Below are 144,179 nucleotides of genomic sequence, written 5' to 3'. Positions count from 1 at the left end.
GCCTGATGCAAAAACATATCATGTGTTTCTCTAGATGAATCTACACCACTGATTGTGTCATTCCTCTCAACAGACTATGCAGGTTCCTTGATTTCAACTGGCACTTCTCAAATGATTTTCTTCATACCTATGTGACAGATACTTCAGGATTCATATTTACAATGATCTGTGCTCCTCCTTTCTGGGGTTACACTCAATCCTTGGTGTAATTCCTTTATATATGCTACCCCTGGCCGTCTACTAAACAGCTTCAAAGACATCTCCTGCCATTGCACTGCGGTACTTTTCTGTTCGGCCAAACAGCCTCAGCAGGCTCTCCTATCCTGGTGAATCTTTCACTGGCATTAGATGTCTTCAAATTTCCTCCATCTCGAGCAAGGCTGAGCTCCGTGACAGCTTATCAATAAAGTTATTACACTGGTCTTGTCATGCTTTGGGGCAGCAGCCCACATGCTGATATTGCAGTAAAAGCTTACCAGGATAGAGAAACACACAACAGAACACTATCAGTCATGGATTGGCCTTTGAACTTTGATTAGCTTTCAAGAAGCCTGGAGAACTATTCCTGCAGACTACTTAAAGACATTACAGCAGGGGTGTCCAACTCCAGGCCTCGAGTGCCCATGTCCTGCAGGTTTTAGACGTGTCATTGATCCAACACAGCTGATTCAAATGGCTATATGACCTCCTCAAAATTGCCTTGAAGTTGAACTCCAGAGGCCTGGTAATGAACTAATCATTTGATTCAGGTGTGTTGACCCAGGGTGATATCTAAAACCTGCAGGACACCGGCCCTTGAGGCCTGGAGTTCCTCCATCCCTGTATTACAGGAAGAATAAAGGGGGTCATACCAAATACTGACGTTCAACCTCATTTGATTTGTGTAAATTCTGTTTTTAACATCTATACTGAACTGTATTTCCCTGTATGTTTGCACAATTCAATAAATCGCTGCACCTGTTTCCCATTTTGATCACTTGACTTCACATAGTATACAGTGAACAGGGAAAAATCCCACTTTGAGTTGAAAGCACCGGCAGTTTTTGTGTGGGGGGTCTTCTTCTTTTTTTTTTTTTTTTGCCTGTCCCATTTGGTTCTTTAGCCGTCAGAATTGTTGTCTGAAGACCAACAAGGATACCCAATGGATTTACTTTGCCAAATGGATCATCGTGGCATTACCGTATTGGTCCATTTGATCGACCTTTATTGTTATTATTTATTTTATTTTATTTTCAGTTGTTACAGATGGGACAGACATGACTGAGGGATAGGAAAGGGAGAAAGAAAGATGAAGGAAAAGAAAAACAGAAGGGAAGAGGGACAGTGAGAAAGGGCACTTAAAAAGAGAAAGAAGAAAAAAAATCTCCTGGATCACCTGTTGAGAGAAAAAGAAGAGAAAACAAGCAAAAAAAAAACAGAGCAACATACTAAACAGAACACCATCACGTTAATCTAGCTAAGTGTAAACAGCAGTAAATACTAAATATTGAATGTTGTTGTGTAGCACGCAGGACCGACAGCGCACAGTGTGCTTGGAAATAGCAGCCAATAGAGGTGTAGTTTATGTCTATGAACAGTGAACACCCGTGTGCACACCTGTGTGCACACCTGTGTGGACACCTGTGGGGATGAGCGCGCTTGTATTCAAAAGGTTTCCCCATGTAACGGTCTGCTAGAGGATGTAGAGAGCCATAGCCCCGTCCCCCAGGGCATGAAGCAGGCATGGAGGAGATCCAGGCTCCAGACATCCAGAGGCCCCAGAGTGCGAGAGCCCAAGGAGGACCACCGGAGGGGCATCCATGCCACCCTCCTGGGAAGAGCTGAGGAGAGCCCCAGATGAGGGGTCACCCAGTAGCCACGGAGCAGAAGCCAGAGGGGGCTGCAGTGGCGTGCCCGCCGGCTCTGCTGGCAGCCAGCTGTGCCAGAGTGAACCGAGCCGCAGGCCCAGAGGCCGGAGGCCCAGAGGGCCCCCTTTGCCCCGGAAGAGGCCTGACCGAGCAACAGGCACCAGGCCCCGCCAAGTAGTCTCCGGGAGTGAGCTGGTACATATCTGAGCACCCAGCCCCGGACACCAAGAACCACCAATGCACCGACCCCTGAAGGCATCAGTTGTGTGTGTGAGTGTGGTGAGGGGAGATAGGCCTTTGGAGGGCCTGAGAGTTCCCAGAGAGGTGGAGTGTAAGACCCGACCTGACATATAAACACAGACAAACAGGCACACGCAGACACAAACATGCATTCCCACCCTCATGCACACATATACAAATACTCAGCACTCACCCAACGTAGGGATAGACATACATGGACACTTTACACACAATCACACTCCCCAAACAAATTCTATACCCCAGGTCCAGATACCCTCGCCCCTGGAGGGGGAAACGGCACCTAGACCAAGGAGATGTTACCCTGTCCCCCGGGGTGGAGGCAAGCAGACCGCCCCAGGCTCTGCAGCAGCAGGTAGGCCCCACATCCCAGATCCCAATCGGACGGCCAACACCTCCTTCCAGCCCCCCTGCCCCGATGGCCAGCAGAGAACAGGGGTGTGTGAAGACTCCAAACCTCCCTCCTCTCGCTCATGTGTAGTGTTGCTGCGTGTTGTTCTAAGGTGCATTTAAAACATGGCAGAGCATGGTGCTGCTGCCAGAGAGCAGCAGGTGTTAGCACGTGTGTGGGGGGTGTTCTTCCTCACGCTCACCGTGGCTGCATGTTTCGATTTCATGATAAAGCTGCAGACTGGATCTGTCATCCACTGCATGTTGGTCTGAGGAAGAGTTTCAGCCAAGTGTTCAGCCAAGTGTTGCAAATGTGAAACAAAGTTTTGAAGGCTGGCTTTTTTCCCCCCTTTTCTTTCTTTCTTTTTCTTTTTTTTTTGGAGAGGGGGAATGAAAAAATTATTTAACTAAATATAAGAAAGAGGAAGGAGGGAGAGAAAGAGATGTGTCGGGTGAAAACAAGAGGGTGGGGTGTTTAAAATGAGAAGGATCGCGGGGTTACAGAAAGAGGCTGCGGTAACGCTGCTGACGCACATGTGAAACACGGAGGGGAGGGAGGGTTGGAAAGGAATCTCTGGCTGGGATCACCAAAACCTCGAGACGAGGTCAGAAAGCCACTGGCGACATGATGAACACACACACACACACACACTAGAGTCCGAGCAGCACTAATAATAACAGATCTAATAGTAGTTTAATGGGTGATAATCAGTGATCGTTTAAAACCACGTGGAGCACAGGAAAACGGGGGTGAAACCTCTTCTGCGCACACTTTATAATGTGTGGGATATTTAACAGTGTGTGTGGGTGGGTTGGAGATATCATTTTTAAAACATTTTGTTGTATCGCTGTTGTTATTTCCCACTTCTGGGACAGTCCTCTGTCCCTGTCCTCTGTGTGTTTACCGACTCTGACATTAACCAGTGTGTTGCACGCTTAGTTTGTGTGTTGGCTTTTTGTATAGCTGTGTTTAACACTCACACATGCAGTTTAATGTCAACTGCAGGTTGTGATAATCATGTGCGCGCTGTAGTTTGTCTGTCTGCAGATGCGTGCGTGCACGTATATGAATATGAATTCATTTTATATTGCACGGGTATGTTAATAAGTACATCCAGAGGCAGAAAAGTCACCGTTGGTATGTATGCGGGGTACATGTGTGCGCGTGTGGTTGCACGCTTATGTGCGTGTATGTTCTGGCCAGTCGGAGCGTGGGAATGTGGTGAAGGATTTCTGTGGTATTTTTAATGTTTGTTATTAAATATTACCACAAGGGACTAGGACCAAACCCCAGACACTCCTCTTCTTCTCTTCCTCGTCCTTCTCTCCCTCTACTCCTCCTCCTCCTCCTCCGAATAACAATGAAACCAAAGCGACTCACCACTTGGTTTAAATAAATCTGACACTTATGGAAACAAAATCCTGACCAGACTCTGGAAGGGGTAAAAAGTCAAAATAACCATGGTAACACAAGAAGGCAAAACTACTTAGAAGTAAAGCAAAACTATAAAAAAAAAAGAAAAACAAAGTGACACCCAGCAGCAGGTGGAGACGTTATTATGGGATATGGGGAACAACAGGTCAGCTCAGTCATAAACCATCTCTTTTTTCTGAATTCCCAGATTTTAAGCAGTGATGTTGGCTGAGTGTGTTTCCATTCTCCTCACATCACAAATAACAGTAAGTTCCAAGTTAATGGACCCAGTTAACCTAACATACCCTTACCTAATTAAAAAAGAAAGAAAGAAAATTACAATATCTTTGTATACTTTGATAACTTGATCAATTTTTCAAATGTATTGCTGTCCAGGGCTGGGGGCAGCTGACCTGGAAGTGTCGGTCCTGCAGGTCTTGAAATGGCTCCTTGAATGTCTCTCCAAAAAGAGGCACTGAGGTTAAAATTACCAACCTAAATTAAACTCCAAAAATCCCACCTGGCAGTGATCAAATCGCAGACGTTAATGTGGAGTCCAGAAACCTGGACAGCTGAACTCATTCATTTAATATTGCTCACTCAGAAAAATCAAGTTACTCCTAGTGCTCTCCACTCACAATGAACACGACCCCTACAAACTAAGAAAACAAAAGTTAGTGAACTGTACTTAGTTTTTCTAAGGAAGAGAGTTTGCATCATTTTTTTAAAGCAATGACAACAACATGAAATTTTACAAAATCAAACCTAAATCTTAAATCTAAACTCTCAAATTGACCTTTTATAGAACCTTATCACTCTGATGGTGTAAAACTCCACTGAGTTCTCACAAGGGTACTTTGTGAACCAATGCCCTGCATGTAGCATGTTTAGGGTGCGTCTATGAAGTTCACAATTTTGTAGTTTAGTACCTACTTTTGATGATTTATTTATTTATTTAGGTCAATTCATTTGTCATTATGATTGTTTTCTATCTCTTTATGGCTGTTTTGCTTCACATTTTGATTGAATTATGGGTCTCGGGGTCTCAGCTGATAAGACCAGACAAATGTTCTTCTTCCTCTTCTTCTTCTTGCTTCTTTAAATTTTGTGGTGAATGTTTTCCTATGTTCCGTGACGTGAACTTGGACTTGCTTCAGTTGTTTGAATTTGGAGTTGTCGGAGTCAAAGTTGACTGAAAAGTCATACGGTGTTGACGTGTTGGTCTGGAAACAGGAGAGCAGAGCAGCTTTTATACCGATAAGAAGAGTAAACAGTGTGAGCGATTATCAGATCCTCCCATCTTTGCAAATTTGATCTTTCCAACCTCGGTGTCAAACTGGACTGGATGCATTTTTTTGTACTGGAAATGTCAAGACTAATTTTTCCTGTTTAAAAAAAAAATCCTCTGCACAAAAAAAATGTTCCCCATCAACGCTACAGACAGACCCCATTCAAAGCTGACATAAAGATCTGTTTAAACGTATTTAACTCTCCTTTTCGCTGTTTGAAACATGTGCTACGAGAGGCTCTGTTTGTTCAGAAAGAAAAGTTCAAGCCTTGGGTGGAGCAGACAGATGGATGGATTCAGTGCATACAGTAAACATCTTTTTTTACTTACCAAATGCAGACCTCATTATTTTCCTCCAGCTGAGCATTTTTTCATCTTTAAACTCTCACACCATCGAAACTCGCCCCTCCAGAGACTCTTTCCTGTCGACCATCCCGACAGGGCGGTATTCGTGTCTCTTTGGTAGAGCACGAGGCTTATTTCCTATCAAAGGCAGATATAGTGCAGATCAGAGGTCATATAAACAGGAATTCCAAAGTACACAACAGGAACGCCTATTTTTAGTTGAATCTGATGACTTACATTTCTTTCTTCTTGTTTTCCAGAAATGGGGGATGAAAATCTTCCAGTGACATGAGACAACCTTTCTTTTTCTGTTCTTTCTTGTTAATTTTAGTGAAAGATTGATTTTATTTTTATGTGTTCTGCTTGGTCATATATTTCAATGATAATAAACCTCAGGGTCATCCTGTTCAGGACACATCTCATCCGTGGGATTAGTTTGAAAGGTGTATACTTTTCCAGTGCTCAGTCCACAGTAAAGTCTTTCGAGACAAACTTTTGTCCCCCACATTCCCCCATCAGCCCCCGCCCTTTATATGTCACCCATTTCCATGTGTTTCCAGCTTTTCTCCATTTTTCTGTTTGTTCCTCTCATCTCCGCCTCTGCCTCTCAGCTATCTGTCTTCTTGTTCTTTCCTTAAAGAAGCATGTGAGAGCGCAATCACGGAGACTCCAAGCTTTTCCGCACAAGCAGCCAAATTTATCCTCGTGGTTTTCCGCATGTTTATTTTGGGTTTTCTTGAGGGACGACATATCTGCGGGAAAACCAAACAGCCCAGAGCGGGTGCTTTCCCTCTGGGGATCATCGAGGCGCGGGTAAAAATAGGAACGTCTTTTTTGGGGAAATGGAATTAAAGATTAGTGAGGGCCTCCCGAGGGTCCCCCACCTCCCCTCACAAGAAGATGGCAAAGATCATAACTCTTTTTTTCTTTCTTTCTTTCTTTGTTTTTTTCTTTTTTAAATATCTTTTTTCCCATTCTGCAGCGAATGTTGAAAATGACAAACTGGGTCTCGTTTTAGACACAATAGAAAAGCACCACTGCTATCCGCTGCTCTCCATTTTTAATCTGACTGTAATTTCCTGGAGCAATTAGCACCAAAACATCACAATTATATAAACGCCGGTGGAGCAAATCATTCTGACTCCTTTGCGGTCCCGCCACCTCTCCTATGTAAAGCTACCCCAAAGAGGGCATTAATCTCTGTCATCACTTTCAAAAACTCTTTCCTTCATGCTTTTTATTTTCTCGCAGCTGAACTCGATGGCTGTCATTGTAGGATGTGCGTGTGGGTTGTAAGGAATTCTGGGATAGGAAAAAAAACCCTCCTCCGCTCTGACTTCTTGGTTTGACCTGTGTTCAACATGCTGTCTGCTATGGTGATCTACTACTACTTCTGCTACTACTGCTGCTACATTCATGGAAATCGTTTTTCTGCAGGGTGGGCGACCCGCTCGGATTGCACCAAGGGGGATAGTGGGCGAGCAAATTGTTTTGTTCACCCATGGTTTTTTTGTTTGTTTTTGGCTATAGCTACTCTGCAGGAAACCTTTACAATCTCTGGGTTGCTCTTATTCAACAACTGCTATCCATATAATGTCTGTGTCTTCCAACCTAAAACCGAACAGGGTTTCACTACTAAGGATGGGGCTCAAACATGTGCATGATGACAAAGCAATGCTCCAGCAATGATGATATCTGACTCATATTCTTACTCAGATGATAAAGTTGGGAGTTTTTTTCCCCCACATTTCTATTACTGTTGGTTCTTTTCTTTTTTTTTTTTGCAGTTGTTGAGTCTAAATATCATCAAGGGTGTTGGTTTAACTGCTGGATACAGTCAAAGGCTTTATAAGGATTCTGTGCAGTCAAACTAAGTACACCACATGATTAAGTAGCTTAGAATCACCTTTAGCAGTAATAACTTGAAGTAACTTTATCAGTGACTTTTTGGCCCACTATTATTTACAAGGTTGCTTAAGGTCATTGAGCTGTGTGGGATTCATTTATGTGCAGCCCTCTTCAGGTCCCACCTGAGTATTTCAATCAGATTGAGGTCTGGACTGTGACTGGGCCCGTGCAGCACCTGGATTATTTCCTTTTTCAGTCATGCTGTTGTAGTTTTGCTGCTGTAATCCTGATTTTTGTCTTGTTGCATGATCATGGTCCAGTTTGGCCCCAACTGTTGGCTGTTGGCAGATGGCCTCACATATGACTCTAGAACTACATGGTCGACTAAAGTGACTGCAAGGTACCAAGAGCTTGTGGCTAGAAAACAAGCCAAAATCATCACCCCTCCACCACCGTGCTGGACTCAGTATGAGGTGTTTGTGCAGTGCATTATAGCCAAACATCTCCAATTTTCTCCCATTTGTAAAATGACATTGTTTCTGAACTCTCATGTCCTTTCAAACCCTTTTGAGACTAGTCATACTTGTCTTTTTCTGATCTAACATGCTATCTGAGAACGAACAAATTTGCTGGGGCATCCACTTCTAGGGAGATTTTAGCACTGAGTTAACACACAAACCAAAGGGCTCCAGATCAGAAAAGTGCAATAATACTTTTGCTTTTGCTGATCATCAATTAATCAGCATCCTCAGAATTTGTGTGGAAGCAGTACGGATGTGTTTAATTTTCCTAGGACTGCATAAAGTGCTGTGAAAGCTCTTCTTTCACATGACTGTATATTATTTTGGAGTACATTAGTTAGTGTTAGAGATATGGTTAGTGATAATAATTAAGTGTAGTCGGTAAAAATTGTGACCAGAAATTCCAAAAAGTGGAAACAGAAAGGGGATGTGGTTATCAGTTTTTGTTGCCTCAGCAAATGGCAGTATGACGCAAAGTGGAGATATGGTCAACTAACGAAGACGTTCAAACTGTAGTTCATATGTGAAAACACCAGAGAAGGATACAAAAGTAACTAATCTGACTATGCCCATAGGTTAAAAAAAATAAGAAAAAGAAAGTTTAAGCCACAGAAGCACGCGGCTTTATGTCTACGTCAGCACTGACCACAGCTCAGTCATCACCATCACTCAGCTGGTCACTTGGGAGTGGCTGGGTCTCAGTAGTCTGCTGTCACTGTGACTAATAAGAAGCATCTGCACATCCATAAATATAAACAGACACACAGACTATTTTATACTGCACACAGAGTGACTGGTGCACATAAAACCTCCTAATAGTAGGGGTTACACAGTACATCCACATATGTGTGCAGGAAAAAATCATATCCAGAATGCAGCTGAGATTTGTGTGAAGACTCCAGTAGTTATTGGACCCAGAAACCAGGAGAATAGTGAATCACATAAGCTGGATTGAATTGAGAGTTAGAGCAATCCATGAGAAGCTTGAATAGTCAGAGGGCCCGGTGGCGCCAGTGTCCGGCAGCCTCGCCTCTGTCAGTGCCCCACAGGGTGGCTGTGGCTACAATGTAGCTTGCCATCACCAGTGTGTGAATGTGTGTGTGAATGGGTGGATGACTGAATGTGTAAAGCGCTTTGGGGTCCTTGGGGACTAGTAAAGCGCTATATAAATACAGGCCATTTACCATTTATTTGTAACTTTATTATATTTATAGCACGATCATTTCTTTTTAGGCCAGAGAAGAGAAGAAGAAAAATCAGCTTGTGCATCGGATATTTGGGGAACATAAACTGAAATGTAGAACATAAACATTGTATGTATTACAGTTATGTAATTAATGTGTATTCCTTTATTTTCACAGTGAAGGAAGAGTCACGTTGTTAAACATGTAGCTGCATGAAGGAGAAGGCAAGCTAATTATAATATTAACACTGCAAACAGTGGCTAACAGCTAGCTTGGCTTTCTCCAAAGGTTAAAATAAAAAACTCACTCTGTAGTGACAGAGTGAATATAATACTGTTTTAAATAAATAAATAAAACTGTAAGAATGAAGTAAAGAACATATAGCGTGCTAAAATTTGAGTGTAGCCAGGTTAGCTTTTTCTACTTTTTACAGTGTTTATGCTAGGCTAACTAAGCTAGCCCTTTTAACTGGACAGTGTGTGTGTTTGTGTGTGTGTGTGTGTTGCACAAAGTGCTTTTTCAGCAGGTTAATACCATTTCGGTGAGCATTGTTGCTGGGAGCTATAAAAAGGTAAGTTCTGTCACCTTGTCATGACTTGCTGGGTTTTTCCTGGCAATCAAGCTAGAACCCAAAGTTAACTTACCTAAATTTAACAGTAATACTTTAACTATTATTAGTATTCTTAACCTCCTAGGACCTGGTGTCCAAATATGTGGATATCACATTTTGGGTTGTCTAGACCAAAATACACAATTTTGCCCTACAAGGGCCTGATATCCACTTTCGAGGACATTATACTGCCACTGTTCTATCGAAATTTGAAACAAATGTCCTCATATGTCTCTCATTTGTCTCAGAAAAATAAATCAGGGAAAAAAAATCTGTTAATTCTTTGTTTTTACATTCATCAGGTCCCAATCAGCCCAACTAGCAAAGAGAAATTAAAAATGCATGCCATGAAAAAGTTCAGGTCTTAGGAGGTTTTAAAGCAGAGTAGAGTCAGTTCTTTAACTAACCTTTTTAAGAACTTGCGTTATTTTTAATAAGTGTGCTACTGCTGCTAGACTACTGGAACTACTGGACAGATGTGGCGGTTTTCGTTTAGGACAGTTATTATAGTTGTTTCTACTCTACATTCATTTTATTGTTGATCTAACTGCATCGTATGGATCATTTTAGAAGACTGAAGTCCTAGACTCCACCTTTGTCTAGGGCACTGTTATTCTATGTGTGTGCAGGCAACGAGTCAAGGTCCCCCATCAAAGAGGAAATGACTTCAGAAGACCCGAGGGCCTCTGCAGGGCCAGGAGGGAGGCTGGTATGCACACACAAACACACATGAACTCACATGCACACCTGCAAGCCCATGCAAGAATGTGCACAACAGCTTCACACATACTAAAAGGTACTTGCTGGACAGCACACACATACACACACACTGTAAGCCACACATATATGTACTTTAAATACACTAACCCCAGCCTGTCATCTCCTGGGTCTGTTGGGTCTGACTGTGTTATTTGTTTTAGCTAGCCTGTGTGAGAGTTAAAAATGGAATGTTTCAGCTACATAAAGCACTTCCTGTTTTGATGACTCCCTCACTGAGCTGTTCCTCCAAGCTAAACAGTCCCAGAGCAACACGTAATGATGGTCGCAGGAAAAATTGTGCTTATTTTCATCTAAATAAACTAGACTTTCACTCATGGTTTTCCGCTTCCATCAGTGTGTCAAAGCACCTTCTCCCCATTGGTCTGCTTGCTTGCGGTGATGGAGGTCTTGTTCTTGTTTGTGTTGCACGGGGTCTTGTCTGTCTGCACTTTGAGAGTGTTATCACAAGAACAGGAAGTAAGCTCTGTGTTTTATTTGAAATCTACCTCAGGACAGATACTTTTATGGTACTGCACAGGGATGACACAGGGGGTATGTTATCATCACAGTTTGTCTGTTTGCAAAAGAAACCCTACCAGGCCTAAACACAGTACTTTATACGCTGTGTTTAAATATTTGAAATAATGCATAATGTCCTTGGACGAGGACATTTTCTCTGATATATCTTTTCCACTAACTCCCATTATGATACTGCTGTGAAAGTTCTGGCGTGGTGTCTTTTGGGACTGGGCCCACATTTTAGGAATGGGCAGGTTTGAAAACTGACCTAATACAGTGGTACAAGGCAAAAGTTGGGGTAACTGGTAAGATGTGGTAAAGGGGTATAACTTCCCTTCTAGCTGTCACCATATTTAAGTTAGAAAAGCTAAATTAATGATTGTAGTTTCATTAGTATTTTCAGTACAGGTGGGATACAGTTAGACTCTTGCTAAAATCCCAAGTGTTTCTCTTTAGTCAGCAATGCTGCAGTCAAACTAGAGAAAAAAATAGACTGCAGTACAACCAAAAATATTGCAACCTTGTGCAATGAACTTACCATTTTGTTGCCTTTGAAATGGTTGCTTTAAATATGGAGACGGGGCTGCAACCATTAGTCAGTTGCCATCTTCAAAACTACTTTGGTGCATCAAGACAGGAATAAAACAACAATAAAATGGACTCAGTCTAATCAGTTTGTGATTAAATTAGGTCCCAGATGACAAATACATGCAATTTGTTTGTGATAATTCAGCTATTAACTCTGATAAACTTGCCGTCTGCAACGTGTTGCTACAATATGACCATTTAACTGTGAAATGGCATAGGTGCAATGGAACTCTGCTTTTATATAGCAGTATAACCAGAATACAACCAGCTGGCAACCAGGTGAGTCGAGTTCCTTACAGCAACGAGATTGCAGAGTTACACTCATTGATGCAGACTGACTCAGATTGATTGATTGTTGTCTGCATGCATAAATTGCACAGCATTTATTTGCAAACCTTAACCACTTTGTCTAAGAGTGACTGCAGTGAATCCAAGTGGGACCATGATTGCTTGGAGACAGGCAACCTGTGCAATAGACTGGATCAACAATGGTCAAGTGTTGCATGCTCAACCTCTGGGCGACCAGCTGTGTGTCATCTGTCCCCAAATATGAAAAAACATTCAGTGCAATCACCAAGCAACCACAATTTTTTCCTAATCACAAGGAGGCTGCTGTCCTATTTTTACTCTAGTGTGAGTGAGGTAAGAGGCACTTATCATATTTCTATGTGATCTATCAGATTTTTCACATTTGTAAGGAAAATGCATTTGTGGGTTGAGCAGCAGAGTTGAGTATGTGAGTTGTGCCCATGAAAAACTTCCCAGATCTTCTCTGCTAATGCTTAACAGCTTATTCTGCTGTTGATTCTTGTTCAACATTTGTTGGATTGGATGATTGAAGTTTGAAGATTTAACAGTTTATTTATTTGACAATCAGGGGCCTCTGTTGTAATATGTGGATCAGAATTCATCACAATGAGTGTGATTGTCGCTCTGGCACAAAGAGCACACCCAAGCTGATCCTACAGTATTCAATGGGGTTGAGGTCAGAACTGCAGGCAGGCCATCCCAAAGTCTGGAGGTAGTCTCTGATAATCCCAACTCTGTGGGGGTGAGCATTTTCATGTTTGAAGACCGAGTTTGTTCCCAGGCTGTGGAGATATGAAATTGCCAATGGTTGCAGAATCTCTTCCAGTAATGCTTCCAGTGATGACAAGCCTTTTCCACTGCTGCCCCGTACCATTAAAACGGTCTCCACCGAGAGCTGCTACCCTATTGGTGCAGCAATCAGCATAGCATGCTCAGTGTTTTCTCCACACTTTGACCCTACGATCCAACTACCATAGACTGAATCTGGACGCATCACTGAACACAATGATTCTCTACATGTTCAGGTTCCAGCGCAAACGGGCCTGACAATGAGAGGCAGCTATTGCAGGCCTCCTGGCAACCCTTTGGGACCGACCGGTCATTGGCTGCGTCTAGTCTGTTGTGGATTGTCTGGGCAGAGAGCCGTTGGCATTATCATTCTGCAAACATTGACTGCACTCTATGGTTCCTAGGTGCTGACAGAGTGATGAAACTGTCGTCTTGTGGATCTCATCTTCTTGGGACTCCCACTTCATGGCTTGTCTCTGACATCCCCTGTTATGTTAAAAGTTGGTCTTCAATTTGGAAATGGTATGAAGGCTCAGACCAGGATATGCTGCAGCTGGGTTTTGCAGAACACCAGCTTGAAGTCACCCTATGGCACTGGCCCTATCCAGATCAGTGAACATGCCATACTTGTAGCAAACACCAGCTGACCGCTGTAGCAGGCTCCATGCTCCGAGGTGCTGCTAATCAGGCACCTGATTGTCAGCACTAGAAGCTCAAAACAAGAGTCAATATTTTGTGCTAACATTATCTTTGGTGGCGACACGACGTCATGTTTTCCATGCACTGAGAGAAGCCACTTAACTTCTACACAGATAGGACCTTATCATAGCTTGTGCAAATAGCCTTTGTGGTTGTTTTCTCACATTTACCTATGCTCATTTTAGAATCATCTATTAGTCTGACATGCATATTTCTGGACTGTGGGAGGAAACCTGAGAGCCTGAAGGGAAACCCACACAGGAACAGAGAGAATATGCTCACTCCACACAGAAAGACCCCACCACACTGAGCTGAAGAAGAAGTAATCCAACAGAAAGCCTAAAATAATGAAAAGCAAGACATAAGCAGATTGCAAACATAAAAAAAATTTCACCTAGAGCTAATAATTAGCTCACTCATTAGGGGAGTTTCAAAGTGATGCTTGTCTTTGTGGTATTAAACAAAATAGCTTTAGAGTTGAATAAAACAAGGCCAAATAAAACAAACATCTTAGGTTGTGGAAAATTAGACACTTTTAACAGATTTTGAGCGATTTCATTTATTCGTCCGACTTGTGTTTGTCCAGTTGTCATGGAATCGCATTTTTCTCCGATAACTTCAAGACTACAAGTACCAGTTTCACCTCTGAGTAAGGAATCCTATCAGTGGACCTTTTGGTGACTTTAGGTGAACATAACCAAACAAAAGCTCCAGTTTCCAGTTTCACTAAATTCAAGAAATCATCGCACTCTGTATCAGACTCATTAAACATGCAAACGTCCGCTGAGTAACATTTGTAGCCGTTATCCCCACTCCCCTCGCAGTTATGATTAAAAACAGAAAATCGTCTAATGGCAGAAATCCACGCTCCAGATGTTTATTCGTGATTTTTGGCAAAATACCAGCTGTTCTGTATTCTCATCACACCCAGGTTTTTCTTTCTTTTTTTTCTGACGTTCTCCTGACAAACACAAACTTCTGCAGAGAGAAGTGAGCTGCCGCAGACGAGAGCTGATTACATCTCTGCGCTGCGACATTGTTGATGTTTGGCTGAGTGAAATTACAGGTGTTTCCAGCAACAAAGTACATGCTTTCACACATACACACACATCTCCCACTCACTGCTCACTAAACCACAAACCCTCCCCCAGCTGAAACAAACCATTATATAGGTGCTTGCTATAGATCTGTGAGATGTACAGGGTCTGTGGTGGAGCTGCTAACACACACACACACACACACACACACACACACACACACACACACACACACACACACACACACACACACATTTGAATTAACACACAAGTTTGTTCGTTCTCTTTTCTGTTGTCTTTCTCACCCACAACCACTTTTTTGTATTTTCCCTTGCACACACACACTTATAAATTCACACACACCCCACTTTGAAACATTTTCTCTTGTCCAGACTCTACACACACACACACACACACACTCACACTCACACTCCCACTCCCTCTTCCTTTTCCCTCCCTTGTCTCTAATCCCTGCAGCTGTTGCTCTTACTCACATTGCTGCCTCCTCCAGACAAAACCTCATCTGTGTGTGTGTGTGCAGATGTGTATGTGTATGTATGTATGTGTGTGTGTTAGTGTGTGTCTTAGAGATAAGGAAAGTTACGTGTTAAATCAAGGAGGAGGGACAGAAAGAGCAAGGCTGCAATGAGAATGAGAGGATGGGAGATGGAGAGGTGAAGGAAAATCCCCCTCCCCACAACACACACACACACACACACACACAAATCCCCCCTCCCTCACAGTCTCGGGAGAGCCTCCGTCTTCCCCTTCTCCCAAACCCATTGTGTTCCCCCTTCACCTCCTTCCTCCGTCCATCCATCTCCACATCCTCGGGGTTCTGCTTTCGGATATCACAAATCTATCAGCCGCATCTGGCTCCATCATGAATGTCAAGTGGAGAGTTGGCAGTGTGCAAATAGTAGCTAAATATATAACAGGGATATTACATCTCAGAAAGACGGCTGTGGTTTGGACAGGGTTCATTTCAGTTGTGTCAGAAGTGAACAGTCTGATGAAGGAGATTTGTTTCCGCACTGAAGTTACAGTGACACGAGAAAAATATTTTTATTCTGCTCTATTTGTCTTCAGGCTGAGAAATATACTAGAAAGTAACCCTATTTCTATCATTCTGGCCACATTATACTTTTAGAAGCACGTCCGTCTGACCATAGCCACTGTGGTTGCAAGGGATATAGTAGATAGTCACCACTAAAGGGACAGTCAACCAATTTTCACATGTCACGCTAACAGTCGAGTCATGAGAAGTGCCGCTCAGTCTGTGAAAACAGTTAAGCATCTACATCTTAACGGTTCTGCAGGAGCTTTGCCACATTTGAGAAAATAACCCCTGACGATGACATCAAAGTTCTCCTGGTTTGAGTACTTGATACGACAAATGTGTAACAGAAAGCTTGGGTTACAAACTTGCAGCATGAGGGTTGGAAACATGTAGGATTATCAGTGTAATGACCCAGAAGTGTCTGAGTGGCATCCACGATGCACTCAAAAAAAATGAAATTGGGTGGTTGTTGCATGTACAAGATTCAAACTTGTAATTTGAACTAAATAATTTCATGTTTCTATGGTGAACGTAATTAAATCATGTAGCATCTGCATGAAATTCAGAAACTTAATTTGTTCTTGTTGAGATGACATGATACAATCTAGTAAGAGTGGTTAGTTGCCTGGACTCACGAAATTTGCAAGATCACATTAGATGTCAAATTGGAGAAAAATCACTGGAGATTTAAGAGGCAGACAACTACACCCACACCACGTGTATGCTATCGCTATTTATTGTGGTTTAACCTGTCAAGGACAAAAACGTACAGAAAAGTCTGCATCAAACCTTGTAATCATAGCTTTTCTACTTTTGGTAAGCCTGGATTGACAGCTTGGTGGTGTGATGGTGAGTGCTGTTGTCTCACAGCAAGAAGGGCCTGGGTTCAAATCCACAATCTGTCTGGTTTGCAGTACGTAATTAGAGTTAGGTTAATTGGCTATTCTAAATTACCCATGAATCTAAGTGCAAATGGTTGTTTTTCTCTATGAAATCATCAACCCCCATATTGGTTCATTAAGCAAGACTAGCAGTAAATGCCTTGATTAACAAAGTAGTTGTTCAAACAACAAGATTTCATTGCATTTTCCTAAAGTTTTTAACTTGTGTAGAATGAATTAAAACAAATTTCACTCTACATACTTAAATAAATCACTTCAAGTCAATGCAAGTATTCTACGTTGATTCAGCATAATCTGATTACATTAAACCACCAAATGCCAAATGTGTTGGTTTGACATGGTCAAAAATGGGTTATTGTACTTGGTTAAATCACGTGGAAAAAGGTGCCATGATTAAATTGTGTTTATCCAACAACAGATTTTTTTGAGTGTGGAAGTCCGTCAAATTCTCTGAATGCTTTAAATACTCGTTGGGGCTTCCTCCTTCCTCCTTTAGTCTGGACAGATCAGAGTGTGTGCATTCAACATAACACAGCATTGTAGTGTTTGAATAGCGTACAGTGTCTAGGTTTTACTGAAACTTGGATGACTTGTAAGCATATGGTGGAAGATTTCTAAACCAAACACTTGCCTATTTATTTTTCATACATGTAACAATTGCTTTCAGAAAATTATATTAAATGGCAGGATGCGCAATGAGCATGAGAGTTGGTTTGTGACCGGTAATTCCGATGTTGGTAATGAAGTCACATTTCTCACCAGGTTACCGTCTTTATGACCTGCATAAAACACCGCAGTGTGCACAGGGTGAAGTATCTGAGCGGTGCTTTTAGGTTCACCGCTCTCGAGCCACATCAAGAACACCTGCCGGAGCATAATTATGTAGCCTAGTGCATGAGCAGTCAAATTTTCTGAGCAGATTTTTGTTTTCTTTTTGTCTTCTTTGACTTCACAGTCACATTTCGTTTGTCTTGACTTTTCCATCAAGCTCGAGAGAAGTGTTTAGAAAAGAGACAGGATTGTGGGAGTGGGACTGACTGTAACTCTAATGTATTAGAATTATTTCTAATATTATTCAAACTCACTACACAGTGTTCTGAAATGTGAAAGTACATATATGGTGTTATTACTATATATTATTATAAGTCTATCAACTGCAATTGTCCCCTCAATGGTCACTCAGATCTCATTTACACATTTTATCACAAACTTTTTGTGTTTGAATAACTTATCTAGACAAAGGAAACCCCATGCCAAGTATAAATGTAAATGCATCTGAGCATAGGAACCTCTACAGTGTGTCTCACAGGTGTTATATGGCTGAACGAGCGACTCTGTTCTCTCTGATGCCTCCCTTGCAATTACATTGATAAGCAAGGAAACAACAAAATACAACATCAGCCGTTGCATAATGCCAATACGTTTGTGGCAGTGTGATGAGTAAGGATTTCACTGTAGTAACCAAGAAGATCTTCGATGTTGCAGTTATTTTTGTTAGAGGGTGGATTCTTACCAAAAACCAAAGATCGTTCAAACTTTGAAAGTTGTGTTTTTTTTTGCTACTGAGTAAAAATAAAAATGTATGCAAATAAGAAAAGAGCAAATGTGACCCATTCCTCTATGACTAATCTTCAGTGTGATCTTCAGGTGTTCATTACTCAAAAAAAGTAATGCATTACACATAGGCTACCGTTTTACACACCAACACAAATACATATCCTAATGAGCACACACATGTGATCTTTCTGTAAGCTTTTAAGTTACAACACAAAATCGACAACACGAAGATGAAGATGAAAACCAGCGTAAAGAGGCTTCAAAACGATCTCGGTCTGCATTCACTTAACTTCATTATCATTTTGAGTTCTTGGCTAGCTTTGTGTTAGCATGCTGTCTGCGCAGATGCTAGCAAAGCGCTTAAGTTATGTTAGCTGTACAATGCAGCTGTTTCTGAGGTGAATGCAGTTTGCACTTTAGTTTGAAATGCATTACCCCCAACACTGCTCATCTTTGAAAGGTGGGCTTTCTTACTCCTTATCCTACCTCTACCTACTTTCTTTTTGGCAGAAACATAGCCATCCAATAGAGGGTCTTGGACAGCAAATCTGCAAAGAGTCACATATGTTGCCACTCTTTTGACATTTAGGTACAGCAGCAAGTTGGAAAAAATAGCAATGAATGCGGGTCTGCAACTCCTTTTGTGCGCTCTCTTGGCAATTCATCGAGCAAATTTAAATCCAGTCACAGTGTGAACAGGTGCTGAGCATGTGAACAAATATCTGACAGATAATATTCAAATAATAGATGTACAGATTACATGATATAATCTGTAAATGCACTTTTATAAGGTTATGACAGGTTATGTCATGCAGTTTTTCCATCTGTCACTTTAAGTATTTGAACCTTACGGAGGTTATAATGCTAATGAACAGATGTTCATGGGCCACTCATCTGGAAATAAATAAATCCTTCCTCAGCTTTTGAGTGTTACACACTCTGAAACGACAATCAACATCAAAATCTATTTAAAATCCATCTGGGAAAAAATATTAACTACCATCCTAAACTGTTCCGTAGTGGCAAAAACTATTTTTAAAAAAAAGGCTGTGAGCCTCAAAATGTCACTTCATAATTTTGGGTCTCAGTTAAAATCACCCACACCCACACAGGTGTTACCAGTGTAAACACAAATTATAGCCATGTGTCACTTTAATGGGCTTAATCAAATGTTCACGTCATACCCAGATGTCCATTGCACACATGATCTTGTGCTGCGTCTAAAAATACACAAACACACATCAGCCTGTCCGTGTGCAGCTGCTTGCAACTGTGGTTTATGAATACTCAGGGTAACACAGCTGTTAGTTGTCCTAAATTGGTAATTGTTGACATTATGGTGACCATGTGCCATTTTATTTATACTTGTGATTTTGCAAAAAAAAAAAGCTTCCTGTTATTTTAGAAAGGTTTCCACAGCCATTGTTAATGAGGATTTTGAAGGTATCAATTTTAATGTTGATTCAGTAATTTTGAGTATGCTTCATCTCTCAGTGTCTGTTATAAACAGTTTTAATGAGGTGGACAGAATGAACTATCCACACAGCCTCTGTCAAGCTTGTATACATCTCTGGCAGCATCATGTACACACTGATGTTTGGATAAAACTAGGGTTTATTTATATTCACTTTAGGCCATAACAACAAGCTGTTAAATACACTGAAATATGGCTGTTGACGCAGACTGTGGACTCTTAACGATGAGGTTCATTCTGTTCTCCAATCAGCTGATCACAATTTCTTCCTTCTAGCTGGCACACATTTGGAAGACTGCAAAGAATAGCAAAGAGATGGACTGCACTGTTTTAAAAAGTTAGCCTATCACATGCAACTGAGAGCTTAACTGCAAACAAAATTCTATGAACTTCCTAAAAACATTAGATCTGATGTTGCCAAAGAACTATACAAGCACCCCGTATCTAGTTAGCTTTTACAAAGCTAACGGTAGCTATACTTCACTTTCAGTTTACTCTACTTAGCTAGGCACGTCCCAAAAACTACTCATAAGTCGGAATTATCCTAATTCTGTCATAAAACACTGTATAAAAAGTGCTTTAGCATAAATTAACACCTTAATAAAATTAACAACAGGTGCACTGGAGGGGCAACAAAGACCCTGTCATCAAAACAGAAATGATGTTACAGTTGGAGGACACTGACATTTTATCTCTCCTTATGTTTTCTCACTGTTTTTTCACCAGCTTTGCATTTTGCTGTGTTCAGTGTGACTACTGGTTGCAGGAGCTGATGCCTCAGCTGTACAGAGGTCACACAGGTAGTTCATCTACTCCACGATGGCACATCAGTACCCGGCCTCATATGCTCGCAGTTCCTGAAAGATAAAGGATCGATACCATTGCATGACCTCCACACTCACCTGACCAGCAGAACACCTCTGGGACATCATGTTTCAGTCCATCTGACATCGTCAGGTTGCACCTCAAACTGTCCAGGAGCTCATCTGGGAGAAGATCGCCCCGAACATTATGATTAGGAGCATACCCTGATGTTGTCAGGCATGCACACAAACACGTGGGGGCTATGCAAGCTAATGAGTACCATTTTTAGTTGCTGCAGTGAAATGGACTAGCCTGCTGCATCATTTTTTCACTTCAGCCCTTTCATTTTCATTAAACCATGTAGCATCCTTTTGTTCATAACACATTGCCTAGTCCATATCAGTATAGATATCCAGCATGATTTCTTTACTCACTGACATATGATGTGCTTTCAAAGTGGGTTTTTTTTTTTTGAGAAGTAGTAGCCTAATACCTCTCGTTTTATTCTTTTCACTTGTTGCCACTACTGACTTTTCATGGTCTAAAAAGCTTATTTTTTTGGTAAAGCACTCCATCCATCCATGTTCTTCCACTTATCCGGGGCCGGATCGCTGGGGCAGCAGCCCAAGCAGAGAAGCCCAGATCTTCCTATCCCCAGCCACCTCCTCCAGCTTGTCCGAGGGAACACCCAGGCGTTCCCAGGGCAGCCGAGAGATATAATCTCTCCAGCGTGTCCTTGCTCTGCCCCGGGGCCTCCTCCCGGTGGAACATGCCTAGATCACCTCACCCAGGAGGCATCTTCGTCAGATGCCTGAACCACCTCAACTCTCTCCTTTTGATGTGGAGGATGAGTAGCTCTACTCTGAGCCCCTCCCAGATGGCCGAACTTCTCACCCTATCTCTAAGGGAGAGGCCAGCCACCCTTCCACTTGTATCCGCTTGTATCTCGTTCGTTCTGTCACTACCCACAGTTCATGACCATAGGTGAGGGTAGGGACGTAGATTGACCGGTAAATTGAGAGCTTCGCTTTTACACTCAGCTCTCTCTTCACCACAACAGACCGCACAGCGTCCGCATCACTGCAGCACCAATCCGTCTGTCGATTTCCTGCTCCCTTCTCCCATCACTCGTGAACAAGATCCCGAGATACTTAAATTCTTCAACTTGGGGCAGGAACTCATCCCTGACCCTGAGTGGGCACTCCACTATAGCACTCCACTAAAGCACTTCAGCAATAGCTTATTCTGGGTTCCTTAGATTTTTAGTACCCCAACATATAAAAGCATATAGGCATTTATTAGTCTCTTCTTAGCAGATGTTCATGGAGAGCTCTGAATCTCCTCCAGTTTGGGCTGAATACACTCTGTCCTTGTGCTGGCCGTTTTATGTGGCACATTTCAATCTGGATTTGTGAATACCAACAAAGTTTCCTGAGAGACAAATCTTTCATCATGATGTCATCAGGAAATTAAATGCTGGATACGGCTAATTTGAAGTGTATGAACAAGTGCATGGCAGCTTTGTTGCCACAGTGACAGCACACATGCATAATTTGGACACAAATTTGGACGGGGCGATTGTGGCTCAAGAGTTGGCAGTTCGTCTTGTAATCGGAAGGTTGCCGGCTCGAGCCCCGGCTCCGATAGTCTCGGTCGTTGTGTCCTTGGGCAAGACACTAACCCCGTTGCCTACTGGTGGTGGTCAGAGGGCCCGGTGGCGCCAGTGTCCGGCAGCCTCGCCTCTGTCAGTGCGCCCCAGGGTGGCTGTGGCTACAATGTAGCTTGCCATCACCAGTGTGTGAATGGGTGGATGACTGAATGTGTAAAGCGCTTTGGGGTCCTTAGGGACTAGAAAAGCGCTATACAAATACAGGCCATTACCATTACATCCTTTGATTCATAACTCATACTGTCAGTCCAACATTTACTCTCAGGCCAGCTCTACATTCTTCATGATCTCATATGTGCTATATGTTCAGAACTGAAGATCTGTGTGTGTGTATGCCCAATGTGGTTTAAGGTGAAGAAAAAGACATGACCCATGTTGGAAAGCTGCTGCGTGAGAGGCCAGAACCATACCACTTAACCTCTGCATGACACACACACACACACACACACCCAGAGTCCTCACCACATCCATTCACTGTAAAATCCCCCAACATATGGATGCTATAAATTCAACCAGACCTATAAATTCTTGCAAAATGCATTTGAGTTCAAACTATTCAGACTCTTTTGGGTTTGTCACTGTTTTTTATAAGATGTTAAAACCGTAATTCTTTGCAAAAAGACAGCTGGCATGTTAAATTGACCGTGATCGCGACGAGCTCTGACACCCGGGGCTCCAACAGCCCTGCCACTCTTTGAATAAGAGGTGAAAAGCGTGGGTTGCATTTTTCTTCTAGCGCTTTGTCGAAAATAAACAGTAAACTTCTGAAATGTTACTTTTATGAATGAATGCATGAGGTTCTAGAAACTGTATTTCATTCTTTGCTAATAACAACCTCAATGAACTGTGCAGATACTTTACCGAAGCCCCAGCTGGCAAAAATTATTAGTAAAATAATCACGAACATAAAACTAATCAGAAAGGGTTTGAAAATTCAAAACAATCCCTCTAGCCAAAGTTTTCCTTCCAGAACTTCAGTTAGTCAAAACCATTTTAAGGTCCTGCTTCCTAAATTATGTGGTCTTTCAGCAAATGCTAATAAAACAAGATGACAAAACAGCGTGTGTCGCTTTGCATTGGATAGGAAGTGAGTGAGTGAGTGCTGGGAAGCCGGGGGAGTATTGTATGTCATCTAACACTAACATTCTTTAAGTAGGTCAAGTAGAGAAGTGATGCTCAGCCTTTTCCATAAACCTACTGATGTAATGCTGACCTACAAAACAACAGCAGCTGCTGGGATCAGCGGTCTGGACCCCATCCTTTCCTTTCCTTTCCTTTCGTTTCCTTTCCTTTCCCTTTTTTAAACTTATATGCAGCTTAGTCATCCATATCATTACATCACTCTGTCATCACAGCATTAAGCATCCCAACCTTAACAGTATTGTTTTAGCTGCCTAATCTTTACCATAACCACAGCAGCTCATTTGTCTTTTTCTTCAGTTTGAACTTCATAGCTGTCCTGTCCAAACAAACACGGATTACTTTTCCATCACGGTTCTGCTTATGCATATATTTTGATTGAACTGATGTAAATACCTGTAAAGATGTTGTACAAATCTTCATTTCTAGGTATATGGGACTGAGCCACGTTGTTTACATCTGGGTTTCATTGCTGTTGCTCTGAGAGGAAGCTCTTATCCTTTCACTTAATAACAGCCAGAGTCACAGATGCTCCCAATAACAGCAGTAGCGAGAACACTGAGCAGCAACGGGATGCTTTATTGTCCTTGCAGGTGATTAAACAGACTTTTTAAAAAATCCATTTTAGGGCCATACGGCAAGGTTTTAAGATGATAGTGGCATGCTAACACACCGTGTTCACCTACTTTTAGTTTTGAAACTGGTCTCCACCAATTTCTAAACTAATAAATTGGTCTCTGCCTTTCAGCAAGCTTTGTCTTTTTCATGTGCATCCATCTAATAGTCATAACATTAGTCTCTAAGTTATCATTTTTATCTGTCTTTTAAAGGCAAAACACAAAAAAAAGGCCAACACAGCACTGAAACAAACACAAAGAGCTTATGCAATTAACATGATGATATATTCAGCACTATATAAGAGACTATTTTTGCATCAATAAGGTGATACCTTGTTCTTTGCGATTCCTTGGTGAGAACTAATAGCTAAAAACTTTAAGAAATTAAAAAGCATAAGTGGAAGGCCGAAAAATACCTACTGCAGATTAACAGTATCTGAAATGTATGTTGTTAAATAGGAGAAAAAAATCCAGCAAAGGCCTGAGAGATTCATCTGGGACTAGTTGCTCCATCTACTCTTTGTTTAAGGCTCATCAGAAATGGCCTCAGTGGAGGGATAACTGTTAAGAAACCATTCTTAAGAAGATAAACAGGGAGAAAAGAGTGAGGTATACCAAGTTACACAAGAACTGGGTGATTAATCCAATGATGAATCCAAAATGTGAAATGCAAATCACCCTGAGTGTCCAAGGAGAAGGTCAGGAGAGTGGTACAACAGTGAATGTCAATAAATACTTCATTGTGTAGTATAAAGACAGCATTGACGGTATACTGTCAGTGCAGAGGACGGAAATCAGAAAAGGTAGCTTGTGAAGCATCTGCTTACATTTTATTTAATTCAGTTGTGTAAATCCACAAGGAGCAGCAAACCTTAGAGCAGCATCAGCAGCACGGGTCAGCTGATTATAACCTGTACACAAACAAAAACTACTGCAGTTCTTAATACAAATTACTGTGAGATGTGATTCCAAACACAGTGCCAGAGAAGAAAATGTAAAAGTGGTCACATCAAATTCTGACCGACTCAAGCCTGCCCATATTTTAATAAACTCCTGCCCTTATTTCTTATTTTCCTTGCAAAGTATAAAGGAATGGGGGGTTTCTCATGACTTTTGCACACTGTACATGCAACAATAGTGGTAATTGTTTGAGTTAATTACTGTCGTTCACACTGCACACTTACTGTGCCCTGCTCACAAAAAAAGATCGGTGCTTTATTGTCATTTTTTTTTGTTCATTTTATATGCAAACCTGTATTTCCTGAACAGAACAAATTCCAAGGTACGAATGAATAGCAGACAACATGTTGAACTTGAGGCTTCCATATGCTCTCATTTAATACATTTATGTTGAAATTAGGCCCTGACCTCAGCTCATTTTGTCTCTCTCGTCCCAGTTTTCACCAGATCTGATTTCTCTTTCCCAGAATATTTTTAGCAGCGTTTGAGAGAGTACAGTTTTCTCCAGGAGTTACAGCACCATACTATCAACTGCCAGTCAATATGGGCTGCTCATGAATATCTTGCTTAATACCTACTAAGCATGAGCTCAAAGAGCTTACTGCATATGATTTTTGTTTCTGTAATGTCTTTGTTCTTTTGTATGCTGAACAGCAGCTTATTTAGACTGGAAATTTACTGTATGAAGACTGACAATATGGAGTGAGGACAATGCTCCGAGTCACAAGCAAGTTCACTGTATATGATATGTTCAGGTCTTGTGTTTCTTCTCTGGACCCCAGAACTGCTTAGTGAGGCTTAGCAGACCAGGCTGGTAACCAAAACAGAGGAGGGGAGCTGAAAACATACAACACAGTGTGCTTGGTCACTAATCACTGTGTACTAGCATCACACCCACATCTGAAGACATCTTTCCACGCGCGTGTGAGCGAAAGGCAGAGTGTGAACAGGAGTTTAGTCAGACAATGACAGAAAAGGTGTGTAACGGTCTGAGCGTGTGCGCTTTTGTAATTGTTAAGTCTGTGGTTAGAACAAAGAGTTGTTTGTCTGAGGTTTCAGAGAGAAGTTAGAGAGGACGCTGGTTTGATTCCCAGGAGAGATGTAGTCAAAGGTAGATGAGGCAACATCGGCGTGAGGCGCTGGAAAGTAACATCAGCTAAAACCCCAGGTTTGTGCATATGTGTGTGTCTATGCTCCAGATAGACACACACACCCCTCCAAAGGGACCTCGCCCTCATATTCAGTCATTTTAATGACAACCATATTCTCTGCTTTTGGACACACACACACACACACACACAGTCCTAGTCACGCACTTGCACATGCACACACACTCACACCCTTATGTTTGCCATGCATTTGACAGTGAAGCACAGCATTGTTTTATTTGGCCAAAATGGGACTCAGATGTTTTGAGCGAGTCTCATAAACAACCTGCAGCAAGCCAGCCGCCTCATCAGGCTGCATTACACAGAATCATTGGAGGAGCCCAACAGATCTGACCACTCGCTTCAAATTAAAGCAAGGATTTTTTATTAAAATCTCATATCCTCCGTCTTACTGTGGGACCCAGGATTACATGTTGCTAGCTTGTGTTCTGCTGGGAAGCCTGCAACCTATTTGGGCCCCTATCCCAGGTTTAAAATATAAATTAATAAAAAATAAAAACCTGGGAGGGGAACACAAAAGGCCAAAGAGCATTTGAGGCTTTCATGAAAAAGTCAGACCAACGGCTGATATAGCTCTGCATTCTGCATCTCCACCCTCATTTTAGTGATTTTGACTCATTGTAGCATTTTCTGTGGAGGCTGTAATAGAGACCTCCGCAGAGCTTTAATTAGTGTTTAGTGCTCTTACAGCTGGACTGTAAAGGTATAAATTAGAAGTGTGGATGTAAATACATAAATATGGTTGCCCGCTCCTTAGTTTGTGGCTATTTTATACTTTTCGTTTAGTTTGTCACAGAGCTTGCAATAAACAAGCAGCAAATCTAGATGTCAGAATCTTGCACACAGCTCTGCAATCCAACCTGTAATGTACTGTGGCGTGGTTTAAATACAGTTTTATCTTAAACAATCTGCTAAATACAGAATCTGCAGCTGACAATGCTTCCCCTCGCTGAGCATCATCTGAAAGAATTACTAACTTGCAGTGTTACTGTATTGCACAGCTTGCATTACTTTGATAATGAAGATCCAGTTCTTAACCAAAATTGGTGACACTGACTGTATAAAAAAGACAGACATAGCCACTGTGATGTCACCTACTGTTTTAAACCTCTGTTTTAATGTGAGAAAGAGGACGAGGAGAGGAGGTTGAGGTACAGATTTTAGTTTTGGATAAAGGTAGGAGAGGAAGAAGAGCAGTGGAGTAAAACATGGAGAGCCAAAGTCAGAAAGTAAAGGTTTATTTAGGTCTAGAATATTAAGTGTAATACAGCAGCCAGGGTGAGCATGAGCTAAAACATTACAAAGATTACTGGATACGTTTCTATGAAGTTCATCTCCAAAGTGCTGAATCCTATTACCACTGGTGATCCCACATAGCTTTACCTCAAATCTCACCATAGGTGATGAATGACCCAGTTTAGGCCAAGTTTTAGCTGTCAGACCTCACGTTTCACTCCAGAATACTTGACCTGGACAAGTTCATGGTCAGGTGCCCTTGCCCTAGTCCTGCGGCTGCAAAACAAGCCTGGATCATCACCACTTCATCACCGTACGTGACAGTTGGTATGAAGTGTTTTTGCTGATGTTCTGTGTTTGCTTTTCACTAAATTTGGGACTGTGCATTAAAGCCAAACATCTCCACTCTGGCCTCATTTGACATGCTACCTCAGGGGTGGCTGTAGCTCAGCTCAGTTCAGAGCAGGTCAGCCACTAATCAGAAGGTCGGTGGTTCGATCCCAGGCTGCCTCCTGGCTGCATGCCAAATATCCTTGGGCAAGATACTAACCCCGTGTTTGCCTACTGGTGGTGGTCAGAGGGCGCCAGTGTCCGGCAGCCTCGCCTCTGTCAGTGCACCCCAGGGCAGCTGTGGCTACAATGTAGCTTGCCATCACCAGTGGGTGAATGACTGAATGTAGTGTGAAGCGCTTTGGGGTCCTTAGGGACTAGAAAAGCGCTATACAAATGCAGGCCATTTACCTCTGCTTTTACAGAGGGGCGGCTTACATTTTGTGTGTACTTACTGTGTAAATTAGGATGTGCTTAATTTTTCTAAGGACTGTGAAAACTTTCTTTTTCACTTGGATGTATCTTTAATTTTGGAGGTATGAAGTGAATGATTTCTATAGCTTTTTCTTGTGACGTGCTATTCTACATCTGATTTCTTTTTCTGTGTTATTGCACTACTGGAAAAAAAGTAAAAATGTCCACATTATAGCAGCAATGGATCCAACTGGTTCCAAAAAAAAAGCATGTACTTTAGTTAAGTACTTCTATATAACACAGTATCACTTGTTGCTTTTAGAACAAGACTTACCTGACTCCATTAAATATTTGCTGTGGCGACTGGGCCATCGTATTACAGCACATGGAAACAGTGAGCAGCAATCTGTGAGTGCTTTAGGATCCCAGTGAACTGGGATATTTTTTTTCCAGCACAGAACAGCTTTAAGTGTATTGTTTGAAATGCAAAATTGCAATAAGTGGATGAAGAACACGCACACACAGTTTGGATCTTGGTCTCTTCATCAGGTTCTTAATCAGTTCCTCCTTATGGACTCACATACACACATAAACTCACACAAAGGTTGACCCCGAGGGGAGGAAATTGAATTAGCAGTGTGTAATGCAGCTCCTTGTGTGTGTAATCAGCGCAGGCTTAGAATACAGGACCATTGTAAGACACTGTGGTCGGTGCCTGGAGAACCAGTAACCGCTGGGGGAAGCTGCTCTTATCACCAGATATGATTATAGCTGAGGGAATGTGTGTGTGTGTGTGTGTGTGTGTGTGTGTGTGTGTGTGTGTGTGTGTGTGTGTGTGTGTGTGTGTGTGTGTGTGTGTGTGTGTGTGGGAGTGGTGGTGAGATTTGTGTGGGAGTCATGACTGCGTGGGGAATGTGTGTCTACATGCCTGTGATGGTGCACAAGTACACAACTTTTAAAATGATGCAAATAAAAAAGAAGAAGAAGCTGAGAACTGTCCCCCCCCCCCATGAGACCCAGCAATGCACTTTTTTATAATTTTTGCATCCAATGTTGCGCCAACAAAAATAATAGCGGCATTTTTTTACATTCGTTACAGCTAATGCTTTTGATCTGTGTACATTTTTTCTTTTGTTTTTTTTCTTATAGTGTTTTTATATCCTGTGGTTAGAATAACAAAAATACATTCGTTTTTTTTTTGTTTCCACTATCATTGTTCGAAGCAGGCTGCAGGCTGTGTTTTCCACTGTGGATGTCATTGTTTTTCAATGTCTGTTAATTATTTTTGTGCTGGTATTTTGCCTCCTGATATAGTGTTTCCTGCTATTGTCTTTTTCTACCAGGCTAGCTGCCTCTGGACTTGAGCCAGCCAGTCCCTCCTACCTTAAAATACACAAGCACACATACACACACATCATGACCATGAGTGTGCGCACACACACACACACACACACACACACACACACACACACACACACACACACACACACATTCTCTGTCTCTGCCCTCCCTCTGCTCTCCCTTCCTCCTCTTGGCACTTGAGAGAAAACACAAGAAGTCAGTGATACGGCAAAACCAACTCTGTGTGTGTGTGTGTGTGTGTGTGTGTGTGTGTGTGTGTGTGTGTGTGTGTGTGTGTGTGTGTGAGGGAGGGAGGGAGGGAGAGAGTCCACCAGTCAGCTCAGAGGGGTTAATCTCTCTCTCTCTTTCTCGCTCTCTCTCCCTCAGTCTCTCCCTCCCTCTGTTGCCTTTTGTTGCGGCCCCTCACTTTCTCAACTCTTGGACAGAGGGAACTGATACTGTGCCTTTGCATGTGTGTGTTTGTGTGTGTGTGTGATGTTGGAGAATCCTCACCACTTTCTGGAACTGTACATGAACATGACTGATGGGACTTTGTGAAGCACTCCTCGCGCTGAATGTTTACAAGGCAGACTGGTAAGGCAGTCCTGTTCTTGGGAAAGCTGTCTGATTTCATGCAAATGCAAAAGTGTCCGTGTGTGTCTATATGTGTGTGTATGCGTGTGTGTTTTTGGGTCTGCGTGTGGGGAAATGCTGTCAGCAATCCAGCAGATTATTTGCAAATGTGTGGTGTGTTTCTGCGTTTTTTGAGCTTTGCGAACTTTTTTTTTTAATGTTTTCAAGATATAAAAACGCTTGCAGAAGGTTCCTCTGTCTTTTTGCTTTCCTTTCATTCCACCTCCTCTCCGTATCCCCCTCTTTCTGCCCGGCCCAACTTACTCAAGTTACCGGCTTCCTCCTGTTGTTATGAGCCCCGTGGTTTCTCTGCAGTACTCTGAGGGCGCTCCCACGCTCTCTTAAAGAGAAAGAAAGGAAGGGAAACGGCGATAACTATTTCAGAGCCACAAAAGAAGTGGGAGAAGCATGGTACGGTTTCGCTCCACGTCTCTCTCTCTGCACCTCCGTGCAAGTTTTTGTCCCTTTTAGCACTGAGCAATTTGGAAAAATGGATCTTCCTTTTGCACTGGTTGCTTACTTTTTTTTCTGGACAAAAGTTTTCTCTTTTCTTCCAAGGTGGTGGGGTAGTGAGAAAATTGGAAACAGAGCCACCCACAGTGGAAGTGAGTCAGCCCGGCATTTAGTGGTGTGTTGACTTTGGAAATGGCAGGGATTGGGGGCGGTGGTGGTGCTAGTGCAGGGGGACAGAAGAAGTTGTCAGAAAAAGATAAAGAGAAAAAAAACAAAAAGTGTCAATTTGTTCATATTTTCTGGTGAGGGTCCCAGAATCTGTGCAAAGTGGGAGCTGAGTTGTGGATAACAGGCATTATAGGAGAGGAGAGGAGAGGAGAGGAGAGGAGAGGAGAGGAGGCTGTTTATAAAGGGAGGGAGCGGCTTGTGTCCATCTGGGACAATCCCAAGTGCTGAAAGCTTCCCCACCCTGATCCCAAACATCTCTCTCCCCCTTCACTCCCTCTGTCTTTCTCATTGTCTCTCTCCTGCTCCTTCACCATAAAATGCAAGTGGATACATTTTGATTTCAGTCTGTGGAAGGCATCCAACTTGTTGCATTTACAGACACATGCCGCTATCATTTTCCTTCTGCCTTTTCTTTCTTTAAATATCCTTTGTCACGTCCTGCCTCTGTTTTCCCCTCTGCTTCCCTGTGGATAAACTGCCAGCATGTTAGATGTAACATGACAACATAAAACTAAGAGAATGGGGAAGCCCTGCTGCATTTTTGAATTGCATGTTGCATAATATAAAACAGTATCAATGCATTGTGGAAGAAGCACAGGCAAAGCACAGACTGTGCAACATTGTGATTCAGTCACAGCAAGTCACAGCCAAAGGCTATTGTTTTGTCCCATGGGAGAGATTATGGCTGATGGTTAACAAAACAGGCAAAAAGCTGATATCACAAAAAAAAAAAAAGAAAGAAATTTGATTTGTCCATCAGCAGCGCCTTACAAGCCAGTAACAGACATTTTACACATGTTCTCCTCTTTCTCATCACTCACCACCTTTAAATATTTACTGCTTTCTAAGTAATTTAATGCCAGAATGTAACCCTGTAGAACATAAGCCACAACCCAGTCAGTCTCTTCAGTCCTCTCCCTTTGTTTAGCCTGCATGACCTTCCTCCAGCTCCTCTACTTCCTCCTCTTCCTCTTCCCTCCCTGCTCTGCCTTCCTCCCTCTGCTCTGCCTGGATACCCAGCGATAAGGGGACAGCGACGGTAGCACTTCCTCTCGCCACAGGAAGCAGGAAGTGTTGATTTCCACCACAGCCTCCCTGGGCAAACTCTGCACTGAGTCCACTGGGATCCTCATTCGCACTCTCAGCCGTATCGCAGCGAGCCTGGGATACAGGCAAAGAAGCGCATGTGTTGTGATTGGAAGCTGTCTGCTCACAATGACCCCAGTATGCATTTGCTTCGCAGCTGTGCCTCCTGACTGATTTTCATGGGAAAGCACCTGGGAAGCAGCCTGGTTTGCGTCTTTTTGACCTCAGGCTTGGCTTGCAGGTCACAGGATGATTGGCTAATTATTTCCCTAATCACGCTGCATGTTTTGTTATCACCCTCTGTGGCCACTGATGTGGATGGAGGCGCTGTTGAGCTTAAAAAAACACAAACAACCATTCATCAGCTAATGGATTCCAGTTACGCTGGTGGGTGGGAGGGCTGGGTGTGAGCCAGAGAGAGAGAGAGGGAGAAAGAGGTGACATAAAGAGAAGATGGGGAAGACAAAAAGTTGTGCATTAGGGCAGAAACGATACCTGAAGGGTTATTTTTCCGTTTTCTTACTTGTTTTTGTTCTGATTATGTTAAGATTATTATGATGTTATGATATCTTTGTGTGTGCGTGTTTTAAATTTGCACTGCCAAGTGAGGTCATGACTTCTTTTTTTAAAGGTTGCTTGAACAACATCTTCACTAACTGAAAACAAGGTAAAGAGGGAAAGACAGATGGACACAGCAGCAATACTGAGAAAATTATATTTGATTTGGGAAAGTATTGGCATCAAATAATCCTAGACCCACTCAGTTGGGTTTTTTAAAAACTTGTTCCAAGATAGTATTAGGAGGATATTATTTTTCAGCGAGTGACGCACATGGCCAGAAAAACAAGTGGAATTATTTTGAATTCTGAATCAAGGATTTGTAAGAGAAAGCAGGAACACAGCGGGCGGAGGGAGGTTTGGAGTCTTCACACACCCCCGTTCTCTGCTGCCTGTTGGAGCGGGGGGGCTAGGAGGAGGAATTGGCCGTCCGATTGGGGTCTGGAAAGTGGGGCCTCCCTGCTGCTGCCGAGTCGGGGCGGTCTGCTTCTCTCCACCCCAGGGAAAAGGGTAACACTACCTGGGTCTGGGTGCAGTTTCCCCCCTCCAGGGGCAAGGGTACCTAGACCCAGTTCGTAGAGTACGCTTGGGGAGTGTGATTGTGTGTACAGTGTCTATTTATGTCTGTCTCCACGTTGGGTGAGTGTTGAGTAATTGCATATGAGAGCATGAGGGTGAGAATGGATGTCTGTATCTGTGTGTGCCTGTATGTCTGTGTCTATATGTCAGGTTGGGTATCAGACGCCACCTCTGTAGGGACATCTCAGGCCCTCCAAGGTATGGAGGCCTATCTCCCCCCACCACTTCCCCTGCCAGTGGCAGACACCCTCAGACATCGGTGCGTTGGTGGTTCTTTGTGTCCGGGGGTGGGCGTCCAGGTACACACCGGCTCACTCCTGGTGGCTGCTTGTCGGGGCCTGGAGCCTGGGGCTCGCTCGGGCCACTTCGGGGGTGGGGTGCCCCCGGCCTCTCGGCCTGGGGCTCGGTCACTCTGGCACAGCTGGCTGCCGGCGGAGCTCACGGGCACGTCACTGCAACCCCCCTGGCTTCTGCTCCGCGGCTGCTGAGTGACCCCTTATCTGGGGCTCTCCTCAGCTCTTTCTGGGACAGTGGCACGGCTGCCCCTCTTTTGGTCTTCCTTGGTCTCTTGTGTTCTGAGGGTCTCTGGATGTCTGGAGTTCTGATCTCCTCCATACCTGCTTCATGCCCTGGAGGACGGGGCTGTGGCCCCCCCACACCCTCTAGCAGATCATTACATGAAGGAACCTTTTAAATACAAGCGTGCTCATGCTCACAGGTGTACACACGGGTGCTCACACCCACAAACTACACCCTTTTTGGCTCCTACCTCAAAGCACACTGTGCGCTGTCGATCTTACGTGCTGCACAATAATGTTTAATATTTAGTATTTACTGTTATATTCCCATAGATCATCGCAATGATGTTGTTTATTATATTGCTCTTTTTTTTCTTCTGCTTGTTTTCTCTTTTTTCTTTCTCAACAGGTGATCCAGGTGATTGATATATGTATTTTTTGTCTGCTTATTTTGTTGGTTTTTGCCCTTTATCCCCGTCCCTCTTCCCCACTGTTTTTCTTTCCCTCTTTCTTTCTCCACTTTCTTTTCCCCAGTCAAGTCTGTCCCGTATTTAGCAAGTGAAAATAAAATAAAATAAAATAAACAATAAAAGGTGAATCAAATAGACCATTATGGCAAGGCTGGGATGGTCCATTTGGTAAAGTAAATCCGTTGGGCATCTTTCTTTGCCTTTAGACAACAATTCTGAAGAGCCAAACGGGACAGGCAAAAAAAAGAAAAGAAAAGAAAAAAGAGAGAAAGCAGGAACTGTGAAAGTCAGAGCGACTAAGTATGAAACACCACACACACAGAGTTTTTATAGTGCTGCTCTTATTATTATTATTTTCCAGTGTTTTCTGTGTGTGTGTGTGTGTGTCTGTGTGTGTGTCTATATATCTATGAAAATCATTCATCATCTCTCACGCATAACCCTTGCATGGTGGAAAATGAGTTGCCTAAGTGACAGAAGTGGATGAGGTCTCATGTTACTAAACTTTACGAGCTAGAAATTTGCATAATGAGAAAAGGACACATCTACTTTTTAAATTAATTCAATTAAATTCAATTTTATTTATATAGCACCAAATCACATCAACAGTCAAGCAGCTTTATATTGTAAGGCAAAGACCCTACAATGATACAGAGAAAACCCTGTCAATCGGATAACCTTGTAGCAGTCCGAGCAAGCACATGGAGAAAGTGGGATGCAAAAACTCCCTTTTAAGAGGAAGAAAGCTCAGATGGATTCAGGCTCAGGGAGGAGCAGCCATCTGCCATATACTATGACTGTCTGCACTTTCCAGATGGTGAAAAAAAAGATAATTTGCACCTGGGATGTGGATTGATGCTAAAGGTTGTGGCCCTTGTCATTAAATGTTATGGATATTGGATTTAAAGCCTAGCATTATAACTTGGTTTTTCTCGTAATTAACCACACAAGTCAGAAGGGGGAAAAAACATTAATGAAATAAACAGAAGAGTGGCAAAGGCAGCTACTTGTGAGTTTGACTAAGCAGCTGAGTAGAAGAGAAAGCAACAATGCCATAGCAAAGGATGCTGAGACATTTGGGCGATTAGGAAACAGCGGAGATATGAACCTAAATTGCGGTCGGGTTAAGGGTCAAGAGGGGTGAGGAGGTCAGATAGAGCCCGGCTAGCTCAACTTATAACAGGATATCCTGCAAGGAAAAGCCATCTGGTTCTCCTTCTCCCTCTCCTTCTCTGTCTTAAATTCCCACAAAAGGCACAGCAGTAAGCAGAGGTATAACCTTTCCATGAAAACCCCTGAGAAAACACAAGTTCATCAGTCATCGGTGGCAGACAGCTGATGTATGTGCCTACTTCATGTTCTTCTTCTTCAGCAGAACTCGGAGCACACTGAGTGTTTTATATAAGTGTGCGATGACAGCTGTATGATGTTTTTATCCACTTGTTTCAGGGGCTTCAGCAGCTAGAGGGAATTTTCCTACAGGGGTAGCAAAGTTGATCTTATCTTAACCAGACAGTGTCTAAAAAACACAATGAATCATCCCTCTTCTGTTTCAGTCAGTCATGCCTTAAACTGATATCAACAACTTACTACTCAGAAAGAACTGTTATTCAGTCGCAGTTAAGCCCCATTTATGGAAGAGGAAAATGAATTAATGGAAATTTGTCATATATTAAAGGTATTTGTATCAGACGGCACTTGGCACTTTTATACATGTTTTCCTTCATTTGAACCGGTGTGAACAATGACTTACAAGCGCAATCAATGCCAGAAATTGTGAGGCAATTCTAAGAAAACCAGTACTGTGGTTTGTCAAGACATCTAATAGCAGGAAACTACCGAGAGCACAAGATTTTTGGTTTTGTTGCTTCAAAGGTGTCACCATCTCATTTGCTTCTTTGCCACGTGTTGTTGTGAAACCAATGAAGGGAGAACGTCTGAAGCGCATTTGTGATAGTAAAGTATGGTATACCCTCACGGCCACTTTATTAGGCACACCTGTTCAACTCAGACATGCTCACACGGCAGCACCACAATGCATTGAGGCATGTAGACGTTGGCCAAGCCGAATTTCAAACTGAGCATCAGAATGGGGAAGAAAGGTGATTTAAGTGTGTGAATGTGAGTGTGAATGGGTGAATGACTGAATGTAGTGTGAAGCACTTTGGGGTCCTTAGGGACTAGAAAAGCGCTATACAAATGCAGGCCATTTAAGTGACTTTGAATGTGGTGGTTGTTACCAGTCAGGCTGGTGTAAGTGTTCCAAAGACTGGGCTTTTCCCACATGACCATCTCTAGGTTATACAGAGAATCGCCTGAACAAGTGAAAATATCAACTGAGCAGGAGTTCTGTGGGAGAAAATGCATCGCTGATATCAGAGGGTTAAACTTGTTCAAGCTGATAGGAAAGCAACAGTAACTCAAACTGCATCCAAGGTTTGCAGAAGAGCATCTCTGAACACACAACATGTCAAACTTTGAAGCAGATGGGCTACAGCAGCAGAAGACCACACCGGGTGCCACTTCTGTCAGCTAAGAACAGGAAACTGAGGATACAAGCAGGTTCACCAAAACCGGACCAGAAAAGATGGTCCGATGAGTCTCTGTGTAATTCAAATGATACAGTCAGAATCTGGTATAAACAACACCAAAGCACGTGTCCAATGTGCCTTCAAAGATTCAGGCTGCTGCCATAATGGTGTGGATATTTTAGTACCAATTTTGAATGCTACAGACTCTCTGGTTATTGTTGTTGACCATGTCCATCAATTTATGACCACAATGTACTCGTCTTTTAATGGCGGCACATCTGTCTAGCCATTTTCTTATCCAGATATCCAACTTTGTCCCATCTGGCACGGGGCAGCACAGCGGTGCAGTGGTTAGTACGCTCACCTCAAAGCAAGGATACTGGCTCAAACCTGCTCTGTGTGGAGTTTGCATCTTCTCTCTGTGCAGCTAAAAGGAATGCATGATTCTGTGTCTGGAGATCACACTATCAATATCAGTATATGGTAAAGGCATATAGTCAATCTTAACATTAGCTTCTCACAGATGATTTTTATGTAGATGAGAGGTCTAAATGGTACATACCCCAGCCGTCTAAAAATGGATGTGACCAGACAACCACATATGTTCTCGGGGACATTGATCTGTATCTGCATGTAAATGATGTTACTGTCTCGTTCTGTGCTGCACGATGAGCTTATAGTTATGGGCCTTAGGATCTTCGAAGCTTCTTGTTCCAGATTAGACAAGTTGTAAACATTCAAAGACTTTTTTCTTTCTTTTTCTTTTTTTTTTTTTTTTTTACCTTGAACTGAAGTGGTTCAAATAACCAGGTTAAACTCTGGCTTGTTTACAACCCATTCTGTTGTTGGAGCTCCCTTTTGTTTTCACATATTTACTGTAAGTGAGGAGGATTCTACTATAACAGAAAGCAAGACCCTAATAATTCAAAATGATGCTTTAAGCATACACACAGCTGGCTTAACAAAGCCCAGGCTGACACTGTCCGAGAAACAAAACCATGCCAGCCTGTTTTGCTTATTTAACAAGGACTGCAATTATATTTGTTTAAAAAAAAAAATCAGTAACAACGCAGGATGACAGGTTACTAAAACTGTCCGGTAAACACCTCGTGAGTCCATGTGACTTCTGTTTACAGGGGCTGCTTCACTTGTAATTGGGTATACTAAATCTAAACAAACTGACAAAGTTGCCACAATGCTTTGGACCCCGGTTAAATATCCGTGAGCGTGACAGCACTGTGAAAAAGATGCAGGAAAACACAGGCCAATCATAATTTACTGTATGTGCATGGCCAGAGTGTGCCAGCAGCTATTTTAGTCTATCCTGGATTGTTTTATTTTGACAGGAATTTAGAGGGGAAAAAAAGATAAATACTACTTTATGATCTTCTACAGTTTCTTCAGAGAACTGCCTCATTTGCTCAACGTGTCAGACAGACTTCAACCAACTAATTCTTCCCATTTTGTGAAAACCTTCATGTTTCCCCTTATGCAACAGTTATGCCAAAGTATAGTCATTGTTCTCTCCGTTCGCTGAATCACATACTCAGCCTGATATTCTCACATTCGAGTGCGCTCTTTAAGAGGGTGACATTTTCCATATGGAAAAATTAACTTATTTTTTTCCTACCCGTGGTTAATCATGACACAAACAAGACACACAGAGAAACACAGAGGGACAGACGGAGAGCGAAACGAATGAGCGAAGGATTGAAAGCGAGAGAGGGGGAACAAGAGTAGAGCTATTTTTGGCCTGTCTGGGTGTTTCCTACACACACACGCTCACGCTTCTCAGGCTTGTTGTTGTTCAGAACGGTGGGTGTTATAAGGCTGAGTTTTGATTTGATTTGACTTTACGTTTTGAGGCTTTGTATATGTGTGTGTGTGTGTGTGTGTGCGTATGTGCTTGTGTGTGTGTGTGTGTGTGTGTGTGTGTGTGTGTGTGTGTGTGTGTGTGTGTGTGTGTGTGTGTGTGTGTGTGAGCTGGCTGCTGACATCCCTGGGATTTTCTTGTGGTAGCTATGGTTTCTTGTGGTGTTTTGAATAACTTACCATAACTCCAAACGTCCTCGGGGTGTTAAGGGATCCTCGGTCCTTCATCATATACTCCTCTTGTGCCGTCACCGGAGCTGACCTCAGTTCACTTTCAATCAAACCAGATCAAACGTCCAAAAGAGAGGCTGTAATTCATTTAGTCAAAACCGTCTTTGTGTTCAAGTACTTACCGCCATCTTTTGTTGCTCTGCATTAAACCTCTCACAGATCTCTTAGTTTTTTTAATGGCTTTGGTAGCGCTCGGATTTTTAAAATGCTGATAAAAGTTTCTCTGCAGTTTAAAGATGCTATATGTATAGTTTGTATAGATAAATAATGCTATACGACTGGTGTGTGTGGTAATGCCTCTTAGACCGAAGTGGATGATGAGATATTGCACATAAAGCTGGAAAAAAAGTAACACTGTTTCTTTGTTTTACCTTTCAGTGGTGGTTAGTGATGACTGCACAAATGACACTGTTGCTATTTTGCGGAAAATGCCTGTCAGCGATCCATTGTGTTTCTGTGGACTGCATATGTCACCGAAGCTTTCCATGCACTGAGTCCTTTCAGACACTGGTTCAGCCTCAGTCTTTTCACACATATCTGTAATTTGAAAGTAGAAAGATGTATATTAATTTCCTGGAACTTCCCTCACTTTGATCTTAATCAAAGGGTTTTTTTTTTAACTAACAAAAAATGCAAGTCCCCAGAACAAAGACATCCTATAATGTGACTGGATAAATACAGTCCACACAACATGAATAAAACCTGAAAGACTTTCAAAGGTCTGTACTGTATATAATGTATGTGCTTAGCTTATTTATGTATTAGGATTCTGCTTGAAGATGCTAACAGTCTCATGTAAAACAACGGGACTAACAAACTGATGCTGGAAAAAACGTAAATATTTAAGACTCACAGCAAAATTAAGTAAATTAAGAGTAAACCTAAAATAGACTTTATAAAATAAAAACATAAATCTTTAGTAAATGATAATATATAAAGGTAACAATCTTCACAAGGGAATGTGTTCAGGATTCTTGTTTTGCCCAACTCTTAATACCCAAAGACAACCTAATTAACTAACAATAAAGAGGAAGCAAACTTCTCATGTTTATATTTATTTCTAAATATCTCTATATTTATCTCTTATCTCTATATCTATATTTATGTTTTTTTACGCATTTTATTCTCATATCATTAAGAGTTCTTTCAATTAAGAATGATTTTGCAATCAACGCTGTGCTATCGACCTACAGCTTGGATTTCCTAATACATGGTTTCCCATGCAGCTCATTGTTACTCACTCCTCATATGAATTGGTCCACAGCACAACAGCTAGACCGCTAACAAAAATCTGCAAAACCTGCCACTCCATATCAGCCTTGATCCCTGCTTCCCATCTCTGCTTCCAGTGAAATTCAGAATTCATATCAAAATTTTATTAGTGCACATGCCTTTTCATGGCCTTATCCCCGCTTATACAGGAGAACTGCCAAAAGCTTATTACAGCAGTCGCGCTTTCCGTTTATCAGATCAAGGTCTTTCAGCTGTTCCCCATTCTGCAACCACACTTTTTAGGTTGTAGCTCCTAAAATGTGGAACAGTCTTCCTCGGTGCATTAAGTCGGCTGAGTCTGTGGTTTCTTTCACATCTGCTGACATTTTTTATAGGTTTTGCTTTTTAACATTGTGTCCTTTTTTGTTTTAGTCTAGTCATACTGCCTTTGTGTGCAGGTATGTACAGTATGTTGGGCTAGGCAGACCCATTATGACGACTGCAACATTTGTGTCTGCTCCTCCTTAACTCCTCCTAGACAGGTAATCAATCTGGATTAAACTTATATTATATACATTGCCCAGGTTACCAGCACTGTCGACATCTAAATAGCTTTTTAAAATTAATTTTATAATTTATATAATTTGAGCTTTTCAAATTATATAAATTTGACATTCACATATATATATTATGTGAATGGTGGCTTAAAACATTAGATCTACATTATACGTATATTGTGTACATTATGTGTACTCTGTTTCTAAACTCATGTTGATAAAGTACTTTTAGTACAGTGAAACTTTGGGGTCTGAGAATTGTGTTGTCATCTGTAAATAAGTGTGGAAAAAGTGGCGCTAATAATGCCTGTACCCTGATTACCAATGAATATGTAGCTTGGAAGAAGAAGAACAATAAATATATAAATCAATTATTTAGTTATTTAGTATTTATGCACAGCCATTTTTGCCACCTCATATACCTATATATAGTGATACAATGAACATAAAAAGAATAACATCGTAAATCAACGTACATGTCCGTGTTTTAATACATGAGCGAAATGAAGAAACAGTGAAAGCTCATTGTTCTAATTTCCACATCCATATTTTTACTCTTGTCCTTTACTAAAATAGCTTTATATGGTTTAGAGTTCAAAATAATCCTTACGTGTCATGAATGGGTCTCAGTTTATCATCTGTCTTGAAAACAACTACTTTAAGCATCTTTTCTCTGATTGGTTGCCCCTCACAAGCTTAAATAGTAGGTGGGCGGGGCTTCTGTTTGCCTGAGAAGACCATATTAAGCAGCGGTCCCCAACCCCTGTGGTCCCGTGGCCCATGGACCCGGGCCATATATCTGGCCCAGATATCGGGCTGCGAGAGTTGAGGCTCGGGTGTGAAATGTATGGTTTTCAGGGTTTTTATTGGTTTTTAGCATTTTTTTTTTTTCCCCGGGTCTTTTTCTGTGTGTTATGAATAAATCTTCTTTTTTTGGTACCGGTATTGGTTTTATTTTGTTTATTTATCCACAATACCTTAAAGGCCGGTCCGTGAAAATATAATCGGACATAAACCGGTCCGTGGCACAAAAAAGGTTGGTGACCGCTGATTTTAAGGACATCTCATCCCTCTAAAATTAGGACATCTGGACAACTGGAGCAGTTTGATGTCTGAGTTTTCAAATCATAGGGATTACTTACATATACATTGACCTTTTATAAAAGCTTCTTGTTTTATGCTTTGAATGTGTGGCTAATGCATTTTTTTGTGTGGGTGTGGGTGGGGTATTGGCAGTTTCTGGTATAACTCAGAATGCAGGCTCTGAGCTTAAATTTGTGAAGAAATGCATTTCTTCTGTGTGCTCAGTTTGGTGGAACTTTAAAAAGCATGTCTGAAGGTTTCTGTCTTTATATCATGATTAGAAACTGATGATCACCAGACTAAGGCAGACTCAAACATGGTGGGGGGGAAGCATTTTCAGTATGTTACACATATATAATTTTAGCTGCTTAAATTACTAGCAAAGAGAATTCTGAAATGAAAATATGTAAACGCACACAAACACATGGCTGTGTGCATACATCTATGTCCGCAATATTCACAAAAATAAAATCCCAGTGCTTTTCCTACCAAATATTTTCCAGCCTTATTATTTTTATCCTCTTTGTTCTTGTGTTTACACAGCCCCACTAAAGATAATACATCTTTTCCTCCCCGTCTGCCCCTCCTCCTCCTCCTCTTATTACCCTCCCTCTTCTGCATCTTCCCATCTCCCTCTTTCCGTCTTCATCTGGATACCTTTCTTTGCTTCCTCCTCCTTGGCTTTTCTTCATTCCCATCATCCTCTTCTGTTTTCTCTCCCTCAGCTCCTTCCCTCTTCTCATGCAGCATTCCTCACATTCTTGTTGGCTTCATAAGGGGAAGGACCCCGCTGGCAGACCAAGGCCAAACATTATTACAGTGCTCCCAGCCTCTCTCTCTGTCGCTCTCTCCGTTTCTCTCATCCTATCTGTCTTATTTTTTTCCCCTCGCTTATCTCCTAAACCACACTGCTCAGGTCCTCTTATCCTCTTCCTGACTTTCCTTTAACTTTTTAATCCCTTCCCTTCAACATTCACTCCTTTATTCGTTTTCTCTTAAGCCTCCACTAATTCCATTTTACTGATAGTATCTGTAAGCTCGGACTTTAACTATGTTAAACCAGTTTACTGAGACTGCTGTCTCTCATAATTAGTGGAAATAAGGGTCATACCATTCCCTCTTACGCACAACAGACTCATTTGTGTTTATACCAGAGCATGTGCTGTTTTTTAACGACACACTGTCTGCACATGGTAGATCAAGTATCAGACACAGATGCTCACAGCAAAGGCTCCCCCAAGTTACCCAACGCACACATACACACAGACAGACATCCACTTTACCTGTAAAGTAGATGACATTTAAAGCATCCTAAATGAATTTAATCAGTTGCCTTTTATTTTGTGAGGACTCCAGTTTAGTTTTGCACATTCTTTATTTTTTTATTGTTGTTTTTGTGAAGAATCACTTCTTGTGTCAAATGTTGTTGCTTTAGCAGTAGCACATCCCTGCAGGTGGGAGGCAACTTTGTAGCACACATTTGACCACATCCTGCCCCATATACTAAACTGACAAAAAAAAGAGCCGTACGTCAAACTTTTCTATGTCATTTCAAATTAATTTACATCTTAAAGGATGACTGATCATGTTTCTAAAAAAAAAAAAACCTGATGTGCATTGCATCATTTTTCTGCACTGTCTTCATAGCTGTGTTATCCCCTGTTGTATCTTAAGAAGATAACATGGATTATTTGATTTCTTACAAAAGCGTTAATACATGCGATGAGTTTTACAGAAATGTGAAATCATTTTGATTTGAAAATCTCAGGAATCAAAGCATAGCACACTGAAATAGACGCCAGTTCCTATTATTGTTTGTGAAAAATACCAAGTGACCAATGCTGGACAGAGTGTGTATGCATATGTATCTATTCCTCTCTCCCTGTGGGCGGTTGCCTGCTGCGCTGCTTTTCTGTCACCCTGTGGTTTGGTTATTTTCAGCTCGAAACCGGATGTGATTCAGACTGCATGCTAGATTGTGTAATTGAATGGACTAACCACATACACACACACACACTTTTTGAACGCGCACAATCGCATAAACGATGCAAACACAAACACACAGGACACAACCCTCTCTCACACACACCGTTATATCGTTAGATACACCCACACACTGAGGGTTTCTGGGAACAGTGCTGGGTTCCCCCCGTTCAAAGAGCCACCCGAGGGTGAGCGAGCGGACGATGAAGCACCACCAGCAGCAGCAGACAGAGCGCTCGTTTCTTGGTTTCAATATTGGTCTTAAACATCAGTTGTTGACCTGGCTTACGCTGAGATCGGAAAAAGGATAAAACGCTTGCACACGCTCGTGCTCTGTGGAAACAAAAAGGACGGTTAAAAGTGGGGAAAAACATTGTGAAGTGCTTGTGAAACTTATTATAAATGTCAGTTTCTGACTCAAAAAAAAAAAAATTTAAACGGTACTCTACAGATGGTGCTGAATTAAGAAGAGTGAGAAAAACAGGGAGTAGATAGCGTCTCCAAGCACCTCCGCCATGCATGAAGACATTCCCTGCGGCCTTATTTAAAAATAATAATAATAATAATTCAAACTAATTTCTAGCAGTTTGGTGTATTAGTTTATGTTTTAAAATGTCTTCTAAATGTGAACGTTTGACAGGAAGTTCTGGGAGGAAGTTTGTTTTGCAGGTACAAACAGAGGTTTGATTTTTATGGTGCTACCCTGGAGAAATTACAGATTTGCAAATTATTGTAGAAAAGGGCCAGAGAGGTTTACTGAATCATGCAGACCACAGTGGAGTGGTTGTGACGCGAGGATGTGTGCGATTCACTGTCAGTGGCCTCTACCAGAAAACTGCCTCTTGATTCTAGGAAGACTTTGGGCTATAAGATTTGACAAGGCAATGTTCCTGCGTCACGCAGGCTTCCACAGCAGCGTGTTGTACTGCAAGTGTGTGCGCTTGAAAACTGACAGGATGCTCTACTTCCTTGGTGGTCTGAAAATGTCAAGAAAAAAATGTGTATCTGCACATCTGAACATTGCACAGAACTTAGTGTCTTTAATCTCTGAAAAAAAAAAAAGTAGTCTGCATTACCGCAGGAGAGAATTACAAACATTCAGTCCTTCGTTATTATGAGGGAAAATAAAGATAGCTAGACATCGAGAGCATCTATTTGGATAGTTTTACCCTGATTTTAACTGTTTCAACTGTAAAAGTCTATTATGACTCAACTTTGTTAAGGATTATGTCAGCCTGCTTTATTTACTGCCACATCCCTTGTTTAACCGTAACTGCTCTTAATTACCCCCGTTTTCTTTTGATATTAGCAGTATCTGCTGTATCAAGGCAAGGTGTGCACCGATTACAGTGGAGTTATTTTTACTGTTATGCCTGTAATACTTAAAAGTTCATCAAAAACAGCTGACAAATGATGACTGAAAGCAAAGTTCTTCGTGAAAATTAAGCATTTTAAAAAGAGGATTATGGATAAAGTCTTTTCCCATAAATAGCAGGACTGATCACGTCAAGCCACCAGCAACCATGATCTCTCTTTCTGCACAACATACTTGAAAGCACAATAGGAAGCTTGTTCACACTTAATACTCAATTAGCGTGAACAAGCTATTGAAAAACTACACAAAATGTCCATGTTTCTACATGACTGCATTTTCTTTCATAACAGACTTCCTGCTTGCTCTACCACACGAGTGAATCGGGTGCAGTTTTAAACACACAGATTTACATTCTTCACGTACAGGAGCAAGTAAAGTCATTTGTATTTGTAGAATCGAGACTACAGTATATGGCATTGGTAATTTGGCACATAGAAACTATCTGAGACATTTTTTATGAGGGCCCCTTTAAACAGCCTTACTTTGTTTTTCCTGCTGTTCTTTGGGACAGCAATGAATGTTATTCAGCTTCAGCTCCAACTGCAGATTAATTTCCAAAGATTAATGTAAAGTTATTTCCTGCGCTCCCACAGTTCAGTTTTGTTAGGAAATATCTCTAATACTTACCTTTGTGATTCTATATAATACTGTGATAGTGGTCTATATAAGTTATTTAGGAAACAAATCTGAAATAGCTTCATAACTGAGCACTGCAGGCAGGAAATCAGAATTACAAAGGAAACCAAACCAGGTTCAAAAATTGTTTTTGTTTCCTGAGAAAATACTTGCAGCTTTTATGGTTTTGTGCAGAAACTCACACAGACTCGAGTTTTAATGTGCACCCAAACAAGCTAATTTGTTCGGTGCTATAATGGTTTTCATTGCACATTAGCTCAATGGTGTATGACTGTAATCAGAGATTTTCTTGTCCACACCTACACCACAGACAGACAAAGTTAATGGAGTGGGGGGTATGAGGCGTTTGAAAACGCTATTCAACAGTATGTAATTTACTGTAAGTACAAGCTCAGGAATCAATATGCAGGACAACTATTTATATTCACTGTACTATAAATAAAGTGAGCGCTAAGAAAGGTATTGCACAGCAGATCTGTGCAAGTCAGTGCTGTAGTGATGGAAGTTCCATTTTGACCAACATCTGTCTCATCTTGGAGGGTCACATGTTGCCGTATCCTGACATGAATAACACTGTGTGGGTTGTTTGTTGTTTTGGAAACATTTAAGCATTTATGACAAATAGTAAATGTTCGCAAAAAGAGCCTAATTTTGTTTTGGTTTTTTTTCTGGGGGCCTCCAAAAGAACCCTGGAGATCCCAGAGCCGAGTCACTCTGCTTGCTGCTGGAAGTTCTTGACAGCAGATGGAGCCACAGAGAGGGAGCTATTATTTTATGTGGCACAAAATCCCCATCTTATTTGTAAGAAAAAGTAAGAAAAAAAAGAAAAAAAAAGAAAAAGAAATAAAGTTAAGAACGCCATACAAGTTACGAGCAGTCAAACGCGGAGCGTGCACTTAAAGGGAGTGAGTCGGTGCGGGAAAACAATAGTCAAGAAGGTCCTGTGTGAAGTCAAGGCTATTTTTGGTGGGGCCCGCCTCGCCTGCTATTTCTGTCAGCAGGAGAGCGAAGGGGAGGGAGCAGGGCTTCGAGGGGGCCGGACTTACTTCTCTGTAACTTGCCTCCGATAAGTTCCTGTTTCGGCTCCTCAGTCAGTACAGGCTTCACTGACAATACCAGCGGACCTCTCCATCTCGCTTCCATCACGTTCCGTCAGCTTTTTGGCTCTTTTTACTTGTTCAACGTTTCAAAAACAGACTCCGATACAAGTTGGATTATCTTCAAGTGTGACTGGACTCTTTGAAGGGGCGGTTAGGTGTAAACGGGCTCCAGTTTACAAGGTAGGCAAGCGCTGGTGTTGACACGGTCCGAGCAGCTGAAAGTTTGATAAATGTTCTTAAATTTCGGGCTGTTTTGAGTCGGGCTTTCGACTCGTCGGGCAGGTGCAGTATGGCGTTAAGCTAAGTGCGCAGGTGCACTCTTTTAATTGCTCGCGAGCGCTTGGAAAAGTGTCACGCGCGCGCATCTTTGACGAAAACTTAAAAAAAAAAAATTTGGTACTTTTCTCGAGCTTTAATTTATTTCATTAGTCTTTTGTACATATATGTTACATAAAGTCACCATCAACTCCAACAGTCGTTTTAAAACATGATTTGCATTACAGCTCAAGTCATTATGAAGCAAGAAAGTGACTTTAAAGCAAAGTGCCGTTGACAAGCTGTAAATCACGTAAATAATGTCTGCCTTCCTAAACAGAGTAAGGAGTGCTTTGTTGAAACTGCCGGAGGTGTGTTAACCACAAACCTACGTTTCTTATCAGTCATTTCTTAAGATAAGATTCAAATATTATTTACTTTTGGCCCCAGTGAGGTTGAGCAGATGTCGGCCAGCATCACAGTTTAGCAGCAGCACCTCCGCAACCCAGTTTAAAGTGCAGGTGCACTGTTCGCGTACTTTTCTACGACTGGGATTATCGCGCGCGCGCGCGCGCGCGTGTGTGTGTGTGTGAGAGTGTGTGTGCGCGCGCGCGCGTGCTTGCGTGGTACAGCCCAGACCACCACACACTTTTCTCATCTTTTCTATCCACATGTGGGTCAAAGTAGTGCACTAGACCTGTGGTTGATACATCACATGAGCAGCTCACATTGTGCCAAGTGCCAGCACATGGCAGTGGTGAAATCTATTAACACACACCTGCAAGAAACGTTGTCACCTCTCTCTTTAAGGCTGGTATTAAAACTGCTTTGTTTATTGTGACATTTTTAGGAAAGGTTCAGAGGTGAAAGCTGCCAGTTATCAACTGTGTTTGTTTTTTTTTTTTTTGTTGTTGTTGTTTTGTTCATTGTTGTTAGATATTGTGAATATGAGCTCCAGTTCAGTGATATACTTTTGTCTTTGTCCCCACAGATGGAATCGGCACCTCTGGGAACATCGTAAAGACTGACAGACAGGACAGCGTACTTCCCACAGTGGCAGGTTAGACCTTAAACCTCTGCTGAAAATGTTCAGAATGCAGTTCTGATTTAATAAGTAGTTGGGTTTTTTGGTAATATTTTACTTGAACCTCTTAAAGTTAGGCAAAAGCCATTAGCGCTGAAACGCTCTTGTGGAAAAAGATGCTGCTGCTCTCCAGGCAGTCCCTGCTCACGACTACATCTTGTTTTCTTTACATCATTTTCTTTTTAACATGTGCGCGTACACACACACACACACACACACACACAGTGTATGCAATTTGGGTGACAGCAGTTTTTCCACAATGATCTAAGCTGCAGTAAAAGTAGAGAACAGGTGCTGGCCTAGTTGGAAAGACGCAGCCTCCTCGGCTGTGTTTTTCATGTGGGTTTAGAAGTTAGTTTTGCTGCAGGTCATGCAGAAGTTTAATTGAACATGCGTCACGCAGTCCTACAAAAATGTGTGAATGTAAATTTACCACATGAGCTATTTATTGTTTAGTAAACGTCCAATAGCATCCGGTTTTAGTTAGTTTCCTACTAAAACAAAAGACTTAGTTCTGTGTTCGAATTAATATTAGGAAATCACTGGTACCAGTGTATAGTACAGTAGAGGGATTCACTTCACTTTTTTATATTTTCACTTCCAGGATTGTGTAAGAGTCATCAGTAAGGATTCTGACGGTCATTCTTCTTGGCACAAAAGCTTCTCACATAAACATCTGGAGATATCAAAACATATTTCCTCCTAATTATGGCTGATTGCAACTGTTTCTTTCACAATGTGGTCATGGTTAGATAATGAAAATGTTCGCTCTGACTACTAGTGTGATGCAGGACGTGAACTTAGGTTAACCCTTTAGCACTCATTTCAAGATGCCACCATCTTTCCAGTAAAATAAGAGCTGGCTTGTTACTTTTCTTTGTAATCGTGTCAAATTTTCAACAATTTTCAGCAACCCTTCCTGTCATGTATTCATCTGTTGTGCCTCTCTTTAACAAAAAGCCTAGTTGATGCTTTTGTTCTTAAACCTGAGCTCAAAAAGTATTTGATCTGCTGCTCCAAGCATCAGAAACAAGTGACCCAGGCTGGCACTTTTAGTCCTGCATTTTTAGTTTAGATTAGCATTCTCTGCTGTGAAGCATGCCTGTGTGATCACGCTGTGTAGGATTACAATGCATGACTCTCTGAATGAAAGCCGGCTCTCGCTGTGCCAGGCTCTGCTGACTGCATGCTAACCAAGGACCCACTATGGGCTTTGTGTGTCTGCGTGCATGTCTCTGGAAAAAAAACTAAACAAAAAAAACCCCATTGAGGTCATGGCCGTAACTGCAGAGTCTGGTTACATGCGTGTTGTCCACACAGGGCAACTGGCACTGGCTCTCTATCCTTTGTCTTCCTCTCTCTAATTTCTCCATCTCAAACATGCACACCTCGCTTTAAATCATTTGGCCTGTGGAGTGCATTGCCCTTACGCCAGACGTCTGAAGTCGGAGATTGGTTAGCGATCTAAGGTGGCGGCGGTCTGCGCCAGATGTGCATAACATGTGAAACCACCATTTTAAAAGCCTCTGGAGCTCAAACAGCCCTTTAAACTACACAGAGTGCTATAATAGACCTGCAGGGTTACGTCCCACTTGTCCTGCTGTGTCTGTAATAGCCTTGAACCCTAATTTTCCACATACGTGAAACAGAAAACACGCAGAAGTGCTGTTCACTTAAAGAATAGCTTGTAATACTTGGCTCCTGTAGCAGTTACCAGAAGTGAGAGCATACAGGTATAATGATGATTTCGGACAAGTTTCGCAATGGCTTTCAAAAGCTATGTCTATTAATAAAAAGACCTTCACCTCATATTCAACTTCTTCCTCCAGCAGCCTTTTCCTCTACACGCCCTAGAAATGAAAAAAGACACAACTCTTAATCCTGCAAACAGAGATATTTCAAAATAGTTCAGTTTTTTTTGTTTTTTTTTGTTTTTTTGATTGACCATAGTAATGTTATTTTTCAATAATTGTTTTCCTAATAAGGAGTGAAAAAACTGCCTTTTTCAGGGCTGTCAGTGAAATCAACAAAAATTCCTTACAAATTTCTTCATAGAAAATACGACTTATTGCAGTTTGCATGTGTACTCTGCTCATTTTCTCAGGCCTTTACTCTATGGATCGCTAAATGGAGTAACTCCAACAGTCATGCAGTGGAGATCACATATCCTAGTTGTGGTTTCCAGCCACATTGGTCAGCTGATCTGGGCACTGTGTTTCTTTTAGTTACCGGTTCCTGTTGAATTAAAGACTCAACTGGAGGAAAGTTGATAAGCAACAATCAATCAATCATTACCTCTAATGCTGGTAATCGTTCTCACTTATTTGTATATCTAAGTAACATGATTCCTATTGAAACATTTAATCAGCAGGTTTAGCCTTTTATTGAGTTGATATATCACTAGAAGACTGTAATGTTGCAGCTGCTAGACTGTTTATTTAGAGCTTAATTGTGCTCCTTCTTGAATTTCCAGTTTGCGCTTTGGCACCCAAATAGCATTAGGTCATTCATCCTCTGCAGCTGCAAATTCAAAAACGTACTGACATTTTGTACTAATGAACAACATATACATTAAGGTGATTTTGAACTCTAATACCCGTTAAAGCCAAATGGGAGTGCAGACACAAGCTGTTCAGTAGTCGAGGTAGTAATGGTTGTAACAGTAGACGGCGTTGGAGGTTTGGCGGCTATTTTTGACCTGCTGAACAAATGGCTCAATTGTCCTGCCTCGAGGTGCATGAAATCACTTGATATGTCAGGGGTAATGTTATATAATACTCTCCAAGGGGGGCTCACAGGACTGTGTTTGTGTGTGGTGCAGTTGTCTACTTTTTATTTCATTTTAGAGCGTGTGTGTGTGAGTTTTTCTGTGTCTGTGTGACAGGCTGCACATATTTAAAGTATTTTCTTGCAAGGGGACTGAGAGACTGTAAGAGTGTGCGCTGTGGCTTGAGGTAAGAGTGTCCTCAACATTTTATTACTGTGTCAAATCAATTCACGTTGCATTAACCTTTGAGCTAAAATCTTTTTGCTGTGGTCTGCTGGGTAACTGGTCTCTTATTGGCCTCCAGCCTCACTCTGATACCTCCCCCTCCCATTTCTCTCTCACTTCCGTGCACACAGCCGTGTACATGCCGAGGCACGTAATTCGGATTAAATTTACTGAAGTCAATGGAATTCTTTCTTCTAAGGATTTATTCCTGTGGCATTCAGGGTATAAAAAATCCCGAAACACTCAATTTTCACCTCAGTTACAGCAACTGTGCCAGACGAGAAGCCCTGGATCTAAATCTGTTTCTGAGTTCCAAACTTTAAGGAAGCTGGGGTTGTTCCCGTTTCCCACTATTGGTGAGAAACAAATACACGGAAAGTAAGATGTCCTAGCTTTAATTAGTATCCTCTTCTTTTTTTGTTTTATCTTTCCCTCACCACCAGTGGCTGGGTTTTGCTGGAGATTTCTTCCTGGTAAAAGGGAGTTTTTTCTTCCCACTGTTGCCTAGTGATTGTTTCTAGGGGATCATCTGATTGTTGGTGTTTTCTCCAGCTACTGTAGGCTCTTCACCTTGCAGTATAAAGCACCTTGAGGTGACTGTTGTTATGATTTGGTTCTATATACATGAACTTTCATTGAAATAAACTTGAATCAAAGGACACATTTTACTATTTGTGTACCATTTATTTTAAAGCTAATTTGCTTTTGTTTATACAATTAATACTTAAGTCACCGATCCTAAAATATTCAGGATCAGTGACCTTGTCTTTGTTCTTTTTTCTTTGAAATGGTTAGTTGCTGACTAAACATTACATATGTAGAAATAAAAATCAAGAACATTCATGTAACAGCCCTGAACAAAAAATAAATTTAGATGTTAACTTAAGCATTAAAGTTCTTTGGAGATACAGGTCCATCATTAATGCTAATCATCTTGCTCATAGATAATAAGTTAGCCTGATTCCTGATACTGTAGAAGCCACATATCAGTCACAAGTTCTCCGAACCAGATGATACCGTCTGACCTAAACAGCTCAACCAAGTCATGATTCAGCTCACACCGACTGATGCTGACCTCGGATCAGATGGCTTGTTGTAGGTGCGGATGTAATAGGATCTGACCGGACTCCTGACTTTACATGTGACTCCGTGTGTGTGTGTGTGTGTCTTGATTATCTTCAGTGACGTTTACAGCTTCAGGCTGATTTCTTTGTAATTGAATAGGAGAACCACACGATACAGGTTTATACAATGCCCATCTGTGGTCAGTGTGTCTGTCTGGGTGTGTGTTTCAGTATATGTAAGACAAGTTTCTGTGAGACACCCCTTTTCACCGAGGATGATGAAAACAAATAGTACTGCAACAGAGGTGAGAAGAGCTGCTGTGTAGTTTGAAATCTACAGTAAACTAAAACCCGACACGTACAGGAGTTTTGGGCCCGAGGCAGATGCCTATTTTTAGAGGGTAAAACATTCCGATATTGAAGGGTAAAGTGAGGTTGTGCTGGAATTGCATTGAAAGGGGAAAACAATGGTGTTGCTGTTTGTTGACTTTCCAGAAATGTATTTCCCGAACTAGTTAGCAACTTAGGGCAAAGATGCCACTTGACTCCATACCACCATTTGCTCAGCTGTGATGCTTGCAGCTACATGTCCTGCAGGAAGTGCTGAGAGCCAGAGCTGCTCTGTGGCAAAAAGTATGGGATGGCTTTCTGCATTATGTAGTGACGTTTTTATATTGCACACCATAGACGTTACTGCTGTTATGTCTGTCATACCATCCAACAGCCAAAGAGGCAGGCGTCACATGTTACCAATCTCACAAAAATGAGTACAAAATCATCTACAAGTATTAGCTTTTTTTTCTTTTTTCTTTTTTTTTTGTCCAATGGGCAGAACAAACATCTGTTTATTTAAAGAAATCAAATGAAACCAGAAAATTTCCACATTTGATCTACTAAAATTAGAAAAAACAAAACAAAGAGACTTTCTTTTAAAAATATGATCAACCCTTGATTACCAAACAATTTCTCTTTTTGAACATCATCAACTTAATGTTTGGCCTCCATCTTTGTGTACGATTGAGAATGGAATTGGGTTTTTCCAGAATCAATGTTTTTTTTTTTCCTTTGTTAGATACGCGCATGTGTGTTTGTGTGTTCATCCCTGACCAGAGTGCAGAGCATGTGCAGGAATGTTAATGCCTTCTTCCTTTGTTATCTGTGCAGACGGCAGAGTGTGATGGTGCATATTCATGAAGCTGCTTTCCTGGAACATGTTAACTACTCCCATGAAATGAAGAGATTTAAATTTAAGAGAAGCAGATAGAGTAGAGCGATACTGTAGATTCTCTCTCTTCTCATTTTGTTTCTTTTCAGTTTTTTCCCAAATCCTATTTCACACATGTACTTTATTGTAGTTCATTAATGTTTTTCAGTTGCAACAGGCACCAAAGCTGGGTGCTCTGGCAGTCAGCCACTCCAGCATGTTATCACCGTTCCAAAAAATCTCCATGTGAACAGGTCACGCAGTCAAGCTTTGCATCTTGAAACCTGTTATAAAACAAGTAGAGGGGGAAACCAAAGTTGCGCCGATGTACACAGCATTTCAGCAGCGTTCATCAAGTAATTAAATTGGGAGTCTTTCTTTATCCTTCAGGAACGCTCATCAAACTTGTGTTTACGCTGAACTGGATGTTGATGTAAGTTTTGTCCGATTTTGCTGAGTTAAGTCAAACTACGTCTTCCATGCAAGACGGGCTGAGGCTTCAGCCAGATAAGCAGATATATTGTGTTGTTCTTATCAGCCAAAGGCCTTTGCTGCAGATTGTAGCCACCAATCTCACTACCACAGGCTTTTTTCCCCCCAGATATGGCAATAGCCACAGGCTATCAGCATATCAGTCACCACTGTCATTTTGATGACTCACTGTTTTCACTTACAACCAGCAATATTAGTTTATTTTAAATAATCGTGCTTACAGTATCACACAATATTTGAGAGAAGAGATATGAGCAAGACACTTAAGGCATTATTATTTATTTCCCTTACCTGGCTCTGTGTTTAAGAAATGTGTGAATTCTGTGTTTTGTTTTTTTTTCCCCCTTTTCTTCTGGCTTTTTATGGTGTGTGTGTGTGTGTGTGTGTGTGTGTGTGTGTGTGTGTGTGTGTGTGTGTGTGTGTGTGTGTGTGTGTGTGTGTGAGAAACGTGTATTATAAAAGATAAAGAGGGAGATCCCGTCGAGTGTGGGTTTTTTGTTTTTTTTTGTTTTTTTTGTTTTTTGTTGGGAAATGTGAAGAATGTGTTTGATGTGAAGGAGAAAAGGAAAATGTATACAGATGTGCAACAGAACTGAAGTTGGATTGATCTCTAAAGTAGAGTTTGTGAAGATTAGTGCAATGAATTCTTAAAATTCTGTGAGAAATTACAGAAAAAAATGATTAAAAAAAAAAAAAAGCAATTTGCTGTTCTCGTACTGTAAATGCAGATGGCATTGAGGGGAAAAATACTGGCCACAGTTGAGTAATCATTCAGGCTGCAAGGGAGTGTCATCCATTTATAGTTCACAACAGTTTGTGTTGGTGTGATGTAGGAACACTAAAACAGCAGTATAATGGCAATCAAACAGTTATTGTAGTGTAAAGTTTATATTTTATACCACATATTGCTGTGTTTTTTTTTTTTTGGGTTTTTGTTTTGGGTTTTTTTTTATAGTAGAGAAACTGTAAAATAGCAGCTTAAAGACTAGAAATGCAGCTGCCGGTACTTTACTGTAATTTTACAGGAAATGTTATTCCTGTGTGGCTCAGCACACAACTTTTAAATGTAATCGTATTTTTTCGATGGTGAATAGTTTCCTCATGTTACACTGGGAACAGGAACATGCCCAACACAACCAGTGCTGCTTTTGGAAGGTGAGCAGCTGTATTTCATCAGCTGGAGAAGTGCCATTCAGCAAATAAACGGTCCTATTCCTGTCAAAGAAGGAACTCAGTTTCTTAAGTCTCCACATTACCCCAGTCTCGGAGTATAAGGATTTATTTATTTTTCGTTTGTTTCATAGTTTAACCTCTGGTCTCCTGAAAAGTATGACACAAGGAAAAACCAAAGTGCCTGTATTGAGCAATGAAGGTGTCCGATGTCATACAAACAAAAACTCAAAGAATCTGAGTTCGTGCAACACAAAGAGAACCTTTCCTCACCTGTGTTATGATTAACATGTTGCAATACCAACTTGGGCCTTAAGAACATTTGTCAGTCAGTCATAGTACTCATTTCCCAAGTTACAGTTCTTCTGTTTGTTGCAAAACAAAGCAAACACAAAAAGTATCACTTTCCCCGTGCTAGAAGAGTGTTTGGAGTAATATCTTAACCGACAGTATGTAAAACAGCAATGGGGAAAAATGGCAGACGATCTGGTGTCTTTTAATGTGTCACTGAGCTAGTGTGTGGCATTCAGCGGAATACAGGAAACGGAGATAATGTGGCTCTCTGAACCACGTCTGTGTCGACTGTTATTTGTCAAACAGGAGAGCACACCTGGTGTCACCTCTGTGACAGACGGAGGCATTCAGATGAGTGAGTTGTTTCCACCTTCAAGCAAATTATAATACTGGGTTAAGATAATTTTAAAAAAAAAACAAAAAAAAAACAACCCCAAAGTGACAGAGATGCACTCTGTCAGAGTTTTTCTATCTGTGTGACCTGTATGTGAGTTATGTAAATGGGTGTATTGCTGGTATGCTGAGCTGGTGGAATCCCAAAGCACCTGTTTAGATGAATTGGAACAGGATGTAATGACTTAGATTCCTCACACGATGTTCATAAATCTCCTGATGGAAAAAGTGAAATGAGACAAATTTTAAAAACGTGTAATTAAAAATAAAGTGGCTTTTGTTTCAAATACCTTGCCCTTGACTCAGATTTGGAAATACTCGGTAATGACTCTGTTATGTCCTTAACTTTAAAACTGTTTCCATCTTCACTGTGATTCAGGAGGTGGAGCTCTTTCTGTCTGTTTGTCGAAGTCCCTTTTTCTAAAGACTGTCCCAGATGTATCATCATGTGAATGTAAAAGAAAGAATTACCATGTGTGTGGTATAAGAAAAATGCCATGTGGCAGATTAGGCTACTGAAATATATAAATTCAGTCAGGTTTAGGGCTAATTGGCGAACATTAAAACACAATATTGCTATGGTGAAAGTGGTAAACGCTGTAGCTGTATAACGTCATTGTAACTGTTGTTAGCTTGTGGTTGGTCCTGTCGAAGCTGCTAGTATAGTTTATTTGTAGACTTATTATTTCAGTGGCAGCTGGCTCTTATCTTATTTTTGGAAAAAAAATATAAAAATTGTGATGTTGCATAAACACGCTGATTACAGAGGCAATGAAAACTTCATTTTTGAACGATCAATAAATTATTCATCAGGCTGGTTTTTGTTTATATAAATAGAAGTCAAACCTCACACACTGAACCATTATCATCTCATTTTAATCCCACGCCAACTGTACGGGGGCTGGCAAACAGGATTCTTAGGTAACCTGCAATCTAAGTATTAAAGCGGGAAGAAAATCATGAATTATTTATTGATTTATTACAAAGTAGTTATGTATTGAGCTTGGCAAATGTTTTGGAGGAGGGTGAAACGAATCCAAGTGTGGATTTTTCCTGTCGTTCTCACATGAAGGCCTGCAGCCAGATATCTTTCAGAGGCTTGTGGATGATTTAGGTGCCTCTGGTGTCCTCACTTAACACTCGGTGATGTTTTCACTTCAGAGGGTCGTCCTCATTTTTGCTGTAACACATGCATACGGACACACACACTTGCATACACATAGCAGAGGGTAGTTCCTAAACTTGTTGACAGCCACACACACTAGCATTTACACTTGGATACTCCAACTATGCACCAGCAGAGCGAGATCATAAATATAGAAATATTTTGGCGACAGTTGTAGGCAGGGAGGCCCACACCCATACACGCGCACTTGTGCACACACGCGCACACACAAACCACAGTCTGGCCAGCTGCTCTGGGAAGACGAGGTTTTGAATGGGAGTGACAGCTGTGGATTCCTCTGGATGAAGGAGGGAGAAAGGGAGATAGTAGATAGGAAATGTGAGCAAGGAAGGGGGATCAGTTGCTGAAGGAATGAGCGAGTGAGAAGAAGTGGTGGAAAAAGGAGAGCGGGAATGACAAAGAAAAACACAGATTGGGATGAATGAAAACTCGTGGGGTGCATCAGAATTCCTTTTTCCTCAACGAACTCCCTGCAAATTGAACCGCACTCTATGGAGCAGAGTAATATCAAAGCTGATCAATATAACCTACCCATGGCCCTAAAAAGTATCCTAGTATCAATATGTGTCTCATTTTAAAATAAATGTATTATTTCAGGTTTGAAAAAGATTAAATAATGAGATGTAAACATGTCCTGGCAGCAGTTAACTTTTTGATGTAGCACACAGTTGAGTTGGTACTCTTAGAGAGAACAAAGAAACACAGAGCGTTCCCAGAGTAAAGAGCATGTGATTCTAACTGTCAGTACCAGACTATTTATAAAGATCCTGTGTTGCACAAGGCTGATTTAGCAACTTCGTGGATTTTTCTTTTTTTGTGAATACACCCCCATGTCTTGTGCTTTTTACTCTGTTTGATTAGCTGTTACTATTGTTGCTCTGTACTAAATGCTAAATGACAAAATCTGTATTTGCAATAGGTTTTCTGAGTCCCTCCCCCAGTGACTTGGATCTTTCCTTGTAAGACGCTTCGTAAGAACCTAAAAGTCAAGATGAACAAATCATTCTTCTTTTCTTCCTTTCCAAAAATGGAAAAGAAGAAAAAATTAACAGTGTAATCAGGTGTCGCCATGGCCGACAGACAAAACAAACAGCTCCACCTGTGGAAACCAGGAAGGAATTGAACAATCCATTGAAAAAGATGTCGAATTGCTGTGACCAGTTTGCCCCATAGTGGCACTTCTCCCCCGCAAAAAAAAAAGTTATAGTAAGCTTTACAGCTGAGATTTTTTTTTTTTTTAATATGCTGTTTAAAAAATTTGTTTTAGTCATTCCTGTAACATGTGTTTTGTTAACATGTACTGACAACAGTGGAAAAAATTTCTTGCACCACTCCTGCTTCCTAAAAATTAGCTGAGATAATGTCCTAAAAAGCCAAAGTATTCCTTGAGTAGTGGAAAAACTAAATGTCCTGGTCAAGTAGCACTGCAAAGTTCTTGAACTCTTTAAGCTGTGTCTGAGCCTATTTAGTACTACAAACAATTGAAATGGATGAAACACAACTTATCTGGGCTGTCAATAGCTGACTTAGTAGTTTTCCATGTGCCTATAACGTGTGTGTTCATTACATTAGTCTGTTGCCTTCAGGGCCAGTGTTAGTCATTAATCTGAGTCGTTAATGGATGTCAGACTCTCGGCTCATCGTGAACAGAAATGGCGATTTGAACCGATCGGGCGATAGTGTCCGACAAAGAGGCCTTCAGAGAAAGCAGTGTTATTCTAATGAGAAACTTTCCAGCTGTAGGGCTCAAGGGCACTGTGGCAGCGTCAGCGTCACAACAACAGCAGGGGGAGGAGGAGAGGGGAGGAAATGGGAGTCTAAACTGAGCTCTTAAACAGGAAGCCACCCTGGTTCTCTCATTGTTGTGTTTTTATAGACTCGACTTCCTGCTGACATGACCGCCCCCGTTACCATGGTTGCAATCCATGTTGTTTATGGGATGGACTTCAAAGATCCCCTGGTGGCAAGACACTAACGGTCACTGCTGTGTCAAGAGTGTGATGCGGAAAATGTGTAGTGTGTTTGTGGGGCTGAAATATGCTTTTAGTTGTACAGAGGTGTGCGCTCGTGAGGATTTAGAACGCTTCCTTTAGTGTTACTACAGATGTGAGTTATCACTTAATTTATGTAGTTCAGATTTTATTTGTTATACTTACTATACTAATTATGATATTCTTAGGACTGTTTTGCTCCAGGTGAGTGAGGGAGTGTGAGCAAAATGATGAAATGAACAGTCTGGTGTCAGAGAGATTCGCCAAATAGAGGCAGAGAGAGGGAGGGAGGAAAGAAAGAGAAGGAGTTAAAGAAAAAAAAAAAAAGAGGATGTGGCCGACAGTAAAAGATGACTGGAGGGGAGTGGAGCTCTCTGTCTAATTATAGATCCTGCTGTGAGTTGGCTGAGGCAGAAGTGCTACTGGGGCTTTCACATTGCCGGATATTTACAAGACAAACACGGGTATGTGCCACTGACTTTTTTATTGTTACTTCCATGTGTGTACTTGTGCATGCGACAGTTTGGGTTTTTTTTAAGAGAGAGTACGGTGAGGGAAAACTTGTACGAAATTCACTGGATACCGCGCACTAGAACCCTGCTGTGATGTGTGCGTCTGAGAGTGTGATGACTGACCTCAATCAGCCCAGCTTGTGTATTAAAGAGAGCGGTGCAGAAAGTTAAAGAGCTTCTTTCTTGCGTTGTTTAATTCTCAGCCCTGTGTCTCACTTTTCTTTGATACTGCACTACTGTGCTTCGACAGTTACTACTAAACTTTTTTTAACAGCGGCAGCACAGTTTACGTGTGTGTGTGTGTGTGTGTGTGTGTGTGTGTGTGCGCGCGCGCTCTTGCTGATCTCACACACAGCAGCACTGGATGTTTATGGAAACTCGTTGAGGACTTGGGAAACTGGACCCTCAGTGCATTATACATCAACCTTCTTCTATTACACACACACACACGTATACTGACATAACCACACACTTGCAGTCCCATCTGTTTGTTACACACACACACATGCACACACACCTTTTATACACTTAAATGGTTTTGGGATGACTGCTCTGGTTGTTTGCACGTGCCAGCGGTTCCTGTGAGGGAATGGTGGCAATATTAATCGAATGAAATCAATCAACATGTGAGATTTTTAGCGTTTACTTCAACTTCCATGTGCCCGCAATACTATGCAGTAAAACCTGCCTTTGACATAGTTTTCTGCTGCTATTATCGATGGATGGTTCTGGTTGAGTCAGCAACATAGAGGAAGGTTTAAAATGCACTTCCAGCATAAAGTTCAGATTTTTGGTTTGGCAAATAAGGAAGTGAGAAGTAGTAGAATTTCAGGAATATACGTTGCACGAGTGTGCAATTTAGCATCGAGGGAATTTCTAGTAGTAGCCTAGTATAGATCAAAAGTCACGCTGCTAAGTGCTGTCATTTGCCAGATTTACATTGCATCAGAAAATGGTGACATAAAGTTTCATAAAGCCACTTCTATTTGTGTCAACATGTGGCTTCAAGAGCTGACCATTTCTCATCCTGCTTCCGATAACTGCTGCAGTGTGTTATTTTAGTTTAGTTTTTGCAGATTATAAGAAGCTGCTTACTTAAGAAGAGCCAGGCTTAAACCCCATGGGTCTGATCGTGCATTTGTTTGCTTTGGATGAAACTGGAACTGTTTTCCTTGGCAAAGCGCTCCAAAGACATGCTGCAGGCTTGGATCAGGAATTCTATGGAGCAAGTATTCACGCGCACATCCTCAAATACCATCACACTAAGCGCACAATGGTTTGACAGGTGTTCAGAGTGTGTGCGCGATCATATTTGACTCCACATTATAAACACAGGTGGATTCTTCTATTACATAAGCTTGAAAAAGCACTGTAATAACATGGATGAATGCCGTCTCAGGCTTAAAGAGAAAGACTCGAAAATCGGAGTCAAAAGGCAGCCTTCTTTCAGATTTGATTTGATTTGATCTCTGAATGTCGTTGAACCTCTGTTAACTGTGCTTATTCTTTCCTTCATCTGAAAGGTCCTAATTTGCATTGGAGTCTTTTTTTGTGCCTGCAGCTCAACAGATACCTTGCGGTAATGACATTTTTATCTTCTGAAATTAGCTGGTGCCTCTAAAAGGTGTAGTGTGATTTAGACACACACGCATGCAGCAGAGAGAAAAGAGAAGGAGTTCTAACTATATTTGGATGTGTGACAAGACACAAAGTGGTTGTGTGCTCTCTTGATTGTTGACTTTATAGTGAGTGGTTCTCACTTGTGGCACTATTCTGGCTGTCAGCTCTCAGTGAGTGAGAATAACTCGCCTTACCTACACGGTGTTAAAGAGAGGGGACCTCTTCACCTTTCTTGTCTGCTTGTACTTTTTTCGTTTTGTTTTGGGGTTGTTTTCTTTTCTTTCCAGTGTTCCTCAGTTTTATTGCAGCGGCTTTTTCTCTCTCGCCCCATTTTCCACTCCACAAGATGGTTTTGAGGAAGAAAGGGAGAGAGGAAAATACCAAGCGAGGGAGAGAACGAGAGAGAGGCCTTTGCATATCCTTGTCTTACCTGTAAAACCAGTCCAGACTGAGCTGTACACCAGTACAGAATAAAAGAATAGAAGAAGGGAGGACTCAGATGTAAGGGATTACCCAAAATCACTTGCTGTGGGAAGGACTCCTTGTCTCTCTCTATCAGTCACACACATCTGGACGCACCCATTTGAATTTCATGTTGTCTTCATTGAGGACATGCACCTAATCTACATAATCTGCCTGATAATTCAGCACATTCCCAACGGTTTCTGCAACTAGGCGAGCAGTATCGTACTGCACCCTTGGTAATTTTCATAATGACACACTGACACTCCCACACGTTCTCACTCGCACAAACACACTCACTGAATGTAAACCTCTCAGTTGAATTTGTCTGTCTTTGTTTCACAAAGAGCTTAGCTGTGTGTCACCGTTAAATCCAAATTTCAAAATAAAACGTAACCTATTACAGTGTTAGGTATGTTGAAGTTTTAATCTTGGCAACAAGAAGTCTTGGAGTTCTGTGCACATTTAAACACACAGAGTAGTTACTTTGTTACCCTTGACTGGAAGATGTGGGCACCGTTTTGTTTTAGTATAAAAGTCTGCCGATGCTGAATGCACGACCACGTTGTTTTCTGAATGTTGGTCTCAGATTTAGTGTAAGGCTAAAAAAAACACATTAACAAGAAGCACAGCTCACTCTCTGGGCAGTATTTACTGTTAAGGAAACAGTACTATCGTTTATATATATATATGTGTGTGTGTGTGTGTGTGTGTGTGTGTGTGTGTGTGTGTGTGTGTGTGTGTGTGTGTGTGTGTGTGTGTGTGTGTCTGTCACTGGACATAAATAACTTGACCTTATTATATAGTATTTTACTACTTCAGTATATTTCCAAATAATTAGACAGCACATTCTCTCTCTTGACTGTACTTCCTTTAGTGATATAACATATTTTTGGGGTCAGCTATTAAAAATCATAGTTATCAGGCTTTCAGTAAACATTTTTCTCAAATAAATCATTAAGTCGACCTTGAAGACTTTGATGGATGAAAGTCATATTTTAATGGATAGTTAAGATGACCCCGCCCTACACCCCAGAATTCTTTCCAAACTGTCATGTTTACACACAGAAAGAATGGCACACACACAATTACCACGCATTACCAAAAACATAACCTCTTTGGTACTCCTCCGGAACTTTGGGACAAATAAATACATAAAACCCATCAAGTTCCAAATGCAGTGGGGGTTTTAAAATAAATTTAAAATTAGTTTCTCAACTTTCTTTGGCTTTCATGAGTATCATGTTACTAATGCTCGAAAAAGGACCTATTGCTTAAATGTATGTGTGCATGATATGCATGTTATTTTAGCACATGCATTCCCAGCTCTATTTGCAGAAAATAGCTGTGCTTTTTAAATAAAATCAACATGCAATCATAAGCACAAGGCCAAGATTTGTTATTTCTATCTGAGTGCAACATGCAGATGTAATGAAGTGTAACATAATGCCATTCTTTAAGGGAACTGAAAACACCAGAGCCTCGTATTACTGGGAGAGGCCCCAGAGAGAGAGACTTTGAATGATTTAAATGTGCCTGCAGAAGTTAAACCACTACATGGTGTCTAGCCTTAAAGTCATGTTGGCTTCATGGGCAGCTCATGAGGCATTCAACCATGATGACTACTGAGTCCTATCCGGTTGTTCAGTCTGACGTCACTAGCCGTGTCTGGGTCTAAACTCCACTGCAGGTCCATATATCAAACGATCACTGTGGCATTACTGAGAGTTGAAAAACTGTCTAAAGTCTTTCATCTTTAATAAAATGATCAGCGTTCTGCTCTACCTGGTGTAACAATTGAGTTTAACATCCAGGCATCCATGAAAACGGAATTTATGACATTTAACGGAGTTAGAAGTTAGCAGGGAGTTAGCTCGCTAGCTTCTATCTAAATACAATATAGCATGTCCTGACTGCGGGGTTTTGGAAACAAATTAAAACGTACAGCTCTGTTATCACTTCCAGCATAAATGAAGACAGAAAACTAAACAGCAGTGACGTTTGTAGGGTGACTGAAGTTGGGCTAGCTGGTATATAATGATGTGCTGCGTGACCGCTAGCGACACAGCTACGTTAGCATAATATAAACAAGCTAACTTTTTTTCCACTTGATAAAAGTTACCGTGAGTGTTCTCGGTGGTCAGGAACAAATGTAATCGCATGGCAGGATGCTGTAAAAGGACCAAACTTCAGCCAGGAGAACAACTGAGATAATCCATCCACAATACGAGGTTAGTATTTCATATACTGCTGCATGGGCTGGGCTGTAGTTTCATCCTAAGGTTTTAAAAACTGAGCTTAAATAAATGATTAGCGGTAATAAAAGCCGAGGGAGGTCAACAGGGATCACTGACTGTTTTAGGAGCTTTTTGAGATCAAATAGAAGAAAATACATAACATTAAACATGTTAACAACACAAAAGCCATATTAAACGCAGACTACTTTAGACCCGGAAGTAGGATTCGTCGCGTCATCACTGAACAACCGGATACTCCAATGTAAGCACATCACAATACTAGAAATGCAGTAGTTTGTACCAAAACCAGTATAATTACACGATTTTCAACCCCCCGAAATACAAAAACAAAATGATTGTCCTGTGTTTAAATAATTACTGGCAAATGTTTATATCTTGTTAAAGGACAAAGACCAGATATTAGGATGGTTGCGTTTACTTTGGGTCTTCATTCACAGTGAGGTTCCACGCTAACGGCATGTCAGTGCGAGGCTGTGAGTGTGTGTGTCCTGCACTCCCGTTCACATGGGCTTACCGGACAATGTCTGGTCAGGGTCAAGAGTGCTGGAAATCAACTGATTCCAGTCCCCTGGTCAGTCTAGTTTGAATGCAGAGTAACATGTAACAGACGTTCCTTAGAGGTCTGCTGGATATCAACAGTGTCAAATAAAGTTATAGCTTGGTACACAGATTACACATCAGGGAGTAACAAGTTTATAAAAAACTTTTTTACATTGTATTCTGCTGAGATAATTGCGCTCTACTGCCAAGTGATTTCATGTTTTGTAAGTTCTTCATAAAGACAAGCAAGTTTAGCAACATTTGGCAGTAATGAGGATTTTTCCAAACTCTTGAAATTAATAAGAGAAAGCTGTTTTGTGTGTGTGTGTGTGTGTGTGTGTGTGTGTGTGTGTGTGGGTCAGCATTTCATGGACATCTTCGTTGTGTTTTTTTTAATTTATTTTTTTGTTTTTAATTAATTTTTTTTGACAACTAACTAGAAGCTGCAGGTGACATCACTGGGTTACTCTAGAAGAGAGATTGTGGTTTCCCTGTAGAAACAAAGACGTCTATGTAGGTAAATGTTGGAATAGAGTGCCATTTGCTATTTATAACTCAGGAGAGCAGGGTGACAGACACTGGTGTGTGTGTGTGTGTGTGTGTGTGTGTGTGTGTGTGTGTGTGTGTGTGTGTGTGTGTGTACTGTGCCAGCCTTTGTTTCCTTGCACGAGCATGTTCTCCTCTACATTTCCTCAGAATAATGACGTTATTATTCTGTGTTGTCATTAAAGAAAATATGTGTGCATAGCCGCCTGTGTCTTTGTGAATGTGTGTGTTTGCCAAGGGATTTCTATTATTCCAGCCACGGCCGGCATTCGGGATGTCTTTCTGCATTTGTAGCCTAATATGGAGGAAGAGTACTGACGATCTAATACAGTAGGTGAGGTTTAATGTTTGTTCTAGGAGACACAGCACTACTGACATCATCTGTCTTCTGTACTGTTGTGTTCATGCCCAGCCTTGTCGCAGATTGTAAAAATAGTCACCTTCTGAAGAAGTCCATGCACATTATGTAATTATTCACAATGAATAAATCATCCATTTACAAAGCGAATGGTGATCAGCGTGAGATGCACAATGTCAACATGGTGCTTTAAATTTCCATCTTCAGTCATTCTGCGGTCACTGTAATAAACTTTAAAAAAGCATCAGCACAGCTTCTTGGCTTAACCAGATAGTTTTGTTGTAAAACTTTAGACTTCTGGCTCGGACGGAATTAAAAGTTCAGACAAAAAAAACAAGAAAAATCTTCCCTCCTTTATTTAAATCTTTTACATTTTCCAAGGCCAACTAAAGGGGCTGGATTGGCTGCTTTTAAAGGTGAGTTTCTGGCCCTCAGGCAGTTTGCTTGACGTTATGTGGTGCACATAAACATGAATGGTCCTGTATTTCATGAAGGGCAGCAAGATTTTGAAACTGAAAGTGTGTTTTCTGACTACATTGAGTATTTTTTTTCTTTCTTTAAACTCCTCTGTTAGCACTCGTGACTGAGGTAACCTACAAAATGTAGTAGCTGTCAGACATGCGGTAAAGGACTTTTAACCTAAACCACAATCTTTTCTCAAACCTAACCAAACAGTGAGAGAAAAGGCAGCTTAAGTGTAAAAATATTTATTTTTATGATAGTGTGGGATTCGAGCTGCAGTCTCCTTGGTGAAAGCTGTTTGACTTACCTGACCACCACCGGCTCCTGGCTCGTAAGGTGGTCTTGTTTTTCAGACTGGAAGCAGATCGTTTTGTTTGCACGAATACAAATAAGATTAATTTTGGCGATTACTTTACAAATTCCCCTGAGACTGTGGCGTCTATTCATTTCCCTTCATGCCCATATCCAGTCAAGTGCTGCTATTGGCATCAGGCCAGGCCACGCTGTGAGTGACATTTACTTCACACTCTGCAGCCCGACATCTGAGCGGCACCCAAGATGATGTCATATGAAGTTATTTCATTGTGCTGTGTGTGTGCATGCACGCGTGCGCGTGTTTGTGCACACATGCAAGTTTAAGCATTAGGCAGGTTTGTGCAATCGGTATTTACTCAAGCCTATTTTGTGTGCAGCTCGTGATTGTGTGTAAATGTTTTTTACCGTACGTGTGCCTGCTTGCTTTCGGAAAGCTTGTTTATGCGTGGGTGGTTATTCAAATGTGTGAATAAATAAACCGACATATGCAGGTGAATGTGTGTCTCCTGCTGCAGCATTATCCACATGTGTGGTGAGATATATTTGAATACCTATATGTGCTTACAGCTCTGTCTCTTTTTTGGTTTGAGCCACTGTATATTATTTTATTTATTTATTTATTTTTAGTCATGTGTAGACATTTGTGTCTGTGTGTGCCTCATGGACGGAAACCCCCCACCCCCAAGCTGTTCCCAAGCTGTTCCCTCCCTGGATCTTGTTTTTAGCACTGGGTGAGGCAATCTTTCCCATTGACTCAGCTGTGCGATGCAGATAATCCCAACAGCAAAAAGCATGGATGTGTGTGTGTGTGTGTGTGTGTGTGTGTGTCTCGTGTGAGTGTTGGTAATGAAAGACCTACACAGATGCCATAAATGCTTCAGGAATGCTGTTTCTACTTGTTGTGTTTACATAAACCCAACTTTCTTGATTCCTGTGTCAGTTTCTTATTATTCCTTCACTTTGGGTCTTGGTGTACTGCATTGGGCATCAGCTTAGGTAGTTGCTGAAGAGCCTTTCATGCTTTCACTGCTGTAGTTTCAAATTCTGTTGTAATTTGTCCCAAGGTTCCTGAAAGCTATTTCAAGCACAGATCTAGAAGGCCCAAATAATTTTGTGCTTTTCCGTTTTTATTGTAAAGCAATTTATATAAAGCCTGCTTCATAGCGACTCCCATGTGCTCCTTGAAATCCTAAATGTTTGTTTTTTCAGCACTTCCCACAGAGCATCAACTGTTCCTCATTGAGGATTGGGCAAACTGTCTCTCTCTCTTCACTTTATCCTTGCCTTTTCCCAGATTCCTCAGTGGCAGTGGCAGTGTCGCGCACATCCTTGCTGTTTCCCATGGATCTCAGGGTGGGAGAGCGGGGGATGCGCCCTGGTTCGGACACGGTGCTCCTCACCCCGCTGCACCCGCCTTTACACCTTTCACCATTCTCCCCACAACCTCGCAGCTCCTTCTCCCAACAACAGCTTCACCAGCAAATCCGGGTAAGGGGGAAAAAACTGAGTAAAACCATAAAAGACTTCTTGGGAAAACTTGTGTACAATATATTTATTACACTGCAGTCTTACCTGACTTTTTGCTTTATAAATGTTGCTAATCTGTGTATGTGTTTGGTGGGGTAGTTTAATATGGAACAAAGGAGGCGAGAGCACGAACATCACGAGAAACAACAAGAGTTGCAGCAGCTAAAGCACAAAGACAAGAGTCAACAGAGTGAGTCCACACACACACACACACACACACCCACACACAAAATTGGAAATTAAACTCTAACTTTGCTACTCTACAGGTCTCTACAAGACTCCAGCTAATATTTATTTATTTTTTTCACTTTTCATAAAACCATTTCCACAAATTTAAGAATAATTATGGCCCAGAGTACTAATCATGGCCAGAGAGGAAAGTCCCTGCAAGAGATCATCTTCATCTTTGCTACACAGTGTTTCTTCAATTGCAAAGCTGCTTTCTTTGAAGTGAGATCTAAATATAACCTGAAAAAGTGGAGATAAATATAGTTTTGCATCCAGGCACATAAAGTCCCTGGGTCAATATTGACTTGATCACTCCTAGCACCAGCTGCCACCTCGGTGTGCACACTTACACACAAGAATGGAAGCAAACATAGTCTCAGGCCTAACCGGTGACTTCACAGTGCATTGCACACAAATGCATCGACACTCGGAAGCATACATGCATGTATAGTATTTGCGTTTTATTTATGTATTTATTTCCTGCACAACTATGCAAATAATGTCTAGCTGTGAACACTGTGCTTTAGGCAGGGCTTGCTCCTCCCTTCATGCTGATACAGCTGGTAAATGTTTCTGTGGATTTGATTGGTTGCTGTGGCTGATTGACAGGCGCGGTGGCAAGTTCCTTAGTGAAACAGAAACTCCAGGAGGTGATTCTTAAGAAGCAGAAAAAGGCTGAGCTGGAAAGAACAAACGCTAACTCTCTGACTGCACCTCCTGTCCAATACAGGTAACGCAGCATGTGTGAACAAGCAGAACACAAAACACTAAGTGTACAACACAGTCACATCATAATAATAGTGTTATTCTTTAAATGCACTTTATATCGTGAATTTGAAGTAAAGCTGTACCAGGTGTTTACATGAATGGCTTGATGTGTAATTGTTGTTATGTTGTGTTTTTTGCAGAAAGCTGGGCCCTGACCCTAGCATACCCACTCTTGTTTCCTCTTCAACGCAGCCCCCTCATGAGGGTCCAGAGGGCACGCCGCTGCGCAGAGCAGGTGAAACATTTGACGCAAAATCCTATTAAGGAGAAATCTGACGAATACATATCATGGCGGAAGCTATGAATTGACACTATAGGGAAGTGAAAGTGAGTTATGACGTGAAAGACCCGAAGACAGCCTGGTCATTTATCATTTATCATTCAAATAGCAAAGTGAAATATTTACTTCAGTTAGTTCTTTCAGAAGGGAAGAAATATTGCACTGCTCCTGACTTCATGCCAAAACCGGAGGAATCAAAATCTGTTTAAAAAAATAAAATAAAAAAAATATATATATATGTTTATTTTGAAAGGTTGTCTCCAACCTTTCTATCAAAAACTACTGAATAATCTTTACTCAGTCCAGAGAGTAAGAGTTCCTGTGGATTAAGTATTTGGTAACACTAACATTTTCCTGTTATGACACATTGTGAACATTTGGGATTTCATTACATGGAAATTGATTCATTTTCAGCTTTTACAGTCAGCAAACAGCATGAAGTAATATTCCTTTGTTCATCTCTTATTCACTAGCGTCGGAGCCTAATCTGAAGGTGAAAAACAAGCTGAAGAAACACCTGAATACCCGCAAGAGTCCGCTCACCCGCAAAGACAGTGCCCCACCCACTGTCAAGCACAGAGTTCCTGATACACTGGGTAACCTTACAGACACACAAATGCAGCAATACATAAGAGCGCTGCATTATTGTAGCCGTAAGCTGTTCTCAATTATTACCGATGCGAGCAACGTTTTTCATTTGTTCATTTTTGGTTTTTTGCCTTGTTTGTTTGTTTTGTACATGATTGTTTGATTGATCTGCTGTGATGTGATTGAAACACAATCGAGCTTCATAGTCAAATATCAAACTCACCTTCTGTCTGTCTGTCTGCAGACTCGTCCCCGAGCAGCAGCAGCACTCCAGTCTCTGGCTGTAGCTCTCCTAACGACAGTCTGCCTAATGAGAATGGACTGCTGCCATCTGCAGGCGGCCTCTCACATGAGGTTTGACAAGAAACACACACACACAGTGCTGTTGAGTCCTCTCAGTTTTACTGTATTAACTCTATCTAAGTTGACGTAATGATATTAAGTTATTTTCACACTTGTTTTAGTAAAATAGTAAAACAGGCATTTTGAGCAGGGTTAAAAAGTTGTTTTCCATGCATTGGCTGCTGCTGAGATGCTGGGTAATGATATGTTTAAATCCATAAGAGTATGGGAACACTGTTTGTCAGCTGTTTATACATAATTCATTTAATCATCAAAGTCAAAACAAAGCAACCTCTGTCACACCTGCTGCGAATGTCTGACTCATGATTTCCCAGTGTAGAGGCAGCTAGAGACAAAACATTAGCTTAGGTTTCATTAGACCATGCTGGTGTAGAGTAGCTCAAAACAGACTGAAATTATTCTAAATAATAACATTTTCAGTTATTATTAACAGTAGAAAATGTTAGACAGTATACCAGCTTTGGTTTAAAATGTGAAAATCAGTTTGTTTGTTTTTTTCACATATGGTGTAGATTAGGAAAGTTTATTTTCATCAGCACAGTTTCAGTTGGATTTCAATTTTACATCATGTTTATGTTTGGTATTCTCAGGCCCAGAAACTGCTGCTCAGAGATGGTACTCTAGCTAACTTCACCATCCAGAGTCCCTCCACCCTGCCCACCATCACACTGGGACTACCGGCTAACTCGAGGGTAAAAACTGAACTCATTTCTTACCTCTGCCAAGAAGGTTATGTTTCTGGTAGCGTTTATGTGTGTGTGTGCGTGTCATTTTGTCATTCTGTCTGTAAACGCGACATCTCGAAAGGTTTTGGATGAATTCTGACTGAACTTTTTAGGGGTGTAGAGCAGTTTCATGTTAAACATCTGTTCAAGGTCAACTTGATTATTTGTTAATCAAAAAGTGACAAAAAGCCTTATAACATAGAAACTGTGATTGAAGTTTTAAATATCGTGACACATTTGACCTCTGACCTCACAATAGATTGATATGAAGGTGAAAAGTCATAATGCGATATAGAGCTATTTAAAACTATGTTTCTTAATTTCCTTGTGTGGGTGGGTTAGGGTTGGCTGTAGCTCAGGCGATGGAACTAATCTACTACTGGTAAGGTTCATGCTTTGATCCCTGGCTGCTCCAGACTGCTTGCCAAAGTATCCTTGGGCAAAATACTGAACCACATGTTGCTCTCTGATGCATCCATCAGAGTGTCGATGTGTGTGACTGTTAGCTAGAAAGCATAGGAAAAAAAGTGGTTTTATGATTGGATGTGAAGGGGTGACTAAGTCATGTTGTAGGTAGGAGTAGAAAAGCACTACATGAGAACCACTCCAGTTACCAGTTTGTATTGACAACATACAGGCATACAGGGAATGTTATATAAGGATTCTAAATATCATATTAATTATTATGACTTTGTTATGTACATTAAGGTAAAAAAATTAATGTACACTGTTTCTGAATAAGGTTTTTTTTCCTTTGCTATTTATTGCTAAACATTAAAAAAAAAAACTTAACAGTAAAATGAATGCTATATATTTACTATATCCCAATATATTATAAACCGTATATTAAAAAGGATTTCAGCAAGGCAAATAACAAAAGCCTGTACTTTGTATTTGTTCTTATGGCACTCCAAACTTCTGAATGTAAAGAGAACAAAGAAAACAAAACAGATATATACAAAATACTTCACTGTGTCCTTGAAAGTAAAGGCTGCGCAGAGAGTGAGCTGATTTGGCGGAGGTTTGCACTATTAAATTTGTGTTATAATAAATTATCTAGACTCAAATCTGAGTGTTGAGATGACTGTGCAGTGCAGTCTGTAGTGTTACAATTAACCTAAGTCACATCACAGTGACTTCAAAATCTCTCTGAAGTGAATGAAATAATCTCTGTTTCACATATCCTGTTTTACAAAGGAAGTAAGTCAATTAAAGGAAGCTTGATTCTCAGGAGTTGCTGTTTCACTATGACCTGAAACTCTGGCTTTCTGACATTACAGCGTGATGAAATTAAAAGACACTTTAGGCGGTTATGTCACTTCCGCTTTACATCAGTGTCGTCAGAACTGATCAACACAGAAATGTTTGTCACAATGAAATGTGTGTTGTTATTTGTTGTCCTGTGAATTCATCCGTGTTGAACGTAAACTAGTGTGTTTGCTGTGACTACAAAGTTTTTTTTCAACTGTGTGTGCAGACTGAAGGAGAGCTGTCCTCGCTGAAGGTCAGCCGAGTACCCGTGGTCACTGCCGGCGGCTCTTCAGTGTTCCTCCCCCTCAGCAGAGAAGATCAGGCAGGGCAGATGAACCCACACCTACCTGTCATCATCCTGGAGCCATCTGGACTGGTCCGCACTCCGCTACTCACCGGTGAGACTCTGCACTCATCCACAGTGTTGAGGCAAAAGCTCTGCAGTTCACAGTTGAAAAGTTTTCATTTTAATGTTATGTGTGATTTATTTGCTAAACTACATCAGCATTAAAACAGAAGCACAACGCTGCAAAATATGCACATCCATGGTATTGACAGTTGTGTAACCCTGTTATTAGTTTTAGTGAATGAAATGTTACAGCACCACCTGGTGGTTACATTGGGAATGCACTTTTGTTGACTTTCAGACTATTTTTAATCTCTCACCTTTTTTGTGTGCTTCATTTGAGTAACTTTTCTTTCTTTTCATTTTGTTTGAACGTATGTCTTTGCTTTCACGCAAGTGAATTTCCTCTTTATCACCCTGTCTCTTGGCAGTTCAAGGCCTAGACTCCGTTCCGCTTCAGTTTGCGCAGCCGTTGGACCACCTGTCTGCTGGAGGTGCTCAATCACACAAGCCCCTGAGCAGAGCACGCTCAGAACCCCTTCCTCAGAGTCCCCACGCGCTTCACACACATCTCCTACAACAACAGCACAACACACAACTACTGGAGAGGCTCAAACAGCAGACACACCTGGGCAAGGTAGGAATACATGTGCACCTTTCATTGCTGTTTGAGATCATACATGATCTCCTCTTTGCCACATTTGCATCAAGACTGATAAAACTGGCTGCCTGTAACCTTTTAAACATGATTAAAGGTACACCCAGGTTTGTCATTAAGGGGGGTGTGGGGGAGGCTGAGCCTTTCTTGAGATTGTTTTATTAAGCCTCTTGTCACAGCTCATTGCCCTTCACTCGTTAAATTCACTTTACCTGCGACATCAGCCATTCTGAGCCGTTCTTTTTTTTTTTCTCTCTCTTTTTAATGGATTAAAGTGAACTGAACACAGATTCACAAACATTTTTTACTTTTAAATCCATCTTTAACGTGTGTATGTCCATGTACAGCTGATGTCCAAGTCCAGTGAGAAGCCCAGATTGCATCAGATACCTTCTGAGGATATGGACTCAGAGGACGGTGGCGGGACGTCACCCACGGAGCCAGCCTATCACAGCAGAGGGCGGTCAGAGTCGCTGAGGGAAGTGGAGCCATCAGCATCCAAGACACAAGAGGAGCAGATGAACCTGCAGCATGCCCTCATACTTAATCAGGTTTGGAAACATAGACTACCTTCAAACACACACACACTCTTGTACAAACACAAACAGGTAGTTGGGTAAAACACAACTGTGGAAATTTTTTCTTCATCATCCAGTCCTGTAGATGGCAGCCTAACACTGGCATCTGCATATTTCATATTAGTAGCAACTGAACATTTTTCTTTGTGTAATTTAACTTTTTCTCCTTTTTATTCTTTTATTATTGATAACTATAGACTGTATATCTGATTTATCTATGTTCCCTATCAATTTCTCCCACTAGTCGTTGCTATGGGAACAGCAGAAGCAGCTGCAGCAGCTCCACCGACAAATGGAGACCCTGGCAGTACCTGTGTTGCGTGGAGGCGGCGGGGCCGTTGGTGGCTTGGGCGTCCATCGCCCCGTGTTCCGTACGCAGTCTTCCCCAGCCTCCACCTCTCTCACTCTGCCAGAGAAAACCCTCAGTCTGCCTGCACAAGACACCAGCAGCAAGCCACGCTTCACCACTGGTGAGTCACAGTGTTCTAATGCATATAGCACCTTCTGTGTACAAATTTTTATTATTTTTAGGCTGGGGCTGTATAACATGTCAGATCTATCAAACAGTTGACAGGGTTTTTCCAGATGGTTTCACAAATTATGTGCTGTAATAGCTGGTCTACTCACGAGAGTTAGTTGTGTTTTATTAAATGTAAATCTTTATATTGATATGTTGACAAAAATCATAAGTGAGGAGCATGCTCAGTTAATAGTGGTTAATCTGCAACAGTGGGTGTGTGATTACTGGTGGCAGTTCTTATCAAAATGGCCATCTCGACTAACATGTTGTTATTAATCCTTTTTTTGTACACAGGCCTCGTCTATGACTCTCAAATGCTGAAACACCAGTGTACCTGTGGAGATAACAGCAGTCACCCAGAGCATGCCGGGAGGATACAGAGCATCTGGTCCCGACTACAGGAGAGAGGCCTGAAGGGACAGTGCGAGGTATGACACAGGACGGACGGACACACACACACACACACACACACACACACACACACACACAGGATATGGTTAGTCAGGTATCATTATTGTTATTAATAAGATATTGATTTCGAATGTATCATCATTTTATGCATGTTATGCTCGTCTTGCAGAGTATCCGCGGCCGTAAAGCCACTCTGGAGGAGCTGCAGTCCGTCCACACGGAGCGTCACGTGTTGCTATATGGCACCAACCCGCTCAACAGGCTCAAACTGGATAACCGCAAACTGGCTGGTACGCTTCACCTCATATTGATTGTGTTTAGAATCATCAAAGAGTAATTTCAAGGGTTTTAGAGTGAAAGAAATTATACTTTTATCCACAAAATGTCCTTTGAATTCAATCCCTGCCAAATGAGTTCATGCAGTGCTGATTATGCCTGTCAGAACCAGTCAGATCTCTCTGTATTTGGCAGCGTACTTGGGTTTTAAATCGAGTGATGACAAAATGGATTAATTTTATTCAAACCAGTAAAGGCTGGTTTGACAGAGCTGAAGAGAGATGATCAACAATAGCAGTGAAGACAGAGTTTGTTAGGAGCTGCTTGGAGGCATCAGCAGTGGAAAAATGGTGGAAAGATTTTAAAGAAATTAAGAATATTAAATGAAGATCAGGCATGTATAAGTCTTTTGAGGGATTAAACTGTTAAAAATCTAATGGCAGGGACAAAAACAGTTTATCATCAAAAACAAGTTTTCAGTTCTGCAGTTATTCTCACTGCCAGATGGGGGAGACAAACACTCTGCACTTCTCTTTAAATATTTATATGAAATAAATGTGTTTTGGAAGCGTGTATTTGTGTATGCTGTCTTATACACAAAAATGACATTTATGGCATTATGATAGCTTAATCACAATATGCCTGATTCCTCATGACATAAAAGGATTATACAAGCTTAAAAAACAAAACAATTACTTCTAATAAATGTATGAATGCACAATAAAAATGTATATTTCTCTTTGATTTTCAGGGATCCTGTCTCAAAGGATGTTTGTGATGTTACCATGCGGCGGTGTAGGGGTAAGAAAAACCAACAATACACACCAAGACTTAATGAATGCCGTAGAAAATGCCACAATCGCTGAAATAATGAAAGTCAACACTGTTTCAAAGAAACGCAGCAAAGACACGAATATTACAAAACAGACAGAAATAAAGAGAATATATTAGAGTGGAAAAGAGACCTGGCTCAGCCCTGCGCTAACATTTGCCTGACAGTCCAAGTCGAACCATGACAACTCAGACTAATGAGAACAACATGTCCAGGACCCGGGATGAAAGGAATGCCTTAGATTTCATCGTCTGAGCCAAATGCAGTTATGCCAGGTTGCGAACAAACAGAGGAGAGAGAAAAAAGCCAATGGAAAGAAAAATGACTTGTAAATATAGATCTGTGTTAACATGGGAGAGAAAAGTGACATGTTTACTCTCGAGTCACATTAGTGCAGGAGATTCTGTTTTAAAAAATGAGATTATTTCAGCAGCAGCGACATAAACTGTGTAGTTTTTAATGCTTCCTTCAATGCATACTGATCATTTGTATTTTTGGATCGGCAGGTTGATAATGACACCATTTGGAATGAGTCGCACACCTCCACGGCGTCACGTCTGGCAGCAGGAAGTGTCGTGGAGCTGGCGTTCAGAGTGGCCAAAGGAGAACTAAAGGTGAGACTCAAAACTCTGCAGTCATCTAACGCTGTGTGAAAGAGACAGACCACAGATGGACAGGCTAGTTTCAGACATGTAGTTTTGTTTGCAAAACTACATGTCGGAAACTAGTAGTTTCCGACATGTAGTCACCTGCGCATATAATATACCGCATCAGTGTATTGCACTGGTATAGTAGAGCTAGCTAACAAAGCTAGATGTTACACTTAAATAGTACAAACTGCCAAAATTATAACATTTGTTGGGATTAAAAATGATCTATTAAGAGATCAGAAAGCTACTTCACTCCTATAAATGCAAAGAGCACTGATGTAAACCATCCTTCCTTACGTGACCTCTATCAGTTAGCTTGAGCCTAGCAGGGTTTTTGACAGTAGCATTGTACCTTTTTGGGCACGCGTGAGTCTTTAGTCTTGTGTGCCAAAGATCGTAGGTTCTGAACAGCTCTGTTAAAGTTTACCATGTCACAATGCTAATTAGTGGCATCTATCTCTTCTTTGCAGAATGGCTTTGCTGTTGTCAGACCACCAGGGCATCATGCAGACCCCTCCAATCCCATGTAAGTGTGTGTTTGTGTGTGAGTCATAGTTGGTTTTCCTGTTCTTACTGCGCTGTCAGCACGTCCTCTGTGGATGATTGTGAAAGAGGAAAAAAAACTGACAGAATATAATATTTTTGTGGTGGGGGTTTGTTTACACGATGTTCTTTTCTTTTTTTAATTTAATTTTTTAAGCAATATTTGTGCATCAATAACTTTTGCAGGACTCTTTACCCTGTTAAAGAGTAAATATAGTTTGTCTGATTGTATGCTAGGGACAATTTTCATGGTTCAGAATGATTTGGAGACCAGTCGGATACCTTCTTTTAAACATTTGTATTAGTACTGAACACCTTGCATGTCTCTGAAACCAAGAATAAGGAAATGGCAAAAGTCAAAATCACACAGGTCTTTTCATTAACCAATTACCTTTACTTTTTTGTCAGTTAAAGATTAAAGTCTTTATATTCTTTGTCTTTAAACATTGGCTCTGTCTCTGTCTTTCAGGGGTTTCTGTTACTTCAATTCTGTAGCTATAGCTGCTAAACAGCTCCAACACAAGCTCAGCGTCAGCAAGATCCTCATTGTCGACTGGGTAAGACTTCCTGTTAACTGTGGCCTCATTTTACTGTGTGATACCCATCCCCTTAGAACATGACTGTGGCAACTATTGTGCTAAAGTAATCTCTCCTCATCGCCGTGGCTAGGACGTTCACCATGGTAATGGCACGGAGGAAGTATTTTACAACGACCCCAGTGTTCTCTACATCTCACTTCATCGTTATGACGACGGAAACTTCTTCCCCGGCAGTGGGTCTCCCGCTGAGGTAGGTGACATCCAGGACTGTTTGCTTCCCTTTTGAGAGAGTAATGCTATCAGAGAAGAATGACATCAATTGTCTTTGTTATTTGGCGTTTAGGTTGGATCTGGAGCTGGTGAGGGCTTTAATGTGAATGTGGCGTGGACAGGAGGACTGGACCCACCCATGGGAGATGCTGAATACCTCGCTGCATTCAGGTAGAGCCAACTCTGGCTGCGTTTACAGCACAGTGCAGCTAAATGGGTGACAAATTAAAATATAGTGATGGAAACCTCCCTGAAATATTTCTCTTAAATGTTCAGTTGGGTTGAATGAAGGTTGCCTTGTTGAATAAGATACATGATTCACATCATTACTTTCCATTGGCCTCTTGCGCCATCCATGGAAATATCTGCATTCGCCATGCTTTATTACACAGAGTTCTTTATTCGTTAGCTTTTTCATGGAGACTGGAAATATATCAAAGTGTAGAAAGAATGAACATTTATAGGTATTTTCTCTTTTCCTGTATGACAGTAGTTTTGATTGATAAGGACAGTGTCATTTAGCACAAGTGTAATCAGTAGATTTCTCCCATTTCCTCTAAACTGAGCCACAACTGAAACACTGAAGTCGATCAGAGACTCAGCTCCCCGCTACCTCTGACGTACTTCTTGCGTAATTAATAATCCTTGTCATTTGGAGAGCATGTGTCTAGCCCTCCCTGTTTCCAATAACTTCAGATGGTTTACAGTAAATGGTCTCCAGGTCTTGTGTTTGACAGATTGCAAACCGTTACTTCCTGCTGGTGGGTTGGATAATTGTCATCGGTGGGAGTTTAGCACCAATAAAGTTTCAGTCTTGTGGGCTCTTTGGTTGTCTGGTGCTTCCAAGCCCCAAGGAAACACTGGCAACCATGTGGTTACTGGAAAAGAGGCACAGTGGTGAGCTCAAAGACATAAGTGGGGGAACTCTGCATATATGCATGTCCACAAATGTTTAAACCCAAACACGTAAGATCAAACATATTCAAGTACGTATCAGGTGGATCGGTCATAATCCGGAAACTCAGGAAATGACAAAATAGCCGTGCGCCTTCAACAGTGATCTGCCAAAATATTTAGTTCTGACTGTTTACTCCCCATAATACACAAGCTCACTCTGTGTGAGTTTTATTTATGCAGTGCTCCTTTAGTTCTAGAGCATTTCTAAAAGTGCTTGTTTTAGGACTGGCTCTTAGTTTTATTTGGATTTTTGGGTTTATCCGCACATTGATAGTCAGAGCATGTCTTATATTCCAAGGGCATATGGTGACAAAAATACTTCTGTGTCGAGTGTGAAGAGAAACATTACTGTAAGTTCAGTTTGAAATTTTGTTCCCTTTAAAGCCGGTGGATCTATTTTCTGATCATTTGTATTGAGGTTTGGTCCCTTGACTTCAGTGTTTTAATGCCGTCCCTAACATTCAGGACGCTTTTGATTATCTGGGATGTTTGTACCTTCTAGAGTAACATGATTAAAATACTGATCTCTTTTTTTCAGATTTAAAACAGACTTAGTTCTTTAAAAAAATATGATCACTAACAAAATTAAATTGAAAGGGTCTCTAAAGTAATCAGATCTTACTTGAGAGGAGCGCGCTGACTCATCTGCAGTGGACACAGTGAAATTGCTTCAGAGTATCATCTTTAGTACATAACACAGATCTGGACCTAATAGAACTTCTAAGTAATTTTCTGTTTTTCACTCTGCCTGGAGCCCCATGAGGACAAAAGATCACGACATCAAAGCTTTCTCAGATAATTGCCTTCTCAGTTATTCAAAATAATACTGATGCTAATATGTGAGCTTTTCGTATATAAGTTGCAAAACTTCAGAAACTCACATTTCTTCCACGTGCAGTGAAGTATGGTGCACCGATTTTGAGACCCACCCATTCAACACCTCTGTAGATTTACTACATATTTGAATTATTCTTGTTGTGAAAAAAGTAGATCTTTATTTAGAACGTCAGGCTAATCGAATCAGCCTGCACGTCTTAAATGTAGCCGTGAGCTCATTTTTCTGACAGTGTTCAGAATAAATAAATAACTGTGCTGGATTTCCTGATGAGGATTAGCTGGAAGTATTTTTTTAGCTATTTTGAAAGCAAATGTTTATAATTCTATTATGGTTAGCCTGTAGGTCAACATAATCCCTGTTTAAGCCCTAATGGGGAGGTGCTTTGCCTGAAAAACTTTTTAAAAACCCCAACTCCCTCACCACTCAGCCACCCAGCATTTAAAGCGCTATGAATGCGCTTTGTAATTAATAAAGTTTTTTTTTGAAAGCATCGAAGGGTTTGTGGAAAAACACAAAGTGCCGGCGCTGTTTAATAGAATCCATTTTATGAGTTAAGTTTGCAAGCGCTTAGCTGCAGAGGGGGAGCTTTGTTGTATTTTCACCTTATCCCTCACTCACCCTCCCCACCCTTAAGTTTTCCATCACCCCAACCCTCACCCACCACCACCCAGCACACATTCTCGCCCTCTTCCTGTCCTCCCTTGATTGATCTTTAATAACCGTCCCCTCCTCTCCCCAATCCTGCCCTCCCCTCCTTTCTTCCATCTTTCCATTAGTTTGTCTGCAATCTCTCTCTCTGGGGGGACCGTGGCAGCTTTAATGGCTCTACAGGGGAGGTGGGGTTGGGTTTTGCGGTCAGGCGTGTGGGGATGAGTGAGGAGTGTGCGCACGCTTTTGATTCATATCTGCATCGGTGTGATAAAGCTGAGGCCTGCTTTATGAATTACAATTTTTGGACGAATCAAAGCACCGCTGATGTGCGTTTGCATCAGTGCACGTGCGTGTTTGCACGTGCACGCTCATTTTGGAATGTGTTTGTTTTATCTCGGCGACCTTATTTCTCTCTATGAGCTCATGTTGTCCATCTGCACGCAGTCATGTCAGCAGCATGCATTTGGATATGTGCGCCTCTGTGTCTGTGTGTGCGTGTGCTTGAAGGGGGAAGGAGGGGAGGTCTCCAAAGTCCCCAGGCAGAATAATGAAGGTAAATGGATCCCAGATGGACTGTTTTTCCTCTTTTTCCCTGTGTTGTCAATGACGTGAGGAGAGTGACAAGCCTCTAATGGGAAACAGACTCGCACGCTGCAGCTTTGAACTTCTCGCCGACAGCATCGAGTCGAGCTTCTCCCCGTCTCCGGACAGTACTACTTTCTTCCCTAACAACAAGAGCATTAAGGACAATTTCATCTATTGGAAATCCACAAAGAAGTTAGCAAGTATAAGAGCTGACAAAACAACAATATGACTTTGTTGAGCTGGCTTGTGTTCCTCGAGCTCTGCAGCTTCTCCCACAGAGGAAACAATAGTTCTTTGTCAGCTGTGCTCGGGCTGCTGAGTCTGGGATCAGCCAGTACGTCGTTTCACTTGTCATGTTAATGACTTCTTTAGATTTAATGGTAAATATTTGTCTTGTGTCCAGTTTGGACATGCCCAGTTGTGTTTGAAAACGGCTATATTTCACTGAATGCTAGGGCCGGTCTTCATAAGCACCCTAATGAAATGAATCCACACCGAAGTGCTTCTGTCAGCAGTTTATTTAAACATTGAATCAACAGAGATGGAGACTACAGCTGGTTCTTCTTTGCTTTTCATCACTTTGTGTCCTGTTAGTGCAACTTAACTTCCCCCACGATGTTTCAGTGGTGATGTCAATATATCGTTTTTTTTGTTTTGTTTTTCACGTTCATTTTGTGTTAATTTTGTCAATGGTGTTGATTTTTCAAATCAATCAGTGACTCAGTTTCCTGTTGAACTTTATAATTAAGGCTCAAATGTGCACATCAGAATCTATTGTCCTATTCCTCGACAGCAATGTGTTTCTAACAACTGTAGGCGCATGTTACAGCCAGGAAAATGACACAAAAGTACAAAACACACAAGATATTTGAGTAAAATTACACACTCCTTTGAAGACTGTATTGGAAACCAGCAGAGTCCCCTACAACCATCCCTTCCCAGTCCCTTGAAGTCATTATGAACTCTGTGTGTTCATACAGGTCTGTGGTGATGCCGATCGCTCAGGAGTTCTCTCCGGATGTAGTTCTGGTGTCAGCCGGGTTTGACGCCGCCGAGGGAAACCCCGCTCCTCTAGGAGGCTACAAGGTCTCGGCCAAATGTAAGAACAGTTTCCCACCGCAGACTGCACTTGGCCTTAACTTTTGTCTTATTTGTAGCAGGAGACAGTGAAACTTTCTGTTAAGACCCTGAGTGTCTCAAGATATTTGAGTTTCTTGAAGCTCATGTTTAGCATGAACAAAAGAGCAGGATTCAAGTTCCTTCTACTGTGTCTTGCTTCACTGCTGATATTACCATAATTACAGTAATTAGTAATTGGTATGTTGCTGTGGGAGGATCTACGGATGAAAATATGCATTTGTTTTTGGAGACTATTGGAAATTGCAACAGTTCACCTGCTAAGCTTTGTTGTCATTTAATGTTAACAACTCTGTGTGCGTGTTTGTGTTCGCCGCAGGTTTTGGTTTCCTGACCCGTCAGCTGATGTCTCTAGCAGGAGGCCGTCTGGTTTTGGCCCTTGAGGGAGGTCACGACCTCACAGCAATCTGTGACGCATCTGAAGCCTGTGTCAGTTCACTCTTGGGCATACAGGTATGACTAATGGAGTTCTTTACTAGTGTTTGTTTTTTTTTTTGTTTTTTTACAGTTAGCTGGAGCACAGTGTCCCATTTTTTACTACAGTTAGAGGGACTTGGTAGGGACAGTGTATCTCGGAGTTCGTTATTCTTTCATTTTGTACAAGTGTCACTCGTCACATCATGGATCAGCTACCACAATGTGCTCACTGAAGTGGTGCTTCCATTTCAATAAACATAGTGCCAAGTTTTGACAGAATTGATCACAGTCCTACTTTACCAGCAGATGATCAGTGCTGAAATTCTTTCCAGGGTCAGTTGAATTCTGGTTTATTGTCAGGATGTTAAGACTATTTTTAAAGGTCTTGCAAAACAGGCAGGCTAATGAAACATTCTCTGTTTAACCAGTTTGTGCATGTGTAAGCTTCAAATGAAAAATAAATAATGTCTTTTCAATTTGTAGAAATTAAATGATACTGTCGTAGCCATTTTGGTTCTAAAGATGGTGTTTTGTTGTGTGTTTGTCCTGTAGGAACCGCTGCCGGAAGATGTCCTCCTCCAGAAGCCCAACGCTAACGCAGTCCGCTCCCTACAAACTGTCATACAGATACAAAGTGAGCAGCGCTTATGTTTCATCCTCTTCTCTGCATTTTTATTTCAGTTGTAATCAACACTTAACCAGTGGATATGATGTCAAAACTACAACGTTGAAATTCGCTTGACATTTTTGTTACGTCTTGTGTGTTTGCAGGTCAGTACTGGCAGAGTGTGAAGGCCTACAGTGGATCAGTGGGTCTGTCATACATGGCTGCTCAGAGCAGAGACTGTGAGGAAACGGATGCTGTCAAGGCTTTGGCCTCGCTCTCTGTTGGAGTTCTTTCAAGCAAGAGGTACAGTGCATGGATACAAACACACACAGTCAAAAATCCCACTTCCATCCTTTATATTGATGCAAACTCTCCCAGGTCTCTGCTCACATGTGCTTTTCACACTTCCCTCCAGCCTCCCTGATGAGCCAATGGAACATGACAGCGACTCCATGTAGGAAAACCCAACCAATCACCTCGCAGAACGTTCAGAAGCCTCAGATCTCCCGTGTTGTCATATGAACATGAAGGGGACACATATTTTCAAAGCCACTGAGCCCCGACCTTCTTCACACATACGCAGGCCAACTGAGACACAATGCTGAACCTCTACAGACCCGCCGTTTTGAGCACCTCAACCACTCAGCTGAAGCCAGCAGCTGAGTAACCTTCTGAAACCTCACCAAAGAGCAATACAAGTTGATTTCAATAGTCTTCTCATGTCTTCTTACTGACATTGGACCGTGTGTGTGTGCGTATTGTCAGGGCCACAGCCCTGTTACCACAAACCTTTGAGGATCAGACCAAAAATCAGAAGTGGACTTGAGCTCTGATTCCTCTTTGAGCACCAGCAGCTGTTTTTGGTGCCTTACCTTTGCCTTAATACCAACATCAGAGGGAAACTTCAGATCATAAATTCTTTCTGCCACATTGCTTCTCATATCAGACTCGAACTGAGTGGGATGAAAAACAATGCAGAACAAAACTACTGTATACCATCAGGTAAAGGCGTATATGCTTGATGGACACGATGCAAACGTAGCACCATGAAGAAGTGGCCCCATCATTAAGAAACAAGATTTAAAAAAAAGAGAGACCTAGTTGCTGCGTCTGCTATAATGATGTCATTACCTACAATTTAACCACTAGAAGAAGACGACAAAGCAAAGAAGAGGAAACAAAGACACAAAACAAAGAAAGAACGGGCAGTTCTTCATTGTTTTATTGCACTGTTCATTCCATAATGTGAACCATGAGAAATTCCAAAGCTCTGGGAAAGAAAAAAACAAACTTCTCCTCTCTGTAGATAATTGAAAGGTTTTTTTGAAGATTTGGATGAAATGTTGTTTGCTATCTTTTTCCCACTCTTCATCTGAGATGTCTTAAATGTTCTCTGACTGACTGTGGACACGTCTGGGCTGAAATACTGTAGAGTTTAATTCATCTGAAAGTAGGCAATATTTTCAAAGCAGAATTATTATTTACTGCTGTTCAGTGTCTTACATTCATGTGCATTTAAAAGCCCACACACACACACACACACACACACACACACACACACACACACACAGCAATGACAAACTATCGATGTACCACTAGTATTCAATACTGTGTATTATTGTTTATATTTGAGACTAAAGGAGTGTTCATTCCACCGTGGCACCACTGAGGACCACTGTATTGTTCTATTGTAGTAGCAATACTGTTAATGCACTTAAAGGACATCACCCAAAGAAAATTGCCTTAAAACAGCCTGCACTTGGTGATGGGACTGTGTTGAAGCACTGCAAAGGACCAGTATGGATACTGCTCCCGCAGCGACTTGACTTTTGTAAAACAACGTTTAAACCTGTGGATTTAGATGAACATCACATATGCAGTCTTTTTGTAAATTGTTTGATTTGGTTAATGAGTACAGTGACTTGTTTTTTTATTTTTTTTATTTTGTTGAATATTTAGGTCATTATCTATAATCCATCACAGCCTAATTAAGGAAATGAATGCTATGTTGAAGTGAACTTCATTGTGAGAATCTTTTCATTCAAACTGTTATCATGCAATCAGCCTAGACAACGCTACAACACGTCAGTCCATCATCTAAGCTGATGTTTGTAATTTAATTGACATGTTGTCAATCATTTGACGTTTGTTTTTTTTGGGGGGGTTGGACCACCCTCTTAAAGAAGCATATAAAGGGCTCGGCATTCCAAACAGTCAAAGTCCAAGACTGTATTTCTTCGTTTTTCTTCTAGGTTATTTTGTAGCAAAATCTAGTTTGTTAAAGTATTTTTTTTCCCATCATATGAGGTTTGACCAGTTTCACATTTTGATGACCAGTACTAATGTTTTTAGTTGAGCTTTTGAAGGTAAAGTGTAAAGTTCAGACCTCTGTTAACAGCGAATAACTACTAGAATTCTTAACTGATCAGTGCAGTCACTCTTTAGCTTTGTCTAAAAGTTTTCTTTGGTTTTTTTTACATCCATGATTTGATTGATTGAGCAGCACAATTAGATTTTTTGTATTCCATGATTTTGATGTTTATAAATAACAAAGAATCATTTTTTTAAATCCGGGTAAAATAAACTTTAAGCATTTGTTTTAATCAGACCCTGGGTACACTCTGCCCGACAGGAGGCCTCGGAGCTTTTACCTTAAACAAAAATTACAGTGGACACCAAAATGTATTTTTTTTTTCCTTTTTTAAATTTTTTTATTATCCCAATGTTGCTGCAGTACACGTGTATCTCAACAGGAATTATTGAGAAAATGTTGCACGGAGGATCGTTGTTCTCCGATAAATGCAGCTGGTATGTCTTTCTTGTAGAGTACCAGAGTATTCTCGACAGCAAAGTGGCAGCATTGAAACGCGATGCTGCTTCTTTCTTAAAAGAAAGTAAAGTATGAAGTCAACGTTATCTGACGTGTGTGTGTGTGTGAGAGAGAGAGAGAGAGTGTGTTGTTATTGCATGCACACTAGTACATAATGTGCATGGATTTGCAAGTGTTAAACTGCTTGTCTGTGATTCTGTAAATGACCTCTCTTGTATTATACTCGTGTTTTTGGTCTTATGTAGAGGCCAGTATTGCCTCCGCTCTTAATTCCCTTTATTACTTATGTAATTTGTACCTTCTTCTTAAAGAAAGACACTGTAAATAGTAACTCAAAGACCAAAATACACGTTGCACATGTGCCTTGATGCATTCAGTAGTATGTGTATTGGTAACTCTTAACTAACTGGACGTACAGTAACTCTGTATCTCTAAACATGACATTGAAATCTTTATTTCATACTATTCTTTATTATTTACTTATGTTATTTTCTTACATTTCCTACCATTTGTATGTATAGAAAGATTATCTATTTTGTACTTTTGTCTTTTCCTCTTGATTAAAAAATAATTTCCAGTATAAGCCCTTGATTTTTTTCCGTGTCATTTTTTTCAGAAAGTTATTTTTTCTGCAGAAATTAACACTAATAGTATACACTAGACTGTGAAAACGAAAAGACCCATCGTAAGAAAGGAAAATACACCTATGACAAACAGAAATTATGAACATAATGGACTCATTTAGTCTGAGATCTGCTAGAACTGTTTATCCATTTAATACAAGTTTTAATAAGTGTATACATGCAATATCACTTTTGATAATATATATACTTTTGATAATAAAAGTAGCGTTTAGCTGACGGACCTGATTGCCCCCACTCAATCTGATGATTGCATTTCTAAAAGAAGTGCAGTAAATCTGAAATACTGTATATAAAAGGTGGACATTTCTAGGTCAGAAAAGTAAAAAAATAATGGAAGTACCTTAAATTTGCTTTCTTTCTAACAGTCAGCAGGGGGCAACTTAATGATGCTTAAGGCTCTTTTGTCTGCTAGCTCAGTAAACACTTTCCTTTAATTACAAAGGAAATGACAAACTACAGCATTCTGTTTGTTTTGTAACTTATTGTTTCCATTAGCGAGAAAAATGGGAGGATAAGTCAGGCTCTGCTATGCCATGTCAGTGTCGCTAACCTGTGAGGATGTAGTGTCGTAGCTGACAGCGAAAACGTGTCACTTGATAAGAGACATTTAAAAATACTAAATCACTTAGTTTCAAGTCCCACCTTTCAGATGGTTGTTATGGTTGGTAATTGATTGCTAATCAAACTTGCTAGCACTAGCTTAAAACTTAGGACTTCATCTGTTATCTGAATATCGTCACTTTTGCATCTATAAATCCAGCACGATGGCTGCTAACAAGCTAACACTAAAGATTAAAGTTGCTGGTGAGTGTATTTATGTTGTGTCAAAATCATTTGGGTTTATATTTTTCTGTAAACCACAGCACATCAGAAGCTGTAAATCGGGGAGCTACATATCTTAGCAGACAGATATCACAAGTCTTAAGATCACGTTATTCTTGTTTTATTTGGGAGCTTTGTCATCACTGGATAGTTTGCAATTCAGGGTTTTTGTACCGAAATTCTTCACTTAGTTTTATACTGTATGTTCCCTTGCGATCATAAAAATGAAAATAAAATACTCTTACATTGTGGTGCAAAAGCTTTATTCATTTAGTGTTTGTTAAATCATCAAGTTTCAAAACAGTAGCACAACTGAGATGATAAAGCTATAAGTTATTATTTAGGTCTAAACATACTATAAATATTTCCTGAGCACTTAATTGCACTTTAACATGTTTCTTTTGGGAAGAATTAAGTGTTCCTGACCGGGCAAAGGCACACAGACCTCGTTAAAAAACAGAAAGCAGGGGGAGGAAGGGAAAGGAAAGGAGACAGTTTAACAAGAGAGACAGGAGACAAGGAAGGCGTGGTGAGAGTATAAATCTGTGCACCAATCACTGAAAATAAGAACTTCAAGAAAGTTTTGCAGATAGTTTTATTTTTCAGGAGTTTTCTGCTTAGGATGCTTTACGAAGTCATACTGTGTCAGTATGTAAAGCATCACACTGTACACATTTCAAGTAATAAGTCATAAAAAAAAGCCTGATTTTAAAGTCTGAGAAGTGCACAAGAGATGGATACGCTAATGCTCTCTGAAATGAAAGCCTGGCTTCGACTACACAATCTTTTACAGCGACAGCTATAATATCAGCTTCTTTAAGGTACTACAGAAGGAAAGTGGTCAAAAAATGTTCTCGGTAAATGACGGCACTTTGTATGTATAGCTGATCCTCGTTTTCCCACATTACTCTGAAGCATGACATACAAAGTGCATACGCAGAAAGAAGAACAAGGAGCAGAACAGAGATTCAAAAGAAAGATCACAGTCACTTTATTCAGCAGCTGGTCAGACAAAGAAAGACATATTACTACTGTAACCACTTATACACATCAGCATTGGATGTTGCGTATATAAAGATAATTCAAAATTCCTGTTTCCAAGTAAGAATGGCAAAAGGCAGGATATAACTATATGTTATTCTTAGGCATCTCAAGCGAGAGATGAGTCACTTCCAGTTTCAATTTGATCCATAAATGAAAATTTAGAATACAACTTGAATTACATGACAACATAGAGAATAGGCAAGGCCATGCACTCATTTTAATGTTTGCATTTCACATAGAAATGCACAGGGGCTGCTTTTTCTCTGTTGGCCCACAACTGGATTCTTTCTAAATGTCAAGTGTCTTCTAACATGTCAGTGAAGTCTAGCCTTCAGAGACCGCACTGTGCTGACTGTGGGGCTCGGTAAACATCTCCACAAGTCTTTAAAAGAGCTGGAAACATTAGCTACCTCCCTGGGACGTTCTAATGATAGGTTGCCGGTCTTCATGTATTTTGGCAGTGAGGGGAGAAATGGATTGTCATGGATGTGCTTTGAAGCCAAACAGCATGTCAGTCCTGTTGTCTTGAAATAACTGTAAACCTTACACTTAATGTTCATTGCGTCTCACAAAACAAAAGCCTACAATATTAGAAAGAAAGGTATATCATTTGGTAATGATGTGGACTCCAATAGCATTTCCCTAGTGGAGCCAATGTATTGAAAAAAGTGTATTTTTTTAAGTGCATAGTTGCATGTGTGCACCTCTACATTTGTGTGTATAAATCAGCTCTCACCTCCTCCATCACTACCAGTGGTTTATGGGAGCCCAGCAGGGAGCCACATCAGCCTTCCCCTTTGATGGTGACACACATGATTCATGGCTTTCCGAGACCGTTTGTTTTCATTACGCCTCCTCATCAGCTCGCTAACTGTATCGCGGTTTCGTGCAACGCAAGCAAATTCGGGCCAGAACGAGAGGAAAGAACGTCAAGGGGAGAGGTTTTTTTGGCACTGAAAGAAACAAAGGGGCTAGGTTTTGGGATGGACAAGAAACTTAAGGCAGAGTGACGGACGGCCGTGGCTGCTTTTTTTTTTTTTCTTCCAACTTTTGCTAAGGTTCAGAGGTAGTCAGGGATTCCTTAAATGTCAATGTTGGAAAACCAGGAGCTGAAAGCCCACGGAAAAGTCAAAATCCTGACAACTCTTGCAACATTCAGTATGGTGTTCGCAGTTCTTTCTTTCTTTTAAGTCCTCTGCTCTATAGATATTACACAAACCTTTATACACTTTCTACCTCAAGAAAGAAAGAAAGTTAAATAAAAAATGGCTCATTGTATGTAGACCTATGGTGATGATTATGTTACTGATAATAGTGATAATACTGATTTTATTTAAGGTGATAAAATCAGGGGTGATGGCAATGATGATGAAACCAGCTGTCATGCTTCAGTACCTGAGAGAGCTGGTGGGTCAGGGGGCTCCAGCAGAATTAGCTGTGCTGCTATGAAGCGTCAAAGACGATCGAGTCCTTAACCATCAGCTTGATGAAGCGAATGCATGTTGAATGAAAGCTTCCATTGTGATTCATGTAAACAAAATACACATGTTAAAAGAAAAAAAGAGAGAAAACAATCCCTAAATAAGCTAGCAGTCCCTGCTTGAACTCATTGCATTTGCATTCGTGAGCAGTGATAGCTGCTTTGGTAAAAGCAGATAAGTGGAATGACAATAATCCACGGTTACATCTCATAAGTTCATAACCAATCAAACAAATGCTCATGTGAAAGCTTCCTCTCATGAAGTGTTACGCTGTCTTTTCATTGAGGCAACCAGATCGCAACCGAGGTGTCAAGTAGTGTGAATCCACTAGTGAGCAGACACAGTTTGGACATCTCCTCAGCCCCTTTGCATCATACTTTTTAGGCTTCCAGACAAGGCTAGTGACCAGCAGACATGGTTGACCAGGCTCCCTCCATCCTCCAGACAGAGAAAGCATAGCTCAGTCTCTCATGGGCCAGGTAGTTACATCCTGCCAGCTTGGTGTCCATCTCATCACTCTGCAGAACCTGGTACAGAAAGTCAATGTAGCGTGACGCCAACTTAAGTGTCTGGATCTTGCTCAGTTTGTCAGACGGGAGCGTTGGGATTATTTTGCGCAACGAGGAAAAGGCTTCATTCAGAGATCGCGTCCGCTGGCGCTCCCGGATGTTGGCGATGACCCGCTGGCCGTGTGGGTCCTCGAGGCCGCTTGAAAGACCTTCAGGGCTGGGACCGGGCGCAGGAGAAAGGGAAAGCGGGTGATGCTGAGGACTCTTCTTGAGCTTTTTGGGGCCAGTAGGATTGTAGCTCTGAATGTCATCTACTGGCTTGACCTTGCCGTCGTCTGCCGACATGGTGGGTGTAATTGCGGAAATGTGATCCTCCATTTGGGCACCCATCTGCCGCTTACGCCCGGTGATCCCCGCCGTCGCAACCACAACAGGACAGGCGTTAGAAAGTGGTCGTTTGTTGTTCTCCTTGCTGGACACCACCCCTCCCTCAGGATGGTCATTTGAGTGTTCCTCCTCTCGCATGCTTGGCCACGTTCTTCTTCTATCTCCTGTCTTCTTTATTTCACTGTATCCTTCACTCTTATTTTGTCCAGTTTCCTTTAATGTCTCTCTCCACTCCTCCACCCGTAACAGCAGTTTCCCTCCCTTCCGATTGCTGCCGGGAACTCCCTCAGTACAGCCGCGGGTTTCTCTGATCTTCTGCTGGGTTCTTCTTCTTCGCCAACCAACTTTTCACATTGTCATATCCAGACATGCCAAACCAAAACACGTAAGTAATGAGTTCAGTTTTTCTGATCAGCTCTGTCGCGTTACATGTTAAAAATCTCTTCCCATACTCGCTGAGAGAACGCTGCATCAGCAAAGCTAGAACGTTCTCATGTCCCACTCCCACTGCAGCATGTGAAACAACAGCAAATCGAATCAGACTTTTTAAAGCGAAGGGAGCATGAAGCTTTCAGCTGCCCACCCATCTGACTCACTGATTGGTCCAAAGGTTTCTTTTTCTGGGGGACAGCTGAGCACAAGACAACAGAAAAAAATGAATTCTGACTGATTGGTCGGATCAAAGGATGAGGCGGAGACAAAGGTGTGCCATACAACCAAGTGAAACGAATCGCTCTGACGTTTCTGGTCCCAGAAGTTGCCCGAGTTTATAGGTTCCAGATTTCCTCTAAAGCAAGCCATTACCATCCCCCGCCTCTCGCAGACCGTTCTCTGTCGTCTCCTCTATAACAGTTCAGCACAGTCAACCATTGCCTTCAATATAATTAAAAACAAAAAAATTCATTAAAAAGAAGCTCCACCAATGTTTGTCTCTGATTATAAAGTTGAGCAAAGTTCAACTTAGATTTTTCTGCCCCTAGGTTGTTTTTTGTGCTTTACAAATAATGAAATGTGGTGATTTTTTAAACACATTCCAAGCAGATGGAGTAATAATTAAAACTTGGAGAAAAGAAAATTCAGCTAGTGTTGCGATTTTGGATGTATGCAATGATTAAAGGTGTGGGATTAACAGGAACTGCTGTATATAATACTTATTAAATTACATGAAATACAATGAACATGGTAGTCTATTACCACAACACTTGGCCACCAATGAGGCACCATTATTTTCCATATGTAGTAAATGCAAAAATAAATAAATAATGATCTCTTGTATAAAGAGTTGATACATTTCCTTACAATCCTAAAAGAATGAAGACAGAAGGTTCTTGTTTTGGAAACAATACTGTTTTATTTTACTGGCAATGCCTTAGCTGTAGTTACTAAACACAGACCTGGAGGGAGGAAGGAGCTGGCATTCAGTCAGCACTGAGGTCTAATCACAGCATTAAGGAAAGAATGAGTACTGTGAATCAGAGGCAGGCCTGTGGGACATTTTGTTACTTTCATCCACTGTGCTTCAGCATGCACTGGTCCAGATCCAACGTGGGCTTTAGCTCTCCAAATTTCTGGATCAGCCTCCAGTACAGCATGGCCCACAGCCACACCCTGACAAGAGAAGAGTCTATTGTTAGCATTTTGCATTTCATAGGAAAGATGCTTCCCTCTGATGAAAACACCCGGTTCATGATGCATTTCTTTGACACTCGCAGTTAGGACACAGAGCTGGAAATTCTCAAACTCTCCCCACTGAGTTATAAGTCAAGTCCACAGTTAGAAGAGAAACCTCTATTTTCCTGATAATAAATGATGTCATTTCTCTTGTGCACACACCACTGCTCAGCATCAAAGTGCTCTTTTTGCCACAGATTTTTGTTCTAGTGAATAAATACTGCTAAAACAGTTTTTAATCAGAGTATAGGATGAAGTCAATTAAACGTCTGGGATATTGATATGCTGAGTTAAGTAGCAGAGGGGTTTTTTTTTTTATCTGTTTCTGTTGCTCTGCTGTTAATTAAATTAACGGCAGCTACACTAGAAGGGCAACAATGAGACAATCCCCATCTGCTTTTAAAGTAGAGGCCTTTTTTTTTTCTCTCCTCGCATTTTCTTTTTTTCCCCCTTCACTTTAGGATCAGAATACCACAGAATACCAAAATTGAAAGATCCACCACTGGTGCCCTGTGGTTTTCACAGATGAGAGGAGGTTCACCCTGAGCACATGTAACAAATGATAAAGGATCTGGAGAAGGTCCACAGCAATGCCCGGGCTCATGCAGCAGGAGTATGCAGACAGTTCCTGGAGGATGAAGGATTGATACCATTGACTGGCCCCCATGCTACCTAAAATTCAACAGAACACCTCTAGGAGATGATGTTTTGGTCCATCTGAAATCCCCAGATCACATCTCACACTATCAAAGCCCTGATCCAGATCTGGGGGGAAATCCCCCAGGAGACATCTCATTAGGAGAATGCCCCGATATCAGGCACGCATACAAGCACGTGGGGTCATACAAACTACTGAGTACCAAATATCAGCACAAAGGTGTCTTTGAATTCACCTAGGTTGATCATTTTCACTTCCATCAAACGGCTTGGTTGTATTAACTTGAAAAAAGAAAGCAACTGGACAAAATAATTATTACTAACTAACAAAAAAACATCTGAGCAGAAACGTCATGGACATTGTCCAGCTGCAGTGAGAGAAAGACACGTCTCCGTATTACTATCTAGTTGCAGTTGTATCAGATTGCAGACATTGTCAAACCCAGTCCACCTTTTCCACAGTGGATTTAAAAAAAAACCCAAACAATTTATAACAAATTAGTCTACAATTCATCTTTGTGATGCACAATATAAGTTATTTGTCCTGGTAGGCTCAAATAAATAAGGCTACCAGCCATTATGAAGACATGATCTGAATCCTTTGATATGATTTAAAATTAAATACATATAAATCATTTAAATGACTTAATTTAAATGACTCTGTTAAGACTATCCTCCTCAGTCATAGCCTCTTCATGCTTGTCAAGATCATCAGTGTAGGATGGACATATCTGCTGCTCTGTAGCTACAAGAATATTATTCAGTATTACACAGATCATACAGAAATTAAAGCAACTGTAAATATAAAAAAGTTGATGATGTGGTTCTGTGCTGTTTTGGTCTGGTTAGTTAAAGAGAATGGAACAACCACAAAAGTTTCTCTTCTGAATGTATGGTTTTTTAACAAGATTTGCACTCCTGAGTATTTATTTAATGAAGAGCAGCTTGCTGCGTTTAAGGAGCATGATTTAAATCACTATTAGAAGACTCAACTTACAGAAAAAAACATGAACCTGACTGATGAGATTCAAATGCCCATCTGACAAGAACAACTGTTTACCCAGCTTTACACACCCAGGGATGGAGCATTCAAGGCCTGCTTTGTAATTTCCCACTAAATCACAAAAAGCAGTAAGCCACTCTCTGATGGGGAGTTTAGCAATGAGGGCTTGATCGACACTACCTCGCTAATATGTCCTAAGAAAAAAGAAGTCTTCAAAAATGTGCCCGTCTCTGGACAACCTGTAACAAAAGGGATCGATGGCACAGCCAGAAACACAGAGCTTCAATTGCAATACCGACAATTAATCAACTTTGCAGTTGAGATAACACCAGAGAATGGTCTGTTACTGGAGTTAAGTACATATCAAAGTTATTATAGTTTTGTATTCTCTTATTAGTTTTTTTTTTTTTTACTTTTCTCTTTTTAATTCCATTTTATTTTAGTTAGTTTCCAGAGCAGGTTTGCCCATTTCACTCGAGTTTTTATTGTTTGAAAATGTCTCTTAAGTATTATTGTATTTATGGCAAATGCTTGATGCAAGATTTAGGAAAATCAGTATGAATATTACAGTGTAAACAGAACTTTTTGAACTCACAGTCTTTTCAACATCCAGGTCTACATTACTAAATTAACAATGGCTTTTTATATGTGTAAATAATACAGTTAACATCAACCGAACTTTGCACAAAAACTGACTTTCAAAGCTCAGGTTCAATATCTAGTTAAAGACTAGATTTCGCACACTGAACAAGGAAAAGGTGGAAAACTGTACATGAAGTCATTAAACAGCAAGAAAAATAGCAAAATCCCTTTTTTATAAAGTCTTTTAAATTTTGTAAAAATGGGCATTTTGAGGGGGGATGATGGGATGATGATTAAATATACAGCAGGTCATCTGCTAATTGGAAGGTTGGTGGTTAGATCCCTCCCGTTTGTGCAAGATGCTAAAGTCAAGTTGCTCTGGGATGCAACCGAGTATGAATGGGTGTGCATGTTAGATCGAAAGAACAGAGAATGAGACAAGTTGTGCGAAGCGCTTTGAGTCCCCAGATAGAAAAGTGCTATATATATATATATATATATATATATATATATATATATATATATATATATATATATATATATATATATATATATATATATATATCTAACAAGCTAATCTACAATACGGCAGCAGTGATCAGTGAGATGCTTGGCTACAAGTTGAACAGCCACAAGGGGCAGTACCCTCCATGGAGAAGGAGGCTAGAGGGCAAGATCAAAGTAGCACGGAGAGAGGTTAGCCAACTAACGGAGTTGCAGAAAGGTGCGACAAAGAAGGTGCATAAGAAATACAGCAAGCTGTCCATACCTGAGGCCTTGGAAACTGCCAAGCAAAGACTCATAGCCTTGGCCAGCCGCTTGAGGAGGTACACCAGAGAGATAGAAGGCAGGAGAATAAACCAGCTGTTCTCCACAGAACCAGCAAAGGTGTACTCTCAGTGGCAAGGGAACAATAATAATAAGAGAACAGCACCACCAAGGCTGGAGACAGAGCAATACTGGAAAAGCATATGGGAGAAGGACGCAACCCATAACGGCAATGCTCAGTGGCTAGTGGATCTGAGGGCAGACCACAGCGACCTCCCTGAACAGGGTCCAGTAACCATCACGGTGGCAGATATCCAAGAAAGGGTCTCCAGTATGAAGAGTTGGACAGCACCAGGGCCCGACATGGTTCACGCCTACTGGCTAAAGAAGCTGACTGCACTCCACGAGCGTCTGGCAGCACAAATGAACCAGCTGCTAGTTAACGAGAGACACCCGGAATGGCTAACCGAAGGTCGGATGGTCCTGATCCCCAAGGACCCCAAGAAGGGACCGGTCCCCTCCAACTACCAACCAATAACCTGCCTCAGTACTACATGGAAGCTCCTGTCAGGCATCATATCGGCTAAGATGAACAGGCACATGGGTCAATACATGAGCGGGACACAGAAAGGGATTGGCAAGAATACCAGAGGCGCAAAACACCAGCTACTGGTAGACAGAACAGTCAGCCGAGACTGCAAGACCAGACTGACCAACCTGTGCACTGCCTGGATTGATTACAAGAAGGCCTATGACTCAATGCCCCACAGCTGGATACTGGAATGCTTAGAATTGTACAAGATCAATGGGACCCTAAGAGCCTTCATCAGGAACTCAATGGGGATGTGGCGTACAACACTAGAGGCCAACTCCAAGCCCATAGCACAAGTCACCATCAAGTGCGGGATCTACCAAGGAGATGCTCTGTCCCCACTGCTGTTCTGCATAGGCCTGAACCCCCTCAGTGAGATCATTAACAAGACTGGCTATGGATACCGACTACGGAACGGAGCAGTTGTCAGCCACCTCCTGTACATGGATGACATCAAGCTGTATGCCAAGAGTGAACGAGACATCGATTCACTGATCCACACTACCAGGCTATACAGCAATGACATTGGAATGTCATTCGGACTGGAGAAGTGTAGTCGGATGGTAACAAAGAGAGGGAAGGTAGTCAGAACTGAGGGGATTGAACTACCAGAAGGCAACATTGCAGACATAGAGGACAGGTACAAGTACCTGGGGATCCCGCAGGCGAATGGGAACCATGAAGAGGCCGCTAGAAAAGCTGCAACCACCAAGTACCTGCAGAGGGTCAGGCAAGTCCTGAGGAGTCAGCTGAATGGTAAGAACAAGATCCGGGCCATCAACACGTACGCCCTGCCCGTGATCAGGTACCCTGCTGGGGTAATAGGCTGGCCAAAGGAGGAAATAGAAGCCACTGACATAAAGACAAGAAAGCTCCTTACCATGCATGGAGGGTTTCACCCCAAGTCCAGCACCCTGAGGCTGTACGCTAAGCGCAAGGAAGGGGGCCGGGGACTGGTGAGTGTCAGCACCACAGTCCAGGATGAGACAACGAACATCCAAGAATACATTGGGAAGATGGCCCCAACTGACCGAGTGCTCAGTGAATACCTCAGGCAGCAGAAACCCAAGAAAGAGGAGGGAGACGAGGAACCATCATGGAAGGACAGGCCCCTGCACGGTATGTACCACCGGCAGACAGAGGAGGTGGCTGATATCCAGAAATCCTACCAGTGGCTGAACAAAGCTGGACTGAAAGACAGCACAGAGGCACTAATCATGGCAGCACAAGAACAAGCTCTGAGCACAAGATCCATAGAGGCTGGGATCTATCACACTAGGCAAGACCCCAGGTGCAGGCTGTGTAAAGATGCCCCAGAGACAATCCAGCACATAACAGCAGGGTGCAAGATGCTAGCAGGCAAGGCATACATGGAACGCCATAACCAAGTGGCCGGCATAGTGTACAGGAACATCTGTGCCGAGTATAACCTGGAAGTCCCAAGGTCAAAATGGGAGATGCCCCCAAGGGTGGTGGAGAATGACCGAGCTAAGATCCTGTGGGACTTCCAGATACAGACGGACAAAATGGTGGTGGCTAACCAACCGGACATAGTGGTGGTAGACAAACAGAAGAAGACGGCCGTAGTGATCGATGTAGCGGTTCCGAATGACAGCAATATCAGGAAGAAGGAACACGAGAAGCTGGAGAAATACCAAGGGCTCAGAGAAGAGCTCGAGAGGATGTGGAGGGTGAAGGTAACGGTGGTCCCCGTGGTAATCGGAGCACTAGGTGCGGTGACTCCCAAGCTAGGCGAGTGGCTCCAGCAGATCCCGGGAATAACATCGGAGATCTCTGTCCAGAAGAGCGCAGTCCTGGGAACAGCTAAGATACTGCGCAGGACCCTCAAGCTCCCAGGCCTCTGGTAGAGGACCCGAGCTTGAAGGATAAACCGCCCGCAGGGGCGTGCTGGGTGTTTTTTTTAATTTTATATATATATATATATATATATATATATATATATATATATATATATATATATATATATATATATATATATATACATACATACATACATACATATATATATATATATACACATACATATATATATATACATATATATATATACTTACATATACATATACATATATATATACATATACATATACATATATATACATATACATATATACATATACATATACATATATATATACATATACATACATATATATATATATACACATACATATATATATATATACACATACATATATATATATACATATATATATATACTTACATATACATATACATATACATATATATATACATATACATATATACATATACATATACATATATATATACATATACATATATACATATATACATATACATATATACATATACATATACATATATACATATACATATACATATATACATATATATATATATATATATATATATATATATCCATTTAATATGCCCATTTCACTTTTCCATTGCTAAACTGTAACATCTACAGTTACCGGTAGCAGTTTTAGAAAGATATAAAATTTGTATTTAGCAGAATTGAGTTTAGCTTATCGGTGTGCCCCTCCACAACAGTCCCAGTTTCCCTTTGGGGTAAATTAAATTCCCACCCCTGCTCTTGACTGAAGGTGGCACTTGGTTTTTCCACTTTATGCAAAGAATGGATCAAATTGCTAAAACTGTCTTCATGAAGCTCTGACTGGGGTTTATCCCAGCTAACAAAAAAAGAAAAAGAAAAAAAGAAAGAAAACCCTTGGCTGTGCTAAACTTGCTTTGCAGTCTGGTGTGGTGACAAGAAATATTTATATCAAAACTTGAATTACCTCCAGCTCTGATACATTGTTATCAAATTTAGCTTCCATAAACACTCGTGTGCAGAGATTTCTGCCAAACTGGCTGAACCCTTTTCATCTTCTTCTCTCTAAACATCAGACCATGTGTCCCGTGTGTGGGCGCTGAGACACCTGTAATGGATCACAACAATTTACATATCACAGCTCACTTCAAGCTGCTCCTTGCTGTCTAAAAATAAATAACTCCAAGCTATGGTGGTGATGGAAATTAATATCAGGCCTAAATATAAACATATAAATTGGGGCAGGGTATAGGGGAGAGGCAGATCATGCGTGCACGGGGAGGCCTCCCAGATCCTGTGTTTAGAAAGAGAAAAACGTGCCGTACCTTGTCCGTCTGAGCTTCATGCTCAAATGAGGACTTACCATAAATATTTCCGACAACAGAAATGGGAGAATGTTATCAAACGCAAAGGTTGAATGCACACACATGGCACACGCATGTTCAAAATACATGGGTCTTTAATGTGGCATGTACAGTCTTAAAAATAAATAAAGACAAGCTTTAAAATGTTACATGTCACAGCTATGCTTTCCTCCACTGGGACACTTTGACTGTTTATCTAAAAATAACAGTCTTCACAATTCGCACGGCAATAGTAGCCAAGCTCACACGGGAAACATTTTTCTTCTGTTTTCCTCACAGAAATGATCACAAATCTTAAACCCACAGAATCTGTGATCTAAACATTTTAGGGAGTTGTTCTAAATGTTGAACAACCCAGAGGACATTTTAGATTCTTTCAGCTAATTGTTTTGGTTTCACCTCGTCTTCACTCTCACTTTGCTTATCAATTTCCAGCAGCTGAGCATGTTTGGTAAATTCAGCATATACAGTAGTATACCTACCCAGCTCCAAAAAGAGTTAGCATTATACTTTTTAAAAGAGAAAGTGTGCACACAATGTCTCACTTCATGCTTGCTCTTCACCAACCTTTGGTGTCACTTTGTCATCACTCGTGTTGTTGTTATTGTCTTATTTGTTACGATTTAGGGTCTGTGAGCATAAGCAGAGGTTTTTGCTCAGGTAGTAACTGTGACCTCTTTTTCAGAGGCTTCTCTAACATTTAATGGTTGCAAAATATGTCAAACTTTTTGATAAGGGGTTGCACTGAGGATTTTGGACGATGGTGTTTAAGTGTTGTCACTGCCCAGGATTCGTGGACACAGATTCTTGTTCACTTAGCCGCTGTTTACAGTTTAAAAGTCTCCATCAGAACAAACACTTCTAACTGTACTTTGCTCCTCATTGTCTTTGAAAAGCAAGAGCTGATAAAACAGTTAATGCCCTTTTATCTTTAAGTTTGGTATAGTATTCTGTCTTAATCTATTTTGTGTTTTATTTACTATATGGGGAAAAGTCCTGTCAGCCCTGTGCTGAGAGGGCTGTGGTCATCAATCCATCCTGTTCTAATAAAGCCAAATTTCCGGAAGACTTTTAGATGTGTTCAGTTTTATTCATATAGCACCACTGTCAACAAATCTTTTATCAAGGCACGTCATATTGTAAGGTAAAGACCCTACAGTGTTAATCTAGGACAAATGTTCACTCTGATTCATTGATGAAGCGAATGCAAGTCAGTAATCAAAGGAGAGTTTTTAGCCATAACTAACTACATATGTATAGTATATCATGAGTGGACAGACATGGATGTAAAGCACACCTTAACTGTTTGGCTGAGCCAAAACAAGCACAGCAGTGGTCTGGATATTGTTAAATGTGCAAATATTGTTTCACTTTTTTGTATGTCAGGTGTCATGTTTGAAGAAAGCACTTTGAAGCCACTTGAATGTATATGAACACATTTACATGAGCACAAACTGACAAAAAGGTTATGCTGTCATTATGTTTTAGTATAGTTTATGAGTTGCGGACAATAAAAGAATATTAAAAATCAAATGTATCAATGCTCTTGTGTACTACTTGTGCACAGATAGTTTTAAGTCGTTTTGGGGGCATAAAGTGTAGGAAATACACGTGTAAAAGTTCAGGTATCCCTTTAACAAGGCTTTTTCTATTGCTTGTGCCTTGATGTGGTAGAGATATCTCATTATAATTAAAAAAGAGAAAGCTTTTAATCACTGTAAAATCTGAAATTTCTATAGTTGTGAAATAACAGGAAGATTTCTATCATTTAATCATTTATTTATTACTTTGGTATAATTTAAATAGCTGTGAGGAAGGTCTTTATCAGCAGAGGAAAATGCAAAACTTATAAAACACAGTTAAATGTCCAACATTTGTGTTCTCCCTCACATTTTCCTTTGGGCCGGATTAGTCCTTGCTTGGCCCCTGGGCCTTACACCCCTGCACACACACACCTTTTTTTTTTCTTGCTGTGCACCAACCAACTGATGTTATTTTAGCCAAAGGGACTAGTTTTTATTTGCCACTATTTTTCAGCATTTATCTCATTTTCACAATAAAAACTTAAACAGTGAACTTGCAAACTAATCCTATGAAGACTAAGAGGAAAAAAACAAAAAGGTCTTGGCACATGCTATTTTAAGACTTATTTCCTGCCACTAGAGGGAGACAACACTACATATTTGTTACCTTTCTTGATCGCTGTACTGGACTGTATGACAGCCCTCTGTCATATTACACATAATCATTGTTAGGGTGATGGAAGACATGTCCTAACAAGCCAGGTTTAGAGGAGTATTAGGTATTAAAGCAACATACTGTGATAATCTGTTTATTGGAGGCTGGATTTTATTACTCTGTAATGTTCAATAACTGGTATTGTAACTGGTATGTGGCTTCCTGCTGTCATTCTGTTGTGTCATGAATTGATGTGCACAACAGTTCATGTTCAATAACTGGTATTGTATATATTCTATATTACATACAACACTTCGGTGTAAGCAAAACAATTGTCAAAAATTGAAAGTGAGGAGATAAGAGCTAAGATGGTTATCGTTAGCAAGAGTTTGGATGTTTGTTTGTTTTTTTATGTACAAAGGCAAAGTAAGTAAGTAAAAGTAAAGTAAAATCTATTTATATAGCACGCTTCACAGATAAAAATCACAAAGTGATTCACAATACAGAGAATGAAAATGAATAAGAATGAAAATATAAGAAATAACAATGTAAAACAACATAAAAACAACTAATTAGTTGACAACTTGTGTATATAAAAATGTCTTTAGCTGCTTTTTAAAAGAAACAATGGAGTCAGTGCAGTGTAAAAACAGTGGAAGAGAATTCCACAACCGTGGTGCCACTGCCTGAAAGGCCCGATCACCACGAGCTAGCAGACTCTGACCTGATGACCTTAGAGCTCGGGAAGATGAATGAGGTTTCAGCAGGTCAGACATATACTGAGGAGCCTGACCATGTAGGGCCCTAAAGGTTAAAACTAAAATTTATGTAATCAGCAAACAGCTTCATGTAATGTCAGTGTAGGTTCTCAGTCATCCAGGTCACAGTAGTCTAAGAGCATGAAAAAAACAACAACTGGACTCCTCTATGTTTCACCTGGTTCAGAAGGCTTCTTCTCTTCTAAGACCAAATGGTGCAGAGTCCCGTGTATTTAAACGCTAGTGGGGATGGTCACTTAAGAGGGTCTTTAACCCACTATTCAAAGTCTAGTTGCTTTCTTTTCAAAGCTCCTTAGACAACTTCATGTGATCTTCAACTGTACTTATTTGATTATTCTGATTTTTAATTATAATGTGATAAGACATTATTTTACCATTAAAGGCTCTGTCTTTATTTCCACGTGTTGTATTTTGTCCCCATTTATCCTTTGTCAGGCATCCAATAGCTTCACATCAGTGTTTGTAATCATTTTCAAGTAATGGTTTTACCTGTGTAAAATTATTACTTGAAACAGTAAAGAAAGAAAAAAAAAGCCACCTCTTTCCTATTGGTGGAAAAATGTACCATGTTGAGCAATAAAAAAAATGGCAACACGTGAGATTTGGTTGTTTAGGAAGAGGGGAAAGTTTTGGGAGTGATGGCAGCGAGAGAGAGTTTTGAGATGTGAAAGATTTGTGACGTTTAGCGTGGAGCTTATAGTTAGTGTGTTGTGTGTTCGTTGCTTTGTTTTGAGTGTCGGTGAGGGTACTAATGAATGTCACAAAAGCAGATTGCAATGTAAACACTGTCTCCAAATGGAAAACTGGATCCCTGTGGTAGGGCTGCTCAATTAATCGAATTTTAATCACGATTACGATCTGGGCTTTCAACGATCATTAAAAATGACTGAGCCGATTATTAGCCCCTCCCTCATTTATCCGCGACACCTTAAAGGCCGGTCCGTGAAAATATTGTCGGGCATAAACCGGTCCGTGGCGCAAAAAAGGTTGGAGACCGCTGATTAAGAGGACCCGAGGGAAGCTCGGAAAGCTAAGCAGAAGTTATTTGGAGAGTGACTGCCGTTGGTTGAAAAGAGAGTTTAAAAAAAAACTTCAGTGGTGTTGCACACTATTTTATATTATTTTTTTAAAGTCATTGTTAACCCTTTAAAGCCGGTCAGAGCAGCACGCTCCGTTTTGCGTAACTATTGTTAAATCCCTGTAGAACCTGAACCGTGTAAGCTAGCGCAATAATTTGTTTTGCATATGAAACCGGAGGAGTTGTACTTACATCTGATGCCATCAGCTTGTCCTCGGTCACGGTTTCGTTCCACATATAGCTTTGCAAAAATTGCATAAAAAGCGCTTGCAGGAACAAAAACATAATATTCCAGAAACACGCTTTGCCGTTCCTATCAGCTGTTCGTAACACTTCCCACAGTGAAATGATGCACATGCTGTTTTCTTTGCAAATTTGCATCATAGGATTGTTTTTTGTTTTTCCTGCAGTATATAAAAATTGCTGTATCTCCAAAATAAAACTATGAAGACACTCAAAATAAATTTCCTGTGGTGGGAAACTATTTTTTGCAACTTTATTGTATTTAAAGTTTTGAGGGATAAACCTCTTAAATTTCTCCAAGTAGAAATATATGTAAACAAAACAAAAGCGATTTTCAATTTTTTTTGTAGTTTATTGCACTTTTTTGCAATTTATGTAATTACTATGCACTTAATGCATACATATTATTAAAATATGGGCTATAACAGTTGTATTGATGTATAGCAACTTGAAATGCTCCCACAAATGGCACTACAGCATGTAAAAAAAATAATATAAGCTCTGGTGGACTTGGTTCTATAGTAGGTCTTAAAGGATTAAATAAATATCGTCAAATAATCGTGATCTCAATTTCAGTGAAAATAATCGTGATTATCATTTTTGCCATAATCGAGCAGCCCTACCCTGTGGAGTTCTCTTCTGTCTTGTGGCGGACAAACTATTTTTTTATTTTTTTATTTTTTTACAGGCACAAATAATTTGTGTGGCATCTTATTGTGACACTTGATCGTTCTCTCATTTTAGCTATCGTAGTACTTTTTAATGGTTGTCCAAAAAAACCCCACTACATGCACTGGCTGCATTTTTAGATAAATAGTTGTATATAACTTTATTGTTTACAAAGTTTGTGCACAAGTTTTCAAAATTTACAATTTATATTTGCATTTCAAGTTATGAAAATAATTCACTAAACGTGTCTGTGGTACTACTAACTACTACTCGGATTTTTTGTTTTTCTGTGATTTCAGATCAGTTGTGTTAATACACTGCGCAGGTGACCAAAAATTACACAAGCAGCTCATAATTGCATAATTGGGAATGTAATGGCAGAAGCCTGCAGGCCTTGAATATTTTCAACATGCTAATGGGAGTATGATGAGCACAAAGTAAACAAAAACAACAACAACAACTTCTCTGATCTTATCAATTAAACGGCCTCCTTCGCTGTCACCTCATGATTCGCTGATTGAACAATCACGTTTCTCAGTTGGGTATAAGAAGAGCTGCTTGCAGTCGTAGCTGTGTGTGCAGTTTGGACCTGAGCAGCATCCTGCTGGCACAACATTTAACATATGTTGAATGACAGAGCTGCCACAGTGAAGAGGCATTTTTAGTAATAACATCACCGTCATGCATTTAGGATGTCAAACTGTTTCACAGTTTAAGGTTTTTATAATAAAACAGAGATGCCCTGACGATGATACCAATGGTTGATTTTCATTGTTATACAAGACTGCCACCTGGTGGTGAAAGAGTTTCAATGAGTTCTTTGACTTTTTTGGCTTTTTCTGACGACGCATCTCCCCACACACAGCTTTAATGTCAAATCAGGCTAACAACCTAATTGTTAACCTTAGTATAGAGACGTCTTCATCTCTGTACTAAAGTACAGACACAAACTTGTATTGCTGTTGTCTCAATCACAGGAAGAAAGCTGACTATAACTCATTCATTTAAGAAGAACCATTAAGTTTATTCCTACAAGAAAGTTACAGCCGTGTAATCAAATAGGCTTTGATAAGATAAGATAAGATAAGATAAGAGGTAATCTATCTTCAATGTGGTTTTACATAAATGGGCTTCTTGTTGCACCAATCTCCATAAAGTGAGGCGTCATACTAAGAATAGTTGTCTTGCTCTGATTTGTCCATGTTGTGGCTGCTTTGATCATTGCCAGAGCCCAGGTACAGTTCTCCTCACAAAGTCCCCACATCTTTCACCCAGCACAAACAGCACCTGGCATGTAATGTACAAAAATGTAATGTACAAAAGCAGCAAGCTGTCAGAATTCAATAAAACTTTACCGTTGTATACTCCTGGATGAATTGTAGTATTTAAAAAACTCGTATATATCCAAAAGCTGATGAAACAATTTCCCAGCAGCAGCTCTGAGTGAATAAATGACTGTTTACAGACTTAACGTGTCTGTATTTGTCAGTTCATCAATGAAAATATGAATAACGAATTTAAAAATATTCCAGCTGATGACAGGAGCTGACGAGTAGCCCAATTTACACCGACAAGTTGAATCAGCTGACACTTGCACCAAAGATCACAAAAAACTATCAGCTTCATTTATCACAAAGTCCTACTTTGTGATTCTCTGAGACAGTTTGAAAAGCAGCCTCTAAGAAGGCATCCACACAGTGATCTTTCTGTGCTGATAGAAGAAATGTTAGTTTAAAGAGTCTTCACATTACAACCCAAAAAAGAAAATAACAGAACTATTTCTGAATGAAATAAGCCTGTTGTTGGGCAGCATCTTTCATTTTTTGACTACTAAGTAGTGATGTGACGTTCTGTATCGAGGCTTCGAAGCTTGTGTCGAGTAATGGAGGGGGCGTTTCCGCGAAGCGCGTATCGAGGCTTGCTTCATTTATGGGAGGAGCTGAAAATGATGACGTCCGAAGCCTCGCTGCCCGGCTGTACCACGTGACTGGTTCATGAAGTGGTTCGAACTTTGCCGCGAGCTATGACAGCGATATAAACCCCTCAGACTTCATTCAAAATGTGGGTGTTTGATGGAGAGTTGCGGTTAGTGAGAGTTTGGAGGTTTAGAGAGAAAGTCAGGAGAGAATGGAGCCAGCTAAGAAGAGGAGGATGTCCTCCGCTGTGTGGGAACATTTTGATCTTATATCTCCCAACAAGGTATGTAAATTTCCACAGAAGATGTATTTTCATAATACTGATGGTGCAATACAATTTATGTTAAGCTGTCTGTACTTTTGTACAAGGTGAAGTGTTTGCTATGTGCCAGGGAGCTGGGCTATAACAACAACACCTCATCCATGCTTAGGCACTACAGAGCTTTGCATGAGAATAAGGGGAACACCGATTGTGGAGCAAGACCAGGTGAGCCATCAAATGTCATGATAATATAGCATGCAGTAATGTTACTAAATGATATAACAATATTATACAACTGTAATAAGTTACGTGTGTGATATTTATATTTCTGCTTTGTCTTTATTGTCTTTCCTCAGGAGAACAATCTCCAATAGATGAAGACCTGGTTAGCATGGTGATTGAGGACTCCCAGCCATTTAGCATTGTGGAGGACAAAGGATTCAAAAGATTTGTGAAATCATTAAATCCTAGCTATGTTCTCCCCACTAAAAGGTCATAAAAGCAGTGAAAATTTAGTTTTTACAGAATAAAATGTGAACAGGCAGGACTGAGGCTCAAAGCCTCAGTGTGTAGCTGTCCATACCTCAACGTTACAAAAGCACAACCACTGTCCACACCCCCAACCACACCTCACAGTAAATGATCATTTCCATTTTAAGCATTTCCAAATAATCATTTTCCATACTGCCAGTATAAATATACACAGTATGCTGCCATCACTACAATATAGATGTTTTACACACTCCTTTAGTTGTTGACATTTACAGGCTGTGTGCAAAAGGCCACACTCTTCAAATTCATGCCAACTAATATTTTTACGTCCAGTAGATGTCCTACTAGAGCAAATGAAGCTTCAAGAAGCTTTGCACTGGGGTGAACCAATTGGATGAAAAGCTTCAGTGCTTCATGAAGCTTCATCTGCCCATCACTACTACTAAGAGTTTAAAACTAAAGACGACTTGAATAATTTTGACTCACGTAATGAAAAGAGAGGTTTGTTTTACTTACCCTGAAGGCTCTGAGGACTGCTAATGGGTCATCAGCTGTGAGTCTCTGCAGGAGTGCTGGCCAGCAGCGATGAGCCATAGGCAGCAGTTCATTTTCCCTGTCATTCAGCACCTGAACGTACAACTCCAGCACGTCCAGTACCTAAGGACAAAGAAACACAACACACCTAACAATTATCTCTGTTTTGATCCTGATTATATGTGAGCTGAAACTAATTATTGAGGTCTTCATTGAGAGCCCAAACTCCTGAGCAGGCACGACTTCAGCACAGACTTATTTCTGTTTCACTCCTGGACCAGACTGAATGTTTTTCCTTGATGAGCATTACACCACTGAACAGTCCTCCACACAGTTCTGACAGGATGAATTGTACCAACGCTGGCGGTCCTACCTTCACAAGAATGATTTTTGTTATTAGTCCAACAGTTGACTCTACATAAAACTACTGATACAGTACCTTGAGTCGGAGCCTGAGGCTGGGATCAGACAGCAGATGAATGCAGCGCTCCATAACATCCTTAGTGATGCTGAGGTGGGAGGGAAGCTCTGCTTTCACATCAGGACTACCAGTATCTTCAACATCCTCACACTCAAGGGGAAGGACCTCTGCAATGGAGCACATGTACAGTTAGACCGCCAGTTTTGCAGTGAGGTTCAGATTTCTATGACTCTTAATTACAATGATCCATCTCCTCTACACTCTGAATCTAAAATAGGGCTGCCGCAAACGATTATTTTGATAGTCGACTAGTCACCGATTATTTTTGCGATTAGTCGACTAATCAGATCATGCATCCATTGGACGTAAAACGTACAGCTTATTCCACCAGCATGCATCTGCTCTTATATAACTATCTTTAGCTTACAGCTTTAAGTGTTTAAGGTATGTGCTAACTAAAAATAAAGACAAGATGATAGTTTATTAAATTTTAATGAAATTTGCAGATTGTTTCGGTGAAGTTTAATAAACTCAGCCGTCTGCTCCTTGCTATCTAAAATATAACAGGACACTGGAGTATATTCTCGAGCATCTCACACTTCTGATAATCAGTTGTCTGCTTGACGTTTATTCAGCTGTGTAAAAACTATAACTTTAATCTCAGCCAAACCGATTTACTCAGGAATAAATAAAATTATCCAAAAAAGCCAAACAATAACATGTTTAAGTTATCTAAGTGACTTATATATCATGTTTAACCTGAGTAGCGAAAGGGTTTGAAAACGATTTGCAGGAGTCCGGTGTTCTCACAGGCTCTAGGCTGCAGTGATGTGCGGATCAATCCTGAAATATCGATTCCTCCGATACCAGTCATTTATGTTCTAGAATCGATTCTCACATTAAAATATCGATATTTTTTAGTAATTTAGGGTAAATTTGTAGTTTATCATTAACAGCAACACAGTGGAAAGAAACTATAACATTCGGATTGTCTACATTCAAAGGAACTACTTCCTCTTCCGCCTTTCATAGTCATGTGCGAAATACGGCTGTATAAATGTCTCGCAGCCCCTTGGCGCGCGCACTCACAACAATGGCTGAGCGTAATTGTGCGGACGTATTTTACCTCCACAAACAGCTGAGACATGGTTTGCAATACATGTGGCAAAAAAGTGCTCCAACAGTGAGGTGTGGTGGCTATACTTTCCCAACCTTGAGACCTCAGAATTAGGGAGACATTCAAAAGGGCTGTTGGGGGGGTGATAAATACATTTTACAGGGTTTATTTATCGGATAAAATACGTTAAATGTCACCGTTATTATTAGCCGGCCCGGAAACAGTGGGGGTGTCGAAATTCAGAGGCTGCTTCCACCTGAGGACCCGCCCTTCGCGGTCTAAAGAAAGCCGGGTAGTACGTCATGAGTTCCCTCGGTGGAGTGAAACTGCCGTCTGCTCCTTGCTATCTAAAATATAACCGGGCGCTGGCGTAAACTCTCAACCGTCTCACACTTTGTTTAATTAGTTTTCTGTTTGATGTTTATTCAGCTGTGTGAAAACCCCGGAGGAACCCTCCCGAGGGATTAATAAAGTTAAATTTAATTTAATCTAATCTAATAACTTTAATCTCAGCCAAACCGATTTACTCACGAACAAATAAAACACTGAAAAAGCCAAACAATAACATTTTTAAGTTATCAAAGTGACTTATATATCATGTTTAACCCGAGTGGTGAAAGATCGCGGGGGTTTGAAGACGATGTGTCGATCGGCTCAGATATTTGAAGTTTACACAGCTACATTCTCACCTGAAAATATGTTAAAAGTTTTGTTTTTGTTTTTTGCGACCCAGAAAGAGAAATAAGAGTAATATTAAAACTAAGTTGCTGCCGCCATTGTTGTAAACTGGAATTGGCTGGGCCGTGCTATGAATGCTGCAATATGGTTTTTCAATGTTGTTGTCCAGGTGGAAATTTGGGAGAATGGTGGCTCCGGGATTCTCCTGGAAAAATCAGGAGGGTTGGCATGTATGGTTGTGGCAACATCACTAACCTTGTCAAACACCTCAGAGTAAATCATATCACAGAATATGAGGCGCGTATGTTGAGACGAACTGAAGAGGAGGAGGGGACAGGTGCTGCTAGGGCGAGACAGACCTCTCTCATGGAGTCCTTTAGTGCTGCAGGCAGGCAAGGTGTTCAAATAGCGCACAACTTCAGTTTTTTTTATTTCTACATGATAATTCTGCATTATTAAGTGATAAGAACAAGTAATCTGATATCCTGTAATCATTATGATGCTATAATTTGAGATACAATAAATAAAATACGTTTTTGTATAAAGTATCGGTATCGGATCAGTATCGTCGATACCACCCTGAATATTACTTGGTATTGGATCGGAAAGGAAATCAGTGGTATCGCACATCACTACTAGGCTGTATCCCAATTCAGGGTCTGCAGCCTTAAAGGCCGCATTTTAAGGCCGATTACGTCACCGCGACGCGACGAAGGCTGTCCCAATTCGAAGGCTGCTCGAAATGCGGCCCTCAAATGCGTCCTTCATTTCCCTGAATTTTAAGGACGTGGCGGTGTAGACTTCGTTGGCCCAACATATCCCAGAATGCATAGCGCGGCGGTGGGTGTGGATAATTTTGCCGAAAAAAACAGCGGATGAGGGGCGCCCGAAGAGTAAACTTTAAGTACTGAATATTATGTCACTTATTTATGTGCAAATGTTTAATAACGAAGAACATTAAAACATTACTGTTGGCCACATGTCGGCAAAGTTATGTGACATTAGTGACGTTTGTACTAACTTGGTTTTAAAGCCTTTACTTTAAAATATACGCCGTTCAATAGCTGAGCTTAATCTTACAGAGAATGATCAAAGCTCATGTAGAAACAAACAAACAAATGAACAAAAGATTTTCTCCTTCATTTCTGTCAAACAAAGCTGTATGAAACGTTTCCAGCTGTTAGTATCATGGTTGCTAGGAAACCTGGGCTAGACCGTCCCATTTCACAAGCCTCGCACTTCCGGCCTTAGCAGTCTTTAAGTACGCGGCCCTTGAGGATCGTTGAGGCTGCGTACTTTGGCTGCAGACCCTGAATTGGGATACAGCCCTAGTGAGCCTTGCCCCCAGTTAGCTATCGAACTAGTGGGTAACAGACGTCTCCGAAAACGTGTGGTGTCTTGATAAACTGAGCAAATATTTGAGGTTTACACAGCTACATTCTCGCCTGAAAATATTTTAATCGTTTATTTTGTGACCCAGAAAGAATAATAAGAGTAATATTAAAACTAACTAGCTGCCGCCATTGTTGTAAACTGAGCTGCGCTGCGCTATGAATTCTGGGATACAGCTTCTTCTTCTTTGGGGTTTAACGGCAGCTGGCATCCTTGTACATACAGTGCTGCCATCTTCTATTTCAGTCCGTTATTACACTCTTAAATCCTACTACTTATTCCTGCGTCTTTTGTGATGCTTCAAACGAGGCGTCGACTATTAAATCAGTCGTCGACGATTTTGATAGTCGACGTAATCGTGACTAGTCGACTAATCGTGGCAGCCCTAATCTAAAATAATCACCACTACAACATATAGCTTATATTCCACTGGCCCTTAGACAGACCTATTACCTTGGTCTTCAGTGTTATAATCATCCTCTATTCCAATGCCCTCTGTCAGTTCTTTCTGTTTGCGGTAATTCAGCAGGAATTGGTGAATGCTGAGGTCTTCCTGGTCACTGGAGCTCTACCTGGAGCTGGCAGACGTACTGGTACTGCTACAATTGGAAGGAAACCACCTCGCTAAAGGAAAAACAAGACAACAATATCAAAATAGGTTTGATTACAATAAAATAAGTCAGTTAATCAAAATCAGTGTGACACAGACGCTGATTTTTTTGAGAAGAGCCCATTAGTGACATTTAATTCCATATTTTTACCGTGAGGGCTTGTAAAACTGCAAAAACTGCCAACACCTATAGTGCCGCTGTCTAAATATTATTATGAATATGAATTCTACAAGAGAAAACGACTGAGCATTTAAACCATCACAATGTATTAAATGTTTCCAGAGATACTGATAATTTGATAACGAGCAAAGTTATTTCTCCTCAAAATGCGCCTGACTAAAAGTGGGATCAACCAGTACATATAATATTCATCCTGCTACATTTAGAAAGTGGCAACAACAGTAAACATGAGTAACTCCACCATGTGTCTATCCGGTCTTTAAGTGATGACGTGATCAATCCTACTTCTGGGCCCAAACTACTCTGCGTTTAATAAGGCTGTTGTGTTTTTAACATGTTTTAATGCTTTGTAACTTGTTCTATTTAATCTCAACAAGCCCCTTACAAAAAGTAAGTGATCACTGTCGGCCTCTCTCAGTTTTTATTACAACTATTCATTTTAAAGCTCAGTTTTTAAAACCTTACCATGTAACTACAGCCCAGGCAATGCAGCAGCACATTAATGACTAACCTGTATGTGGATGGATTATCTCAGTTGTTCTCTTGACTGAAGTTTGGTCCGTTTACAGCATCCTGCCATGCCACTGCATTTGTCCCTAACCATCGGGAACCCTCACCTTAATTCTTATCCAGTGGAAAAAAGTTCCCCTTCATCACTGTGTTAATGTTATGCTAACATAGCTGTTTCGCTAGTCACATAGCACATCACTATATACCAGCTAGCCAAACTTCAGTAACCCTACAAACATCACTGCTGCTTACTTTCCTGTCTTCATGTATGTCAGAAGTGATAGCAGAGCTGTGCCTTTTAATTTGTTTTAGAAATCCCTCAGTCAGAACCTGGTATATTATATTTAGACGGAAACTAGTGAGCTAACTCTCTGCTAACTTCTAACTTCAGACAGATTTTTAACTCTCAGTGATCATTTGACTTTGGGACCTGCAGTGTAGTTTGGGTCCAGACACGCTAATGACCAGACTTAAAGACCAAATTTCGGGTCACTTTTGCTGGTCCCAAGCCCCAATAAAGAAGCTAGCTTGAAGCTTGACATAAAAAACAATAATTGCTAAGAAAAGTGTAATTTGTAGTTCTAAATATATTCTAAATGCATTTAGATCGTTTTTACTCACTTTATGTCTCTTCCACGATGTTACGTCTCTCTCCTATGTTGGTTACAATTACATAAGCACTTAGCAGGACAGTGGAAAAACCCAGGGCCACAGTGATACTGAGAATTCCACGGTGTTCACTGTCTTCAGCAACCTTACGAGGGCCGGTTGAACGGCTACAGTCTTATCATACACGTGCAGTGTTCCTACAAGCCATAAGGTTACCTTGAGTGAGGAAGATGATGATTGAATGTCCGTCTGAGTCCATAGGTTGAGGTGCAAGCACATTTCTCCCATTCTCCACAGAGGGCAGTGGCGCATAGGTGTGACGTCACTAACACTTAAGTTGCCTTAGAGTGATAGCAGAAAATTGTGAGCGTTACACTTGTATGCGGCTTGACGTAGGCACACATTGGCAGGGATGTGGTTGGAACGGCTGACTAGATAAGGCCTGGTGTCCAGCTAATGAAAAAGAGCCGAAAATTGGGGTGCGGCTGCGCAGGTGTGCACTTTAAATATAGCACTTTTGCCCTGTCATTCCGGGCCGTCCGAGTGGCTCATGGGAACGTGACAGGCCCTATGGCAGAGATTGAGGACAGAGGGCAGTGGTTCGAATCCCATGCGGACCATATGTTGGGGACACAAAAAAAAAAAAAAAAAAAAAATCCCTGGCTCTGAAATTCACTTGCTATGCTTGCTAGAAGCCTACAGGCGAGCCTACAGAATGGGCTCTCTCTGCCTTTTTTTTTTTTTTTACCCCTGTCTCAAAATCTCTTCCATCAATCAATATTGGTTGTTATGGTTGCTATGGACGCCAAACACACCATGCATTGTCGCTTTCTCAATCTCTTCTTCATGTCCGAACAAACGCTCAATTTTGCCTTCATTAACACAAATTATACATCAAAATGTAGGTATTTTTCTTGCCTTTAACAAAATGGCACTGTCATTATTGTAGGAGTTGCCGTTTTCTCGCAAATGGCCTCGAAACAACACAGTTAAAAAATGTCCACATTCAAAGTCTATGGAGACTTGAATGAAAATGACAGCTGAAATTCTGTAACAGAGGCGTTTTCAACTCCTCATATCTCCTAGATGTATTTTTCTTTAGAGACCTGAAAACCGCCTTGATTTTTTTTTCCTTTTTTATTAAAGCCTGCTGATTGTTACAGTGAAAGAATGATGTCGACAGTCCGTGTACTTTTGGAGTTACAGAACATTTTGTAAGACGAAGAAACGGCAGTTTTCACCTCTCAGTTGTGGTAAACGCTTGAAATATATTATAGGGCAGGCCGCGGCGTAGAGAACGCGCTTTGGGAGCGAGAGATCCAGGTTGAAATCTAGCCAGTGGCAGTATCTAATATCGTTCCCTAATTCACTTTATAATTACAAATTCTCAACACTTTTGATTTACAACTTATCCACATTTCTTTGCGGACACTCCTGCATGTCACAAATACATTGCACAAAGCGCATCTGTGGCTGTGTACCATTCGTGGTGCGTTGGCTCCCTCTACTGGTACGCGCCTCATTCAAATGTCGCCACACATTTAAAATTGCAGGGTGTCTTTACACTGTCATAGCTCCTAGATAGATTTCTTCAGAGCTGAAAATCGCTGTGATTATTCACCATAGCCTGCTTTGTCTTACAGTGAAAGAACGATGTCAACGTATAGCATCGTTGGTTACTTTAATTATGTTTGTTTTTTTAAATCAAATCCTACAAAACAGGACCATTGTGACACAAAACCTCTCACACACTAACACAAACTCTTTATACAGATACAGAGCTTTACATGTATAAATAAGGCAGACAAAAATGCATAAAACACAAGCTATCCACAGACTGTCGGTGGACACCATGTCACTTTATTTTGTTTTTATCTTGTTTCTTTTTGGTGTAGCCTCATTAAACAAAATGTTTATAAAAATGACCACTTTTATTATGAATTATTAGGAAATTAATAATTCATTATTAATTATTTATTATGAACACACCTGCCACCCTCAAGTAGAGGTGGCAGAGAAAGTGTCCGTGTGACTGAGTCCTGTCCCAGCTCTGCTTCAAGGTCTGTCGGTCCAGCTTGTTGAGGGCCTGAGAGCAAAGACGGATATCCTGGACCAGCTCTGACAAACTGTCCAGGTCTTGACTCTCACACACGCACACCTCGCCAAGGTAGCTACACTGCTGTCTGTCAGCCCATTTGCAGCCAGGCTGAGGTGGGTCAGAGAGCACTCGTCCTGCAAAAACACAAAAGTCTTAACCTGATTGCACAATTATATCTTTCGACAATAAATGACATTGCATGATTTTTGCATGCACACCTGTGACAGGACTTTGGCGAGGTGTTCCAGTGCCGGGTAATCAGCAGGCCCTCTGCAGACAGCTGACAGGTCCACGTGTGGGAGGCAGTGGAGGGGCAGTCTTTTTAACACCAGCTCAAAGCCGGTGGAGCCTAGGGGATTGAGGGACAGGCACACTGCTTTCAAATGGCCTGTGCCTGAACGTTCAGAAGATGTAAAGTTAGTTGCAGTTTTGCTTATGGGTGGGAGTTCAGTGAAGCTTAAGGCTTCAGTCAGCTGCTTGTTAGAGTCACCTGTGAGCGCGCTGGCTAGCAGCAGTCGATGCTGCTGAAGGAAACGAGCAGTGAGACCTGCAGAGACCGCTTGGCTAGCACAGGGCAGCAGGACAGCAGACAGGACAGAGACTCAGGCACGCCGTCCCCCAGTGGGTTCATACTGAGGTCCAGCTCCTCCAGGCACTTTGAGTGGAAACGAGCAGAAAAAGCAAATGATCACGAGAGCCAATTCTCTCTGACAGATATCATTGATATGAATCAGGTTAGCTTGTTATTAAGATCTAAGGTAGTTATTAAGACCAGAGGTACTTAAATACAGGTTAGATGGTAAACCTGGAGCTGCCACTATTGGCTAGCTGAGGCCCTTACCGGGAATGCAGGTGCACTCTGTCCCTTTAAAGCATTTACAGCCTTCTCCAGGCCGTCCCCTGTAATGCAGTTGGCAGAAATGTCCAGCAGCTGCAGACGAGGCATGTGAGCGTTGTGGCAATCAGCTCAGGGAGAAGGTCGTCAGACATACGGTTTCCAGAAATTCGCAGCTCCGTGAGGCTGGCCTGAAGTTTTAGGGCACGGAGGAGCGGGCCGAGGGAAGAGGCGGCCAAACCGAGACACTTGGAGTCCTGACACGGAGGAACCCCGGTCCCGAACCTCATAGCCGGGAGACACGCTTGTTCTCATCTACAGGTAGAAAGAGATGGCACTTCATAACAGAATACAAAAATGCACTTGTGTGCGTTTTATAATGCATTTCCTCTGTGTTGCTCACCCACTGCCAGACTTTGACAGGCCTTCTTGTATCGCTCAGGGAGAGGAGGGAGATCCCCACACTCTCAGAAATAGGGGTACCAAAGTGTACCAAAAAGGGTACAAATGCTTGTCGCTGGGGGTGTTCCTTTTTGAAGGACATTTTTGTACCTTATGAAGTTGTACCATCTGAAGTACAATCATGTACTTTCCTAAGACATAAATGTACCTTGAAACTATAGTACAGAAATGTTCCCTTGAAAAGGGTACAGTAGGGTACCTATGAGGGTACCCCCCCAGCGACAACCTATTTCGTACCTAAAGAGACAAAAATGTACCCCCAATATTCCAAAATATTTGGTTATTTAACCATTTATTCTCGATAATAGAATCACATCAAAGCATTTAAACAACCACAGGAATACATCCTTGATTACTTTCGTATATTGCCATAGGACATGTCAAGAAAAATACATTCATTTAAAAAAAAAAAAAAAAAAAAAGTAAACAATCACATAAAGACATTAAACACCTGAACACAATGGAAAATGTGCTTGCAATCACGTCACACAGAATACCTCAAGGACACAAACAGCCTATCATCTACTAAATACGTGTCTAGAGCTTGAAAGTCTAATTCATTTCCTGGATTGAACAGGATCCAGTCATTGTCAACTGAACTTGGTAAGCATGGAAATGACATTCATAAGTGCAAGGAAGTAACAGTTTCCCACACAATACCCAACAAGTATCAACATTCAAAATATACTTGATTTTAAGGAATATAGGTATGGCTTCAGTGTGTGTATGGCCAACTACAAAAACATCCTCAAGTTCATATTTGACACTGCTGACTAGGGCTGGGCGATATATCGAGTTTTTTAAAAATATCGATATATTTTCATGCGAGATATAAGATGCGACAATATCGTTTATATCGATATAGTCTATGTTACGTTATAATTATACTTGTGGAGCCGCAGGTTTGCCTCTCTTTCGTCCACTTTTGTCTCTACGCTGCGTTACTCGGCCTCACCTCTCCTTCACTGAACACAACTGCCCCTCCGCCATAGCTTCATCTGCAGGCAATGACAAGATGAAAGCGGAAAATCTCCGTTAGCGAGTTACCGCGGATCGCCCCGTGCGTGGGGCTGGACGGCGTCAACGTGTTAGCGAGCTAACCGCGCTAACCGGGCTGCACGGCCTAAAATCCTTTCATTTTCTCAAAACTCGACAGTGCGCCCTATGTATGAATTCTGGTTGTGCTTACTGACCGCGAACAGATTTTATGTGGTACACAGCGCTCAGCAATCTGTCAAAAAATGTTTTAATATGACTTTGCTAAGCTACGGAGCTGCACCGCTTGATGGATTGTCGGATGATTACGGCTACCGAGGAGGAGCCTCGTGGAGTGATACATACTGTGCTTCAACGTAATATTACCGTACTGTGTGTGTATAAGGACCACAAATGGCACCTGTTCAGAGACGTGGTGCAGCTGTGAAATCTGTCTCTTTGTTATTATGCTCAGCGTCTATTAGTTTACATTTTGACTGCACAATTGTGAGCTTTTTGTTATGCACAAAAAGAACATAGTTTTCTTTTATTTATGGACCATGATTATTTAATAAATGCTGAGAATTTATTTTTGAGTAATTTTTTCATGTACATCTACGCTGTATGTAAATAAAAGTGCCCGTGTGACATCTGGGACACAGTGTGACTAAGAACTCTCTTTTTGTTCTTAACTTATGGCTTTAAAAAAAAAAAAATTTTGAGATATATATCTTATATCGCCATCCAGCTAAAAAATATCGAGATATGAATTTTGGGTCATATCGCCCAGCCCTACTGCTGACAGATATAGCAGACACACACTGAAGCACTTTATCCTGAAAATGCACATCTGTAAAACTTTTGTTCATTTCCAGAGCATTCTGTAAGTCACCTGGCAGAGATGAAAATGGCACACTGACACTTGTGCTGAGTGAATGTTCAAAGTCAACAAGCAACTTATCTGAAGAAAACTCCCAGCACTGTTTCATTTGATGACGATTGTTAAGAGTTGCAGTGATGTTTACAAAGTTTTTGCATTTACTCGCTAGATTTTTGAAATATTGATGCTTGCTTTCATATCCCATACACCACAAAGGGCGAAGAGGACCATACATCAAAATCAGCCTTGGGTAGTGAATAAGGTAGTGACACTTGGGTGGGGGCATATTTAATAGAGTTGGTTAAGTACCCTGGTGACACTTACTGGCAGGGGTTTGTCTCCCTGGTCTCCTATGTTGACAATGCAGTTCTGAAGAAAGACAAGTGTTTTCTTGAAGTATGCAGGGTAGGTCATGTTGAACACGAAGAAGGTGGAGAATGCTGAGATGTAGGCCTCATCCAGCGAGCGGCACGAGCAAACATCCACTCCTTCAACTGTCACAACACAGCGAAACTGTCTTAAGAGGGCAGTTGTCCAACTCTTATCCTTCATTCGAATGGTTGGGTATGGACTCGTGGGAGTATTCTGCAGAAGAGGAAGAAAAACATTAGTATACAGTATGTTTAAGCAATATGTGCCAAGTGGATTTTCAACAGATTCCTCAAATTACCTTCTTTATTTGCAGCAAAACAAAACTGTCTATTCTGATAACCTGTAAACATGGCCCCTACTCCAAACAAAAAGCTTCTTGACCAATGACTGTTGTGGTAGTGTTTGATAAGCTGCTAAAGTTTGACATAATATTCAAGGGCAAAAGCAATCACCCCTGACAGTGACAGTACCTGTGAAGAAGAATTTCCCTAAGGGGACAATAAAGGTCTATCTATCTATATAAACACCAGACAAAACCCAAGAGCACAGCAGCACTGTGGATTAACAGCAGTGTTTCCCCTACATTAGCTTAGCTGTGATGCTGAACCGCAGCTGAATTCAGCTCCATGCCAACAAAACACAGAGAATGAAACTTGTGGCCAAAGGCTATGCATTGCATCATGCATTTACCTCTCCAAGGATGATGAAATCTTCTATCTTCTCCTTGAAGATGGATGGCAAGAGAAGTGCCCCCTTGAAGTCAATTCCTAGGTCATACAGATGCAAATGCACTTCATTAGATTTTGATAGCATGCAAATTCCCATTAACATGCTCTTCACATGACACTATGGTACATCAATTATCTTTGGAAGAGAGAGCAAATGAATTGTCACAAAATTTACTATTTGTATGCGGTCAAATTAGCACCTGTAATGTCTTCAGCCAGTGCATTCTCTCTTGCCTCCATGTAGACCTTCTTCAGTGGCAAATCCTTGGTCATTTGAAGAACAGCAGTGAAGTTTTTGCTAAAGCGGCGACAGATGTTGTCTTGGCAGGGATGCATTAAATCAACCTCATCACACAACTGGAAATGAAAAGAGCAGAATAGACAAAAGAATGACATTTTACATTGAGGATTTAAACTTTTGACATGTTTAAAGACACAGACTAGAGATAAATGTAAAGTACTTTAACCCTTGATCAAAAAATTCTAAAGCTAATAAACAGATTGATTAATCAGCTAGTACAGAAAATAATAATAATAATAATCAGATTTAGAGACAAAAAAAAAAATCATTAGCTGTTTCCCCAATCATCTTAACAATTCTTGGGTTGCAGACAGTGTCCCTGCGCAGAGCTTACAGCTCTCAGATTCGAAAATCCCAAATCCCACTAAGTAGGTGGAATGGTGCAAATGTGTACCTTCCATTGTTTAAAATCCCTTTGAGCGGGAAACAAGTTAGATGCGATAAATTTTGCTTAGAAAAGTTTTTGTTAATAGCTATATTTACATACAAGCATGTTTTGAGAAATTATTGATTTTTTTACATTGTTGTACAAGGTTAGTGACTATTTATTGATAAAGCACTGGAATACGGCAGGAAGACAGACGTTGACGATTCCACCAACAGTCTAAAATTTAGACTGTTGGTGGAATCGTCAACCAGACAAGATTTTAACCATTTAATTCTAAGGGTGCCAACCATAAATTCCAATTCTGGAGTTTTGATACCACCTTTATTGTATCCCTTCACAAGCTGAGATCTTTCTATGTAATGGGTTTTATTCCTCCACAAAAATTCGAACACATTTCTATTTATGGTTTTCATGGTATTTATCGTTTTTTTATTTCTTATATTGTTTACGTGGCGCAAAAAATGTTGGGGACTGCTGTACTAGCAGGTTGCTGAGTAGAAATCCTTGTAGTGTTTTGAAATATACCACTTTTTCCATCAGTTTCCTTGTCAGGAAACAACTTCCTGTTCAGCAGAAATGCCTCTGGTTTCAGTGGTGTGTGTGAGAGCGTTTCAGTAGTGTGTGTGAGAGCGTTTCAGTAGTGTGTGTGAGAGCGTTTCAGTAGTGTGTGTGAGAGCTAAAATTTCAGTAGTGTGTGTGAGAGCGTTTCAGTAGTGTGTGTGAGAGCGTTTCAGTAGTGTGTGTGAGAGCGTTTCAGTAGTGTGTGTGAGAGCGTTTCAGTAGTGTGTGTGAGAGCGTTTCAGTAGTGTGTGTGAGAGCGTTTCAGTAGTGTGTGTGAGAGCTAAAATTTCAGTTGTGTGTGTGAGAGCTAAAATTTCAGTAGTGTGTGTGAGAGCGTTTCAGTAGTGTGTGTGAGAGCTAAAATTTCAGTTGTGTGTGTGAGAGCGTTTCAGTAGTGTGTGTGAGAGCGTTTCAGTAGTGTGTGTGAGAGCTAAAATTTCAGTAGTGTGTGTGAGAGCGTTTCAGTAATAATGTCCCTTACGGCACCTCATAGCTGACGGCCAGGTTTAAGAGAAAAAACCGAGAGCTAAAAATTGGAGTTAACTCGCTGACTAGCTTGTCAGTTTTACTACACTTCGCGCCGCTGTTTGCGCATGCGCAGCGACCTAAGCGTCAGAAAAAATCTGATGTCATCTGACTGGCTTCCCTGTATCAATCAAGTGACGGGATGGATGATAGGCTGGCATCTATTTTTTTAATGCCATGCGATCTACCAATACTACCTTTGCGATCGACTGGTCGATCGCGATCGACGTATTGAGCACCCCTGGTCTAAATAGTCCACATTTGTACCTTTCTTTGTTTAAAACTTAGCTAACTGCTAGCATTCACCCATGTTAAAGCTAGCTCTTCGGACTTTTGCTAACTCTACTGTAAAATTACACGTTGTAATTTTTATAACAACACAAAATCACACCCGACTTACCTCTAAACCTTTGCGCCTCGTCGTCTGACACATCAATGCCTTCTTCCATCAACTTTATAAGGAGCTCCTCCATTGATAACCCCCTGAGAGTCATTTTCTGCGTCAACGCTAGTCAGCGCGGAGGCGGAGCACTCACCGCTGCTGGCTTTTCAGCCTTTGGGATTAATGCGCGTTGCGAACTTGATACATGGAAATACAACATTGTGGTATTAATGCGCAGTTGTTTAGAAACCGTTATGCTGTCTTGGCGAACTATATTTGTAACTTACAAAATGTAGTCACCGTAACATAAACATCTGCTTGACATTTTAACTTCCAAAGAACCTCGGTTTAACTTGATGTTGCAAATTCCATAAAAACCTCCCAATTAATGAACAATTCTAGGATGTAGTAAAAGCGAAAAAGTAAATGGCCAAACATAACAGTAATATGATTTCACGTTTTTGAAGGCTACAACCAAGATTTAAAACATTAAAAATTATAACTGGAACTCCAGCGAGTAGTGCGGTGCTCTGAACGGATAATTGGAGGTGAGCTTCCCTCCCTCCAAGACATCTACAGGAAGCGGTGCCTGAGGAAAGCGGGGAGGATCATCAAGGACTCCAGTCACCCCAGCCATAAACTGTTCAGACTGCTTCCATCAGGAAGGAGGTTCTGCAGCATCCGGTCCCGTACCAGCAGACTGAGAGACAGCTTTTTCCATCAGGCCATCAGACTGCTGAACACGTCATAGACACCTCAGCTTCACTACTGGAACTTCAACATTATGCACTCCATACTGTATATAAATGCCACTTGTTTTGCACATATTCAACTCTGTATATTTTATATATTTTATTATTATTATTATTATTATTATTTTATTTTTTTACTATTTAATTTGTAAAAATGTGTATACACACACACACACACACACACACACACGTAGGAAAATATTTAGTATACACATCCAGAAATGCATACACTATTATATATTGTACATATATTTATTAGTTTCAGGTTGGCCATTCTTGTATTTTGCTCGTTTGTGTTGTTGTGTTTGCACATCTCTGTTGCTTGTGGGGCTCGCACACAAGAATTTCACTCGCATGTGCTGTGCCAGTGTGCCTGCACATGTGATGTGACAATAAAAAGTGATTTGATTTGTGATTTGATTTGATTTAATAAAATGGAAATGGACCAGTTTTTTTTAACATCATTTGGTTGTGCCTGCATGTCATTGTGTGTTTTTTTTTTAAATATAATTTAACATAACTTACACAAAGGTAGGTTACAGATATTCTTTGCATCATAGGATAATTTACGTACAGAGGAGAGGACCAACAGATTTGATTATAACATGTAGCTTTTATGAGCACACTCACATCTCATATGAATTTTACAATTAACCAGGCCCATCCAGATTTTCCCATGCTGACCCATTACCACATTCTGCCACTGTCACTGCAGTACAGGTCAAAATGGTACAGATTTGTACTTTAAATTGTACCTTTAAAGGGGCATTTCTGGACTTTTAAAGGCCAGTATTGTACTTTTAAGGGAACATTTTAAAAAAATGTACCTATAGGTACAAAAATGTTCTTCTCTCATACCTCTATTTCTGAGAGTGCACGAGCAAACTTCAGCCAGAACCTGCAATACAAACCCATCAGTTATCCTGCACTGGTGCAGGAAAGTGAAGCCAAGGATTCAATCCCAAAAACTGTGATTCCTTCAGTGTCTTCTGGAAGCTGGCTCCAAAAGCAAGTCAGCATCCAGTCTGGTAATAGAAATGGTTCTAATCTTTACAGTTTCTCAGATTGTAGTTTCTCAGGCAGCTTGTTAACATAACCAGCCCTTCACCTTCTTACCAGAATCATACAGTCTAAAACCTGCACGCCTCATCTGGGTAATGAAAGATGAAGTCATTGTGGAAGGACCTAGAACCTCCATTCCTTCTATCAGTGATTTAATGAAAAGACCTCTGTGTCTATGAGAAAGTCTATTTTATGAATTTGGGCCATACTTTGCCTAAGAAAAGGAGTATGCTCACTGGCTGACATGCAAGCTGTTTCACAGTCATAGCCGTCCTCTTGTCACTGTGGGTTTTTTAAAAAAAAAATCCAAGATAGCAACAGTGACAACATTTGTCTTAAACACTCGTGATCAGACTTCATCAACCAATCATGGTAGTCTTCAGCATCTTTTAAATTGTCTGTGGTCCAAGTATGGTCACTTCTGGCTCTCCTCAGTGTCACCTCACCTCTTCATTTGTGTGCAGGACGGCCAGTAGCTGGTCCTGCGGGGAGAGCAGAGCGCCTTCTTTCTGCAGAGAGAGACGAGGCAGGAGGCCACATTTCTGGTAGTAACGCTGAGCTGCCTGCTCACACAGCCACGACACAGAGCAGGAGTTGGCCTCACTGGGATGCAGAGCAATGACCGGCGATTAAACAGAAATTAAAAACAAAACAACAACAACAACAAAAAAACACTATACCAATCAGATTGGGATTTATTTTTATGTACTGCTCAAACTTAAAAGTTTTCACCGACCTTTGTGGAACTGGGATCAGGAAGACGTCTTCCTGAACCCGGACCCTCATTCTGATTGGTGGAGGAAGTGACGTGGGCATAGGAGCAACCAAAGTTTGAGTTGGAGGCTAGAGTAAACAAAATAAAACATTCAAGCACTGTTAAAACATCTGTATTTAATGTCATCAACTCTTTGTAGAAAGACAAAGCAGAGTCTGTACTAGAGAAATCAGGAGACCTGACGAGGGCAGTATTACGCCTTTTATACCTCCAGCCTACCGTAAATTCAGTAGAAGAAGAATAGCAGCAATGGCGCCATTGAGAGATCCCATCGCGATCCTGAATTAAGTTTGAAGATGTTGGTTTGGCCGTGTCGGTTGTTGTTGCAATAATGTCTTCAGTTCAGAATCTTAGAGAGTTTATCAAGGAGAGATTAACTTCTGCTGCAGAAGAAATCTTCTCAGAGTTTGAAAAAACGATCGTCCGGTATGAGGAAGAGATCCGTCAGCTAAGACTGCTTGATATCAGACCCGGGATAAAGTCACACAATACAGGTGTGGAGGTGTGAGGGTTGCGGGATCATCGTGTGATTCACGTGGGCATGATCTAAATGCATTGAACTAGTAATACACCACAGTAAAGTGTATGAAGTTATATCTGTGCAGTGTTGAGAAGGTTACTTTTAAAATGTTTTCCACGAAAGATTACAGAATACATGGCCCAAATGGAGTTTGTAACTATTCCATTAAGTTACTCAATGTGAATAACGTATTCTGAATACTTTGGTCCGGATTACTTTATTACTTGCTTGTTACAACTACTTGAATGTACTATTGCTGTGTGAATTATTGCTATAACTGAAGGCTACTAGCCACCGAGCTAACATTGTTAGCTGGCTTTAGCTAAAGTTATTTCATAGACTAAAGACTGTTAGACTTGATTCATAGCATTAACATCCTGCTAGCTACAAACAATCATGTGCAGTTCTGAAAGCAATCTCAAGTAAATTTTTCAATCGTGATGTAAAATGAGTAACAGTAGGGTGGACATTAGGCAAGGCTGCAGTTTTTGCAGCGATCTCGTATAGAACACAATTTCTGTATCAGTAATAGGTTTTCTTTCTGTTTGCTTTCAGAACTGCACATAATTATTTGCAAGTAGCAGGTTGTAATGCAGCCTTCAGTAATAGTAATGAGTCACACAGCAATAGTACATCGAAGATTCTGAAGTGAGACATAACCTAGATAGCTACATAAACTAATACAAGGTAGTTGTAGTAGGCTTACGTTAGGGCTGTACAATCAATAAAGATGAGGCAGAACCTGGTAGCTCCAAACAGAAGGACCAGTCAAAACAAATTGAGGATGTTATTCCTAAATGAGGGGCTCCCCCTGTTGCATGGACATGGTTTGGTTATGAAAAGTCTGACACGGATCAGAAAACTGTACTATGGAAATTATGCCCAGACTGGTTCCCACCACGGACTCAAACACGACAAACCTCTTCGACCACCTACGCATGAATCATGTGAAAGTTTGTGGAGAGAGTTTATAGATGAGAAGCAAAAAAGAGCCATCAGGTGCTCAAAATAAACCTTAGACTCATACGTTAGAACAGGCTTTTCCCCCACGTGTAATAAATACTCAAAAAGAAAATGGCGGCCGTTACAACATATATCTAAAAATATATAGTGCATTGGTCAAAATACTCGACTCCAGGTACACGACACCCAGCTGAAAACACTTCATGAAAGTCAAGTTGCCCGATATTCACAGAATTTACAGAAAAAGCACTATTTTGTCATATATATCATTATCGGGACGAGAAACGTCTTATATTGGGATATGAGATTTTGGTCATGTCACACAGCCCTAGCTAATGTTAGTCTTTAAAAAAAGAATGTACTTCCAGATGTTTCTTTCGGGTGGAGTCTTTATAGTTGAGAGCAGCTCGGTTTCTGGGTCCATTGTATAACTGACGCCACCAACATTACCAAGAGACTTACACTAGAGCTTCTTGTTGCGTGTTTTGTTTGGGTTTCCGGTAATGCGTGAAATCAACAAAATTAGAGAGGGTATAGCCTGACATATGAAACAGGAAAAGACCATCGTGTAATCCATTTATTTAGAAGTAACTGTATTCTAATTATTACCAAATTATCGGTAACTATCGGCGGCACGGTGGTTAGCACTGTTGCCTCACAGCAAGAAAGTCCTGAGTTCAATTCCACCATCAGGCCGGGGTCTTTCTGTGTGGAGTTTGCATGTTCTCCCCGTGTTTGCGTGGGTTCTCTCCGGGTACTCCGGCTTCCTCCCACCGTCCAAAGACATGCAGCTTGTGGGGATAGGTTAATTGGATAATCCAAATTGCCACTAGGTGTGAATGTGAGTGTGAATGGTTGTCTGTCCCTATGTGTTAGCCCTGCGACAGACTGGCGACCTGTCCAGGGTGTACCTCACCTTTCGCCCTATAACAGCTGGGATAGGCTCCAGCGCCCCCCGCGACCCTGAAAAGGATAAGCGAATGGATGGATGGATATCGGAATACAGTTACTCATGTTTTGTATTTTAAATGCATAATGCCAGTACATGTATGCCGTTACTCCCTAACACTGCATCTATGTAAACATACTTACGGCCACTTTGTTAACTACACCCGTTCAACTACTCTTTAATCCAAAATGTAATCAGCCAATCAGATGGCAGCAGTCCATGCATTTCAGCATATAGCGATCAGTGACGGTGATTGAAATCACTTTGATCATGGTGTGGGTGTTGGTGCCACATTGGCTGATCTGAGTATTTCAGAAACTGCTGATCTGTTTAAATTTCCAGCACAAACATCTGCATGATTTACAGAGAGTAGTCCAAAAAAGAGAAAATATGCAGTTCCCTTAAAATGACATTGAGTTCTCTGTACTCGGGTCTCCAGAGTTACCAGCTCTCAACCCAACAGAGCATCTTTGGAATGTAGTGGACCATGAGATTTGCATCATATTTATTAGTAAAATGTTAAAAGATTAGCATTAACAGCATATCTTACCTGCCGTCGTAAAATACTTTAAGCTTTCATGATCATATTCAGATCATGCTGCTGTTCATTTGTTTGTTTATTCACAGTGTGTGATGATCACTGGCAGTCACATCTAAAAATCAGACCCCAGACAGCTGTAAGGTTATCAACATCATCCAGTGAACAAATGACTATCAGTGAATGTTTCTGTGGCAACATAAAACGCAAGCTAAATTCTCAATAGGTGACCGTTTTCATCCTTCTTGAGCTTTCTTATCATCACATTAGTCACTATTTTCTTGTGTCCTTTTGTTGAACACGAAGGTCTGGATGATCAGCAGTTCTGTGACCATGAGAGGCGCTCCAGTCTCAACCAGGAGGACCCAGAGCCTCTACAGACTAAAGAGGAACAGGAGAAAATCTCCACCAATCAGGAAGGAGAGCAGCTTGCACTGAAGCAGGAGGATGAAGGGATTAATGTCTGGACCGGAGAACAGCTGGATTTGTTGTGGAAACCTGGATCACGGCTGACCAGATTTGGTATGTAAAAGTGTAATAAGCAGATTTCATAATATAGAAATGAATATGACTTATAACAAAATGTCACAAAGACACATGGCGTGCATTACCGCCTGGGATACTGCCTCACTGGAGACATGTTTTCTGTTTCAGATTTAAGTCATGTTAGCCCAGAACTGTACGCAGAATGTAGAAAAATGTTGAGACAATGAAAACTGTGGATTATTGGCCACAAGGACCAAGTTGGAGTAGTGAGCTGTACGCCTCATAAATGATGACTTTCTGCATGTAAACAGAATTCTTCTCTGTTCGCTGCATGAGAGAGAATATTTAAATATCGCTCACATATCTGAGAGACCTGCTCACAGTGTGACTTTTTTCTTGTGTGTTCTGTCCATCAAGACCTCCCACAGCAACATGATTGTAAGGAAAATGAGGATCTGGATGACCCGCAGGTCTGTAGCCAGGAAAGGAACTCCAGTCTGGACCAGCAGAACACAGAAACACTATAAAATAAAACTACAATATAAGACGAGAAACGTCTTATATTGGGATATGAGATTTTGGTCATGTCACACAGCCCTAGCTAATGTTAGTCTTTAAAAAAAGAATGTACTTCCAGATGTTTCTTTCGGGTGGAGTCTTTATAGTTGAGAGCAGCTCGGTTTCTGGGTCCATTGTATAACTGACGCCACCAACATTACCAAGAGACTTACACTAGAGCTTCTTGTTGCGTGTTTTGTTTGGGTTTCCGGTAATGCGTGAAATCAACAAAATTAGAGAGGGTATAGCCTGACATATGAAACAGGAAAAGACCATCGTGTAATCCATTTATTTAGAAGTAACTGTATTCTAATTATTACCAAATTATCGGTAACTATCGGCGGCACGGTGGTTAGCACTGTTGCCTCACAGCAAGAAAGTCCTGAGTTCAATTCCACCATCAGGCCGGGGTCTTTCTGTGTGGAGTTTGCATGTTCTCCCCGTGTTTGCGTGGGTTCTCTCCGGGTACTCCGGCTTCCTCCCACCGTCCAAAGACATGCAGCTTGTGGGGATAGGTTAATTGGATAATCCAAATTGCCACTAGGTGTGAATGTGAGTGTGAATGGTTGTCTGTCCCTATGTGTTAGCCCTGCGACAGACTGGCGACCTGTCCAGGGTGTACCTCACCTTTCGCCCTATAACAGCTGGGATAGGCTCCAGCGCCCCCCGCGACCCTGAAAAGGATAAGCGAATGGATGGATGGATATCGGAATACAGTTACTCATGTTTTGTATTTTAAATGCATAACGCCGGTACATGTATGCCGTTACTCCCTAACACTGCATCTATGTAAACATACTTACGGCCACTTTGTTAACTACACCCGTTCAACTACTCTTTAATCCAAAATGTAATCAGCCAATCAGATGGCAGCAGTCCATGCATTTCAGCATATAGCGATCAGTGACGGTGATTGAAATCACTTTGATCATGGTGTGGGTGTTGGTGCCACATTGGCTGATCTGAGTATTTCAGAAACTGCTGATCTGTTTAAATTTCCAGCACAAACATCTGCATGATTTACAGAGAGTAGTCCAAAAAAGAGAAAATATGCAGTTCCCTTAAAATGACATTGAGTTCTCTGTACTCGGGTCTCCAGAGTTACCAGCTCTCAACCCAACAGAGCATCTTTGGAATGTAGTGGACCATGAGATTTGCATCATATTTATTAGTAAAATGTTAAAAGATTAGCATTAACAGCATATCTTACCTGCCGTCGTAAAATACTTTAAGCTTTCATGATCATATTCAGATCATGCTGCTGTTCATTTGTTTGTTTATTCACAGTGTGTGATGATCACTGGCAGTCACATCTAAAAATCAGACCCCAGACAGCTGTAAGGTTATCAACATCATCCAGTGAACAAATGACTATCAGTGAATGTTTCTGTGGCAACATAAAACGCAAGCTAAATTCTCAATAGGTGACCGTTTTCATCCTTCTTGAGCTTTCTTATCATCACATTAGTCACTATTTTCTTGTGTCCTTTTGTTGAACACGAAGGTCTGGATGATCAGCAGTTCTGTGACCAGGAGAGGAGCTCCAGTCTCAACCAGGAGGACCCAGAGCCTCTACAGACTAAAGAGGAACAGGAGAAAATCTCCACCAATCAGGGAGGAGAGCAGCTTGCACTGAAGCAGGAGGATGAAGGGATTAATGTCTGGACCGGAGAACAGCTGGATTTGTTGTGGAAACCTGGATCACGGCTGACCAGATTTGGTATGTAAAAGTGTAATAAGCAGATTTCATAATATAGAAATGAATATGACTTATAACAAAATGTCACAAAGACACATGGCGTGCATTACCGCCTGGGATACTGCCTCACTGGAGACATGTTTTCTGTTTCAGATTTAAGTCATGTTAGCCCAGAACTGTACGCAGAATGTAGAAAAATGTTGAGACAATGAAAACTGTGGATTATTGGCCACAAGGACCAAGTTGGAGTAGTGAGCTGTACGCCTCATAAATGATGACTTTCTGCATGTAAACAGAATTCTTCTCTGTTCGCTGCATGAGAGAGAATATTTAAATATCGCTCACATATCTGAGAGACCTGCTCACAGTGTGACTTTTTTCTTGTGTGTTCTGTCCATCAAGACCTCCCACAGCAACATGATTGTAAGGAAAATGAGGATCTGGATGACCCGCAGGTCTGTAGCCAGGAAAGGAACTCCAGTCTGGACCAGCAGAACACAGAAACACTATAAAATAAAACTACAATATAAGACGAGAAACGTCTTATATTGGGATATGAGATTTTGGTCATGTCACACAGCCCTAGCTAATGTTAGTCTTTAAAAAAAGAATGTACTTCCAGATGTTTCTTTCGGGTGGAGTCTTTATAGTTGAGAGCAGCTCGGTTTCTGGGTCCATTGTATAACTGACGCCACCAACATTACCAAGAGACTTACACTAGAGCTTCTTGTTGCGTGTTTTGTTTGGGTTTCCGGTAATGCGTGAAATCAACAAAATTAGAGAGGGTATAGCCTGACATATGAAACAGGAAAAGACCATCGTGTAATCCATTTATTTAGAAGTAACTGTATTCTAATTATTACCAAATTATCGGTAACTATCGGCGGCACGGTGGTTAGCACTGTTGCCTCACAGCAAGAAAGTCCTGAGTTCAATTCCACCATCAGGCCGGGGTCTTTCTGTGTGGAGTTTGCATGTTCTCACCGTGTTTGCGTGGGTTCTCTCCGGGTACTCCGGCTTCCTCCCACCGTCCAAAGACATGCAGCTTGTGGGGATAGGTTAATTGGATAATCCAAATTGCCACTAGGTGTGAATGTGAGTGTGAATGGTTGTCTGTCCCTATGTGTTAGCCCTGCGACAGACTGGCGACCTGTCCAGGGTGTACCTCACCTTTCGCCCTATAACAGCTGGGATAGGCTCCAGCGCCCCCCGCGACCCTGAAAAGGATAAGCGAATGGATGGATGGATATCGGAATACAGTTACTCATGTTTTGTATTTTAAATGCATAATGCCGGTACATGTATGCCGTTACTCCCTAACACTGCATCTATGTAAACATACTTACGGCCACTTTGTTAACTACACCCGTTCAACTACTCTTTAATCCAAAATGTAATCAGCCAATCAGATGGCAGCAGTCCATGCATTTCAGCATATAGCGATCAGTGACGGTGATTGAAATCACTTTGATCATGGTGTGGGTGTTGGTGCCACATTGGCTGATCTGAGTATTTCAGAAACTGCTGATCTGTTTAAATTTCCAGCACAAACATCTGCATGATTTACAGAGAGTAGTCCAAAAAAGAGAAAATATGCAGTTCCCTTAAAATGACATTGAGTTCTCTGTACTCGGGTCTCCAGAGTTACCAGCTTACCAGATCCCACACGAAGGTCTGGATGATCAGCAGTTCTGTGACCAGGAGAGGAGCTCCAGTCTCAACCAGGAGGACCCAGAGCCTCTACAGACTAAAGAGGAACAGGAGGAAATCTCCACCAATCAGGAAGGAGAGCAGCTTGCACTGAAGCAGGAGGATGAAGGGATTAATGTCTGGACCGGAGAACAGCTGGATTTGTTGTGGAAACCTGGATCACGGCTGACCAGATTTGGTATGTAAAAGTGTAATAAGCAGATTTCATAATATAGAAATGAATATGACTTATAACAAAATGTCACAAAGACACATGGCGTGCATTACCGCCTGGGATACTGCCTCACTGGAGACATGTTTTCTGTTTCAGATTTAAGTCATGTTAGCCCAGAACTGTACGCAGAATGTAGAAAAATGTTGAGACAATGAAAACTGTGGATTATTGGCCACAAGGACCAAGTTGGAGTAGTGAGCTGTACGCCTCATAAATGATGACTTTCTGCATGTAAACAGAATTCTTCTCTGTTCGCTGCATGAGAGAGAATATTTAAATATCGCTCACATATCTGAGAGACCTGCTCACAGTGTGACTTTTTTCTTGTGTGTTCTGTCCATCAAGACCTCCCACAGCAACATGATTGTAAGGAAAATGAGGATCTGGATGACCCGCAGGTCTGTAGCCAGGAAAGGAACTCCAGTCTGGACCAGCAGAACACAGATCCTCCACAGACTAAAGAGGAACAGGAGGAAATCTCCACCAATCAGGAAGGAGAGCAGCTTGCACTGAAGCAGGAAACCAAAGGCATCATCATCTGGACCGGGCAGGAACTGGGCATCATGTGGAACCCTGAAGTAAAGTTGCACAGAATAGGTATGCAAAACTTTAATAGATAGATTCAGTTTTGTATTAAGAAATCTAACTCATGTTGGGTCCTAATCAGACCTCCAATATACTTTATAGAGGCACATGAAGAATTTAAAGACCGACTGCAATAAGGAAACTGACGTAATATTCTAAGAGCCAAAATGTCTAGCCCTCCCAGTGTCGCCCCTGTCAGGACTGTCTTATGTTGAAAATAATTGAGTACAAGAGAGAGGAAGACACCCTACAATGAGTTGAAACGTCAGCTTGTTATTTATTCCTCCATATTCATATTTGTCATTCATATGGTCACTTTGTTTGTCCCTCCAAATTGCAGTCGTCACTCCTTCGCCTGTGCTGCGCCCCTGCACCTGCAGGCACACTTACAGTGAATATCAAATTTAATAACAGGAAATTAACTAGGCATGTACTTTTCTTTCTTTTTTTGGCCACATTTTTCAAGTGACCTATATTTGACAACAGCATATAAAAAAATAAAACAAAAAAAAGAACTTTAAATTATGTTTTTGGTGTGCCATCTCAATGTTTTCAGTGGCCCCCATATGGCCACCCATATGAAAAAATTCTGGAGCCGCCCCTGTACATTATGACTGAGTACATCCACTAAACCTTTTGTGGATAACATAACAATCCCCATGAGGACTGAACGATCAATTTAAAAATAAAATATATCGATTTGAAACTAAGCTTTTAGCAAACCACACAACACTATGATAGGTGTGTCCTTGTGCCATGTGTTTCTGGGTCTTTCTTCTTCTTTCCCTTTGGATTCCAGCACAAGGCCTGTGTAGTGATGTTATTGGTGGACTTCCTGATTGTGTGGCCAATCCAGCACCACTTTCTCTCAGAACTGTATTGCTATTGGTTTCTGGTTTGTACTTGTCCACAGTTTGTAATCCTCTCTGGCCACTGGATACGGAGGATTTGTTTTAAGCAGCTGCTGATGAATGTCTGCAACATACAAAGCGCTGTCTTTGCTTCATGTTTACGAGCTATAGAGAAGTATAGGTGTGACCCTGATTTTAAAAATGCTCAGCTTCAGAATCAGAATCAGAATACTTTATTCATCCCGAGGGAAATTAGGGTTACAGCAGGCAGCACGCTAATGGCGCATGCGCACTTACAAAGGAACCTTCTGACCAACTTTACACAAACATCACATTGGGCAGACATGGACATTATGGACAATGCTGGGCATCCTCTGCACACGGCCATTAACAACCAGAAGAGTCTGTTCAGTGACAGGTTGCTTCTCCCAAAGACAAGAACTAACAGACTTAAAAACTCCTTTGTCCCACACGCCATCAGACTGTTTAACTCCTCCCTGGAGGGGAGAGGGAGGGGAAACAGGAGGACAAAGGAGGGGGGAACAACTAAGCTGTAGTGCCTCTTCACCTCACTGTGCAATACCTTTTGTGCAATACTTTTGTAAATAGTCAACGGTGCAATAGACTCAATACTTGAAATGTGCAATTCACTTGTATTTTTATTTTTATTCCTATTTATTCTATTTATCCCCTTCGTATATTTTATTTATATTGTCTCTGTATTTATATATATGTGTGTGTGTGTGTGTGTGTGTGTGTGTGTATATATATATATATATATATATATATATAATATTCTGTAACTCTGTAACTTCTGTCGGTGCTGTGCTTTTTTGGAAATCGAATTTCCCAGAGGAACCCACCCGAGGGATTAATAAAGTTCTATCTAATCTAATCTAATCTAATCTAATCTAATCTAATCTAACATGTCAGAAAGGTAGGCTGATAGGAAAAAACAACGAAAATACACTACATGAGGTAAGAGGAGGAGAAAAAAAACTCCACTCAGACTGAGCTCCTAGTGGGAGAACAGTTTGATAACAGAAAAAACACCTCAGCACAAAAGCACATGACTATCAATACACCATAGAAACACAAGACAAGCAACAGGGGCGGGTAAAGGGTAAGAGAGAGCCGGTGTAGACAGCGCATCCGGTCCTGCAGCATCTGTGCTGGTCCAGTTGACTGCTATCTTCCCCGGTAGGGTACAAGCATCGAAGGCGTTGGAAAGGGAGAGGGGATGAGTGAGTGCTTATCAGTGTAAGTGTGTGTGTCTGCGTGTCCATAGTTTAGCTGAGACAGTGTCCTTCGGCCTATCAGGCTAAGTAAACAGTCCTCCAGCCAATCCAGGTGTCCTTGCATGGGATGGGAAGAATAGCCGTAACACAGCTTGGTGAAATTTCTGACCTCTTGAGTTTCAAACATTTTTTAAAATGATGTTGTTTATTTTTTCTTACTTTTTTTTACACTAAATTTACTAACCCAAGGTGTTATTCACCCCTACTGAGATTTTCAAAGGTCGTCAGCTCAATTCTCCTGCTTTTGTTGTGCAAACCACCCATTATCTTTGAGGCCTGGCACGTTTACTCAGAGTAGCTCAGATCCAAGGCAGGCCAAACCTCTGTGTTACAACCTTCAGAAATGCCTGCCGTATCTATACAAAATATCCCACACATTGACTGACCTGCAAATGTGTAAGACACATTCACAATATATGGAAACACAAGTCTGTTTTATTTATAAAAAAGTGTGTGAAAACAGAATGAAAAGTTGCTAATACAATGACATGAGTGACATGTGTGATCTCCCCAGCGTTGCATGTTCTCTCCTTTGCCTGTTCATGTAAAAATAGCAAAACATAAAAAATTAATTCTGTCCCTCAGTTCCAGGTTGGTTCATCTCTTCATCTTTCTGCCTTTTGTCTTAGGTTACTCTCCCACACAGTCTGTCTGTCTGTGTCATAGTCTGTTTGCAGCATTCAGCAATGCAGTTCCTTGACTCTCACCACAGATCTTCCATTGTGACTGTGTATGTGAGGGAGTGGCATTGCATTACTTCAGCACAGTGCTGTGCATAAAAGCAGACAGCCCAGGCTGGAGAATCATTTCTTCTTCGCATTTCTGACAAGGCACATCAGGATGGCCTCTGTATCACTGCCTCACAGGAAGAACATCTGCGCGCAACAGGCGCGCATCCATTTCCTTGCTTCAGGAAATGGATGAAGCAGACTCTGATGGAGGAGAGGTTTCATTTGTCCAGCAGGCCACTGATACCTCCTCAGAAGAATCTAAAAAGGAGACGGAACAAGAACCCAACATGCCTCCATGGAAGAGGCACCGTGGTACTGGGAAGCCCAGTCTGAGCCACACGGCAAAAGACGGCACTGTGTGGGTAGAGGAGGACATTGGAATGCCCAGTGCAGTAGCAAATCGCTCGTGCTTCACTCGTGCTGGACCCACAGAGTCTGCTAAGGTCTGTCATTGCCATAGTACGTAGGGCTGCTCAATTAATCGAATTTTAATCACGATTACGATCTGGGCTTTCAACGATCATTAAAAATGACTGAGCCGATTATTAGCCCCTCCCTAATTTATCCGCGACACCTTAAAGGCCGGTCCGTGAAAATATTGTCGGGCATAAACTGGTCCGTGGCGCAAAAAAGGTTGGAGACCGCTGATTAAGAGGACCCGAGGGAAGCTCGGAAAGCTAAGCAGAAGTTATTTGGAGAGTGACTGCCGTTGGTTGAAAAGAGAGTTTAAAAAAAAACAAACTTCAGTGGTGTTGCACACTATTTTATATTATTTTTTTAAAGTCATTGTTAACCCTTTAAAGCCGGTCAGAGCAGCACGCTCCGTTTTGCGTAACTATTTTTAAATCCCTGTAGAACCTGAACCGTGTAAGCTAGCGCAATAATTTGTTTTGCATATGAAACCGGAGGAGTTGTACTTACATCTGATGCCATCAGCTTGTCCTCGGTCACGGTTTCGTTCCACATATAGCTTTGCAAAAATTGCATAAAAAGCGCTTGCAGGAACAAAAACATAATATTCCAGAAACACGCTTTGCCGTTCCTATCAGCTGTTCGTAACACTTCCCACAGTGAAATGATGCACATGCTGTTTTCTTTGCAAATTTGCATCATAGGATTGTTTTTTGTTTTTCCTGCAGTATATAAAAATTGCTGTATCTCCAAAATAAAACTATGAAGACACTCAAAATAAATTTCCTGTGGTGGGAAACTATTTTTTGCAACTTTATTGTATTTAAAGTTTTGAGGGATAAGCCTCTTAAATTTCTCCAAGTAGAAATATACAGTGGGGCAAAAAAGTATTTAGTCAGCCACCGACTGTGCAAGTTCCCCCACTTAAAATGATGACAGAGGTCAGTAATTTGCACCAGAGGTACACTTCAACTGTGAGAGACAGAATGTGAAAAAAAAATCCATGAATTCACATGGTAGGATTTGTAAAGAATTTCTTCGTAAATTAGGGTGGAAAATAAGTATTTGGTCACCTCAAACAAGGAAAATCTCTGGCTCTCACAGACCTGTAACGTCTTCTGTAAGAAGCTTTTCCGTCCCCCACTCGTTACCTGTATGAATGGCACCTGTTTGAACTCATCATCTGTATAAAAGACACCTGTCCACAGCCTCAAACAGTCAGACTCCAAACGCCGCCATGGCCAAGACCAAAGAGCTTTCGAAGGACACCAGGAAAAGTATTGTAGACTTGCACCAGACTGGGAAGAGTGAATCTACAATAGGCAAGCAGCTTGGTGTGAAAAAATCAACTGTGGGAGCAATCATCAGAAAATGGAAGACATACAAGACCACTGATAATCTCCCTCGATCTGGGGCTCCACGCAAGATCTCATCCCGTGGGGTCAAAATGATCATGAGAACGGTGAGCAAAGATCCCAGAACCACACGGGGGGACCTGGTGAATGACCTGCAGAGAGCTGGGACCAAAGTAACAAAGGTCACCATCAGTAACACACTACAACGTCAGGGAATCAAATCCCGCAGTGCCAGACGTGTTCCGCTGCTGAAGCCAGTGCATGTCCAGGCCCGTCTGAAGTTTGCCAGAGAGCACATGGATGATACAGCAGAGGATTGGGAGAATGTCATGTGGTCAGATGAAACCAAAGTAGAACTTTTTGGTATAAACTCAACTCGTCGTGTTTGGAGGAAGAAGAATACTGAGTTGCATCCCAAGAACACCATACCTACTGTGAAGCATGGGGGTGGAAACATCATGCTATGGGGCTGTTTTTCTGCCAAGGGGACAGGACGACTGATCCGTGTTAAGGACAGAATGAATGGGGCCATGTATCGTGAGATTTTGAGCCAAAACCTCCTTCCATCAGTGAGAACTTTGAAGATGAAACGAGGCTGGGTCTTCCAACATGACAATGATCCAAAACACACCGCCCGGGCAACAAAGGAGTGGCTCCGTAAGAAGCATTTGAAAGTCCTGGAGTGGCCTAGCCAGTCTCCAGACCTCAACCCCATAGAAAATCTGTGGCGGAAGTTGAAAGTCCGTGTTGCTCGGCGACAGCCCCAAAACATCACTGCTCTCGAGAAGATCTGCATGGAGGAATGGGCCAAAATACCAGCTACTGTGTGTGCAAACCTGGTAGAGACCTATAGTAAACGTTTGACCTCTGTTATTGCCAACAAAGGTTATGTTACAAAGTATTGAGTTGTATTTTTGTTATTGACCAAATACTTATTTTCCACCCTGATTTACCAATAAATTCTTTACAAATCCTACCATGTGGATTCATGGATTTTTTTTTCACATTCTGTCTCTCACAGTTGAAGTGTACCTCTGGTGCAAATTACTGACCTCTGTCATCATTTTAGGTGGGGGAACTTGCACGATTGGTGGCTGACTAAATACTTTTTTGCCCCACTGTATTTGTGTGGGCTGAGATTTTACTTTCAAAGAAAACACAGTAATGATCAGATAAGCCCACATCAGACACAGTAATGTTTGAAATGCTCAGGCTCTTGGAGATCAGTAGGTCAAGAGTGTGTCCTCTATTATGTGTGGCCTCTGTTACATGCTGAGTCAGCCCAAAGTTGCCCAGAGTGTTACTCAGGTCTTTAGTCCCTTTGTCCTGAGGGTTGTCCACATGGATGTTAAAATCCCCAACAATAATTACACAGTCGAAATCAACACAGATCACAGACAGCAGTTCACTGAGGTCATTAAAAAAGTCTGTGCAGTATTTGGGAGGCCTGTAAACATTAAGAAACACAACTTTGGACGGGGCCTTCAGCTGTAAAGCCACATATTCAAAAGACTGAAAACTTCCAGGAGATAGCTGCTTACATTGAAATGATTCATTAAATAAGACAGCAACCCCTCCTCCTCTCCTGCTCACCCTGGCCTCACTGATAAAACTGTAGTTAGGAGGGGTCGTCTCGATGAGAACAGCTCCACTAAGCGAGTCATGGACTAAAGTAAAACAGTATGTTGGATGTGCCATGCAATGCTCAATTACATGGGTGGGAACTAGTGTGTTAGCGCAGTTAGCTCGTTAACGTGTTGGCCGTCTAGCCCCATGCACGGGGCGATCGGTGGTAGCTCGTTAACGGAGATTTGCCGTGTTGTGGCGTTAAGGTCATTTCAACGAGATTAACCTGAAAGCACTAGTGGGAACACAACGACTATGACTGCACATTTACGCCGACATCATCCTAGTGCAAAGACAAAAACAACAAGCATGCTACTAACTATAGCCGAGTCATTTAGACAGCTGTTAGCACATGATTCTCCTTATGGGGACCTGATATGTTTAATATGCTGCTGAGAATATAGCCCAGAAGAAGCGGATAGTATAGCTTTTATTTTGGAAAGAGACATTTCTCTGTAATAAACTCTCTTTTCCAAAGATGAGTGATTCCTCAATCAGATACAGGGCTCGCAAAATCGCTAGCCCGACATCCTGGGGCTAGCAATTTTTTCAGTCGGGCTACCAAAATCTATCTCTGCCCTGCCCGTCGGGCTATTGTAGGAAGGAAAAATATATGTCAATGCTTTTGCATTCTTTCAGAAATGTAGCTGGGTAATTATGTCATTGGCATCGGTGAGCCACTGTCAATATGTGACATATTGAAATCCCGTTTGAATTTGCGCTTGTTTTTTTGCTTTCACTTTGCAATTTTACAGGTCACCAGAGAACTTCAATCTATACATCTAAAAACCACAGACCAGGCGAGAAATTTGGGTGTAGTGATGGATGCAGACCTAAACTTAGAAAAACACATTAAGACAATAACAAAATCAGCTTACTATCACCTCAAGAATATTTCAAGGATAAAAGATCTGATGTCTCAACAGGACCTGGAAAAACTAGTCCATGCATTCATTTTTAGTAGGCTTGATTACTGTAACAGCATCTTTACAGGTCTACCTAAAAAATCAGTCAGACAACTACAGCTCATTCAGAACTCTGCTGCTCGAGTCCTCACTAAGACCAAAAAAGTGGACCACATCAGTCCAGCTCTGAGGTCTTTACACTGGCTGCCTGTCCGTCAGAGGATAGACTTTAAAGTTCTGATGCTGGCCTATAAAGCTCTGAATGGTTTAGGACCAAAATACATCAGTGACCTCCTAACCCAGTATGAACCTTCCAGATCCCTCAGGTCATCTGGATCCGGTCTTTTATCAGTTCTCAGAGTCAGAACCAGACACGGAGAAGCTGCATTCAGCTTTTATGCTCCTTATATCTGGAACAAACTCCCAGAAAGCCTCAGATCAGCTGAAACACTCAGTTTATTTAAATCCAGGTTGAAGACTCACCTGTTCTCAGCTGCATTTGAATAAAGCACCAAATCCACACTTTTAAGCTTAAATTTCAAAACTTACACTAACTACTGATCTTATCTATTTCTGATTTTATCTGTCTTGATTTTATATACTGTTTTGTTTGTTTGTTTGTTTGTTAAGTGGGATTAGAGCTCTGGGTAGCTCCCCAGCTGGGTCTAGACTGGGTCTAGAGAGTATTTTAAATTCGGGGAATTTAAAACAGAAAGTAGCTCGTCCACAGAAGGACTGGTAGCTCCCCTTACGATAAGGGTTCAGATCGCGCGAACAGGTGTGGGATTAGAGCTCTGGGTAGCTCCCCAACTGGGTCTAGACTGGGTCTAGAGAGTACTTTAAATTCAGGGAATTTAAAATAGAAAGTAGCTCGTCCACAGAAGGACTGGTAGCTCCCCTTACGATAAGGGTTCAGATCGCGCGAACAGGTGTGAAATGTGTGTGTTTAGTTAGTTTGTTTGTTTGCTTGTTTTAATCAATTTTAAATCATGCTTTTTATTTGTTTTTGTTTCTAATGTCTCTGTAAAGCACTTTGAATCACCTTGTTGTTGAATTGTGCTATACAAATAAATTTGCCTTGCCTTGCCTTGCCTTGCCTTGCTTACCTTCAGGGTCATACGTCACATGAAAACCAAAATAATTCCAAACGCCAGATCTGAATGAGGGTGGGGGAGGTTCATGTTGCAAGGAGAGCTTAACTTCTGTCTTGCTAGCTTGCCCTGCGCTCTTCATTCTGACTATGCTGTCTGTGTTGAGCGCTCAGTGGATCTGCGTTCGACTACTCCGCCTAGGCTGCACTGTCGAGCGCAGATCCACTGAGCGCTCCACACAGACAGCATAGTCAGAAGGAAGAGCACAGGGCAAGCTAGCGAGACAGAAGTTAAGCTCTCCTTGCAACAGGCAAATTGACCCTCATTCAGATCTGGCGTTTGGAATTATTTTGGTTTTCATGTGACGTATGACCCTGAAGGTAAGCGAGTCATGGACTAAAGTAAAACAGTATGTTGGATGTGCCACGCAATGCTCAATTACATTGGTGTGAACTAGTGTGTTAGCGCAGTTAGCTCGTTAACGTGTTGGCCGTCTAGCCCCATGCACGGAGCGATCGGCGGTAGCTCGTTAACGGAGATTTGCCGTGTTGTGGCGTTAAGGTCATTTCAACGAGATTAACCTGAAAGCACTAGTGGGAACACAACGAATATGACTGCACATTTACACCGACATCATCCTAGTGCAAAGACAAAAACAACAAGCATGCTACTAACTTTAGCCGAGTCATTTAGACAGCTGTTAGCACAGGATTCTCCTTATGCTGCTGAGAATATAGCCCAGAAGAAGCGGATAGTATAGCTTTTTTTTTGGAAAGAGCCATTTCTCTGTAATAAACTCTCTTTTCCAAAGATGAGTGATTCCTCACCAATTCCTCTGACATCGTCTTATTAATCGTTAGCTTACTATGCAAACATGACAAGTGAAATCTCCCGCAGCTTAAACATGTGAGAGGTTGATCGCGCAGAGAATCGCTGAGCTTATGTGAGTGCGCGTGTAAAAGCATTTCAGTTCTGCTGAGCCAAATAAGACAGGTCAGGGTGAAGAAGTGACAGCCAAATAAAAGCTTACCACAAAACGGAGAAGTTATGACAAATCAGACTATAAGGCAAAAAGAAAGTGCAGCTTTATGGTTTCATGGACAAAATAATTTCTGTGGCTGCAATATGACGAGCTATATAACCAGGGCTGCACATAAGTGGTCCACAGGTGCGCATTCGCTGTCAAAATAAAAAACGCGCACAAGGGTTAGGGTTAAATTTAAAAACTGTACTTTTGAGTTAAAATATATATTTATAATTTTAATAAATGACAAATTAAAAAGGCATGAACATTTTTTTTGTATCGAAAAAATATCGAACCGTGACACCAAAGTATCGAACCGAACCGAACCGTGAATTTTGTGTATCGTTGCACCCCTAATATATATATATTGGGGGTGCTAGTAGGTGTTAGGTTCAGGGAATTTACGCAAATTTGCACGGGGTTAGTAAATCTAGTGGTAGGGACTTGCACCAAGAAAAAAGTCAGTATTTCTAGTGTTAACCATAATGTAAACCAACAAGAGGCCACCAGACAGGAAAACATACAAAGAGACTTTAAGAGAATGCTAACTGCCCCAACAGTACTGACCTAAGCCTAATCTTAAAAGTAGAGAGGGTATCTGTCTTCCGAATCCAAATTGGCAGCTGTTTTCACAGAAGAGGGACCTGAAAGGTGAAGGTTCTACCTGCCATTCTCCCCAACTTTCAGGCAATGAATGGTTAATCTAAAAAATAAACAAAAAAATACTGCAGTGAGTGTCCTGTAAAGTTTTTAACTAATTTTAAATAAACTTTTAAATGTTTTGTGCACTTTGATTAAAAATTTTCAGGGATACGACTTTGTTTTGTTTGATTATATATCGTCTTTATTTTCTCATCGTAGATGGTCTGTTTATATTATTTGTAGAGTTTGTAAATGAGCAGCCAAAATGGTTTTCACTGAGTCAGCAAAACTGTTTCTCCCCACAACATGATTTTCATTGGTATATCTAAGCAACATGCTTACCATGTGGAGATTTGCTAATGGTTAAGGCAAAAAATGTATGCTTTTTGATCTGTCCCTTCAGATTTTCCACAACATGACTGTAAGGATGTGGAGGGGCTCACAAATCAGCAGGTCTGTAACCAGGAGAAGAACTCCAGTTTAGACCAGGAGGATCCTTCACAGATTAAAGGGGAACAGGAGGAACTCAGTACCACTGAAGAGGAAAAACCGCTTGTACTAATGCAGGAGACTGCAAATTTTCCATCTCGTGAAAAAAGTGACCACAGTGAATCAGAACCATGCTGTGACCAGTGCCTTTCTCACAACTCTTCTGACACAGATGAGGATGAAAGCAAGGATGGTAACTCACACAGAAATAAGTCGGAGCAAATCGTATCAGGCTTGTCAGTTCAAAATTCCAAGACAGCTAAGTTATGTAGAACCTGTGGGAAAAGATTTATTTGGAAGTCAGACTTAACTAAACACATGCGAATTCACACAGGTGAGAAGCCACATTGCTGTAGTAGTTGTGGGAAAAGATTTACTAGGAAGAGTCACTTGAAGAGACACATGCGAATTCACACAGGCGAGAAGCCACATTGCTGTAGCACCTGTGGGAAAAGATTTACTGTGAAGGGTCATTTGAATATGCACATGCGAATTCACACAGGCGAGAAGCCACATTGCTGTAGTAGTTGTGGGAAAAGATTTCATGTAAAATCAAATTTGAAAACACACATGCGAATTCACACAGGCGAGAAGCCACATTGCTGTAGCACCTGTGGGAAAAGATTTACTAGCAAGAGTGAGTTGAATATACACATGCGAATTCACACAGGCGAGAAGCCACATTGCTGTAGCACCTGTGGGAAAAGATTTACTAGGAAGAGTCACTTGAATATGCACATGCAAATTCACACAGGCGAGAAGCCACATTGCTGTAGCACCTGTGGGAAAAGATTTACTAGGAAGAGTCACTTGAATATGCACATGCAAATTCACACAGGTGATAAGCCACATTGCTGTAGCACCTGTGGGAAAAGATTTACTAGGAAGAGTCACTTGAATATGCACATGCGAATTCACACAGGCGAGAAGCCACATTCTGTATTACTTTAGTACAGTTGAAAATGCATTTCGGAAACCATCCTACATGCTAAGTTTCATTCTTAGAAAATGGTGATGGCAGATCACATAAACAGTGTTTGGATCATTTAAAAATGAGCATTCGGAAAAAAAAACTTCATTTTGAAAAGGTTTTCAGAAGCTCAGTTTCTTTTTTCACACATGGACAAGAAAAAGTGTTTGTCTCGCAACATGAAATGTTTGCACCTTTATCACATTTTCTGACATCCATTTTTTATTGTTTATGGGCTTTGTCTTTACTGAAGTTTCTTCATTTTCTTTGGCATGGCCTCAACAGTGCTTGAGATATTTTTGGGTCTTGACATAAAAGAACTATTTCTCAGAATCACACTTGGAAATATCAGTTTAAAAAAACTACCCGTGTACATGCGGTAGCCTTTATTGAAATCAGTTTTTTCTCTGAAGTTCACAGTTTGAAGGTGTTTAAAGCATGAGACAGTTTACTAACTGTACACTGTTCGCTAACTTGCACACTGCCAGAACTCCTGTTGGGATTTTGGTTTTTTTTTTAATGAATTTATACACTAGATTGACATTAATGGGAAGTGCTTTGTAGATGGAAAGGGAATATTTTAGGGAATGACAATGTTAGGCGGTTGATTCAAGTTCTCGTATTGTTTGTGACCCATATACTTAGGTCATTTATTATTCATATTTTTAACATAGCTTGCACTACTGTTATGTGAACACCTGTTGATACCCAGCTGTTGTTTTGTAAAAGGACCTCAGAAGAGTCCCGGGAGTCTTCATCTTTATTTATCTTGATTGGTGTTTGGCCTGCATGTACTTATGGCGAACACCCTAGTGGGCTTTTCTTTCTTCTAAATCTTTGTTAATCTTGTATGTTCAATAAAACTGTTGGCATCACACTTCACTCATCTCCTGTAGATTTTGTGTTTTGGTTTCAATTGTGTTCCAAAAGCCTGAATCAACATCTTTCCAGCCTATAGAAATTCTGCAAAGCCTTTAAAATTTGCGACCCCACAATCCTGCTGCTCTTTGAAAAACTAACAGTACTTCCAAACGAGCTGTTAAACAGGGCTTCGTGTGATCTGCCTTTTGGTGATCAACTGGTCAGAAAGATTCAACGCATTCAAGTGGATAATCATGCTAACTTCCTTGATTCTTGTCCTCACTTTCCAGGTCCTCAACGGTACTCCATCAATGTCTCCTGAAGTTGTGTGTTTCAGAACAAAAGTGGAGCAAATAATAGCAAACACTGAACACACACCTCCCCTGTCTGCCAAGAGCATGTCTAAGACTTTTCTATACCACCATCAGTGACGTGAAGACAGATTGTTCAATATTAGATTATTCTGTTATTATATGTTACCTTATATATGTAATCAAAGTAGTTGAATTAGAATACTGCTGTAGATCACATTATACCCTTTAATATAGAGTGTGTGAGCTGTATGTAGTTTAGTTCTCATTATACTTTTGAGTTAACAGAACATATTCACATATTAGTTCATTAGATAAATGTGCAGAAATGAAATAGAAGTTGATTTAAGGAAAAGCAGATGCTGGCTTCACGGTGCAGTTGAACGCTGGCAACGCGAGAGCGAAACACGTCCGTAGGTTTGGTTTATGATACGGCGTGTTCCGGTGGTGCGGCCGTGAAGTGCAGTAGTGGTTGGTGCTAGTTTTAGTACATTGGATAGAGGTTTTGAC

General features: G+C 41.2%; 4 protein-coding genes and 1 pseudogene across 8 annotated transcripts; 2 read left to right on the top strand and 3 right to left on the bottom strand.

The window, feature by feature from the left end:
• Window positions 1–29,452: 29,452 nt before the first annotated feature.
• Window positions 29,453–85,347, top strand: hdac7a (histone deacetylase 7a). Its single transcript, XM_026153494.1, has 26 exons — window positions 29,453–29,672; window positions 47,430–47,498; window positions 66,676–66,869; window positions 67,008–67,098; window positions 67,746–67,866; window positions 68,045–68,139; window positions 68,658–68,780; window positions 69,017–69,126; window positions 69,726–69,827; window positions 71,338–71,509; window positions 71,889–72,094; window positions 72,463–72,666; window positions 72,938–73,163; window positions 73,508–73,641; window positions 73,794–73,914; window positions 74,652–74,701; window positions 75,239–75,346; window positions 75,853–75,908; window positions 76,395–76,482; window positions 76,595–76,714; window positions 76,808–76,905; window positions 80,746–80,864; window positions 81,222–81,355; window positions 81,872–81,953; window positions 82,091–82,229; window positions 82,342–85,347. The coding sequence occupies exons 1-26, from the start codon at window positions 29,654–29,656 to the stop codon at window positions 82,382–82,384; spliced, it is 3,024 nt and encodes a 1,007-aa protein (XP_026009279.1). The 5' UTR covers window positions 29,453–29,653; the 3' UTR covers window positions 82,385–85,347.
• Window positions 85,348–87,185: 1,838 nt separating this feature from the next.
• LOC113014028 (twist-related protein 2-like) lies at window positions 87,186–90,162 on the bottom strand. Its single transcript, XM_026155335.1, has one exon. The coding sequence runs from the start codon at window positions 89,779–89,781 to the stop codon at window positions 89,146–89,148; it is 636 nt and encodes a 211-aa protein (XP_026011120.1). The 5' UTR covers window positions 89,782–90,162; the 3' UTR covers window positions 87,186–89,145.
• An 809-nt stretch (window positions 90,163–90,971) lies between these two features.
• On the bottom strand, window positions 90,972–112,411 carry tti1 (TELO2 interacting protein 1). Of its 2 annotated transcripts, none has more exons than XM_026155342.1 (5): window positions 111,799–112,411; window positions 110,330–110,500; window positions 106,708–106,856; window positions 106,251–106,391; window positions 90,972–91,251 (listed from the first exon to the last, which is right to left on the bottom strand). In XM_026155342.1, the coding sequence occupies exons 3-5, from the start codon at window positions 106,759–106,761 to the stop codon at window positions 91,066–91,068; spliced, it is 381 nt and encodes a 126-aa protein (XP_026011127.1). In that variant the 5' UTR covers window positions 106,762–106,856; window positions 110,330–110,500; window positions 111,799–112,411; the 3' UTR covers window positions 90,972–91,065. The 2 variants fall into 2 exon arrangements, with proteins under 2 accessions (XP_026011127.1, XP_026011128.1); XM_026155343.1 differs by having other exon boundaries at window positions 112,003–112,411.
• A 1,306-nt stretch (window positions 112,412–113,717) lies between these two features.
• On the bottom strand, window positions 113,718–123,013 carry LOC113013930 (tonsoku-like protein; annotated as a pseudogene).
• A 94-nt stretch (window positions 123,014–123,107) lies between these two features.
• LOC113013880 (zinc finger protein 391-like) lies at window positions 123,108–143,379 on the top strand. 4 transcript variants are annotated; one of them, XM_026155098.1, is made up of 7 exons: window positions 123,108–123,376; window positions 126,159–126,374; window positions 128,401–128,616; window positions 130,268–130,483; window positions 130,865–131,116; window positions 141,442–141,898; window positions 142,067–143,379. In XM_026155098.1, the coding sequence occupies exons 1-7, from the start codon at window positions 123,214–123,216 to the stop codon at window positions 142,476–142,478; spliced, it is 1,932 nt and encodes a 643-aa protein (XP_026010883.1). In that variant the 5' UTR covers window positions 123,108–123,213; the 3' UTR covers window positions 142,479–143,379. The 4 variants fall into 4 exon arrangements, with proteins under 4 accessions (XP_026010883.1, XP_026010882.1, XP_026010881.1 ...); XM_026155097.1 differs by having other exon boundaries at window positions 141,442–142,097; window positions 142,182–143,379; XM_026155096.1 differs by having other exon boundaries at window positions 141,442–143,379.
• The last annotated feature ends 800 nt before the right edge of the window (window positions 143,380–144,179 follow it).

This window comes from Astatotilapia calliptera, chromosome 20, assembly GCF_900246225.1.
Source record: "Astatotilapia calliptera chromosome 20, fAstCal1.2, whole genome shotgun sequence".
NCBI classification, from domain to species: Eukaryota; Metazoa; Chordata; class Actinopteri; order Cichliformes; family Cichlidae; genus Astatotilapia; species Astatotilapia calliptera.
The sequence above is the reverse complement of the archived record's forward strand: the minus strand, read 5'-3'. Positions and strand labels throughout refer to the sequence as shown.

What these genes read in the sequence shown, in the direction of transcription:
- hdac7a (XM_026153494.1), top strand. An exon ending in GCACCTCCTGTCCAATACAG is followed by an intron (nt 67,867 to 68,044) that starts GTAACGCAGCAT and finishes TGTTTTTTGCAG; the next exon opens with AAAGCTGGGCCCTGACCCTA. An exon ending in TGGCCAAAGGAGAACTAAAG is followed by an intron (nt 75,347 to 75,852) that starts GTGAGACTCAAA and finishes TCTTCTTTGCAG; the next exon opens with AATGGCTTTGCTGTTGTCAG.
- LOC113014028 (XM_026155335.1), bottom strand. Translation starts at nt 89,781, where the DNA reads ATGCGAGAGGAGGAACACTCAAATGACCATCCTGAGGGAGGGGTGGTG.
- tti1 (XM_026155342.1), bottom strand. Translation starts at nt 106,761, where the DNA reads ATGGAGCGCTGCATTCATCTGCTGTCTGATCCCAGCCTCAGGCTCCGA. An exon ending in GCCTCAGGCTCCGACTCAAG is followed by an intron (nt 106,392 to 106,707) that starts GTACTGTATCAG and finishes CTTTGTCCTTAG; the next exon opens with GTACTGGACGTGCTGGAGTT. An exon ending in CAGTCCTCAGAGCCTTCAGG is followed by an intron (nt 91,252 to 106,250) that starts GTAAGTAAAACA and finishes TTCTCTTGTCAG; the next exon opens with GGTGTGGCTGTGGGCCATGC.
- LOC113013880 (XM_026155096.1), top strand. Translation starts at nt 123,214, where the DNA reads ATGTCTTCAGTTCAGAATCTTAGAGAGTTTATCAAGGAGAGATTAACT. An exon ending in GATAAAGTCACACAATACAG is followed by an intron (nt 123,377 to 126,158) that starts GTGTGGAGGTGT and finishes TTGAACACGAAG; the next exon opens with GTCTGGATGATCAGCAGTTC. An exon ending in ATCACGGCTGACCAGATTTG is followed by an intron (nt 126,375 to 128,400) that starts GTATGTAAAAGT and finishes TTGAACACGAAG; the next exon opens with GTCTGGATGATCAGCAGTTC.